Raw genomic sequence first — 110,328 nt, 5'->3', positions numbered from 1 at the left:
GAAGAGAGTCCTGTCTCAGTCAATTATAGATGATGTGAGAGGGCGGGTGTGTGTGTTTAGGGCACGGATGGCTTGGGGATAGAAGCTCCTCTTGAGTCTCTCTGTCCTTGCCCGGAAGATGCGGAACCTTCTACCAGATTGCAGAAGTTGGAACAGTTTGTTGCCAGGATGGGACGGGTCCTTCAGTATCTGCGCTGCTCTAGTCCGGCATCTCCTGGTGTAGGTGTCCTGAAGCGGGGGGAGAGCAATCCTGCAGCAGCATTCTGCTGTACGGATCACTCTCTGGAGAGCTTTTTGGTCCTTCACACAGCTGTTCCCGAACCACGATGTCATGTTCTGTGTGAGGATGCTCTCCACAGCGCCTGTATAGAAAATCCTGAGGATCTTTGGAGAGACCCTGAACTTCCTCAGTTGTCGTAGGTGATACCTACGCGCTGCCTAGCCTTTTTGGTCTGGACCTGAATGTGGGCAGCCCATGTCAGGTCTGAGGAGATGTGAACACCAAGATACTTGAAGGACTGCACCCTCTCCACTGGAGCTCCATTGATGATAATGGGCTTGTAGTCTCTGTGCTGACCCCTTCTGAAGTCCACCACCAGCTCCTTGGTCTTGCCGACGTTCAGCTGGAGGTGGTTGTCCTGGCACCATGATGCCAGATTCTTCACTTCATCCATGTAGGCCGCCTCATCGTTGTTGGAGATGGCACCCAACACCACTGTGTCGTCACCAAACTTCACAATGGTATTGGAGCCATGGGTGGCCACACAGTCTGAAGTGTAGAGGGAGTAGAGCAGTGGCGAGAGGACACATCCCTGAGGTGCTCCTGTGTTGATGGTGATGCTGTTGGAGAAGCACCTGCCCACCCTCACCACCTGAGTTCTGCCAGTGAGGAAGTCCAACACCCATGCACACAGACGGCTGTTAAGTCCCAGATCCCTGAGCTTTGTGAACAGTCTGCAGGGCACTATTGTGTTAAACGCTGAACTGTAATCAACAAACAGCATTTGCACATAGTTACCCTGTTTCTTGTCCACGTGGCTGAGAGTGGTGTGTAGGACGTGGGCGATGGCATCCTCTGTGGATCTGTTGGATCTGTAGGCGAACTGCAGCGGATCTGTAGTGTCTGGGATGGAGGAGGAGATGATGTTCTTCAGCAGCCTCTCAAACACCTTCATTACTACCGAGGTCAGTGCAACTGGCCGGTAATCGTTCAGGGATGAGGGTTTGCTGTTCTTGGGCACAGGGATGATGGTGGATCTTTTGAAGCATGTGGGGACCACAGACTTCACCAGGGACTCGTTGAAGATGTAAGTGAACACACCTGGTCAGCACAGCAGCGCAGCAGACGGCCGGTGACGCCGTCTGGCCCCGCCGCTTTCCTTGTGTTCACTCTCCTCAAAGCCGCTCGGACGTCATGCTCCGCGATGCTGGTCACCGGTCTCTCGCTGATGACGTCACTGTCCTCGGTAGTCAGGCGGTAGATAGCATTAGCCGCCTGGCTAACCTCGAAACGGGCGTAGAACTGATTAAGCTCATTGGTGAATACAAAGTCGGCGTTGATCTGCGCAGTGTCCCTGGCTTTGTAGTCTGTAATGGAGCGTAGTCCGTGCCACATACTCCGTGTGTCCCCCTGGTGGAAGCGGGACTCCACATGTTCCCGGTACCGGCGTTTGGCATCTCTCACCGCACGCCGCACGCCGTATGAGGCCGCTTTGTAGGCGCTCATATCGCCAGTGGCGAGACCCGCGTTGTAGGAGGCGGTCCTGGCGTTTACTGCAGTGCGGATCGATCTGTCCATCCACGGTTTCTGGTTTGGGAATGTGGTGACTCTCGCAGTGGGGATAATCTCCTCCGCTAGCATATTGACGAAGCATACTGCTACTTCCGTAAACTCGTTGATGTCGACTGCGCATGCTCTGAACATGTCCCAGTCGACGTCGTTGAGTGCGTCCTGTAGCGTAGCTTCTGATTGGGCAGTCCACCATTTTACCTCCCTCGTGGTCACATCTTCCCTCCGTATGCTTTGTTTATACTGGGGAATGAGGAAGATGGCGTTGTGGTCAGACGTCCCAAAAGCCGGGTGTGAGACAGCTTTGTAGCCCTGCTTGTATGGCGTGTAGCAGTAATCCAAAATTCGATCCCCTCTCGTTGGACACGAGACATGCTGGTAAAAGTTTGGCATGACTTGTCTGAGGTTCGCTTTGTTAAAGTCTCCTGCTACAATGAGGGCTGCGCCCGGGTCCTTGTTTTGAAGCGAGCTCAGCACATCATGTAATTCGGACAAAGCCATACCTGTGTCCGCTTGGGGTGGGATGTAGACCGCCGTGGCGATGACCGAGGTGAACTCACGGGGCAGATAGAAAGGGCGGCACTTAATGCTCAGGAACTCCAGATGTGGCGAGCAGCCGCTGGAGAGAGTAGAAATGCTCCTGGCATCACACCACTTTCTGTTTACCATGAAACACACTTCTCCACCTTTGGTTTTGTTCGACTCTGCCGTTCTGTCCGCGCGGAGCACAAAGAATGAATCCGACGGAGTTACGGCCTGATCCGGCACGGTGGGGGCCAGCCATGTCTCCGTGAAGCACAGAATGTTGCAGTCCCTCATGTCACGTTGGAAGGTGACCCTTGCTCTTAGGTCATTGAGCTTGTTCTCCATGGATTGTAAATTGGCCAGTAGGATACTGGGCAGTGGTGCGCGATGCACCTGCTGTCTCAATCTGTTCCTAATACCAGCGCGTTTCCCCTGGCGCTTCTTTGTTCTGCGCCTCGGATGAGCGGCCCGTCCTTTGTTGTTCTCCGCGCCGCGTAGAATCTCTGGCGGCCAGGAAGGGTCGGGTTTAAAAGTGTCCAAGATTAGATGTGCAACCTTGGCACCGATGTTTACAAGTGATCCGCTGTCGTAAACTATAAGACTAGAGGATTTTGGGATGTAAACCAGAGCAAAAAATAGGTAAAAAACAAGAAAAGTAGATAGTCAGAGCGGAGCGGTCAGGAAGGCGTTTGGACGTGGCCGCGCCATCAAATAATCAATCAAATAAATTAGCATGACTTCTTTTTTTAATGTCATCAGTTCAGATGTCAGTTTGATCACAGCATTGCTCTGTGGTGTCAAATTCATGTTCAAACATTATCACTTACAGAGTAAGTAAGTAATGTCTTGCATCAGGTAGATGCATCTACCTGACGTTTTCTTCCGCTTCTAATTGATCTTCCTCCAACATCTTCAAAGCAAAGATGGCAGCCAGGGAGGAAATCTATACTGGACAGCAGACAGAGAGAGAAAAAACTTCCTCTTAATATCATATAATCACACATATCATTTCATATATTGTTTGTTTTGTCAGACATGTAAGATTCATAGCAAAATTGTCTGATTGAATGTTCACTGATATCTGGCTGATTTCTTGTTACATTTTAAAACACCTTCTGCTGTTTTAGAGTTCTCCTGGATAAAAAAAAGAAATCTGGCACTTCTCACCTAGCCTCCAATCAAAAGAAAACTGTAATTTAAAAATAGCTGTACCCAGATTTTTTTTTGGTGGGGATTTAATTAACTCCCACAACAGGAAAATACACATGTGAGGTAACTCAGATTCATTGCTCTAACCGTAAGAAGATTATTATAGATTTTCATCATCCTTTTTCCTTCTGACTCTGCATGTGCACATGACTTTAACACAGAGTGTTAACACTTCATAGTTAGCTCATAATTTATATTTTACCGATGCAAAAACAGACTCAGTGCTAAAAGCAAAGAACCCCCCTCCCCCCCACTCCGAATAACTGAGACTGGTGCTGTTGTAGTGGATTCCAGTGATTCCAGATGTTCACAAAACATTAAAAAAACACACGTGACTGATGCAAAGTTTAAACTGTATTTACCTTATTTTCCCGAGGCAGTGTGCAAAGATGAAACAGGCCCTGAATAAGATCAACACAGATCAGCACAGATGTATAATATCATTAATAAATATATTATTCTGTATTATTCTTAGTCTGAAAGAAAGTGGTGACATTTATATGGTCTAGGGCTTATTTTCAGATCAAGATCAAGATCGTCCCTGATTAGTTAACTGTTTTTAATATTATTTAACAGGAGATATGTGTAGGGACCGAGAGGGGGATTCGATAAAAAGAAACCAAAAACTGGATCATGCATGAACTCAAGTTGAGGTAAATATGAGTTGGTGAATTAAAGACAAAATAAATAAATAATGCAGTGTCATGATCATAACTCCATCAAATTGGTCTTGAAAGATAAGAACATATCTCACAGTGTGATGAAACATTCAGAGGATGACGCTGCTGTTACAGATTTCTTATTGTTGCCCTTTAATGTGCTGATAAATCAGAAAGGAAAAAGGGCCAATTCAGAATTTTCTGGAGTATTTTGACCTTTTCTTAAGAATGGTAGAAGCTGCCTGTAAATGCATGGCTATGTTTGAAAAGGAACTGTTAACAGCTCAATCAGGATAATTTTATGGCCAACAAATTATCAACTGTCGCCCAAAATGGTGGCTCAAACTCTGAGATAACAATTCAACTTATGATACTCACTTTAATGTAATGGATGTGCTCAGATGTGGAGAACAGAAAAGGCAGAGTTAGCTTAACTTTACCGGCAGTTTCTACTGGAATCGGGGGGGGAAATTCCTTCACGTGTTCAGCCCTGGAGTAACAGCTAGCGGGACAGATAACTTTATCACCGCAACTGCCACACCAAAATAAACCACTCAGGGGCTTTTTAAACGTTTAACCTCTTAATATATGTTCACTGAAATGGTAACTTCATGAATGAAGTATATTTGACACAAAAGTGTACAGTACTTACCTCTTTAGAGAAGTGCTGCTGCCCAATCCACTGCTTAAGGAAAAAAGAAAAAAGAGAATAGCAGGCACGCAGGTGTACCCTCTCCGTAGGTGGACTGGATCCTGTCCAGATGCCAGAAAGTGGGGCGGATCTGCTGACCTGAGGGCAGATCCATCCCAGAATATGATGCTATCTGGGTTTATTTTCTTGCTTTATTCTTTTTCTTGTGCTTATGAGTTCTATCTTCTAGTGCTTTTTATAGACTCCTTATTGTTTTTTGTGTTTCATGCCCTCAGTTCTCAGTTACAGATAACCTTGGGTTCCTTTTGTCTTTGATGTTTGTTAAGTCCTACGTTTGTTAAGTTACTTCCTGTTTTATTTTGGTGGTTGTTTGTCGCTTCTGCTTTGATAGTTTTTGTTCATCTATCTTGTTTTCTTTGCTTCACTGCAGCTGTTTCTTCGCCCAATTTTTCCTAATGCCTCTAATCAATTTATTCTCTTTGATGTGACAGCTGTTATCCTTCCACTGAGTTCCTGTTATCATCTCCAGCTTGTCTTCCATTTATATTTATATACTTCACTTTATCCTGCCTTTCTGTGGACTTCTATTACACCTGAAAAAACCCTTTCAATAAGTACCGTGCCTCAGTGTCTGCACTTGGGTTTTCATTCCACAACACATGATATCTGTGCTGATATGCGTGTTTAATTTTGTCCTCATTTGGCAATCAGTCATCATTTGGCCAAATGTTTTTACTTTGGTCTCATCTGTCCAAGATAGATTTAGTGTTTTAGAAGTCTTGTGGTTTATTCAGGTGCAACTCCTGTGATGAATGTGATATTGTGTTAACACCAGACCAACAAAATCCCAAAACTTCAGCTTTTCATAGAGGGGCATAGAATCTGGCTGCTTCTAATGTTTTAATTCTGATGTAAGTAGCAAGTGTGTGTTTTATTTTCACATGATGGTATGTTAATGTGAAAGTACTGGACTAGTGTGATGCATCAAGAGAAGAAAGACATGATGACCTAACATGTAAACTCATGTTTTAGGTTCTTTCCCTTTACACACTAGTAAAACCTAGTGATTTTCTAGCCTAGTGCATCAAAAGAAGCAAGAAGTGCACAGACAGTAGTTCAGGGCAGAGGTTTCAAGGGTCAAGATAAGAGGAGACAGGACCTCCGCCACTTGTTTCTAGCAAATTAAGAGGGGCACCCTGCTGGGGACACAGGGCAAATTTGGAATACAAAGAATGTCAAATCACTAAAGCAAAAAGCTAGCACTTTTCTAAGTTAAATTCAAAAGAAAAGAAATAAGGGAACAAAGCAACAATTAAAAATAGATCTTGGCAAGTTGTGTATATTACAGCTGAAGTTACAGTTGTGATAATAATGTCAACGTAGCAAGAGAAAATAAAGACAACATTCATTATTATCATCATTATCAATTACTGAAAAATCTAAAAAAAAAAGAGTGTGACAGGGAGGAAGAAAAGATAAAACAGAAAACTCACTCATATTTCAGATGTTAGAACAACAACAGTAACAGTTGTGTTTTTGTTACGCTTTCTGCTGCCACGTAGGAATAGCTGACTCATATTGATTACTGTACTGGATATCAGTAGGTGCTTGAGGAAGTAGGAATTGGTAGTATGTATGTGTGTGTCTTATAATCATTAAAATATAATTCATGGAAATAATTACATTTCTCAGATGCTCATTCACACTTAGCTAACATCTTACCTGTTGGGAGCTTATGCTGATTATTTGTCAGCCATACAAACAATTTGGCAAAGTGGCAGTTGCAAAGCCAGGGGTTGCCCTCCAAACGCACCATGTTAAGGGAGGGCAAAAGTTCCAGGACCCTGACATCCAGCCCTGTGAGACCATTCCTCTCCAGCTCCAATTCCCTCAAAGACGTCAACCCTGTAAAAACATCTCTGCTTACCATAGTTAGATAGGGATTGTCCCCTAGTCGTAGTTTAATCAGACTCCTTGATTCCCCAAATGTTCCTGAGGGGATTTCAGTCAGGTTATTGTTTCCCAAGTCCAAGAAGACTAATCTTGAAGAAGTGCTCAAGGTCCCTGGCTCCAGCTGGGAAAGGGAGTTATTCCTTAGGTCCAAATACACCAGATCTGTGTAAAGGACCAGGAAGTCAGAAGGGATCCATGGAATCCAGTTGTTGGATAGTAGGAGACGGCGAACGTCCAGAGGAATGGAATCTGGTACTCCAGTTAGACCTTGGCCAGAGCAGTTCACAGTGTGGTGGTCTGGACACAAACAGCTGGTTGGACAATTCTGGCCTTGTTTAAGCAAGGTGGAAAACAACAAGGGAAGGAAAGGCTTCAACCAGTTAATACATAGTAACATTGTCAAGGGGGTCTCAGCATTAATCATGAAACAGAGGGGTCAAAGGGTAGGTTAAAATGCAGGTCAGACAGACAAATGGATAAACAGGTTACGAGCACAGAGGAGGAAGGGGAAGAAAAGGTTAAACACTGTTGGTTAAGCTAGCATCCGTTCGTGCTTTGCAGTGTGAATTGAGAAAAAAAAAGTCGAAAAGCCATGGAGTAGAAAAGGTATGCTGTATTCCAAGAGACCATGTAGTAAGCAGGCAGGATCAAGCAGGAGGCTGCTGGCTTTGAGGGAAGAGAGGGGAGGAGCAAAAGAGAGAGCATGCAAGAGAATCGGGAGGAGGGGGGATGTGAAAAGGGAACAGATTAACACAGTGGTAAATGGAAGCTAGCAAACCAGAAGCGATCAGGGTGGGGCTTGTAGGGGTGACATCTGACAGGGATCGTTCTGTGTGTATAAATCTGTGTATATTTAGACTACTGAGGACAGGCCTATATGCTTTCTCAATGCTTTTCAGGTAAAACAGCTGTCCGTGTCATCATTTGGGTCATTTGAAAAGAATACTAGTGTGAATTCCCACTGAAAACCAACAAAAATCCTTTTTTCCAGACTGGCAGGCTCCAAGTGAAGATGGCATCATGAGCTGTGACTCATGTCTGAGGCTTTAGCATATGTTCAGCCACCATCAACATCCCACATACTCATATGTACCGAAATCAGGACATTTCAGCATCCCCTCTTTGGGAATCACAGTCAAACCATCCCCCGTGTTCTTTTGCTTTATGTGTAAATACTCAGCATTATGGTAGGGATTTTTGATTTAAAAAGTAAAAGAAACCTGCCAGTGGGTGTTCCTTAACAGTTATTGCATCAGTTTTTTGCATCAGTTTCTATGTAATAAAATTAAGAAATAGACTAATACAAACACAAAATTACGTAACAAAATAAATATTTAATTATACATTATAATAAAAATAAATTATAATTATAAATTATAATTATTATGAAATACCATGCTTAACATAGAGGGACGGGAAATGCCATATTCTTCAATGACCACGTATTCTCAGTCCAACAGAGGGCTCTTTTCATTTACAGAAGGCAGAGAGGATGCCAATTCATTTGAACTAACATGCACTAAACAAGCTTATTCTGAAATGGCACTCCACCAGTTTCTAAGTGGTTTCAGTTTGCTGATGGTAACTCACAGAAGTAGTTAAAAAAAACATTATGTTAACCAGGGTTTCTCATTCAGTCATTTCTTACTGTGTTACCATGGTAAATGCTGGTTTCTGTGACCAGTGTTTTGTTATTCTTTCTGGTTCCCCAGTCAGTCATGTCTCCATGTTTTTCCTTTTTGTCTGTGTCAGGTTTGTATGGCACTATCCAAAAGCTCAATGAAATTATATGATCTATCTATCTACCTACCTATCTAGGTAGCTAGCTTTTCCAGTCCCGGGTTGCTGCTCGTGCGGTCGACCGGCCATTCAGCTGAGCAGTTTTGCGTTCTTTTTCTAACTTTAATGCTCTTTTCGTTGTTGTATTTCGCCGTCTATTCTGTATATTTGGATTCTCTTCCTTTTCCTCATTTTTGTGATTTCTTGGACTTGTTTTCGACACTCGACATGACCCCAAGGCTCACCTACACCAGGGACTCCCTCATCCAGCTGCGGCCGCAGCTGCAGCCTGGCCTCCGGCTTTTCCGCTCCGCTTCCACGGACTACTTTCCCAAAGAAATACTCCGTGGACACGGAAATCAAAAAACTCACAATAACAAGGTAACCGGGAGGGGATTAAAGAAGAGTGGGGTGAGAGCCAGACTAAAGATGGAGACACACAAACAACGAGTGCTTCCGTCCATTATCCTTGCTAATGTACGGTCTCTCCGCTCCAAGCTGGACGAGCTGCAAGCCTGCGTCAACCACCTGCATGAGTACAGAACTGCCTCCGTTCTGGCATTCACGGAATCGTGGTTAAACAACAGCGACGATGACAGCATGCTGCACATTGATGGCTTTTCACCACCTCTTCATATGGACAGAGACCGCAAATGCACTGGGAAGCAACATGGCGCCGGCGTGTATCTGTATGTAAACAACAGCTGGTGTTCTACAGTCACTGTGAGGGAGAAGCTGTGCACTACAAACATCGACCTTCTGGCTGTTTCCCTGCACCCCTACTATCTCCCCAGAGAATTCCCACAGCTTTTCATCATCTTGGTGTACAACCCACCCCAGAGCTGATGCAGCTAAGGCCACAGACTACTTCACCAACGCTCTGTACAAACTGGAACAATTATCACCGGACTCCCCCCAAGTTCATCTTGGGTGATTTCAACCACTGTTCCCCTGACAAGTCGCTTAAAGGATACCAACAGTATGTTACATGCAGCACACGTCAGTGGAAGACTCTGGATAAATGCTATGGCTCTGTACCAGATGCATTTAAAGCCCTACCCCTCCCCCCTCTCAGCTCAGCAGACCACCACACCATCCTGCCTGCCCCTGCTTACATCCCAGTCATCAAGAGGATTAAAAAGGTCACCAAAAACATCGAGCAGTGGACAGAGGAAAGTATCCTCACCCTACAAGGATGTTTCGAAGCCACTGACCGAGACAGCCTTCTTTCTCCGTCTGATGAGTACAAATACCTGGGAACCATCTTTGACAACCTCCTGAAACTCTCTGCCAACACAGAGGAGATTCTCAGGAGGTGCCACCAACAGCTATACCTCCTTAGGAAACTCAACTCCTTTGGAGTCAGCACACTCATCATGATGACTTTTTACTATGCCTTCCTGGAAAGCATCATGACCTTCTCCATCACCTGCTGGTTCCACTCACTCAGCCTTCAGAACAAGAACAGACTGCACACTGCATCAGTGTGCTCTAAAATCATTGGCCTGCCTGTCAGAACTCTGGCACAGGTTTTCAGCCAACAGGCCCTTAGACAGGCAGCCAAAATCATCAACGACCCCTCTCACATTCTTCACCCCGCATTTCAATCACTCCCCTCTGGGCGACGCCTCTGCTGCATTTCCTGTTTGACTGAGAGGAAGAGAGCCACCTTTGTCCCCAAAGCCACTCTGCTTTTTAACTCCAGGCGATAAGACCATTTCCCACACCAGAAACATAAACTACACTCTTCTTATACTACCGACACTTTATTCACTCTTAGTCACTTACAGTTATTTATTCACCTTTCAGTCACTTTAATTTTAAAACTGTATATACTGTATAATCTGTGTATTTATTATTTCCCTCTTATTGCCTGTTCTTATTGTCCTTATCTTCAACGTTATGCTGCTCTGTTGTTTGTTAATTGCCCCTATAGAGGACCTGTAGAGCGCCTTGAAGATGAGGAGCTCTACATGATCTTCTTTCCTTTCTTGATAACCCGCTAGCTGTTCCCCAGCAGACCCCAAGCAGCTGGGGAAAGAGGGCGGCTGGGTGACAGTGAGGAGCAAGCATAGTCCTAAACAGAAGCCCCAGGTACACCACCAACCCATTCATGTGTCTAACCGTTTTTCCCCACTCGGTGACACACCCGCTGGGGGTCAAACTCTGGTAATTGGTGATTCTGTTCTCAGACATGTGAAGCTAGAGACACCGGCAACCATAGTCAATTATCTTCCAGGGGCCAGAGCAGGCGACATTGAAGGAAATTTAAAACTGCTGGCTAAGGGTAAACGTAAATTCAGTAAGATCATAATTCACGTCGGCAGTAATGACACCCGGTTACGCCAATCGGAGGTCACTAAAATCAATATTGAATCGGTGTGCAACTTTGCCAAAACAATGTCGGATTCTGTAGTTTTCTCTGGTCCCCTCCCCAATCAGACCAGGAGTGACATGTTTAGCTGCATGTTCTCCTTAAATTGCTGGCTGTCTGAGTGGTGTCCCAGAAACGATGTGGGCTTCATAGATAATTGGCAAACCTTCTGGAGGAAACCTGGTCTTGTTAGGAGAGACGGCATCCATCCCACTTTGGATGGAGCAGCTCCCATTTCTAGAAATATGGACAAATTTATTAAACCCCCCAAAATATGACTATCCAGAGTTGGGACCAGGAAGCAGAGTTGCAGTCTTACACGCCTCTCTGCAGCTTCTCTCCTCCTGCTACCCCCCCAAAAACCCATCTCCATAGAGACTGTGTCAGCTTCCAAAAAGACAAAAAACAAACTAAAAACCAGCAACAAACAACTTAAACATAAACAATTACAAAGAAAGAACAATACAGTATCCACATCTGAACCAAAGAGTAAAACAGTGAAATGTGGATTATTAAATATTAGGTCTCTCTCCTCCAAGTCTCTGTTAGTACATGACTTAATAATTGATCAACAAATCGATTTACTCTGCCTTACAGAAACCTGGTTGCAGCAGGATGATTATGTTAGTTTAAATGAGTCAACACCCCCGAGTCATTCTAACTACCAGAAATAATTATTGTGGGTGATTTTAACATCCATGTAGATGCTAAAAATGACAGCCTCAACATGGCATTTAGTCTGTTATTAGACTCAATTGGTTTCTCTCAAAATGTAAAAGAACCCACCCACCACTTTTATCACACTCTAGATCTTGTTTTAACATATGGCATAGAAACTGAACATTTAACAGTGTTTCCTGAAAACCCTCTCCTGTCTGATCATTTCCTGATAACATTTACATTTACAATAATTGATTACACAGCGGTGGAGAGTAGACTTTATCAAAGTAGATGTCTTTCTGAAAGCGCTGTAACTAAGTTTAAGAATATAATCCACCCACTGTTATCATCTTCAATGCCCTGTACCAACACAGAGCAGAGCAGCTATCTGAACGCTACTCCAACAGAGGTCGATTATCTTGTTAATAATTTCACCTCCTCACTACGTACGATACTATACGATACTGTAGCTTCGGTGAAAAGTAGAACCTCATCAGAATTACTTGACTCCGTGGTATAATTCTCAAACATGTAGCCTAAAGCAGAGCTGGAGAGGAAATGGCGTGTCACAAATTTAGAAGATCATCATTTAGCCTGGAGAAATAGTTTTTTGCTTTATAAGAAAGCCCTCTATAAAGCTAGAACATCTTACTATTCATCACTGATTAAAGAAAATAAGAACAACCCTAGGTTTCTCTTCAGCATTGTAGCCAGGCTGACAAAAAGTCAGAGCTCTGTTGAGCCAACCATCCCTTTAACGTTAACTAGTAATGACTTCATGAACTTCTTCAAAAATAAAATTTTAATCATTAAAGAAAAAATTACCAATAATCATCCCACAGATGTCACATTATCTACAGCTACTTTCAGTACCATTGATATTCATTTAGAATCTTCCCCATTCCTACAAATCTGCTCAAAGTAGTTCTGCCATTAATTAATGCTTCAATCTTATATATGATCAACCTATCTCTAATAATCAGCTATGTACCACAGGCCTTCAAGCTGGCTGTAGTTAAACCTTTACCTAAAAAGCCATCTCTAGACCCAACTGTCTTGGCTAATTATAGGCCAATCTCCAACCTTCCTTTCATTTAAAAAAAAACCTTGAAAGAGTAGTTGTCAAGCAGCTAACAGATCATCTGCAGAGGAATGGCTTAATTGAAAGTTTCAGTCAGGTTTCAGAGCTCATCACAGCACAGAAACAGCTTTAGTGAAGGTTACAAATGATCTTCTTATGGCCTCTGACAGTGGACTCATCTCTGTGCTTGTCCTGCTAGACCTCAATTGCAGCGTTTAATACTGTCGACCATAATATCTTATTAGAGCGATTAGAGCACGCTGTAGGTATTACAGGTACTGTGCTGCAGTGGTTTGTATCATATCTATCTAACAGATAGATATGATACATGTAAATGGAGAGTCCTCTTCACACGCTGAGGTTAATTATGGAGTTCCACAGGGTTCAGTGCTAGGACCAATTCTGTTTACATTGTACTTTTTTTTCTGCTCTTGCTCTTGACGAAGGTGGTTGCACTTTTCTCCTCTCCTCCTCTCCCTTAGCTTCCCTGCTTAGCCTCTTATGTCCTTGTCTAGTCTCGTGTTTTTTATATTACTTTTCCCTGGAACACTCTCTCACAGTCTGTTCTCTAAAACCTAAAAGAGGAATTATGGATTTGATCAACTGGTGCCTAAATGCAATTTACACCCCTTTCTCAAAGAGGAGTTTGGGCTTGGGTGAGCCTGAGTGCTGAAGATATCTACCTATTCGGAACCATGGTAACAGGGTTCTTGCTGATTGGAGCTGGCTTGGCCCTGGCTTATCAAAGAATTAAGAAAGCGGAACCGGCTGTTCAAACCCCCACAAGGATGCCCGCTGGAATTGAAACGATGGGAAGAGGCGTGAGTTTCTCAAAATGGGGGGGGTCCTATTTCACTGCAGGGCAACCTGCACGTTACGAATAAAGCCTTGATTGATTGATTGATTGATTGATTGATTGATTGATTGATTGATTGACATGCTTCCCTTAGGCAGTATCATTAGAAGACATAGCATACATTTTCACTGCTATGCAGATGGCACCCAACTCCATCTGTCCATGAAGCCAGATAACACACACCAATTAGTTAAACTGCAGGAATGTCTTAAAGACATAAAGACCTGGATGGCCGCTAACTTTCTGCTTCTTAATTCAGATAAAACTGAGGTTATTGTACTCGGCCCTGAAAAGCCTAGAAATATGGTATCTAACCAGATTCTTACTCTGGATGGCATTACTTTGGCCTCCAGTAACACTGTGAGGAACCTTGGAGTCATTTTTGACCAAGACATGTCCTTCAATGCACATATTAAATAATTAGGACTACTACTAATATCCTGTCTCAGAGTGACGCTGAACAACTAGTTCATATATTTATTACTTCTAGGTTGGACGAGTATAATTCATTATTATCAGGATGTCCTGAAAACTCCCTGAAAAATTCTTATCCATTCCCATTCCTTGTTCACAGTACTCAAATGGACTCCACAGTCACCAGATCTCAATCCAGTAGAGCACCTTAGATGGGAAATGTGCATCATGGATATTCGCTGACAAATCTACTGCAACAGAGTAATGCTATCATGTCAAAGTCTAAGGAATCTTTCCATCATCTTGCTGAAAATTAAGGCAGTTCTGAAGGCACAAAGCCCGTAAATATGTGTACAAATGGTTGGTTTTTTGTACTGTTTTTATCAATAAATCGCAGCAACAAAGGACATACACCCATGTGTGTTGATTTCTCCCTAAGATGGCAAACTGAAACACTCCAAGTTGGTGACTTTTGGAGATTTATTTCCCTGGATGATTGAGAATGCATCAAGATGAAACACAAAAGGAAGTGCACAGCTTTTAGCAGCTCCCCCACGCCCTCAATCACACACCCCCACTCCCCTCCCTCCAGAATTCCCAGGTAACGACCTAATATACATATGAATGACTAGCCAATTTAGCTTCCACTTGGCTGAAGCTAAAGCTTAGCTAAAAGCCTACCAGCCATTTGGCAACTCTCCGGGTTTTATAGGTAGAAAAGCCAAATGGCTGGTCTCTGAAAAACTCTGAAAAACTCTGAAAAACTCTCAGAGAGTTTTTCCTTTCCACTGTCCCCATAGGTCTTGCTCATAGGGGGTCATATGACTGTTGGGTTTTTCTCTCTATATATTATTATTATTATTGTAGGGTCTACCTTACAATATAAAGCACCTTGAAGCGACTGTTGTAATTTAGTGCTGTATAAATAAAAATCAATTGAATTGAATTGAATTGAATATCCACTCGTGCCTGCTGCCTCTCACCAAGTGCAACTCTACATTGGAACAAAGTCCAGCTCCTCTTGAGGAGACTGATTCCAAAGCTCAAGCGCTGCATTGTGGTGAGCTCCATCATATCTATCCGGCATATCCCAAGCTCACGTATTACCTCAGGCACCTTCCACACCGATGAGGTGACGTTCCATGTCGCAATGACCAGCGCGGGATTGGCCAGGTATTTTTTTTTGGTTTGTTCATTCAGATGGTTGTTGCAGAACACTAGTTAATGTGTTTCTGTTTCTTTAATTATTCATTTGATTTTTTTTAACAAAACAAAACAAATCAATTACATTACAAATCATTAAAATTTATATATAATTCATATATAATTCACAGGTATACCATTAAATATGCATTTATACAACAAATATAACGTCCAAGTAAGATCACAGTGATAAAAAAGTTGACTGTCACAGTTGTAAATGTTTTCAGGGAACAGATACTTTATAAAGCTGAAATACTGGATTATATAATTAAATTTTGACATATCCCTTTTATTATATATGTATTCTGACAGTTTATTGCAGCCTTAAAAAATTCAGAGTACAGTAACTATACTGAACATAGGGTTCTAAAAGTCAGCAGTATAAATTCATTTGAGCTGTTTGACTTCATTTACTCAATATTCAATACTCCTTAAGGAAGTCATGATGCATGCTCAATCATCCAGCTAAGCAAATCCCAAAAGGTTGATTCTGTTCATCTGGACGTGTTTTCAGAGGGAGAAATGTTTTGTCACTTATCCAAGCGACTTCTTCAGTCTCCGCTGACTGCAGGTTTCCCGCTCAAACCAGCATTCCTTCCTGTCCAGAATGTGTACATCCTTATCATTGAAAGAGTGTCCACTGGCCTGTAATTGTGAATAGACTGCAGAGTCCTGGCCTGACGAGTTAGCTCTTCTGTGTTTTGCCATGCGCTTAGCCAAATAATTAATTGCCATAATTGCCATGATGTGTAAATCATAGCAATTATCCTGGCACTTAACAGTGTACACTATATTATTCTGTTTGTGCTGGGCAGAGCTAATTCTTGGGGTGGACCAATTTTTGGCGCAGCATGCTTTGGTGTTAGAAATTCACAGAGAAGCAGTGTTTAGAGAAAATGCTTCTCAGCTGTTCTGATACTCCTGGCACATAAGGGATTACTAAGGGTTTCCGCTTAGGCAACAGTTGTGCTTCTTCTCTCCCTGGTCACCTGGAGCTTTCTTTAGGTGCCTTCCCAACTTTGACAAATGTCCAGCTTGGATAACCACATTTACTCAGGGCCTTCTTGATATGATGTCCCTCTGCATCCCTGACCGCTGTATCTGTGGGGATGGTGTTCTCTTGGTGTTGTAGTGTCCTGATGACACCCAGTTCATGCTGTAGTGGATGATGAGAGTCGAACCTTAAATACTGATCCGTATGTGTTGGTTTATGGTACACATCAACTTTTAAATGTCCCCCATTGATGGAAATCTCAGAGTCTAAAGCTAACATATCATTTCATATCCTGCCTGGTGAATTTGATGTCTTTGTCCACCAAATTGATGTGATCAGTGAATTGTGGTACATCCTGAGATTTAATCCTCAACTCATTGTTAGGCAGCTCAAACTCAAACTAAGGACATCTCTTGGATAAGTGACAAAACATTTCTCTCACTGATAACTCTCTGTCCAGAAAAACAGAATCAACTTTTTCAGATTCATAAAGATGGCTGACTATTTGGATGGATACTTCTTTTTTAAAGCTTACCTTAAAAATGTACTGTAGAATTTAGTGAATTATTATTGTAGGTTCTTTACCTTATGATATACAGGGAGTGCAGAATTATTAGGCAAGTTGTATTTTTGAGGAATAATTTTATTATTGAACAACAACCATGTTCTCAATGAACCCAAAAAACTCATTAATATCAAAGCTGAATGTTTTTGGAAGTAGTTTTTAGTTTGTTTTTAGTTTTAGCTATTTTAGGGGGATATCTGTGTGTGCAGGTGACTATTACTGTGCATAATTATTAGGCAACTTAACAAAAAACAAATATATACCCATTTCAATTATTTAATTTTACCAGTGACACCAATATAACATCTCCACATTCACAAATATACATTTCTGAGATTCAAAAACAAAACAAAAACCAATCAGCGACCAATATAGCCACCTTTCTTTGCAAGGACACTCAAAAGCCTGCCATCCATGGATTCTGTCAGTGTTTTGATCTGTTCACCATCAACATTGCGTGCAGCAGCAACCACAGCCTCCCAGACACTGTTCAGAGAGGTGTACTGTTTTCCCTCCTTGTAAATCTCACATTTGATGATGGACCACAGGTTCTCAATGGGGTTCAGATCAGGTGAACAAGGTGGCCATGTCATTAGTTTTTCTTCTTTTATACCCTTTCTTGCCAGCCACGCTGTGGAGTACTTGGACGCGTGTGATGGAGCATTGTCCTGCATGAAAATCATGAAAATCAGTACTCCACCTCCACCTTGCTGGCGTCTGAGTCGGACTGGAGCTCTGTGCCCTTTACCAATCCAGCCACGGGCCCATCCATCTGGCCCATCAAGACTCACTCTCATTTCATCAGTCCATAAAACCTTAGAAAAACCAGTCTTGTGATATTTCTTGGCCCAGTCTTGACGTTTCAGCTTGTGTGTCCTGTTCAGTGGTGGTCGTCTTTCAGCCTTTCTTACCTTGGCCATGTCTCTGAGTATTGGACACCTTGTGCTTTTGGGCACTCCAGTGATGTTGCAGCTCTGAAATATGGCCAAACTGGTGGCAAGTGGCATCTTGGCAGCTGCACGCTTGACTTTTCTCAGTTCATGGGCAGTTATTTTGCGCCTTGGTTTTTCCACACGCTTCTTGCGACCCTGTTGACTATTTTGAATGAAACGCTTGATTGTTCGATGATCACGCTTCAGAAGCTTTGCAATTTTGAGACTGCTGCATCCCTCTGGAAGATATCTCACTATTTTTGACTTTTCTGAGCCTGTCAAGGCCTTCTCTTGACCCATTTTGCCAAAGGAAAGGAAGTTGCCTAATAATTATGCACACCTGATATAGGGTGTTGATGTCATTAGACCACACCCCTTCTCATTACAGAGATGCACATCGCCTAATATGCTTAATTGGTAGTAGGCTTTCGAGCCTATACAGCTTGGAGTAAGACAACATGCATGAAGAGGATGATGTGGACAAAATACTCATTTGCCTAATAATTCTGCACTCCCTGTAAAGCACCTTGAGGCTACTGTTGTTGTGATTTGGTGCTATATAAATAATAATAACAATGAAGAGGCCTGTATAACACACAGATTTTAGGCTGATAGCCATCTTCACATCTTACTTTCAGCAAGAAAGTAAGCATATTACTTTGGTTATTAACCACTAAGGTATTTTCTTTTTTTTAGCTGTAAACTAAAACAAAAACAAACAAAAAAAGAACACCTACAGGCAAAACTAGGCACAATTTAGCTCTATGACAGTACAGAGAAGCTGCCGTAGCGCAGTTAAAATAATGGCCAGCATATGGATTGACTACACACACACACACACACAGACAGGAATAATTTACCAAAAACATTACATTACAGAGAACTGAACTTTTCTACAAACAGAGAGATCATAATGGAACAGAAACATCATAAGCAAGGATGTTTCTGTTCTTTTTGTTTGTGAATGACCCCTCCAATAAAATGACTAGCTAGTGTTTACAGAAGTGAATATGCATATAACCTCACGTGGTTATTTAAGTTTTGTAATGAGTGCAAAAACAAAAACAACAGCAACAAAATCAACAACAACAATATTATTAATAATAATAATACCAGAAGAAAGGAATATAATAATGTAGAGCGAAAGATGGCTCCTCCTCCCTGAGCCTGGTTCTTCACGAGGGTTCTTCCTGATAAATTGAAGTTTTTCTTTCCCATTGTTGCCAAAGCACATTCTCATAGGGAGTCATATCATGTTGGGGTTTTCAGTGTTTTCTCTCTATTAATGTAGGGTCTTTACCTCACAAACAGCTTGTTCGCCTGGGCCATTCAGGCTGTTAACAAACCCTATCCTCTTACGCTCCACCCCTGCCCACTCACCTCACCAATCTGACCCATGGTCTCAGTAACTTTCATATATTTTGCTTGATTGTATATATTTCTCCTGTTTGTTATTTATTCCTGCTGTTTTACTATTTATATCTTATACCCCCACAGTTGCTATGGAGCACTCATAATTTCGTTGTACATGTAAAATGACAATAAAGGGCCAGAGCACCTCTGACACTTTCTGTGTAATAAGCAGGAATGTAATAACAAGGCAGTGATAACTGATTAAAATGCATCAGGAAGTCTGGAATGAACTGAAAACATGTATGCATACATAGTTGTGGGGAGTCCCCCTTACTGGGGCGGGGGGGGGTGGGGGGGGGGGGGCAGGATGACAGACCAGGGGGCTCCTCCAGACAGCATTTTCTATCTCCCAGCTGGAGTTTTTGTTTGTCTGTGACTGGAGAGTCAGATTTTTGTTGAGCTTCACACTTGCAGACCTAAGTCAGTTTGCAGAGATCCCTCCCACTCTGGCTTTTATGTCCTAGATTTCTTATCTGAAACAGTAATATTTCAGTGACTGCTGCTTGTACCACAGGTTAATACACGCTACTGATCCCTGATAGGAGAATCATCAATTTTGGCAACAAAGAAGCCTGGTGGATGTTTGTTTACAGTCTGATGATGGGACATCATGCTCTGCATCGTCAAAGTTTGCCTCCTCATTATTATTCATACCCAGTAATGTGAAGTATGCTCATATCTACTATAACTGAACCAACCTGGTGCTCTTCATTTATGGAGGCTGTTGAGTCTGAATGTTGGATGTTGTGTATCTCGTGTTCTCTGGGCTTTGTTGTCCTCAGTCTTTTCGCAGGATCAGAAAACAAAACCAGGAGGCGCGTAAATGTTTCTTCAAATGTTTCTTCTGGATGATGATAAGACTGTGACACGGGATGCCACCTTTGGTCTTGTGATGAAGCAAAGCTCAGGAAGAAGTGGGATTAAATGGTACCCACATGTGTGCTGCTGAGAAGGATGTACAGGGGCACCTGCAGCCAAATCCAAGCCTCAGGTTAGTTGTAGTTGCAGAACGCTATAGACTGAGACAGCTGAGGCATCAAATGTTTGATTAAACGGATGAAAAAGAGAAGTTTCTTCCCTATAATTATCACTTCTTAAAATCTGTAGCAACTTCAAGTCTTTCAGCATGCTGAGCATGCAAAGAATGTGACAATATATTTTTGTTCAATATTTAATTTCTTTTAGTTGCAATTGTTAAATGAAAAAATATATATATTCTTATAATTTAGCAAACTAATTTATCAAAAAAAATATACATATATCTGTATTAGTTTTAATAAATTAATTTGACACCTGTATTGAAAATACCATATTGTATTCATACAGAATCAGTTTGGTATCATTGTTTGTCTGCTCACTGCTTGTTGAAACTAAGAGCTACTTTGATCTGTTTAGATCTAAAGTATCCAAAGTTGAGCTCTGATGTTTCTTCACCCCTGTGTGTGTGATATGTGATTCCTACATGCTGGCAGAGCAGCAGTTTGTGCTCACAGATGGTGACGGTGTGGAGAGACGGTGGTGTTTCCTCAGAAGAACCAGCAGAGTCACTTGCTGACTGATGCTCATCTGCACTGCACAGAGGAAATCAACTGACCGAGGTTTGTCCAGTGACGTGTTATGAATGTATATTTGTTTTATGCTTACAGTTATGTTTTTCTTGACAGAGGCTCTGCAGAGGTTAGACAAAGCAGAGAAAACATGTGCTTTACATTTTACTGTGATTTATTGAGATATTTGTTGCCTGATGTTCAGCAGGAATGGAGAAATAGAATCAAAGGGAGATGTTTTTGATGTTTTTGTAATGATGTAAGTAAATCTTCAATATTATTTATTTGCTTGGTTATATTAGGAGTGTTTCTGAGTGAGGGGGAGAAGAGTCATCATCCAGGTAAAGTGACGTAGATCAGTGGATACACTTGTCTCCCCTTTAAAGGAGACAATCCAAGTCATCCTTAAATGTTAGTGCTTTCAAATACACAAACATTTTTAAAGGACAAAAATGAACATCCAACTTTGACTGTAACACAAAATAAATCTTTCCATGTGTGTTTTCAAACTCTCAGATGGGCAGCATATCAGTCTTGGACTGTCTAACCTGCCGGAGCAGCACTGAATGACCACCACACATGAGCATGTTCCTGCAACATTCAGCATCTGATCCTTCATCTGTGTGCTTCTGCTTTTGGTAAGTAGAGTTACCCAACTCCAGTAACTCTACACACATGCCATCCATTTCTGACGGCCTGGTTACTTCCTGTCAGTTACTTTAGAAACCATGTGGTCACCTGACCTAACACTATTCAAGTGTCACATGTCAAACAGCTGGAGAGGAAACTACACCAGTGTACTGGGATGTTTCACCAACACGTGCCAGATGCTGTTCCTTCATGGTGACATCACAGAGACAGCCCCACCCACCTCAGGACCTCGCCATTTATCATGATGATTATAATGATGACAGCGAGCGGAACTAAGACTGTAAAAATCCACGACCAGAATTTTTCTTTCTAATTATTAATGAATACTGAGAGCCTCTTTCTGTGTTTTGTATGTTTTGGGGTTGTTTTTTTTTACCTCATTTGTTACTAACAAAGTTCACCAAACTCACACAGTTTACATTCTGTATGTTTCCATCTTTACCAGCCACACTCTAACTGCATTTAAGAAAATAATCCTTAGAAATCGTCATTTTTCTCTTTTGTAATTGATGATAATTCAGTGAATATAAGATAAGATAAGATAACTCTTTATTGTCATTGCACAGTCATACATAGTACAGTAGTACAATGAAATTGGAAAAACTGTCCTACGTCGGCACTACATATAACACAACACGACACGATATGACACATCACAACGTAACAAACAACACAACACAGTAACACACTGCTTCCTTCTATTGCGTCACACATTGCTTTAAGTTTTTCAGTGTCCAGTTATTTTTTACTGCTGTTTAAATTCTCTGAATGTTTGACCCTGTAGACTGTTTGATGGACTGCTTGTCTTCCTGTTTGTAACCGCCGCCTGTTTTTTTTAATAAAGATTTGGATTTCTGACTTCAACACAGCCTCTGCGTGTCCTCCCTTTGAGTCCTCTTCCTCTGTGAACGTGTTGCATGTGTCACAGATTCATTTTATTAGCAGCTTTCCCACAGTGAGTTGCATCAGCATTCATTCACAGCACATTTCAGAAGGATTCAGATTAATACAGTGATCTTATAGTCAGAATGATCCTGACAGAGTGCCACTGTAAACTATCTTTCATCAGGTAAATTTCAAAGTTCAGTATTTCAAAGCAGGAGTTATGAAGACTCATACTGGCATTAGGACTAATAATATGTACTTACAAAGTCAAAGTTTTTTAATTATGCTAGAATATTGGAAGACAATCAACTTTTAGTGTTTTCCACATATTAATTATTCTGAAATAGAGACGTGACCCTAACTGTACAGAAGCAGTAAACAACTGACAATCTTAACAGACATCATTGGCCTGAGCCGTCATGCACAGTGAGTCTGATCCTTTGCTGTGAGAGTCTGACAAGCATGTTTCTGGTCAGTTTGGAAGAAATAATATCACAATGTTGATCTTTTTTTCAATATTCCTTCTCTTTTACAACACAAACTGTGATCAAAGGTACTTATGTTCACAGCATGTAACTATACTGACAGTCCAGGGCATTGTGGTCTGTTGAGCTAGGGTTAGCAATTCAGACATATGTAATCAATATTAAACGTCTCTGACGTGGGCCACTGTCCACAGTGTTGGGAAATCCATACCAGGCTGGAACGAGTCAAGGTAGGTGAGCATCCACGAGAAGACACAGCAGATGCATCCTACTAATACTGACAGGACCAGGAGACTCCAGAAACCGAGCATCTTCTCTTCAGTGCCATCCTCGCCTGTCACCCTCTCTGCCCGCAGCTGAGTATGGAGTAGATAAGGGCGCAGAGAAACCCTTATTACTAATTTGTATTATAATTCAATTTTCATGAAATATTCATATTCAGTATTGGTCCTTTTATATTAATAACCACGTATCCACCCAGGCTCATGGTGGGGCAGGGCTCTGTCCTGGGATACTTGAGTACAAGGTAATGTACACCCTGACCAGGTATCCAGTCTGTCAGAATTGTTTTCAATATTTGGTTCAAAAATATGAATGACAACAAAAATCCAACTAGGATTCTTGCATATGATGAATGAAGTCTGTCTTTGACTGAATTGTCCAGCTGATCCATCAAACCCCCAGCAGGTGAACCTTATTCATGACATAACACCGCAACAATGTAAAAAATGAAACAGCAACAGTCTAAATGTAAAGTGCATTCTAAAGTCCTCTTCAATAAATCATATGCAAAGAGTCATTCAGGACTGTAAAACGTGAACTACAGAACCCAGAGTCTTCATCATTAAATCTCTGGTTGCTTCGTTTTTCTATCCTATATCAGATACTTTAAGGTTAGGTTAGGTAAACTTGCATTCTCATGGTGAGGCAAAATGCTTTATGTGTGTGTGTGCGTGTCATGAACGGCTATAAAAGGCCTATAATTAAAGAACAAAGCGGGGTTTGAGTTCGAGTTGCGGCAGACTGTCACTACTTGTAAATGGAACGCAGCCTTCCTACGGCGGACAGCTAATAACAGGAATCGGACGCGGTCCACCCAAGTCCACAGCAACCACCATAGCAACCGCCTAGCATGACCTTAAAAACATATTCTGTCTTCATAACTATCAAAACCATGAAATGATTTGCAAAGTGTGAAAGTGTTACAGCTGCAGAGAGCTATGGCGGTATCTTTGGAAGCTGTTTACACAGCTAATAATATACGATGTAACCATGGAGACAGTCAGTCACGTGAGCTAGCGGTGCATGTTTACTACAGTGAATAAGGTGATTGTGTGCACAGCGTCCACACGCTGCAGAGGGTAAAGACATTACTTCAATATTGTTTTATATTGATATATATTTGCCTTCTGTTGACCATCACCTCAGGTTCACCATTACAGTTTCAGCATACAGATGCACACTGTCTAAATATCAACACATTCAAAAACTCATGTCTCAGAAATAAGCACAGCTGTTCATGTTTGTCATTAGAGTTTTATTTGTAAGAAAATTATGAACTTCATATTGTGTATCAAATAAAAGAACATTTCACAACTCTGAGTCAACAGAAACAGGAAACAGAAATGTCTCTGAAGGAAATTTCCGTCCCCGGTTTCCTCCAAGGCGTGAGCGATAAGCAGAGTTTTGTCCTTTCCTTATAAGATTCCTAATTATTCAAAGTAACACTCAGGTATGCCGCTCAGCTGGGTTAGTTACGACGTCGGGAGCAGCTTGGGAGAACAAGGAAACACAGACTGCTTCAGGTTGCCTTCCCAAATCGACTCAAAGGTTTATTTAGTACATAACAGCTTATATAGAGGAAAAAAAGGTTCGTGTGTCAGCAGGTTCCGGTACAGACCAAATAAGGAAACGTCTTCCTGCCTTCTGAGCAAAGAAGTATCCTTTGTGTAGTTTATCTCTTCAGTTACAATTTATGATCATCCCAGCAAAATACACTCCTAGACATAGAATACAGAGTTCTTTCATTAGTGAATTCTGAAACAAACCACCTGGCCTTTAACGAGCCTTTTTCTAAGAGATAAAGAAGGGAGGATGGGAGTAAGGAAGTGGTCTCGTCTCTGTGGTATTTTCGACCTTGGGGTACCAGCCTGTGATTCTTACACATCAATTCTTGGGTCAGAGAGAAAGAGAAAAACAACTAGTAAATGGGCCTTATTGAGTAACTCTTTTCTGTATAATATCACTACAAAACAATATCCTGTAAATGCTACAATGGTATCAAAATATCACAACAGTCTCTAATGTAGACATGTACAGTGTAGTGTAAGCATTAAAAGATCATAAAAGAAAACACTCATAAGACCCTTATGAAAAGGACACCGAGGGAACAGTTTACCCTGCCCGGGATAGGGTTACCGGGGCCCCGCCCTGGAGCCAGGCCCGGGGAGGGTGCCCGAGGGCGAGCGTCTGGTGGCCGGGCCTTAGTCCATGGGGCCTGGCCGGGCACAGCCCGAAGAGGAGACATGGGCCCATCCTCCCGCAGGCCCACCACCCGCAGGAGGCGCCATAGGGGTCGGGTGCATTGTGTGCCGGGTGGCGGCCAGGAGTGGAGGCCCTGGCGGACTGACCCCCGGCTGCCAAGACTGGCAATAGGGACATGGAATGTCACCTCTCTGGTGGGGAAGGAGCCTGAGTTAGTGCGTGAGGTTGAGAGGTACCGGCTAGATATAGTTGGGCTCACCTCTACGCATGGCTTGGGCTCTGGAACCAGTCTCCTGGAGAGGGGCTGGACTCTGTCTCAGTCTGGAGTTGCCCCTGGTGAGAGGCGGCGGGCTGGGGTGGGTATTCTAATATCCCCTCGGCTTGCTGCCGGTACGTTGGGGTTTTTCCCGGTGGACGAGAGGGTTTGTTCCCTGCGCCTTAGGGTCGGGGAACGGGTCCTGACTGTCATCTGCGCTTATGCGCCGAGTGGCAGTTCAGAGTACCCAGCCTTCTTAGAGTCCCTGGGGGGGGGGGGGGGGGGGGGGGGGGGTGCTGGAGGGTGCTCCACCTGGAGACTCTGTTGTCCTGCTGGGAGACTTCAATGCTCACGTGGGTAACGACAGCGAGACCTGGAGGGGCGTGATTGGGAGGAACGGCCTCCCTGATCTGAACCCGAGTGGTGCTTTGTTATTGGACTTCTGTGCTAATCACAGTTTGGCCATAACGAACACCCTGTTCGAACATAAGAGTGTCCATAAGTGCACGTGGCACCAGGACGCTCTAGGCCGTAGGTCGATGATCGATTTTGTAGTCGTATCAGCAGACCTGCGACCATATGTTCTGGACACTCGGGTAAAGAGAGGGGCTGAGCTGTCAACTGATCACCACCTGGTGGTGAGTTGGATCAGGTGGCGGGGGAGGACGCTGGACAGACCTGGTGCACCTAAACGCGTAGTGAGGGTGTGCTGGGAACGTCTAGCAGAGGCCCCAGTCCGCGAGATCTTCAACGCACACCTCCGGCAGAGCTTCAACAGCATTCCGAGGGAGACTGGGGACATTGAGTCCGAATGGACCATGTTCAGCGTCTCCATTGCCGAAGCTGCGGCATTGAGCTGCGGCCGCAAGGTGGTTGGTGCCTGCCGTGGTGGTAATCCCCGAACCAAATGGTGGACACCAGAGGTGAAGGGAGCCACCAGGCTGAAGAAGGAGTCCTATCGGGCTTGGTTAGCCTGTGGGACTCCGGAGGCAGCCGACAGGTATCGACAGGCCAAGCGGAATGCGGCTCGGGCAGTGGCTGAAGCAAAAACTCGGGTGTGGGAGGAGTTCGGAGAGGCCATGGAAAAAGACTTTCGGACTGCCTCGAAGAGATTCTGGCAAACCGTCAGACGTCTCAGGAGGGGAAAGCGGTGCTCTACCTGCACTGTGTATAGTGCTGGCGGAGCGCTGCTGACGTCGACTGAGAAAATTGTCAGGCGGTGGAAGGAATACTTCGAGGACCTCCTTAATCCCACTGACACGTCTTCCAAGGAGGAAGCAGAGTCTGGGGATGAGGGGAATGACCCGCCAATTTCCGGGGGCGAGGTCACTGAGGCAGTTAAACAACTCCTTGGTGGCAGAGCCCCCGGTGTTGATGAGGTCCGCCCCGAGTTCCCGAAGGCTCTGGACGTTGTAGGGCTGTCCTGGTTGACACGCCTCTGCAATGTAGCGTGGAGATCAGGGGCAGTACCTGTGGACTGGCAGACCGGGGTGGTGGTCCCCAACTTTAAGAAGGGGGACCGGAGGGTGTGTTCCAACTACAGGGGGATCACACTCCTCAGCCTCCCTGGGAAAGTCTATGCCAGGGTGCTGGAAAGGAGAGTTCGTCCGTTAGTCGAACCTCGGATACAGGAGGAACAATGCGGTTTTCGTCCTGGTCGCGGAACACTGGACCAGCTCTTTATCCTCTCCAGGATACTTGAGGGTGCATGGGAGTTTGCCCAACCAGTCTACATGTGTTTTGTGGACTTGGAGAAGGCATTCGACCGTGTCCCTCGGGGTGTCCTGTGGGAGGTGTTGCGGGAATATGGGGTGTCTGGCCCATTGCTACGGGCCATTCGATCCCTATACAACCGTTGCAAGAGCTTGGTTCGCATTGCCGGCAATAAGTCGGACTCGTTCCCGGTGGGTGATGGGCTCCGCCAGGGCTGCCCTTTGTCTCCGGTTCTGTTCATAATTTTTATGGACAGAATTTCTAGGCGCAGCCAAGTGGCGGAGGGCTTTCGCTTTGGTGGCCTCAGAATCTCATCTCTGATTTTTGCAGATGATGTGGTTCTGTTGGCTTCATCGGGTGAGGGCCTCCAGCTCGCACTGGAACGGTTCGCAGCCGAGTGTGAAGCAGCGGGAATGAGGATCAGCACCTCCAAATCTGAGGCCATGGTTCTCAGCCGGAAAAGGGTGGAGTGCCCACTCCGGGTCGGGGATGAGTTCCTGCCCCAAGTGGAGGAGTTCAAGTATCTCGGGGTCTTGTTCGCGAGTGATGGGAGAAGGGAGCCGGAGATTGACAGACGGATTGGGGCTGCAGCTGCAGTAATGCGGACGCTGCACCGGTCCGTCGTGGTGAAGAGGGAGCTGAGTGTAAAAGCGAAGCTCTCAATTTACCGGTCGATCTACGTCCCTACCCTCACCTATGGCCACGAGCTGTGGGTAGTGACCGAAAGAACGAGATCGCGGATACAAGCGGCGGAAATGAGCTTCCTCCGAAGGGTGGCTGGCCTCTCCCTTAGAGATAGGGTGAGAAGTTCGGCCATCCGGGAGGGGCTCAGAGTAGAGCAGCTGCTGCTCCACATCGAAAGGAGCCAGCTGAGGTGGTTCGGGCATCTGACAAGGATGCCCCCTGGGCGCCTCCTGGGTGAGGTGTTCCAGGCATGTCCCACCGGGAGGAGGCCCCGGGGCAGACCCAGGACACGCTGGAGAGATTATATCTCTCGGCTGGCCTGGGAACGCCTTGGTATTCCCCCGGATAAGCCGGAGGAGGTGGCTGGGGAGAGGGAGATCTGGGCCTCTTTGCTTAGGCTGCTGCCCCCGCGACCCGGCCCCGGATAAAGCGGATGAAGATGGATGGATGGATGGATGGATGGATGGATGGATGGATGGATGGAAAAGAAAACACTAACATTTATGTGAAACTAATTGTAATAAAAAAATGAACAGGTGGTTAATAGATGTAAAAGAAAGAATCTGAAAACAACACTTTTTTGGTCTAAGTGATCAAAGTAGAAAACAGAACTGATGTTCAAAAACAAACCGTAGCTGCACTAATATTACACATCTCCATTGTTGTGGTGAACAGACATGTTGCTTTTAAAACCACATGCAGTGTGTGACCATGACTGTTCACTGAGACCATGGCTGTGTCCCAATTAAGAGACTGCATGCTTGAAGTACGCATTTTAAGTGCGGTTACGTCACCGCCACGCGACGACGGCTGTCCCAATTCGAAGTGTACTTCAAATGCATACTCCAAATGCGCCGTCGATTTCCTTTTTTTTTTCTTTTTTTTTCAAAATATTAAACTTTATTAAGAAACAGTATACAGAACATGTATACAATCAGAACAAAATTAACATATGCCAGGGGATGTAATACAAAGAATTACATACATTCAAATAATTTGTAATTACTACAAATAGTAATAGTTTTCATAGCCTTTTTGTTAAGTGATCCACTAATCAATTTTATGTAACATAAAACATCATTATAGTAATGTTTAAAATTAGGTTTTCTGTTACTGTATTTGCATTTGTGAAAATAAAATTTAGCTAAGATAACTAATAAGTTTATTATAAAGTAAACATCTTTTTTTTGCCTTCGAAAGAAACAAAATACAACATTTTCCCATTTCACAGTAAAGTCATTATAGAGATGTCCAGCAATGAATCTACTGAAGTCTTTCCAAAATGTTCTAGCGTATGAACAGATCCAGAAGAGGTGTTGCACAGTCTCAGGATGGCTTCCACAAAATCCACAGTTCACATTTATGTCCCTTTTGAACTTCGTCATGTAATGATTAGCAGGATAAAATTTATGCAATATTTTAAATGAGACTTCCTTGACTTTATTCGTTACCAGATACTTGTTAGGAATTGTCCATACTCTTTTCCAGTTAATGTCACTGACAAAGGAATTCCAATAAGAGACCACATGTGGGATAGTTAGAGATTCTGTCTGGAACAAAGCACGAATATTCTTATTACTTTTACTGTGGTTTGTTAGACAGATTCTTCCTATGTGTGAATCTAAAGGGTTGGGGAGAGAAACAGATGATATGCAAGGTTGAATACCTTTAAAAAGCATTATAATACCCATAGGTATTGCATCAAATAATATGGCATATTCTTTGGGTGTGGCTGGAAATTTATAGGTGTTTAAAAATTCTGAATAGGACATGAGCTGCCCATTAGGATTAAACAGCTGATTCACTAAAACAATCCGTTTCTCAACCCACCTAGAAAAAAATAATGATTTATTTTTATACACTATGTTCCTATTATTCCAAATTGAATACGTATGGGGTGTAAAGTTATGTTTATATATAAGGGACCAAGCTAATAGAACTTGTTTGTGAAACATCGAGAGCTTTTCTGGAAGCTTATCTATATTATAATCACAACCTAAGATAAAACTTAGACCACCAAACTTAGAGAAAATGTAGTGAGGAATAAAATTCCAAATGGATACCGGATTTTTAAGAAAATGTTTAGCCCAATTAATCTTAAATGTATTGTTTAGAGTAGTAAAATCCAAAACATTGAGACCACCGTGTTCATAGTCATTCATCAATACACTTTTTCTGATGTAATGTGTCCGGTTTTTCCAAAGGAAGTTGAAGAGCATTCGGTCAATATCCTTACAAGTTTTGCCGTCCACATGCAGAGAAATTGCTGCATAAGTCAGTTGAGACAGACCTTCTGCTTTTGAGAGCAATACCCTTCCTCTTATACTTAAATCTCTCTGCAACCATTGATTTAATTTGGTTTGAGATTTTTTAATAATTGGGGGAAAAATTAGTAAAATTCTGTCTTTTGTATCTTTGCAGATATTCCCATCCATCCATTCGCTTCCGCTTATCCTTTTCAGGGTCGCGGGGGGCGCTGGAGCCTATCCCAGCTGTCATAGGGCGAGAGGCAGGGTACACCCTGGACAGGTCGCCAGTCTGTCGCAGGGCCAACACATAGGGACAGACAACCATTCGCACTCACATTCACTCGCACATTCACACCTAGTGGCAATTTGGATTATCCAATTAACCTATCCCCACAAGCTGCATGTCTTTGGACGGTGGGAGGAAGCCGGAGTACCCGGAGAGAACCCACGCAAACACGGGGAGAACATGCAAACTCCACACAGAAAGACCCCGGCCTGATGGTGGAATTGAACTCAGGACCTTCTTGCTGTGCGGCAACAGTGCTAACCACCGTGCCACCGTTCTCTTTGCAGATAATCAGACCTAAATATGTTGCTTCATTTTTAACTGTTATATTACAAATACTCTGAACATTACACTCTTTGACAGGTAATAACTGACATTTATTTAAGTTTAGGACCAATCCAGACCCTTTTGAGAAATCCTCTATTACACGTAAAGCAATTGGCACTTGGCTGGCATTTTTAAGAAAAATTGTGGTATCATCTGCCAATTGACTGATGACAATCTCTCTGTCTGCTATGTTTATACCCTTCACAGGGCTATTCGAAATATGAGAGGCAAGAATTTGGGTGCAAAGTAAAAAAAGATAAGGGCTAATCGGGCAACCTTGGCGTACACCTCGATTAAGACTAAAACGAGAAGTGGTGCCATTTTTCATTCTAATAGAACTATTAGCATTGGAATACAGAGTTTTGATAGCTCTGCAGAAGATATCACCAAAACCAAATTTCTGAAGTGTAAGAAATATAAATTCATGCTCAATTGAGTCAAAGGCTTTATAGAAGTCCAGGAGAAGGATAAATGAGTCATCAGATATTAATGCTGAGTAGTCCAGAATATCCAAGACGAGTCTAATATTATTGGAGATGTGTCTGTTTGTCATAAAACCAGACTGTGTCTCGTCTACAATATCGTCCAAAATATATTTAATTCTTCTAGCTAGCAATAGAGCTAATATTTTATAATCATTATTGAAAGAAAACTCCGTCTGTGAGGATCGGGATTCCTTCGAGACATGGGCAGCGATAAGCAGAGTTCATCCTTTAACATAAACAAAATTAAAATATTCTCATGCATGATCAATGGTTAATCACGGTACCAGCTGGAGTACCGGGAGCAGTTTGGAAAAACAAGAAGACGCGGAGACTGTTCTAGGTTGTCATTCCAAACTGACTCAAAGGTTTATTCATCTTACAACAGTTTATATAGAGGAAAAAGGTTCGTGTGTCAACAGATTCTCAGTTCAAACCGGTACAGACCAAATAAGGGAACGTCTTCCTGCCTTGTGAGCAAAGAAGTATCCTTTGTGTAGTTTATCAGTTCAGCTACAATTTATGATCATCCCAGCAAAATACACTCCTAGACATAGAATACAGAGTTCTTTCATTAGTGAATTCTGAAACGAACCACCTGGCCTTTAACAAGCTCCTTTCTAGGAGATAAAGAAGGGAGGATGGGAGTAAGGAAGTGGTCTCTGTGGTATTTTCGACCTTGAGGTACCAACCTGTGATTCTTACACATTAATTCTTAGGTTACAGAGAAAGAGAAAAACAACTAGTAAATGGGCCTTATTGAGTAACAGTTTTCCTGTATAATATCACTATAAAACAATATCCTGTAAATGCTACCATGGTATCAAAATATCACAACAATTATTTAGGAGGCTTATTGGTCTCCAGTTGTCTATAAAAAGTAGGTCCTTCTTAGGTTTGGGAATTAAAGTAATAAGTCCCTGAGTAAGGCTGGGAGGAAGAGTGCCCCTTTTAATACTTTCATTATAAACCTGCAACAAAAAGGGTGCAAGCTGACAAGAAAATGATTTATAGAATTCAGCCACCAGCCCATCTGTGCCCGGAGATTTGTTGTTTTTAAGAAATTCAATAGATGTCAATATCTCTTTTTCAGTAATTGGACTGTCACAAAAAAGCCTATCAGCACTTTTAATCATTTCAACATTGTTTACAGAGTCAATGAATTGGGTAGCGACCTTTGCGTTATAATTGGATTCATACAACTTTGAGTAGAAATTACAACAAAATTGAGAGATAATTTTTGCATCATCACTGACCGTACCATTTATATTCAATTTATGAATAGTATTGGTTTTAGATCTATGTTTTTCTAAGCGGAAAAAATAAGCAGAATTCTGCTCTCCCTCCTCTATCCACCTTTTTCTTGAACGAACAAAAGCTCCTTCAGCTTTCTGGCGGTAAATCTCATCCAGTTTAGATTGAAAGGACCTAAGATGTAATCTATCCTCCTCCGAGACCTCGTCTGGTGGGAGTTGATATATTGCGGAAATTTGAACAATTAGATTTTCTTCTTCTGCTGCCCTTGACTTAGCTATTTTTGCCCCATACTGTCTCAACATTTTACTTGTCTCAAATTTAAAAATTTCCCAGTTTGTGCTATAGGAATTCTCAATATTAGCCTTGTGTATAAAGTGTTTTAACAGTCGTGTAATTTCAGATTTTACAATTGTATGGCTCAGAAGCGAGCTATTTAATTTCCAATAGGAGGATCTATTAATTGCAATAGTAGGAAAGAGTTGCAGATTAATATATATTGCTCTATGATCCGTAAGTGGAGTTGTAAGGATATTGACCGTAACACTGTCCTTTGATAGACTACTTGATATTAACCAGAAATCAATACGTGATTTCCTTGAACCAGAACGGTTACTCCAGGTAAAAGATATATCATCAGGAAATTTGTCTCTCCAAATATCAATTACATTAAGTTTGATTTGTCACCTTCCTTACGTACTATTTTGGTACAGGAAGTGCTGAATGAAAACAGACCAACCATCAACTAGGGCTAGGGTTAGGGCACAATTCAGTGTTGCTTAAAGAAATATCTAAATAACTGATCACTAATCAGTGCCAGTGTATTTAGATTTAAGAAATATTTAGATTTAATATCAATTTTATATTAGTAAATATTTCAATTTAACATTCAGTCATAACACTTGAATTCAGATGTAAATGTTTGTAAAATTTCCTGTGGAAAAAGGGTGTGTTGAAAACATAATAATCAGAGCCCCATATCCTAAAGATTTTTTTAAACTGTAATTGCTAAAGTTAAGACATATATGGGATGGGTGGGGTTGAGTTGATAATAAATCAGTGCTATCCAGTGACCAATAATAAAAGTTGTCATGTTAAATATAACAAGAAACTAACATCTAACCAGATTATTATGTTTGCAAAGATGGGAATTTCTGCAGAGTAATATTTTATCAAAGGCTGTGTGAATGAGGAAATGAAACCAAGTCAGTCAGCTGGATCAGCTGTAGCAGGACAGGAGGAGTCAGAGAGAAACTCAGAGTTTGTTGAAGATAACTTGCCAGCATGCAGCTTCACTACTCAGGTGACTGTCTCAGAGATCTAGGTAACCCTCTTTGTCGAACAGAAAACCCAGTCGCCCCTATCTTTCACTAAGTCTCTTGTTTAAAAAAAATAATATTTTTATTAAATTGTTGGTAATCAGGTAACAAAGAAAATAATAAATTTAACAGTTACATATCAAAAACAATCACACTTTTAAAGAGTCGATTGTGCCGTTCGAAATATAGAATTAGGGTAGAGTTAGGGTTACAATTGTCACCTATGATGGCTCAAACCCCAAAAGTTAAAAAAAAAAAGTCTAAAATTAGATCACAGTAAAATTCATTAACAAATAAGGAAATTTACTTTTTCATTTATTTGTTGAGGAAAATTACCCACTAGTGAGTGACAAAGGTTTGTAAATCTCTCTCTATATATATTTTAAAAAGTTCTCGCCACTCGCCATGCAGGTGGTCTTTATCCTTTAAGCCTGGATCTTCTACCAAAGGCTTGGGAGCTTGAGGGTCCTGCACAGGATCTTTGCTGTTCCTAGGACTGCGCTCTTTGGGACAGAGATCTTGGACGTTGTTCCTGCGATCTTTTGGAGCAACTCGCCCAGCCATGGGTCACTGTCCCAAGTGCTCTGACTACCAGGGATCACTGTTGCCCCACTGTTGCCTTCACCCTCCACCACGTTGTTTCATCCTGGATAGTGGTTCTGACACTCACTAGTTCTCAGTCACCTTCCTTAGCATACAATCTCAGGGTACTGGATTTGGGGTAAAAACTTCCATGCACGGTAAAAAGCTTTCTTATTTTGATGATAGTGGCTTCTACCTCTTTCTTTGGTCATCTTATTATCTAAGCAGGGTATCTGATAACCGGCAGGACGTAGGTGTTAATTGTATTCTTTCCATTCAGCTGACTCCTCAGGACTTGCCGGACCCTCTGCAGGTATGTTGCAGCTTTCCTAGCAGCCTTTTCATGATTTGCCTTTGTGATTGGATTTGCCTTCCAATAGCACAATGCCCTTTGTTGTGACTACTTTCCCTCTCATTGATACCATACAATTACACTCCGATATCATTGCTATAAGTGCTCGTGGTTGTGTATCACTTGTTTGATATCACATTCACTCCTTAATGTCATGAGGTTAGCTTCTAGAATGAAAATTTTCATCAAACAAATTGAATGACAAATAATGATTAAAAAACAAAACAAAACTGCATGACATCTGAAGCAAATATCACAAATTTTAAAAAATGAAGCAAATATGTTTCTGGATCCAGGAGCTAAATGCATGCATATTATGAATTTAGTTCCTGACAGCCCTGTTTGGTTTTCTGTTTGTTTTTGGATGCCTCATTTCATGAGCTGTCTAAAAGAATAGTGTACTTTCTAAACATATGTTATCAGCCAATTTGTAAATAACAGATTAGATCGTGTTACAGTATTAGCTAAGGTGAGAGCACAGATTGAGCTCAGATAAAAGCACTATACAGGGAGTGCAGAATTATTAGGCAAGTTGTATTTTTGAGGAATAATTCTATTATTGAACAACAACCATGTTCTCAATGAACCCAAAAAACTCATTAATATCAAAGCTGAATGTTTTTGGAAGTAGTTTTTAGTTTGTTTTTAGTTTTAGCTATTTTAGGGGGATATCTGTGTCCGCAGGTGACTATTACTGTGCATAATTATTAGGCAACTTAACAAAAAACAAATATATACCCATTTCAATTATTTATTTTTAACAGTGAAACCAATATAACATCTCCACATTCACAAATATACATTTCTGACATTCAAAAACAAAACAAAAACAAATCAGCGACCAATATAGCCACCTTTCTTTGCAAGGACACTCAAAAGCCTGCCATCCATGGATCCTGTCAGTGTTTTGATCTGTTCACCATCAACATTGCGTGCAGCAGCAACCACAGCCTCCCAGACACTGTTCAGAGAGGTGTACTGTTTTCCCTCCTTGTAAATCTCACATTTGATGATGGACCACAGGTTCTCAATGGGGTTCAGATCAGGTGAACAAGGAGGCCATGTCATTAGTTTTTCTTCTTTTATACCCTTTCTTGCCAGCCACGCTGTGGAGTACTTGGACGCGTGTGATGGAGCATTGTCCTGCATGAAAATCACGTTTTTCTTGAAGGATGCAGACTTCTTCCTGTACCACTGCTTGAAGAAGGTGTCTTCCAGAAACTGGCAGTAGGACTGGGAGTTGAGCTTGACTCCATCCTCAACCCAAAAAGGCCCCACAAGCTCATCTTTGATGATACCAGCCCAAACCAGTACTCCACCTCCACCTTGCTGGCGTCTGAGTCGGACTGGAGCTCTCTGCCCTTTACCAATCCAGCCACGGGCCCATCCATCTGGCCCATCAAGACTCACTCTCATTTCATCAGTCCATAAAACCTTGGTAGTAGGCTTCCGAGCCTATACAGCTTGGAGTAAGACAACATGCATGAAGAGGATGATGTGGACAAAATACTCATTTGCCTAATAATTCTGCACTCCCTGTAAAGTTAGCCTTGCAGATCTTTATTTATTTTAGCACCACTGGCAAGAGTTTCTAAATTAATCTTACTGACACCAACCATTAGTATGACACTGCAGGCGTGTTTTTGATTTTGATATTCTGTAACAGAGGTGCACAAAGCACTTTGTGAATAGACAAACAGACTGGCCACACAGTAAACACCTGTCAGCCAGTTTGAGATACTGAACAAGGACCATGAGGCACTGTCTGCCTTAACAAGGACAATCAACATAGTTTTTTACACATTCAACAAATGTATCAACCTACATTCGTCTCAGCGAAACCAGACAGACAGGTGTGTGACTCACACAAAGCAATGAAGGAAGTTTATTTTCTCATGTGGTGCTGTAGTCTGTATGTGAAGGTGTGCTCTTGTATTGTTCCAGGGATTTCTTGATCCATGTTTGAGGTACTGAGTCATAGGTTTTCTTGTAGTGAATCCAGACTACAGTTTGTCAGTTTGATCTATCTACTAGTAGCAGGTGTTCTGCCCCTCTGATGTTTCTGTCAATTCCTTTCTGTGCCCGTTTCATGTATTGAGCCATGTGCCTGTTATTCATAGTCACTATGTTGCTTGACAAGGGCTTCCATACTAAGGCAGGTTATTGGCCAGTAGATGGCTGGTAGTTGGATGGGACCAATGCCTTCTGGCGATCCTTGGGGACCAGGACTGTCCGGCATTTGGTTAGCCACTCTGGATGTGTCTTCTCCCTTACCAGCAGGTTCATTTGTGCCACCAGACACTGGTGCCTCTTTAGCTTGTAAGTGCGAATCATGTCAGGGAATGGTTCTGTCCAACTCTTCATACAATATTGGCGACTCTGTCTTGGATGTCTGCCACTGCGATGGTTATTGGATACTATTCAGAGAGTTTGCTCTAGTCTGCTCTTAGATCTACTAGCCACTGAGCAGTGTCGCTATTAGTGGTGTGCGGATCGATGTTGAAATATCAATTCTTCCGATACCAGTAATTTATGTTCTAGAATCGATTCTCATATTAAAATATTGATATTTTAGTACTTTGGGAAAAATTTGTAGTTTTTTATTAACAGGAACACAGTGGAAAGAAACTGTATCATTCGGATCGTCTAAATTGGAAGGAACTACTTCCTGGCCAGGGGCCTTTCATAGTCATATGCAAAATATGGCTGTATAAATGTGTCGCAGCCCCTGGCCAGTGTTGCCAACTCCTCAGTAAGGAAAATCACTATTGGCCATCCTAAAAATCTCTAGAAGTCGCTATAGCATAATCGCCTAATTTGCATAATTGGTCATGCTAATGCAATTGTAACCCACGTTGTAGGAGAGAAAAAAAGAAGAGACATAAAGTGAGTAAAAAAACGTCCTAAATGCATTTAGAATTTATTTAGAACTACAAATTAAATTTCTTTTAGCGATTATTGTTTTTTTTAATGTCCCAATTCTAACCCTGCTCCTTTATCTGGGCTTGGACCGGCAAAAGTGACCCGAAATAGGCACTCTGGTGGAGTTACTTTGTGCGTGTGTGTGTGTGTGTGTGTGTGTATTAGAGATGGACCGATCCGATATTACGTATCGGTATCGGTCCGATACTGACCTAAATTACTGGATCGGATATCGGAGAAAAATAAAAAATGTAATCCGATCCATTAAATATCACGAAAGCACCTCACAAAACTTGCAACACACCATAACTCACCTCAGAACGTTAGCACGTCGGAGCAGTATGCATCACGTGATAGAGCGGCTGTGGCATGCGGGACCTGTCGGTGGTCTGGATAGCATTTGGAGCTTCGCTAGCAACCCGGCATTTCATCTCCGACAAAGTTATCCCGAGAGAGTGCGTGTGTGTGTTTAAGTAGTTTTAAACCTTGTGAGCCACAAAACAACATAACAGTAAAAGAAGAATTGATTGCGTTACAGTCATTGCGGGAGCAGAGGTTTCACTCATGCATGATCATTTGCAGTTTGGACGCATAGGTGGGAACATTTCCTGCCCTGATAGCAGCTGGGGGAGGACTATCCTCTGCCCGTGAGCGCTTTGGCACGGGCGAGGTGCCCACGGCAGCACCCGCTGCTTGTTGAGAAGAGCAATACATACTTTCACGTCAAAAGTTGTCATAAATAAGTCTCCAATAACACCAGAAAAAGTCACCAGATTTGATTTCATTTTGTAATTTTGCAAACAGGTTTTAATCAGGTTCGTACAGTTTTTGGGTTCGGGGACCTTAGTTTTACTGCAACTTAGTATAGTATGGTACTGTAACATGTAGCTGACTTCACTAATGAACTGAATGAAACAAAACATGTAATAATCACAACCTACAGTTTTGAGATTTTCTTTTTTTTATTATTTTTCTTGTAATATTACATTTTTGCTTCATTTCTATTTTTTCCTAAAAGTATTATAAATAACAGCACTAGTAATATACAACATGATTTAAAATAAATAGTTTAATATGTGATATCGCAAATGCAAACTCATGTGTTAATTATGTCTCAAAAGCCTTCAATTAAAGGTGTGATTATATAGTGTGAGTGTTGCTGGGCCCTGAGTTAATATGTTACCAAACAACAAAACACAAATATATTCTCCTTCCCCAGATCATCTGAGGTGTTCAACATGGGGCCTCACTCTTTTCCAGCAATAAGAAAACTAAAAAAACAAACCAATTAATGGCCATTTAATGATCTGAATAAAGTGAGATTATACCCACAGAGTCCAATTAACATGAAAAAAGGAAAACAGACAAGGGAATACATTCTGTGTATTTACAGGAACACATCAGAAGTTCACTTCATCCACTTTATGATGTTAGTTACACAGATATCTAAACAAATAACTATCAGATGAGTACCACAACTTTGGAACTTTTATAGCACTGGTAATATGTATAATAATACACAACACATAATAATTCACATAAACTTACCACAAAACATAAACCATGTTTGGCTCATTGTTTCTTTTCTGCAACAATGGTTCTTGGCAATAAATTTCATACAACTGGAAAGCCCATTTATTTGCTTTTTACCAATGAACAATAAAATATGAAATTTTTCATCAAACAAATTGAATGACAAATAATGATTAAAAAAAAACCTGCATGACATCCTAAGAAAATATCACAAACTAATAAAATAAAGCAGATATGTTTCTGGATCCAGGAGCTAAATTCATGCATATTATGAGAGAAATTTTCAGCTTTGGCACCCCTGTTTGGTTTTCTGTTTGTAAACACCAGTCAGCCAATTTGAGGTACTGAACGAAGACCATGAAGCACTGTCTGCCTCAACAAGGACAATCATCAACACATTGAAGTTTATCAAGTGTATGATCTACATTTCTCTCAAAGAAACCAGACAGACAGGTTCGTGACTCAGAAAAAGCAATCAAGGAAGTTGGTTTCTCATTTGATGCTGTAGTCTGTATGTGAAGGTGTGCTGCAAAATGATTATGCTCTCCTGACAAGTCTTTACAGACGGCAACAACGGCAAAAGGTAATCAACTTAATGTAGAATTTCCATTACTCAGTGTCTTTTATATTGTATTATTATTCCTCATATCTTCAGACCAATTTTAAAAAAGTATCCTAGAATGTTTACCGACATATCTAATATCTAGCTATTTTGCATTTACTGCTATTCAATAAGCAGTATTGAATAGCATACTGCTATTCAATACTGCTAAAAACAAACAAATAATTAACTTTGCAAGCAAACAGCAATAAATTAAATATTTTGAATGTTTGCTATCTGTTATCGTATGACAGCTGAGACAAGCTTACAACTCCTGCTACCCTGAATAGGGTATGTTGAGGAAGACGGATGGATTAATGGATGGATGACTGGAGATAATACACTTTTCAATTCAGGAACAAACATCAATAACATCAATAACAGATCTGAGACAGTCTCAGGGGTACACATGCGCATTAACTTATTAGTTTCCTTTTAAAATAAATTATAAGACAAAAATCTTATTAGTAAGGTTGAACTCTTGGGGTATAATGCTGCTAAGAACTGTGAAACATTTATCGGGTTCATGATCCAGAACAACTAATAAACATGGGCACATTTCAGCAAACCAAACGCCATCTTCACCTAAACTTAGACTAATCTCATTGTTACGTTTTTATGTCTGTGTCATTTCTCTAACTTAACGAAATTCTACTCACACTGTGCTGCTAAAGTCAAAAGTGAGTGTTTAAATTCTTTACCACTGCTGTACATATAAACTTTATTTTAATGCACTTAGTATGTATTGCACAACACAGTGTCTTTGTTTCAAAGTCTGACATAATTAGGGATGGGTATTGAAACCCGGTTCTTGTTGAGAACCGGTTCCCACTGTTTCAATTCCTTGAAATTGTTTGCCATTTTTGCAAATGATTCCCTTATCGATTCCAGTTACCACGAATGATGTCACCACGTTGCGGAGCGTCATTTACCTGTCAGGAAACACGGCGCCTAAGCAGCTCAAACGCTCAAATGTTTTGTTATACTTTATGAGAACAGGGCAACTTGCAATACTTGCAAAGTAGATATTTCATTTAAGGGAGGAAACACTATGAATATGCAAAAGCATTTGCTCGCGATGACCTTAAATGAATGTCATGTTTTTAACCCTTTCAGGCTCAAATTAAGTTTTTTGTTGCTAATGCACAACCAAGTCCTGCAGTGGTACTTCTGAGTAAAACAAACTCATAAAATATGTATGTGGGGTAATCAGATTGTTAGTTTTTAACTGTTGCAAATCGGCAACGCCTGCCTCGAGACGGTTAATTCCGCCCCGGACTCGTGAATCTCAACCCAGCAGCAGCGGTGACATTGCACGTCCTCTCCCGTTAATGCGGCAGGTAAATAATCAACTAACAGTGCATATTATGTTAGCGCGATCTGCCTTATTACAAAACCTGCCATTACTGTGTGTTGCATTTAGGTGACCATGATGAGAGAGAGCCTCTCTCATCATGGTCAGAGTCTGGCTGGCTCAGATGCTGGCAGTTCTCGCTGCAGTCTACAGGTAGTGTCTCCTTTCAGGCCAGGATAGACGAATGTCACCGAGCAGTGACTAAGTTTGAGGTAAAAGGCTTGCACTGTTAGGAGTTGGGTTCTGGTTATGTAGTGTTTTTGTCTGTATGTGTTTTTTGGTGCCTCCCTTTTTGTATAGGTAGGCGGGGCAGTGAGTCACTGAACCTGGCACACCTGTTAATCATCAGATGCAGTAGCGGTTTTTGATACGGGCAACACAGGCGGTTGCCTCCCAGGCAACACAGGCGGTTGCCTCCCAGTCAACACACATATGTGGGGCCCAAATAGGGAGCAGCAGGGCTAATATTTGGGGCCCACTTGGGAAACCCAACTAGGGTCCAGCTAATTTTGTCCTCAGTTTCCATGGTGGCCCCAAATGTGTTTTCGTAGATGGGTTTATGCTGGGTCCGAGATAAGCCCCAAATCAAGCCCAGCCAACAAATGAGTATGGGGCCCAGATGGGTAGAAGCGGGTCTGATGGTTGGGGCCCACTTGGGCTACCCACCTGGCACCCAGCTACTTTTGTCCTCAGTTTCCATGATGTCCCCAAATGTGTTTTCCCAGATGGGTTAATGATGGGTCCCAAATCAGCCCCAGACAACAAATGAGTATGGGGCCCAGATGGATAGAAGCAGGTCTGATACTTGGGGCCCACTTGGGTTACCAACCTGGGACACAGCTATTTTTGTCTTCAGTTTCCATGGTGGCCCCAAGTGTGTTTGTCCAGATGGATAATGAAAGTAAGCTATAATTTAAATCACCTGTACAACAAAGCCAGTTTATCTTTTTTCCCCCTACAGTTTATAGGAAAAACAAATGCAGCAAACCACAGCTTCTCACTCATTCACCAATCCATTGGTCCTGAAAGAAATAAAATAAAATAAAAAATTAGTGCATTTTTACAAACAAAATCAGATTTGCGATAGTAATGGAGTTGTTTTGGAGGTTGTGCTGTTCAAGTTGTTTGACCTCCTACATTGAACTCTTTGAAGACCATGAGTATTCACGGAAACAGAAAAGCTATTTACAAAAGGATTTACCAAGTAGGCACTCAAAAATACATACATGAGGTGATCAGGGGAAGTGGAGACACATGAGGACACAGCTGACTAGAATGAAACATAATGACATTAAAGGGGAGAGTAAGACTAAACACGTAGTACAAAGAAACACAAGACCTTTCAAAGTAAAATAGGAGCCATGGGGACACGAGCCAACAGGGAATACTTAACACAGGGATGACTACATAAATGGATCTACTAAAATGGCCTGTATTTATATAGCGCTTTACTAGTCCCTAAGGACCCCAAAGCGCTTTACATATCCAGTCATCCACCCATTCACACACACATTCACACACTGGTGATGGCAAGCTACATTGTAGCCACAGCCACCCTGGGGCGCACTGAAAGAGGCGAGGCTGCCGGACACTGGCGCCACCGGGCCCTCTGACCACCACCAGTATGCAACGGGTGAAGTGTCTTGCCCAAGGACACAACGACCGAGACTGTCCAAGCCGGGGCTGGAACCGGCAACCTTCCGATTACAAGGCGAACTCCCAACTCTTAAGCCACGATCGCCCGTACTAAACAAGGACTAAAGAAACCTAGAAGCTAATACCAAAGAAAGAAACAATGAATATCAAAATACAAGGAAAACTCAGAACGCTGGGTCACACGACCCAATACCGTGACACAACTGTGATAAGAAAATTAAAACATCAGTTACTATTTTCTTATCTAAGAACAGGAAAGATTATTGGCACTCGAAAATTCTCATACTGTATATAGACAATCAGTTTTTTGTTTTTTTGTTTTTTTGCTTAGTATTACAAGTTGTTGACTTTGACAATGTTTGAAGTTAAACATTTTTAAAACTCTGTTTGCATGCTAACAAATAAACATTGACAGGCTGGTATGATCCAAATACATTTAAACAAGTTGAGCAGCACATTATCTGGAAGGCAGAAAACCTTTTGCCTTCCTGTTGGCTCCCATTTACAGAAGGAATGCCAGCAGCATGACACCGTGAATAATGACTGATTTTATTAAAAGGACTTGTGTTCTTTTCTCTTTAGTTAGGATGACATTACGAAAGGTCTCGTTATGCATCGTTATTCTCCTAGTCATATGGAACTGTCTTAAGTATGAGAGACACAGAGAGTTTCTAAACGGCTTCTTTGAGGTAAGAATAAAAATGAATGAATGTATAATGATGAAAAAATACAGTGAAACAAATCATTTTCCTCCTGGATTTTCTTCCAGGAGTTAATGAGTGCAGAAGAATCCAGCATTCATCTAAGACAAAAAAGAGAAAGTGAGTAAAATATTAGCAGTGTTACTACAACGTAACACATGTTTGTTGACTAATAATATAATTATATAATAATTGTATTTATTAAAAAAAAAACATGCTTTGCAAAGTGCTTTGAAAAACTAGACGAGGGAGGATATTCAATGAACAAGCAGAACTGAATAGCAATAACAGTATCTGACCAAGTCCAGATTATCAGTGTTATCATTGCTTTATGGTTTGTTTGGGTTTTTCTTTTTTTTTCTTTTTTTTTTACCTTTAGCTTCATCAAATTCCACTGAGTATGAGTTCCAAGCTGTTATAAGCGTCTCAAATCTGGAACAATTCCAGTCGATACTGAACACTCTCAGTTTTCCTTTATTGATCAACGCCACTGGTGAGATTACAAGCATTAATACAACAACAGGTAAAACATCCATTTATGTTGCATCTCCATTGCTTGCCAATCTTATTCACTCAAAGTGTCACATTGAACCATTGTGTTGTGTTCTTCTCAGTGTGTTCACCAAACATAACTGCAAACATAACTGGATACCAGTGCACATGTGAGGAGAGCTTTGCTTGGTCATATAACAAATGCATTGACTATGAGGCCTGTGATGCCATCGTTGGTGATACGTGTGGATGCATTAATGGACTTCCAGCAGATGGGCAATATTGCCAGTTAAAAACCAGCAACCCAGGTAGGACTAGGCAAACATGTATCACATGTGATAGGTAAGTAAGTATGTAATGTAAATGTAAGTACATTTATCCAGCATATGTAGTTAGACTGAGGTTTCTACGTCTGTGTTCTGTGAAAGGATTTAATAATGTAATTTTTTTTAAAGTGTAAAGGATGTTGATTTGAATTCTATCCTAAAGCCATAACTTTGTATAAAAATGGTAAATGGCCTATATTTATATAGCGCTTTACTAGTCCCTAAGGACCCCAAAGCGCTTTACATATCCAGTCATCCACCCATTCACACACACACATTCACACACTGGTGATGGCAAGCTACATTGTAGCCACAGCCACCCTGGGGCGCACTGACAGAGGCGAGGCTGCCGGACACTGGCGCCACCATATGAAATTTGTTTCAAAGGTTCAGTTGCTGTAGTCGCAATTTTCTTGTTTACGAGAGATATTTAAAATTTATGAAATGTTTGAGAAATGTTTTCTCAGTGTCAACACTAGCTACACCAACAGCTATATCACTAAATGATATATCACATGTAATTTAATATACATGTGATATATGTATTTCACATGTATATAATATATAAAGTTGCAACAGAAGTAGAAACATCTTAAATAAATGGGGTGCTTGTTTTTTGTCTCCTCTACAGTGCCAGTGGAGTATGATATAGACTTTAACTTGCTCTTGCCAGTATCCAGCCTGCCCCCAAATTTCATTGATCTGTTCAGAAACTATGTGGGAAATTTGTCATTCCCCAAAACCATCACTCAGTCTTTAATAATAGAAGACTTGAACTTCACCACATGTAAGAATTTTGTACTCGGACAGATTTAAATGTGTTCATACTCTGGTGCATGATTTATGAGGTGTGTTTTGTCATTGTTTTGAATGACTTTAACAGGGTGCTATCCAAACTCCACCGGAGGAATGCAGTGTCAGTGTGAGGACCACTTTGGTTGGTCATGTGAAAAGTGTGGCCTATACGGTGCATGCAGTAATGTCACCTCACAAGCCTGTGGATGCATCAAAGGGCTTCCTCCTGATGGAGAGTTCTGTGAACCAAACGCAAGTAAGAAACTTGCAGCTGAAGAAATGGAAGCATTTTAGAAGCATATTAAAGAAACATTAACAGATCTAACATTGCGTTCAAAATCCTTACTGACATTGCTATGACATAACCAAAAGTTATGGACTTCCTCTGAGTGGGGAGTTCTGGCAACCAATCACAAGTAAGAACTGCAATTGTCTAGCTGTTGGATGAACAGACTACTTCCTTTATCAAATAGATGAATGAACTTTTCAACTGTCTGATTACCTAACATTGTGTTATGAGAGTGATTAGACATTAGATATGAATTGCTCTGTGGAAACACACTGCAATTAATTCTATACTCACTGTATTAAAGAAACATTAACACACCTAACACTGCATTCATTATCCTTGCTGACATTTCTATGACATAACCAAAGTCATGGCGTTTAGTTTCTGGCTTGAAATTTAAATAATTAAACATGTAATGTTTTTCCACAGGTGTCGCTCCTTGCCCAACACCACCTCCTGGTATGACAAACATCTTTGTTATTCATTTGTGGAAGCACAGTTCAATTCATTCTATACACACTGTATTAAATTATCTGATTGTTTGTGTTCAAAGACACAAATGATCTTGTTATGTTTCATTTGTATTTTGGGTGTGTTATCACATATCAATATGTAAGAAATTATTTTTACAATGGAAAGTGTATACAATATTTTATTTAGAGAGAAAAACATGGAGGCCATCAATTTGGCAACAAAGAAAACACTTTCAAAAGATATGGCTACTGTTGTGCTTTAGCTCAGCCGCTGCTAATTTTCTAAAACTTACCAAGTAGCTTTTTAGGCATTGACCTAAACCCATGTGTTGGTAATGGATAAACCTGGACAAGTAACATACTTTAATAAGTAATGCATTCTTAAATGATAAAGGTATTTGAAAATCTGTAACATGCATGAGTCGAACTTGGGTCAGTTTTACATTTTCACGTAAATATAGTTTCCCATCATTGCAACAGTTGTATGTGATGGATTTCCCCTTTTCTCCTTCACAGCACCAGTGGACTTTGATATAGACCTTGAACTGCACATCCCAGCATCTAGTGTGCCCCAGAATTTCAGTGTTGTGCTCAGAAATATTCTGAGAAATTTCTCCTTCCCCAAAATCATCACTGGGTCTTTAACACTGAAAGACTTGAACTTCACCACATGTAAGGACCTGATCTTATTTGACTTTTGCACTCCAACACATTTAATGCTGTTCATATGGTGCTGTATGACTTGTGAACTGTGTTTTGTTATTCTTTTAAATGTCTTGAAAAGGGTGCTATCCAAACTCCACTGGAGGACTCCAGTGTCAGTGTGAAGACCAGTTTGCTTGGTCATGTGGCAAGTGTGATGAGTACAGCACATGCAGTAATGTCACCTCACAAACCTGTAATTGCATAAAGGGATTTCCTCTGAGTGGGGAGTTCTGTCAACCAATCACAAGTAAGAACTGATATCATCTAGCTGTTGGATGAACAGACTACTGCCTTTATCAAATAAATGAATGAACTTTTCAACTGTCTAATTACCTAACATTGTGTTATGAGAGTGATTAGACATTAGATATGAATTGCTCTGTGGAAACACACTGCAATTAATTCTATACTCACTGTATTAAAGAAACATTAACACACCTAACACTGCATTCATTATCCTTGCTGACATTTCTATGACATAACCAAAGTCATGGTGTTTAGTTTCTGGCTTGAAATTGAAATAATTAAACATATAATGTTTTTCCACAGGCGTCGCTCCTTGCCCAACACCACCTCCTGGTATGACAAACATCTTTGTTATTCATTTGTGGAAGCACAGTTCAATTCATTCTATACACACTGTATTAAAGAAATATTGACAGATCTAACACTGCGTTCATTATTTGCAAATTCTTTAAATGTGACACACATTTATACATTCTTATTCTTTAAAAGAATACTGTACAGGATGTTCTAAATATCACCTCTATTGTTTCTTTGTATGCCTGAGATATAGTGTAAACTCTTAAAACATAAAAAATTGTATTTGAAGAAACACCAGACGAACTGAGCATCCCAGTCTCATGGCAGTTTGTGAAGTCATCACTACAGAATTATCTGATTGTTTCTGTTCAAAGACACAAATGATCTTGTTATGTTTCATTTGTATTTTGGGTGTGTTATTAATTATCAATATGTAAGAAATTATTTTTACAATGGAAAGTGTATACAATATTTTATTTAGAGAGAAAAACATGGAGGCCATCAATTTGGCAACAAAGAAAACACTTTCAAAAGATATGGCTACTGTTGTGCTTTAGCTCAGCCGCTGCTAATTTTCTAAAACTTACCAAGTAGCTTTTTAGGCATTGACCTAAACCCATGTGTTGGTAATGGATAAACCTGGACAAGTAACATACTTTAATAAGTAATGCATTCTTAAATGATAAAGGTATTTGAAAATCTGTAACATGCATGAGTCGAACTTGGGTCAGTTTTACATTTTCACGTAAATATAGTTTCCCACCATTGCAACAGTTGTATGTGATGGATTTCCCCTTTTCTCCTTCACAGCACCAGTGGACTTTGATATAGACCTTGAACTGCACATCCCAGCATCTAGTGTGCCCCAGAATTTCAGTGTTGTGCTCAGAAATATTCTGAGAAATTTCTCCTTCCCCAAAATCATCACTGGGTCTTTAACACTGAAAGACTTGAACTTCACCACATGTAAGGACCTGATCTTATTTGACTTCCAACACTCCAACACATTTAATGCTGTTCATATGGTGCTGTATGACTTGTGAACTGTGTTTTGTTATTCTTTTAAATGTCTTGAAAAGGGTGCTATCCAAACTCCACTGGAGGACTCCAGTGTCAGTGTGAAGACCAGTTTGCTTGGTCATGTGGCAAGTGTGATGAGTACAGCACATGCAGTAATGTCACCTCACAAACCTGTAATTGCATAAAGGGATTTCCTCTGAGTGGGGAGTTCTGTCAACCAATCACAAGTAAGAACTGATATCATCTAGCTGTTGGATGAACAGACTACTGCCTTTATCAAATAAATGAATGAACTTTTCAACTGTCTGATTACCTAACATTGTGTTATGAGAGTGATTAGACATTAGATATGAATTGCTCTGTGGAAACACACTGCAATTAATTCTATACTCACTGTATTAAAGAAACATTAACACATCTAACACTGCATTCATTATCCTTGCTGACATTTCTATGACATAACCAAAGTCATGGTGTTTAGTTTCTGGCTTGAAATTGAAATAATTAAACATATAATGTTTTTCCACAGGCGTCGCTCCTTGCCCAACACCACCTCCTGGTATGACAAACATCTTTGTTATTCATTTGTGGAAGCACAGTTCAATTCATTCTATACACACTGTATTAAAGAAACATTGACAGATCTAACACTGCGTTCATTATTTGCAAATTCTTTAAATGTGACACACATTTATACATTCTTATTCTTTAAAAGAATACTGTACAGGATGTTCTAAATATCACCTCTATTGTTTCTTTGTATGCCTGAGATATAGTGTAAACTCTTAAAACATAAAAAATTGTATTTGAAGAAACACCAGACGAACTGAGCATCCCAGTCTCATGGCAGTTTGTGAAGTCATCACTACAGAATTATCTGATTGTTTCTGTTCAAAGACACAAATGAACTTGTTATGTTTCATTTGTATTTTGGGTGTGTTATTAATTATCAATATGTAAGAAATTATTTTTACAATGGAAAGTGTATACAATATTTTATTTAGAGAGAAAAACATGGAGGCCATCAATTTGGCAACAAAGAAAACACTTTCAAAAGATATGGCTACTGTTGTGCTTTAGCTCAGCCGCTGCTAATTTTCTAAAACTTACCAAGTAGCTTTTTAGGCATTGACCTAAACCCATGTGTTGGTAATGGATAAACCTGGACAAGTAACATACTTTAATAAGTAATGCATTCTTAAATGATAAAGGTATTTGAAAATCTGTAACATGCATGAGTCGAACTTGGGTCAGTTTTACATTTTCACGTAAATATAGTTTCCCACCATTGCAACAGTTGTATGTGATGGATTTCCCCTTTTCTCCTTCACAGCACCAGTGGACTTTGATATAGACCTTGAACTGCACATCCCAGCATCTAGTGTGCCCCAGAATTTCAGTGTTGTGCTCAGAAATATTCTGAGAAATTTCTCCTTCCCCAAAATCATCACTGGGTCTTTAACACTGAAAGACTTGAACTTCACCACATGTAAGGACCTGATCTTATTTGACTTCCAACACTCCAACACATTTAATGCTGTTCATATGGTGCTGTATGACTTGTGAACTGTGTTTTGTTATTCTTTTAAATGTCTTGAAAAGGGTGCTATCCAAACTCCACTGGAGGACTCCAGTGTCAGTGTGAAGACCAGTTTGCTTGGTCATGTGGCAAGTGTGATGAGTACAGCACATGCAGTAATGTCACCTCACAAACCTGTAATTGCATAAAGGGATTTCCTCTGAGTGGGGAGTTCTGTCAACCAATCACAAGTAAGAACTGATATCATCTTGCTGTTGGATGAACAGACTAGTGCCTTTATCAAATAAATGAATGAACTTTTCAACTGTCTAATTACCTAACATTGTGTTATGAGAGTGATTAGACATTAGATATGAATTGCTCTGTGGAAACACACTGCAATTAATTCTATACTCACTGTATTAAAGAAACATTAACACACCTAACACTGCATTCATTATCCTTGCTGACATTTCTATGACATAACCAAAGTCATGGTGTTTAGTTTCTGGCTTGAAATTGAAATAATTAAACATATAATGTTTTTCCACAGGCGTCGCTCCTTGCCCAACACCACCTCCTGGTATGACAAACATCTTTGTTATTCATTTGTGGAAGCACAGTTCAATTCATTCTATACACACTGTATTAAATTATCTGATTGTTTGTGTTCAAAGACACAAATGATCTTGTTATGTTTAATTTGTATTTTGTGTTTGTTATCAAATATCAATATGTAAGAAATTATTTTTACAATGGAAAGTGTATACAATATGTTATTTAGAGAGAAAAACGTGGAGGCCATCAATTTGGCAACAAAGAAAACACTTTCAAAAGATATGGCTACTGTTGTGCTTTAGCTCAGCCGCTGCTAATTTTCTAAAACTTACCAAGTAGCTTTTTAGGCATTGACCTAAACCCATGTGTTGGTAATGGATAAACCTGGACAAGTAACATACTTTAATAAGTAATGCATTCTTAAATGATAAAGGTATTTGAAAATCTGTAACATGCATGAGTCGAACTTGGGTCAGTTTTACATTTTCACGTAAATATAGTTTCCCATCATTGCAACAGTTGTATGTGATGGATTTCCCCTTTTCTCCTTCACAGCACCAGTGGACTTTGATATAGACCTTGTACTGCACATCCCAGCATCTAGTGTGCCCCAGAATTTCAGTGTTGTGCTCAGAAATATTCTGAGAAATTTCTCCTTCCCCAAAATCATCACTGGGTCTTTAACACTGAAAGACTTGAACTTCACCACATGTAAGGACCTGATCTTATTTGACTTCCAACACTCCAACACATTTAATGCTGTTCATATGGTGCTGTATGACTTGTGAACTGTGTTTTGTTATTCTTTTAAATGTCTTGAAAAGGGTGCTATCCAAACTCCACTGGAGGACTCCAGTGTCAGTGTGAAGACCAGTTTGCTTGGTCATGTGGCAAGTGTGATGAGTACGGCGCATGCAGTAATGTTACCTCACAAACCTGTGATTGCATAAAGGGATTTCCTCCTGATGGAGAATTCTGTGAACCAGTCACAAGTAAGGACCTTGTCGTTTTTATAACAAGATGTATTTTTTTTATTCACTTTAAATTCATCAAGTTTGCGTCATGAGTGTTCTCCGTGTCACTAAAACAATATAAGGAATTCTTGAATGTTTCTCCACAGATATCATTCCCTGTCCACCAATGCCAAACACAACAACACCAGATCCTACAACTACAACACCAATGCTAAACACAACAACACCAGACCCTACTATAACAACACCAATGCTAAACACAACAACACCAGACCCTACTATAACAACACCAATGCTAAACACAACAACACTGATGCCAAACACAACAACACCAGATCCTACTACTACAACACCAATGCTAAACACAACAACACCAGACCCTACTATAACAACACCAATGCCAAACACAACAACACCAGATCCTACTACAACAACACCAATGCTAAACACAACAACACTGATGCCAAACACAACAACACCAGATCCTACTACTACAACACCAATGCTAAACACAACAACACCAGACCCTACTATAACAACACCAATGCCAAACACAACAACACCAGATCCTACTACTACAACACCAATGCTAAACACAACAACACCAGATCCTACTACAACAACACCAATGCTAAACACAACAACACTGATTCCAAACACAACTACACCAGATCCTACTACAACAAAACCATTACCAACAACTGCACCAACACCAATTCTAACCAATACAACAATTCTGATGCCAAATACAACCACACCAATGACAGACACAACAACAACACGGGTTTCGAGTACTACAAGAGTGCCAACTACTACAACCACAGCGATGTCAACTACAACAACAACAGCAAACACAACTACTACAATAACACCAACTACTGCTTCTGTTACAACAGATCAATTGACCATAAATGTGGAATTTAGTGACACATACAATAATCCAAACAGTGATTTTTTCAGAAATGTTAGCAATGCTGTAAGTCTCAATTAGCCCCATCTTTGTGTCATTCAATTTTCACATAATCTCAAACTACTCAATTCAGGTGGTTTAATTCATGTTTGGCAATGTCACTATCTCAAACAGATTCAAGCAGAAGCACAGAAGAACAATATCACAGCACAATTAATTAAATTCCGGTAAGTCACATTATCTTTTTTAATATACCAATCCTAACAATTGTTTCTTTGTTTAGGTTTTTTTGTTTGTTTGTTTTTTTACAGTTGTTACAGTCTTTGAAAAGTTTCTCCTCTGTGTCAACACTGCAAGTCAAAAGAAAATATCATTATGTGGCTACCTTGAAGCTTCTTAACATAAATGCCCTACAAAAAAGGGATAACTACAACCTAAAGTTCCACTACCCATGAATCACTTACACACACACCATACTGGCAAAAACATCTAGTATAACATCTGTATAATCATCACCTTATACAGAGGCAGACTGAGACTCTAATACAGGCCAAGAACTTGACTTACAGTTTTTTACAGCCGCTAGGACACATTTCTCAATACTTAGGTCACTTTTGCAAAACTCTTCACACAATTCTCCTAACTGACCTTCAGCTTGGCACAGCAGTTCATTTCACATTCAAAATGCACTACAACTACCAAAACACTTTATTCAGGTCTCAAATAAATTCATTCTTCCAGAACACTAGCAAAGGTTGACAGCCGACAAACACACTTTGTCACCCACAAAACAATGACCTAAAAAACACTAACAACATGTAGCATTACACAGTGTTTTCTTGTGTAAAACAAGGACACATCTCTGTTTATAATTTCAATATATGTTACTGGAATGAATTAGACATCATGCAGAATTCGTCAATATTTGTTTATGTATTTTTAGTTTTTTGCACTAAGTAATCCCAAAATACAAGAATTTGTATACACACCATCCACTGATACACATACAATAGTAATGCTAATCTACTCGGTCTTCTCCATTTGGCCACAGGTTCCCATCCACATCACATCTTATGTCATCTAGGGCAATACACCTAGGAAAGAATCTTCTGGCATGCCAGAATTGAAGGAGTTGAAAAATTGAAGGAGTAACACCTGTGTAGATGTTCATCTACAATGAGAATCAGCTGTGGCTGGTTAAACTGCATTTTTAGATTTACAGTTTTTTCTGATTGCTTAAGCACATTTTTTGTAACTATTGGCTAATTTTGCAAAACTCTTCACACAAATAAGAAAACCTGTCACCCAATAATCAAAACATTGTAGTTCTCTTGCAAAAGCAAACACAGCTAGATTAACTCTTCACACCTTCGTAAAAATGGTGTTTCCGTATCAAACAGTACACACAAGCCATCATCTACTAAGCACACAATGCGCCAACTGCACACTGATGGTATGAATACAAAACACATCTGGCTTTTGCTTTCTCTGTGCACAAGGTAGGCTATGTCAGTTTGAGCTCATACTTCTGTCATAGATCCATAAGCATGGAGGGATCCAAACTTCAAGTACTGGGCCCTGTGCTTCGTACGTCGCTTACTACATCCAAGATCAAATGAAACATCCAAGACCAAATCATCGCGCTAACTCTGAGCTCGCTATTCCGGTTCCCCGAACACACCTGTTGTTGACGATTAGTATAGCTGGATGAAGTAATGTGAGATCACTGGGTGGCCCAACAGGGGCTACGCATCGATAGTAGAAACATTGATCGGCAACCCTTTGATTGGTCGGCGAAAATGTCGAAGGAGCGCGCTCGGTATTTTTCGGCAGCAGAGCAAGAACTCTTGAGTGAGGGATTTCAGGAGTTTCAGAGTTTAATTAAAACGCAAGAGAACACTGCAAAGGCTGCAAAAGCAAGGAGAGAGGGCTGGCAGAAAGTTGCTGACAAATCAAACTCGTAAGTAATTCAATAATAACAATAATAATGGAGTGGATTTATATAGCGCTTTTCAAGGCACCCAAAGCGCTTTACAATGCCACTATTCATTCACTCTCACATTCACACACTGGTGGAGGCAAGCTACGGTTGTAGCCACAGCTGCCCTGGGGCAGACTGACAGAAGCCAGGCTGCCATATTGCGCCATCGGCCCCTCTGGCCAACACCAGTAGGCGGTAGGGTAGATTTATCATATCACACCATATTATCCAATATTATATTACATTATATTATATTATAATATGTTATATTATATCCCCTTTCACATGAGAGCCACAACAGGACCCACTAGAACATGGGAACAAGTAAAAGTGAAATATAAGAATATTCTACAGAATGGTAATATTTATCACTTATATTGCTTTTAGTCTCTTGGAAAGAGACCCTGGAATGATCTGTTTGTTTATAACAGCAACCAAGAAAAGGGCAGAGCAAAAAAAAAGACAGGTGGTGGTCCTGCACCCCCTCGTCAACAAGTTGGTTAAGTGAATAATACCCTCACGGGAAAATCGATATCTCTCTATGAGCACACTGTCGCGCTGAGCTAAAGGATCCTGTCTGTCCCGCAATATACGCTGAATTCTGAGGACTCTCCTTATCAATCTTGCACCTTCCGCAATGGGCTGCTCGCGTAAACGGACAGGATATAACTGCGACAGACTTCCCAAATCCACCTTCGCTTTTATAGCCGTGGTCTCTCATCTTGATTACACGAAGTAATTTACAATTACTACTCTGAAATATGAATTACATCTGTAATAATCACATACATGTAATAGAATGTTAATAGTACATTTCCCTTTTTTAGGGAATGACCTGTATGTATCTGTGTGAAATCAATAAAAGGATCAAGTGCTGCATTATCTTTAGTTACATTGATGTTATTTATTTATGGTGAAACAGTGGTGGAATATCGCTGTTGCTTTCGTATGAATGACGCGGACATACCTGCGTGGCCGCGATCTAATCCTGTTTACATAAAGTAAACCTGCTCCCCAGCAGGTTTACGCTTACGGCTCTGTTGCTATGACAGCAAGTCCCGGATGGGCTTCGGGGAACCGAACGATCCAGGATCACGCGAAATCGTCAACAATCTCATCCAGCTAACTCACTTAGCGCGGTACGAAGAACAGGCCCCTGGTGTTTATTCAAACACATCAAAACAAACACAAGTGTTTATTTCCAAGTATAGGATTATTTGCAATCGCCATAATGACTATATGGGTTACTTGGTCTGCAGTGAACATGCTTCCTCTGCCCCAGCATCTGGTCATCTAGCAATTCTGTAAAGTAACAATTTCAGTATTTTTACATCAATGGTATTGGTGTGTTTCTCATTGGCATATGGCAGTGCTACAAATCTTTGTGCGAAGTGACTGTACTAACCGATTCTCATTTCAAGATGTCCTTATGGTGCTTGCTACAGTGTAGCGGCTCGAGTTAGGCTGGACCCGTTGGCCAGCTACCCTCAGGGTCATTCCACGGTTGATTACATGGTCCACTATTGTAGCTCTGATGTCATCAGCAATTCTATTTCTTACTCTTCCTACCCTTCCTCTCCCCCCTCCTCATCTTCCTCTCCCCCCTCCTCATCTTCCTCTTGCTCCTCCTTGTCCTTGTCATCCTCTTCATCCTACTTCTTCACCTCCACGTCCTCTTCCTCGGCTTCCTCTACTTCTCACTCTTTCTGCTCCCTCCATTGTACTCCGCACACACAGCTTACCTGGATTATAGTGCTTAGGCTGATTGCAAAGTGAACTAATTATCTAAAAAAGTTTTCACATGTGAAAGTGTGCCAGACAGTTGGCAAATTAGTGTTAATGATAGCCATACATGTGTATACTTTTGCTAGGAGTGTGTTGGAAATTTGGTAATTGAGTGTTGTGCAGTGAATTGTGCCTACAGTTTTGCAAAGTGTGTGTTACAAAATTGCAAACTGAGTGCAAAGCAGTTTTTGTGCTTTTAGTTTTGCAAACTCAGTGAGTGGTTTTGCTATAAGTCTGAATAGTTTTAGAGATTGTGCTACAGGAATCACAGTTAGGGTTTAAGCATTCAGAAAAAACTGTAAAATATGTTTCAATAAAATATTGCTGTTGAATTTTGCTGTCTTATTCAGTTTTGCATTATGTTATTGTTTTGGCCATAAGTTTAACAGTTTTGAAAACAGTATGTAAGTACATGCAAAATGTCCTGTACGTACAAAGATTTTTGGCAGTTGTTGTGTCTGAGTGAGAAAATAATTCATGAAATTTGAGAGATGTAGTCATTGAATGCATTTTGTGCCAAAACAATGATAACTGATCCTCAGTTTAGCCCACATAGACTTCTGTTGTGCTCACTGTGTGAGGAGTTTTGCAAAAGTGACCTAAGTATTGAGAAATGTGTCCTAGTGTCTGTAAAAAACTGTAAACCCAGTCCACTTAGTCTGTCATTCTCTAGTCTATAAGAGCCTAGCATCAGAATGGGAAAGAAAAGTAATTTATGTAACTTTGAACGTGGCATGGTTATTGGGGCAAGACAGATTTGTCTAAGAATTAAGAAAATGCTGATCTACTCACATCTTCCTGCACAACTAGCTCCAGGGTTTACAGATAATGGTTTGAAAAAAAAATATATATATTCACTATATTGCCAAAAGTATTCTGCCTTCACACACATATGATCTTGAGTGATATTTCCCTCTTAATATAATATCGACCAACTCTTTACAGCTATAATAGCTTCAGATCTTCTGGGAATACTTTCCACAATGCTTAGGAGTTTGTTTATGGTCATTTGTGAAGATGTGAAGTTACCTATTGATACAAAGTATTTCCTGTTTTCTAAGTATGTTTTGAACCAGTTCAGTACAGTTCCTGAAAGACCTGCCCAGTTCTCCAGTCATTTGAGTAATATGTTGTGGTCATAATAATAATAATAATAATAATTAAAGCTGCAAGCAGCGTTATGAGGGCCCTCGCACCCCCGGCACGTCGAGCCACTGCCAACACCTCAAACCGGCACGTCCGATGTGATGTCACATTGATGGATTTCATGCTTTTAATCACCAGCTAACATTTCATCTTATTCAACCAGGATTATAGTCATGCCACTAGGTGGCGCTCTAACCATTATTGACAAATAGCATAACAAACATTTCCAAGCTCGAGTCTCATCACACCTGCGACCTTTGGGAGAGATTGGACATTGTGTTTTTTAGTGACAGCAGATTACTGCTTTTTGCGAGTGATTGAAACTCTACGTGCCGCCATGACCACCCCGTTTCCCTGAACGGAAAAAGCTTCGCAATTTAACATCACAAAGGTCTTTAGATTCTACACACTGAAGAATGCTTCAATATGATGAAATCCCTTGGAGGAGTTCGTCAAAATATGAGGCCTGAAAAGGGGGGGAAATGTCATCAAAATTACACATTAATTTTAAAATGGCTGACTTCCTGTTGGATTTGGGATATTGCTCCAAGAGACTTTTTTGTACATCTTGATATCTTACACAAGCTTACCAAGTGTCAGACTCATAGATTAAACACAGAGCAGGGGCTGATGTTTTGAAATATTGTAGGGGGTGCTGCAGAGCCATTTTGCGCTATTCAAGGAAAATGCTTACATAACAACAATGCCTTCATCCATTTGGAGGTGTGTGCCAAATTTCAAGCCTCTATAAACTTTCCAAGCCCCTCAAAAGCCACTTCATCTTTCATGATGAACCGCGTTGCCACCAGGGTGCGCCGTTCAGTTTAAAGTCACAATTTTTGCACTGAAGCATCACGAGGGACTGATGGTGATATTCACCGCTTTTGAGGTGGCCACGATCAACCTGTGAAAATCAGTACAACAAAGTTAAAGCCATGACATTTCCTTTTGCCACTAGGTGGCGCTGTCCGTATTCCCGACAATGGGCACATCAATCTGTTCAGGGCGGGTCTGACATCATGCCTGTAAAGTCTGGTACTGATCAGACTGGATTTCATTGAGTTATACTAATTTGTTTCTTCATGGCGTGACATCAAAGTTCGCCATGCTGCTGGGGTCACACCCTTTCGTGAAAAGTCACAGTTTTCACTGTAACCCAAGACCAACTCCTTAAGGCTTTCCTGGAGAAATTTGAGGCTGCAGATGTCACCCATCACAATACTGTACCCCAAAGTGTAAAACATGACATTTCCTGTTCCCACTAGGTGGCGCTGTCCCTGGTGTCAAATATGGCAGTTGAAATATGTTCAGGGGTGGAGCCTTATCATATGTGTTCACTTTGGTCAAGGTCAGAAAATGTATGACAAAATGAGAGGCAATAAGATTTTCATGGCGAGTCATCGAAATTCGCCATGGCGCCACGGCCTCACCGTATTGTGAAAACTCAAAAGCTCCGCAATTTAACATGGCACAAGGGTGTAGTTGACACTGACCAAATATGAAGGTTATGAAATCAAACCCCAAGGAGGAGTTCGCAAAAGTTCGAGGCATGGAAATGGCAAAATTAGAGCCAAAATGTCACCTTCTCTTCCAAATGGCGGACTTCCTGTTGGGTTTGCGTCAATGGGCCCACTGACTTTTTTGTTCGTCTTGGCATGATACACATGTGTGCCAAATTTCATACATGTAGCTCAAACGATGTGGTCGTAGGGCTGCATTTAACAAGGCATAGGTGGCGCTGTAGAGCCATTTCCCAGTGCTCATATGTAAAACCATTAAAATACAAAATTTTTCACCAGACCTGGCATGTGTGCAAAATTTCATGAGTTTTTGAGCATGTTTAGGACCTCAAAAAGGCCCTTGTTTCGCCTGAATAATAATAATAATAATAATAATAATAATTAAAGCTGCAAGCAGCGTTATGAGGGCCCTCGCACCCCCGGCGCGTCGAGCCACGCCCAACACCTAAAACCAGCACGTCCGATCTGATGTCACATTTATGGAATTCATGCATTTAACCACCAGCTAACATTTCAACTCATTCATTCATGATTAGCTAGTCGTTCCACTAGGTGGCGCTCTAACCATTATGTACAAATGGCATAACAAACACTTCCAAGCTCGAGTCTCATCACACCTGAGACGTTTGGGAGAGATTGGACATGGTGTTTTTGAGTGACAGCAGATTACTGCTTTTTGGCGAGTGATTGAAACTCTAAGTGCCGCCATAACCACCCCGTTTCCCTGGACGTAAAAAGCTTCGCAATTTAACATCACAAAGGTCTTTAGATTCCACAAACTGCAGATCGGTCCAATCTGATGAAATCCCTTGGAGGAGTTCGTCAAAGTATGAAGCCTGAAAAGAGGGGAAAATGCCGCCAAAATTACACATTAATTTTAAAATGGCTGACTTCCTGTTGGATTTGGGATATTGCTCCAAGAGACTTTTTTGTACATCCAGATATTTTCCATAAGCTTACCAGGTTTCAGACTCATAGATGAAACACAGAGCTGGGGCTGATGTTTTGAAATTTTGTAGGGGGCGCTGTGGAGCAATTTCGCGCTATTCAATGAAAATGATCACATGACAACAAAGCCTACATCCATTTGGAGGTGTGTGCCAAATTTCAAGCCTCTATAAACTTTCCAAGCCCCTCAAAAGCCACTTCATCTTTCATGGTGAACCGCGTTACCACCAGGGTGCGCCGTTCAGTTTAAAGTCACAATTTTTGCACTGAAGCATCACGAGGGACTGATGTTGATATTCATCGCTTTTGAGGTGGCCACGATGAACCTGTGAAAATCAGTACAACAAAATTAAAGCCATGACATTTCCTGTTGCCACTAGGTGGCGCTGTCCGTATTTCCGACAATGGGCACATCAATCTGTTCAGGGCGGGTCTGACATCATGCCTGTAAAGTCTGGTACTGATCAGACTGGATTTCATTGAGTTATACTAATTTGTTTCTTCATGGCGTGACATCAAAGTTCGCCATGCTGCTGGGGTCACACCCTTTTGCAAAAAGTCACAGTTTTCACTGTAACCCAAGACCAACTCCTTAAGGCTTTCCTGGAGAAATTTGAGGCTGCAGATGTCACCCATCACTATACTGTACCCCAAAGTGTAAAACATGACATTTCCTGTTCCCACTAGGTGGCGCTGTCCTTGATGTCAAATATGGCAGTTGAAATATGTTCAGGGGTGGAGCCTTATCATATGTGTTCACTTTGGTCAAGGTCAGAAAATGTATGACAAAATGAGAGGCAATAAGATTTTCATGGCGAGTCATCGAAATTCGCCATGGCGCCACGGCCTCATAGTATTGTGAAAACTCAAAAGCTCCGCAATTTAACATGGCACAAGGGTGTAGTTGACACTGACCAAATATGAAGGTTATGAAATCAAACCCCAAGGAGGAGTTCGCAAAAGTTCGAGGCATGGAAATGGCAAAATTAGAGCCAAAATGTCACCTTCTCTTCCAAATGGCGGACTTCCTGTTGGGTTTGCGTCAATGGGCCCACAGACTTTTTTGTTCGTCTTGGCATGATACATATGTGTGCCAAATTTCATACATGTAGCTCAAACGATGTGGTCGTAGGGCTGCATTTAACAAGGCATAGGTGGCGCTGTAGAGCCATTTCCCAGTGCTCATATGTAAAACCATTAAAATACAAAATTTTTCACCAGACCTGGCATGTGTGCAAAATTTCATGAGTTTTTGAGCATGTTTAGGCCCTCAAAAAGGCCCTTGTTTCGCCTGAATAATAATAATAATAATAATTAAAGCTGCAAGCAGCGTTATGAGGGCCCTCGCACCCTGGCGTGTCGAGCCACGCCCAACACCTAAAACCAGCACGTCCAATGTGATGTCACATTGATGGAATTCATGCATTTAACCACCAGCTAACATTTCATCTCATTGAACCATGATTATAGTCGTCCCACTAGGTGGCGCTCTAACTATTACTGACAAATGGCATAACAAACATTTCCGAGCTCGAGTCTCATCACACCTGCGACGTTTGGGAGAGATTGGATATTGTGTTTTTGAGTGACAGCAGATTACTGCTTTTTGGTGAGTGATTCAAACTCTAAGTGCCGCCATGACCACCCCGTTTCCCTGAACGTAAAAAGCTTCGCAATTTAACATCACAAAGGTCTTTAGATTCCACAAACTTCAGATCGGTCCAATCTGATGAAATCCCTTGGAGGAGTTCGTCAAAGTATGAAGCCTGAAAAGAGGGGAAAATGTCGCCAAAATTACACATGAATTTTAAAATGGCTGACTTCCTGTTGGATTTGGGATATTGCTCCAAGAGACTTTTTTGTACATCTTAATATCTTCCATGAGCTTACCAAGTGTCAGACTCATAGATAAAACACAGAGCAGGGGCTGATATTTTGAAACTTTGTAGGGGGCGCTGTGGAGCAATTTCGCGCTATTCAATGAAAATGATCATATGACAACAAAGCCTTCATCCATTTGGGGGTGTGTGCCAAATTTAAAGCCTCTATAAACTTTCCAAGCCCCTCAAAAGCCACTTCATCTTTCATGTTGAACCGCGTTGCCACCAGGGTGCGCCGTTCAGTGTAAAGTCACAATTTTTGCACTGAAGCATCACGAGGGACTGATGGTGATATTCACCGCTTTTGAGGTGGCCACGATGAACCTGTGAAAATCAGTACAACAAAATTAAAGCCATGACATTTCCTGTGGCCACTAGGTGGCGCTGTCCGTATTTCCGACAATGGGCACATCAATCTGTTCAGGGCGGGTCTGACATCATGCCTGTAAAGTCTGGTACTGATCAGACTGGATTTCATTGAGTTATACTAATTTGTTTCTTCATGGCGTGACATCAAAGTTCGCCATGCTGCTGGGGTCACACCCTTTTGCGAAAAGTCACAGTTTTCACTGTAACCCAAGACCAACTCCTTAAGGCTTTCCTGGAGAAATTTGAGGCTGCAGGTGTCACCCATCACTATACTGTACCCCAAAGTGTAAAACATGACATTTCCTGTTCCCACTAGGTGGCGCTGTCCCTGGTGTCAAATATGGCAGTTGAAATATGTTCAGGGGTGGAGCCTTATCATATGTGTTCACTTTGGTCAAGGTCAGAAAATGTATGACAAAATGAGAGGCAATAAGATTTTCATGGCGAGTCATCGAAATTTGCCATGGCGCCACGGCCTCATAGTATTGTGAAAACTCAAAAGCTCCGCAATTTAACATGGCACAAGGGTGTAGTTGACACTGTCCAAATTTGAAGGTTATGAAATGAAACCCCAAGGAGGAGTTCGCAAAAGTTCGAGGCATGGAAATGGCAAAATTAGAGCCAAAATGTCACCTTCTCTTCCAAATGGCGGACTTCCTGTTGGGTTTGCGTCAATGGGCCCCCAGACTTTTTTGTTCGTCTTGGCATGATACACATGTGTGCCAAATTTCATACATGTAGCTCAAACGATGTGGTCGTAGGGCTGCATTTAACAAGGCATAGGTGGCGCTCTAGAGCCATTTCCCAGTGCTCATATGTAAAACCATTAAAATACAAAATTTTTCAGCAGACCTGGCATGTGTGCAAAATTTCATGAGTTTTTGAGCATGTTTAGGCCCTCAAAAAGGCCCTTGTTTCGCCTGAATAATAATAATAATAATAATAATAATAAGAAACGGAGCAGATACAATAGGGCCTTCGCACTCTCGGTGCTCGGGCCCTAATAATAATAATAATAATAATAAGAAACGGAGCAGATACAATAGGGCCTTCGCACTCTCGGTGCTCGGGCCCTAATAATTAAAGCTGCAAGCAGCGTTATGAGGGCCCTCGCACCCTGGCGTGTCGAGCCACGCCCAACACCTAAAACCAGCACGTCCAATGTGATGTCACATTGATGGAATTCATGCATTTAACCACCAGCTAACATTTCATCTCATTGAACCATGATTATAGTCGTCCCACTAGGTGGCGCTCTAACTATTACTGACAAATGGCATAACAAACATTTCCGAGCTCGAGTCTCATCACACCTGCGACGTTTGGGAGAGATTGGATATTGTGTTTTTGAGTGACAGCAGATTACTGCTTTTTGGCGAGTGATTGAAACTCTAAGTGCCGCCATGACCACCCCGTTTCCCTGAACGTAAAAAGCTTCGCAATTTAACATCACAAAGGTCTTTAGATTCCACAAACTTCAGATCGGTCCAATCTGATGAAATCCCGTGGAGGAGTTCGTCAAAGTATGAAGCCTGAAAAGAGGGGAAAATGTCGCCAAAATTACACATGAATTTTAAAATGGCTGACTTCCTGTTGGATTTGGGATATTGCTCCAAGAGACTTTTTTGTACATCTTAATATCTTCCATGAGCTTACCAAGTTTCAGACTCATAGATAAAACACAGAGCTGGGGCTGATGTTTTGAAATATTGTAGGGGGCGCTGTGGAGCAATTTCGCGCTATTCAATGAAAATGATCACATGACAACAAAGCCTTCATCCATTTGGAGGTGTGGGCCAAATTTCAAGCCTCTATAAACTTTCCAAGCCCCTCAAAAGCCACTTCATCTTTCATGTTGAACAGCGTTGCCACCAGGGTGCGCCGTTCAGTTTAAAGTCACAATTTTTGCACTGAAGCATCACGAGGGACTGATGTTGATATTCACCGCTTTTGAGGTGGCCACGATGAACCTGTGAAAATCAGTACAACAAAATTAAAGCCATGACATTTCCTGTTGCCACTAGGTGGCGCTGTACGTATTCCTGACAATGGGCACATCAATCTGTTCAGGGCGGGTCTGACATCATGCCTGTAAAGTCTGGTACTGAACAGACTGGATTTCATTGAGTTATACTAATTTGTTTCTTCATGGCGTGACATCAAAGTTCGCCATGCTGCTGGGGTCACACCCTTTTGCGAAAAGTCACAGTTTTCACTGTAACCCAAGACCAACTCCTTAAGGCTTTTCTGGAGAAATTTGAGGCTGCAGATGTCACCCATCACTATACTGTACCCCAAAGTGTAAAACATGACATTTCCTGTTCCCACTAGGTGGCGCTGTCCTTGATGTCAAATATGGCAGTTGAAATATGTTCAGGGGTGGAGCCTTATCATATGTGTGCTCTTTGGTCCAGATCGGAACATGTATGACAGAATGAGAGGCAATAAGATTTTCATGGCGAGTCATCGAAATTCGCCATGGCGCCACGGCCTCATAGTATTGTGAAAACTCAAAAGCTCCGCAATTTAACATGGCACAAGGGTGTAGTTGACACTGTCCAAATTTGAAGGTTATGAAATGAAACCCCAAGGAGGAGTTCGCAAAAGTTCGAGGCATGGAAATGGCAAAATTAGAGCCAAAATGTCACCTTCTCTTCCAAATGGCGGACTTCCTGTTGGGTTTGCGTCAATGGGCCCACAGACTTTTTTGTTCGTCTTGGCATGATACACATGTGTGCCAAATTTCATACATGTAGCTCAAACCATGTGGTCGTAGGGCTGCATTTAACAAGGCATAGGTGGCGCTGTAGAGCCATTTCCCAGTGCTCATATGTAAAACCATTAAAATACAAAATTTTTCACCAGACCTGGCATGTGTGCAAAATTTCATGAGTTTTTGAGCATGTTTAGGCCCTCAAAAAGGCCCTTGTTTTGCCTGAATAATAATAATAATAATAATTAAAGCTGCAAGCAGCGTTATGAGGGCCCTCGCACCCCCGGCACGTCGAGCCACTGCCAACACCTAAAACCAGCACGTCCAATCTGATGTCACATTGATGGAATTCATGCATTTAACCACCAGCTAACATTTCAACTCATTCATTCATGATTAGCTAGTCGTTCCACTAGGTGGCACTCTAACCATTATGTACAAATGGCATAACAAACATTTCCGAACTCGAGTCTCATTATGCCTGCGACCTTTGGGTAAGATTGGACATTGTGTTTTTGAGTAACAGCAGATTAATGCGTTTTGGCGAGTGATTGAGAGTCTACGTGCCGCCATAACCACCCCGTTTCCCTGAAATTAAAAAGCTTCGCAATTTAACAACACAAAGGTCTTTGGATTCCACACACTGAAGAATAGTGCAATCTGATGAAATCCCTTGGAGGAGTTCGTCAAAGAACGATGCCTGAAAAGATGGGAAAATGTTGCCAAAATTGCACATTAATTTTAAAATGGCTGACTTCCTGTTGGATTTGGGATATTGCTCCAAGAGACTTTTTTGTACATCTTGATATCTCCTATAAGCTTACCAGGTTTCAGACTCATAGATGAAACACAGAGCTGGGGCTGTGGTTTTGAAATTTCGTAGGGGGCGCTGTGGAGCCATTTCGCGCTATTCAATGAAAATGATCACATGACAACAAAGCCTTCATCCATTTGGAGGTGTGTGCCAAATTTCAAGCCTCTATATACTTTCCAAGCCCCTCAAAAGCCACTTCATCTTTCATGATGAACCGCGTTGCCACCAGGGTGCGCCGTTCAGTTTAAAGTCACAATTTTTGCACTGAAGCATCACGAGGGACTGATGGTGATATTCACCGCTTTTGAGGTGGCCACGATCAACCTGTGAAAATCAGTACAACAAAATTAAAGCCATGACATTTCCTGTTGCCACTAGGTGGCGCTGTCCGTATTTCCGACAATGGGCACATCAATCTGTTCAAGGTGGGTCTGACATCATGCCTCTAAAGTCTGGTACTGATCAGACTGGATTTCATTGAGTTATACTAATTTGTTTCTTCATGGTGTGACATCAAAGTTCGCCATGCTGCTGGGGTCACACCCTTTTGCGAAAACTCACAGTTTTCACTGTAACCCAAGACCAACTCCTTAAGGCTTTCCTGGAGAAATTTGAGGCTGCAGATGTCACCCATCACTATACTGTACCCCAAAGTGTAAAACATGACATTTCCTGTTCCCACTAGGTGGCGCTGTCCTTGATGTCAAATATGGCAGTTGAAATATGTTCAGGGGTGGAGCCTTATCATATGTGTGCTCTTTGGTCCAGATCGGAACATGTATGACAGAATGAGAGGCAATAAGATTTTCATGGCGAGTCATCGAAATTCGCCATGGCGCCACGGCCTCATAGTATTGTGAAAACTCAAAAGCTCCGCAATTTAACATGGCACAAGGGTGTAGTTGACACTGTCCAAATTTGAAGCTTATGCGACCAAATCCCAAGGAGGAGTTCGTTAAAGTTCAAGGCATGGAAACGGTAAAATCAGAGCCAAAATGTCACCTTCAATCCAAAATGGCGGACTTCCTGTTAGGTTTGCGTCAATGGGCCCACAGACTTTTTTGTTCGTCTTGGCATGATACACATGTGTGCCAAATTTCATACATGTAGCTCAAACGATGTGGTCGTAGCGCTGCATTTAACAAGGCATAGGTGGCGCTCTAGAGCCATTTCCCAGTGCTCATATGTAAAACCATTAAAATACGTAAATTTTCACCAGACCTGACGCGTGCGCAAAATCGCGTCGAGCTACGCCCAACACCTACAACCAGCACCTCCGATCTGATGTCACATTGATGAAATTCATGCATTCAACCACCAGCTAACATTTCATCTCATTCAATCATGATTATAGTCGTCCCACTAGGTGGCGCTCTAACCATTATGTACAAATGGCATAACAAACATTTCCGAGCTCGAGTCTCATCACGCTTGCGACCTTTGGGACATATTGGACATTTTGATTTTGAGTGACAGCAGATTACTGCTTTTTGGCGAGTGACTGAAACTCCACATGCCGCCATGACCACCCCGTTTCCCTGAACGTAAAAACCTTCGCAATTTAACATCACAAAGGTCTTTAGATTCCACACACTGGAGATTGGTTCAATATGATGAAATCCCTTGGAGGAGTTCGTCAAAGAACGGTGCCTGGAAAGAGTGGAAAATATCACAAAAATTACACATTAATTTTAAAATGGCTGACTTCCTGTTAGATTTGGGATATTGCTCCAAGAGACTTTTTTGTACATCTTGATATCTCCTATAAGCTTACCAGGTTTCAGACTCATAGATAAAACACAGAGCTGGGGCTGATGTTTTGAAATATTGTAGGGGGCGCTGTGGAGCCATTTTGCGCTATTCAATGAAAATGATCACATAACAACAAAGCCTTAAGCACAATGGAGGTGTGCGCCAAATTTCAAGCCTCTATAAACTTTCCAAGCCCCTCAAAAGCCACTTCATTTTTCACCGTGAACAGCGTTGCCACCAGGGTGCGCCGTTCAGTTTAAAGTCACAATTTTTGCACTAAAGCATCACAAGGGACTGATGGTGATATTCACCGCTTTTGAGGTGGCCACGATGAACCTGTGAAAATCAGTACAACAAAATTAAAGCCATGACATTTCCTGTTCCCACTAGGTGGCGCTGTCCGTATTCCCGACAATGGGCACATCAATCTGTTCAGGGCGGGTCTGACTTCATGCCTGTAAAGTCTGGTACTGAACAGACTGGATTTCATTGAGTTATACTAATTTGTTTCTTCATGGCGTGACATCAAAGTTCGCCATGCTGCTGGGGTCACACCCTTTTGCGAAAAGTCACAGTTTTCACTGTAACCCAAGACCAACTCCTTAAGGGTTTTCTGGAGAAATTTGAGACTGCAGATGTCACCCATCACTATACTGTACCCCAAAGTGTAAAACATGACATTTCCTGTTCCCACTAGGTGGCGCTGTCCTTCATGTCAAATATGGCAGTTGAAATATGTTTAGGGGTGGAGCCTTATCATATGTGTTCACTTTGGTCAAGGTCAGAAAATGTATGACAAAATGAGAGGCAATAAGATTTTCATGGCGAGTCATCGAAATTCGCCATGGCGCCACGGCCTCATAGTATTGTGAAAACTCAAAAGCTCCGCAATTTAACATGGCACAAGGGTGTAGTTGACACTGTCCAAATTTGAAGGTTATGAAATGAAACCCCAAGGAGGAGTTCGCAAAAGTTCGAGGCATGGAAATGGCAAAATTAGAGCCAAAATGTCACCTTCTCTTCCAAATGGCGGACTTCCTGTTGGGTTTGCGTCAATGGGCCCACAGACTTTTTTGTTCGTCTTGGCATGATACACATGTGTGCCAAATTTCATACATGTAGCTCAAACCATGTGGTCGTAGGGCTGCATTTAACAAGGCATAGGTGGCGCTCTAGAGCCATTTCCCAGTGCTCATATGTAAAACCATTAAAATACAAAATTTTTCACCAGACCTGGCATGTGTGCAAAATTTCATGAGTTTTTGAGCATGTTTAGGCCCTCAAAAAGGCCCTTGTTTTGCCTGAATAATAATAATAATAATAATAATAATAATTAAAGCTGCAAGCAGCGTTATGAGGGCCCTCGCACCCCCGGCGCGTCGAGCCACGCCCAACACCTAAAACCAGCACCTCCGATCTGATGTCACATTGATGGAATTCATGCATTTAACCACCAGCTAACATTTCAACTCATTCATTCATGATTAGTTAGTCGTTCCACTAGGTGGCGCTCTAACCATTATGTACAAATGGCATAACAAACACTTCCAAGCTCGAGTCTCATCACACCTGAGACGTTTGGGAGAGATTGGACATTGTGTTTTTGAGTGACAGCAGATTACTGCTTTTTGGCGAGTGATTCAAACTCTAAGTGCCGCCATAACCACCCCGTTTCCCTGGACGTAAAAAGCTTCGCAATTTAACAACACAAAGGTCTTTGGATTCCACACACTGAAGAATGCTTCAATATGATGAAATCCCTTGGAGGAGTTCGTCAAAGTATGAGGCCTGAAAAGAGGGGAAAATGTCATCAAAATTGCACATTAATTTTAAAATGGCTGACTTCCTGTTGGATTTGGGATATTGCTCCAGGAGACTTTTTTGTACATCTTAATATCTTCCATAAGCTTACCAGGTTTCAGACTCATAGATAAAACACAGAGCAAGGGCTGATGTTTTGAAATATTGTAGGGGGCGCTGTGGAGCCATTTCGCGCTATTCAATGAAAATGATCACATGACAACAAAGCCTTCATCACATTGGAGGTGTGTGCCAAATTTCAAGCCTCTATAGACTTTCCAAGCCCCTCAAAAGCCACTTCATCTTTCATGGTGGACCGCGTTGCCACCAGGGTGCGCCGTTCAGTTTAAAGTCACAATTTTTGCACTGAAGCATCACGAGGGACTGATGGTGATATTCACCGCTTTTGAGGTGGCCACGATGAACCTGTGAAAATCAGTACAACAAAGTGTAAGACATGACATGTCCTGTTGCCACTAGGTGGCGCTGTCCGTATTCCCGACAATGGGCACATCAATCTGTTCAGGGCGGGTCTGACATCATGCCTGTCAAGTCTGGTACTGATCAGACTGGATTTCATTGAGTTATACTAATTTGTTTCTTCATGGCGAGACATCAAAGTTCGCCATGCTGCTGGGGTCACACCCTTTCGCGAAAACTCACAGTTTTCACTGTACCCCAAGACCAACTCCTTAAGGCTTTCCTGGAGAAATATGAGGCTGCAGATGTCACCCATCACAATACTGTACCCCAAAGTGTAAAACATGACATTTCCTGTTCCCACTAGGTGGCGCTGGCCCTTATGTCAAATATGGCAGTTGAAATATGTTCAGGGGTGGAGCCTTATCATATGTGTTCACTTTGGTCAAGGTCAGAAAATGTATGACAAAATGAGAGGCAATAAGATTTTCATGGCGAGTCATCGAAATTCGCCATGGCGCCACGGCCTCATAGTATTGTGAAAACTCAAAAGCTCCGCAATTTAACATGGCACAAGGGTGTAGTTGACACTGTCCAAATTTGAAGCTTATACGCCCAAATCCCAAGGAGGAGTTCGCAAAAGTTCGAGGCATGGAAATGGCAAAATTAGAGCCAAAATGTCACCTTCTCTTCCAAATGGCGGACTTCCTGTTGGGTTTGCATCAATGGGCCCACAGACTTTTTTGTTCGTCTTGGCATGATACACATGTGTGCCAAATTTCATACATGTAGCTCAAACGATGTGGTCGTAGGGCTGCATTTAACAAGGCATAGGTGGCGCTGTAGAGCCATTTCCCAGTGCTCATATGTAAAACCATTAAAATACAAAATTTTTCACCAGACCTGGCATGTGTGCAAAATTTCATGAGTTTTTGAGCATGTTTAGGCCCTCAAAAAGGCCCTTGTTTCGCCTGAATAATAATAATAATAATAATAATAATAATAATAATAATAAGAAACGGAGCAGATACAATAGGGCCTTCGCACTCTCGGTGCTCGGGCCCTAATTAAAGCTGCAAGCAGCGTTATGAGGGCCCTCGCACCCCCGGCACGTCGAGCCACTGCCAACACCTCAAACCGGCACCTCCGATGTGATGTCACATTGATGGATTTCATGCTTTTAATCACCAGCTAACATTTCATCTTATTCGACCAGGATTATAGTCATGCCACTAGGTGGCGCTCTAACCATTATTGACAAATAGCATAACAAACATTTCCAAGCTCGAGTCTCATCACACCTGCGACCTTTGGGAGAGATTGGACATTGTGTTTTTTAGTGACAGCAGATTACTGCTTTGTGCGAGTGATTGAAACTCTACGTGCCGCCATGACCACCCCGTTTCCCTGAACGGAAAAAGCTTCGCAATTTAACATCACAAAGGTCTTTAGATTCTACACACTGAAGAATGCTTCAATATGATGAAATCCCTTGGAGGAGTTCGTCAAAGTATGAGGCCTGAAAAGGGGGGAAAATGTCATCAAAATTACACATTAATTTTAAAATGGCTGACTTCCTGTTGGATTTGGGATATTTCTCCAAGAGACTTTTTTGTACATCTTGATATCTCCTATAAGCTTACCAGGTTTCAGAATCATACATAGAACACAGAGCAGGGGCTGTGGTTTTGAAATATTGTAGGGGGCGCTGTGGAGCAATTTCGCGCTATTCAATGAAAATGATCACATGACAACAAAGCCTTCATCCATTTGGAGGTGTGGGCCAAATTTCAAGCCTCTATAAACTTTCCAAGCCCCTCAAAAGCCACTTCATCTTTCATGTTGAACAGCGTTGCCACCAGGGTGCGCCGTTCAGTTTAAAGTCACAATTTTTGCACTGAAGCATCACAAGGGACTGATGTTGATATTCACCGCTTTTGAGGTGGCCACGATGAACCTGTGAAAATCAGTACAACAAAATTAAAGCCATGACATTTCCTGTTGCCACTAGGTGGCGCTGTACGTATTCCCGACAATGGGCACATCAATCTGTTCAGGGCGGGTCTGACATCATGCCTGTAAAGTCTGGTACTGAACAGACTGGATTTCATTGAGTTATACTAATTTGTTTCTTCATGGCGTGACATCAAAGTTCGCCATGCTGCTGGGGTCACACCCTTTTGCGAAAAGTCACAGTTTTCACTGTAACCCAAGACCAACTCCTTAAGGCTTTCCTGGAGAAATTTGAGGCTGCAGGTGTCACCCATCACTATACTGTACCCCAAAGTGTAAAACATGACATTTCCTGTTCCCACTAGGTGGCGCTGTCCCTGGTGTCAAATATGGCAGTTGAAATATGTTCAGGGGTGGAGCCTTATCATATGTGTTCACTTTGGTCAAGGTCAGAAAATGTATGACAAAATGAGAGGCAATAAGATTTTCATGGCGAGTCATCGAAATTCACCATGGCGCCACGGCCTCATAGTATTGTGAAAACTCAAAAGCTCCGCAATTTAACATGGCACAAGGGTGTAGTTGACACTGTCCAAATTTGAAGGTTATGAAATGAAACCCCAAGGAGGAGTTCGTTAAAGTTCGAGGCATGGAAATGGCAAAATTAGAGCCAAAATGTCACCTTCTCTTCCAAATGGCGGACTTCCTGTTGGGTTTGCGTCAATGGGCCCACAGACTTTTTTGTTCGGCTTGGCATGATACACATATGTGCCAAATTTCATACATGTAGCTCAAACGATGTGGTCGTAGGGCTGCATTTAACAAGGCATAGGTGGCGCTGTAGAGCCATTGCCCAGTGCTCATATGTAAAACCATTAAAATACAAAATTTTTCACCAGACCTGGCATGTGTGCAAAATTTCATGAGTTTTTGAGCATGTTTAGGCCCTCAAAAAGGCCCTTGTTTGGGGTGAATAATAATAATAATAATAATAATAATAATAATAATTAAAGCTGCAAGCAGCGTTATGAGGGCCCTCGCACCCCCGGCGCGTCGAGCCACGCCCAACACCTAAAACCAGCACGTCCGATCGATGTCACATTGATGGAATTCATGCATTTAACCACCAGCTAACATTTCAACTCATTCATTCATGATTAGCTAGTCGTTCCACTAGGTGGCACTCTAACCATTATGTACAAATGGCATAACAAACATTTCCGAACTCGAGTCTCATTATGCCTGCGACCTTTGGGTGAGATTGGACATTGTGTTTTTGAGTAACAGCAGATTACTGCGTTTTGGCGAGTGATTGAGAGTCTACGTGCCGCCATGACCACCCCGTTTCCCTGAACGTAAAAAGCTTCGCAATTTAACAACACAAAGGTCTTTGGATTCCACACACTGAAGAATAGTGCAATATGATGAAATCCCTTGGAGGAGTTCGTCAAAGAACGATGCCTGGAAAGAGGGGAAAATGTTGCCAAAATTGCACATTAATTTTAAAATGGCTGACTTCCTGTTGGATTTGGGATATTGCTCCAAGAGACTTTTTTGTACATCTTGATATCTCCTATAAGCTTACCAGGTTTCAGAATCATACATAAAACACAGAGCAGGGGCTGTGATTTTGAAATTTTGTAGGGGGCGCTGAGGAGCCATTTTGGGATATTCAATGAAAATGATCACATAACAACAAAGCCTTAACCACATTGGAGGTGTGCGCCAAATTTCAAGACTTTTTAAACTTTCCAAGCCCCTCAAAAGCCACTTCATCTTTCATGGTGAACTGCGTTGCCACCAGGGTGCGGCGTTCAGTTTAAAGTCACAATTTTTGCACTGAAGCATCACAAGGGACTGATGGTGATATTCACCGCTTTTGAGGTGGCCACGATGAACCTGTGAAAATCAGTACAACAAAATTAAAGCCATGACATTTCCTGTTCCCACTAGGTGGCGCTGTCCGTATTCCCGACAATGGGCACATCAATCTGTTCAGGGCGGGTCTGACTTCATGCCTGTAAAGTCTGGTACTGATCAGACTGGATTTCATGGAGTTATACTAATTTGTTTCTTCATGGCGTGACATCAAAGTTCGCCATGCTGCTGGGGTCACACCCTTTTGCGAAAAGTCACAGTTTTCACTGTAACCCAAGACCAACTCCTTAAGGGTTTTCTGGAGAAATTTGAGGCTGCAGATGTCACCCATCACTATACTGTACCCCAAAGTGTAAAACATGACATTTCCTGTTCCCACTAGGTGGCGCTGTCCTTCATGTCAAATATGGCAGTTGAAATATGTTTAGGGGTGGAGCCTTATCATATGTGTTCACTTTGGTCAAGGTCAGAAAATGTATGACAAAATGAGAGGCAATAAGATTTTCATGGCGAGTCATCGAAATTCGCCATGGCGCCACGGCCTCATAGTATTGTGAAAACTCAAAAGCTCCGCAATTTAACATGGCACAAGGGTGTAGTTGACACTGTCCAAATTTGAAGGTTATGAAATGAAACCCCAAGGAGGAGTTCGCAAAAGTTCGAGGCATGGAAATGGCAAAATTAGAGCCAAAATGTCACCTTCTCTTCCAAATGGCGGACTTCCTGTTGGGTTTGCGTCAATGGGCCCACAGACTTTTTTGTTCGTCTTGGCATGATACACATGTGTGCCAAATTTCATACATGTAGCTCAAACCATGTGGTCGTAGGGCTGCATTTAACAAGGCATAGGTGGCGCTGTAGAGCCATTTCCCAGTGCTCATATGTAAAACCATTAAAATACAAAATTTTTCACCAGACCTGGCATGTGTGCAAAATTTCATGAGTTTTTGAGCATGTTTAGGCCCTCAAAAAGGCCCTTGTTTGGGGTGAATAATAATAATAATAATAATAATAAGAAACGGAGCAGATACAATAGGGCCTTCGCACTCTCGGTGCTCGGGCCCTAATAATAATTAAAGCTGCAAGCAGCGTTATGAGGGCCCTCGCACCCCCGGCGCGTCGAGCCACGCCCAACACCTAAAACCAGCACCTCCGATCTGATGTCACATTGATGGAATTCATGCATTTAACCACCAGCTAACATTTCAACTCATTCATTCATGATTAGTTAGTCGTTCCACTAGGTGGCGCTCCAACCATTATGTACAAATGGCATAACAAACACTTCCAAGCTCGAGTCTCATCACACCTGAGACGTTTGGGAGAGATTGGACATTGTGTTTTTGAGTGACAGCAGATTACTGCTTTTTGGCGAGTGATTCAAACTCTAAGTGCCGCCATAACCACCCCGTTTCCCTGGACGTAAAAAGCTTCGCAATTTAACAACACAAAGGTCTTTGGATTCCACACACTGAAGAATGCTTCAATATGATGAAATCCCTTGGAGGAGTTCGTCAAAGTATGAGGCCTGAAAAGAGGGGAAAATGTTGCCAAAATTGCACATTAATTTTAAAATGGCTGACTTCCTGTTGGATTTGGGATATTGCTCCAAGAGACTTTTTTGTACATCTTGATATCTTACACAAGCTTACCAAGTGTCAGACTCATAGATGAAACACAGAGCAGGGGCTGATGTTTTGAAATATTGTAGGGGGCGCTGTGGAGCCATTTTGCGCTATTCAAGGAAAATGGTTACATAACAACAATGCCTTCATCCATTTGGAGGTGTGTGCCAAATTTCAAGCCTCTATAAACTTTCCAAGCCCCTCAAAAGCCACTTCATCTTTCATGATGAACCGCGTTGCCACCAGGGTGCGCCGTTCATTTTAAAGTCACAATTTTTGCACTGAAGCATCACGAGGGACTGATGGTGATATTCACCGCTTTTGAGGTGGCCACGATCAACCTGTGAAAATCAGTACAACAAAGTTAAAGCCATGACATTTCCTGTTGCCACTAGGTGGCGCTGTCCATATTTCCGACAATGGGCACATCAATCTGTTCAGGGCGGGTCTGACATCATGCCTGTAAAGTCTGGTACTGATCAGACTGGATTTCATTGAGTTATACTAATTTGTTTCTTCATGGCGTGACATCAAAGTTCGCCATGCTGCTGGGGTCACACCCTTTCGTGAAAAGTCACAGTCTTCACTGTAACCCAAGACCAACTCCTTAAGGCTTTCCTGGAGAAATTTGAGGCTGCAGATGTCACCCATCACAATACTGTACCCCAAAGTGTAAAACATGACATTTCCTGTTCCCACTAGGTGGCGCTGTACCTGGTGTCAAATATGGCAGTTGAAATATGTTCAGGGGTGGAGCCTTATCATATGTGTTCACTTTGGTCAAGGTCAGAAAATGTATGACAAAATGAGAGGCAATAAGATTTTCATGGCGAGTCATCGAAATTCGCCATGGCGCCACGGCGTCACCGTATTGTGAAAACTCAAAAGCTCCGCAATTTAACATGGCACAAGGGTGTAGTTGACACTGTCCAAATTTGAAGGTTATGAAATGAAACCCCAAGGAGGAGTTCGCAAAAGTTCGAGGCATGGAAATGGCAAAATTTGAGCCAAAATGTCACCTTCTCTTCCAAATGGCGGACTTCCTGTTGGGTTTGCGTCAATGGGCCCACAGACTTTTTTGTTCGTCTTGGCATGATACATATGTGTGCCAAATTTCATACATGTAGCTCAAACGATGTGGTCGTAGGGCTGCATTTAACAAGGCATAGGTGGCGCTCTAGAGCCATTTCCCAGTGCTCATATGTAAAACCATTAAAATACAAAATTTTTCACCAGACCTGGCATGTGTGCAAAATTTCATGAGTTTTTGAGCATGTTTAGGCCCTCAAAAAGGCCCTTGTTTCGCCTGAATAATAATAATAATAATAATTAAAGCTGCAAGCAGCGTTATGAGGGCCCTCGCACCCCATCGCGTCGAGCCACGCCCAACACCTACAACCAGCACCTCCGATCTGATGTCACATTGATGGAATTCATGCATTTAACCACCAGCTAACATTTCATCTCATTCAGTCATCATTATAGTCGTCCCACTAGGTGGCGCTCTAACCATTACTGACAAATGGCATAACAAACATTTCCAAGCTCGAGTCTCATCATGCCTGCGACCTTTGGGAGAATTTGGACATTTAGATTTTGAGTGACAGCAGATTACTGCTTTTTGGCGAGTGATTGAAACTCCACGTGCCACCATGACAACCCCGTTTCCCTGAACGTAAAAAGCTTCGCAATTTAACATCACAAAGGTCTTTAGATTCCACACACTGGAGATTGGTTCAATATGATGAAATCCCTTGGAGGAGTACGTCAAAGAACGGTGCCTGGAAAGAGGGGAAAATGTTGCCTAAATTACACATTAATTTTAAAATGGCTGACTTCCTGTTGGATTTGGGATATTGCTCCAAGAGACTTTTTTGTACATCTTGATATCTCCTATAAGCTTACCAGGTTTCAGACTCATACATAAAACACAGAGCTGGGGCTGATGTTTTGAAATTTCGTAGGGGGCGCTGTGGAGCCATTTTGCGCTATTCAATGAAAATGATCACATAACAACAAAGCCTTATGCACATTGGAGGTGTGCGCCAAATTTCAAGACTTTTTAAACTTTCCAAGCCCCTCAAAAGCCACTTCATTTTTCATGGTGAACAGCGTTTCCACCAGGGTGCGCCGTTCAGTATAAAGTCACAATATTCGCACTGCAGCATCATGAAGGACTGACGGTGATATTCACCGCTTTTGAGGTGTCCACAATGAACCTGTGAAAATCAGTACAACAAAGTGTAAGACATGACATTTCCTGTTCCCACTAGGTGGCGCTCTTCATATTCCTGACAATGGGCACATCAATCTGTTCAGGGCGGGTCTGACATCATGCCTGTAAAGTCTGGTACTGATCAGACTGGATTTCATTGAGTTATACTAATTTGTTTCTTCATGGCGAGATATCAAAGTTCGCCATGCTGCTGAGGTCACACCCTTTCGTGAAAAGTCACAGTTTTCACTGTACCCCAAGACCAACTCCTTACGCCTTTCCTGGAGAAATTTGAGGCTGCAGATGTCACCCATCACAATACTGTACCCCAAAGTGTAAAACATGACATTTCCTGTTCCCACTAGGTGGCGCTGTCCCTGGTGTCAAATATGGCAGTTGAAATATGTTCAGGGGTGGAGCCTTATCATATGTGTTCACTTTGGTCAAGGTCAGAAAATGTATGACAAAATGAGAGGCAATAAGATTTTCATGGCGAGTCATCGAAATTCGCCATGGCGCCACGGCCTCATAGTATTGTGAAAACTCAAAAGCTCCGCAATTTAACATGGCACAAGGGTGTAGTTGACACTGTCCAAATTTGAAGGTTATGAAATGAAACCCCAAGGAGGAGTTCGCAAAAGTTCGAGGCATGGAAATGGCAAAATTAGAGCCAAAATGTCACCTTCTCTTCCAAATGGCGGACTTCCTGTTGGGTTTGCGTCAATGGGCCCACAGACTTTTTTGTTCGTCTTGGCATGATACACATGTGTGCCAAATTTCATACATGTAGCTCAAACGATGTGGTCGTAGGGCTGCATTTAACAAGGCATAGGTGGCGCTCTAGAGCCATTTCCCAGTGCTCATATGTAAAACCATTAAAATACAAAATTTTTCACCAGACCTGGCATGTGTGCAAAATTTCATGAGTTTTTGAGCATGTTTAGGACCTCAAAAAGGCCCTTGTTTCGCCTGAATAATAATAATAATAATAATAATTAAAGCTGCAAGCAGCGTTATGAGGGCCCTCGCACCCCCGGCACGTCGAGCCACACCCAACACCTAAAACCAGCACGTCCGATGTGATGTCACATTGATGGAATTCATGCATTTAACCACCAGCTAACATTTCAACTCATTCATTCATGATTAGTTAGTCGTTCCACTAGGTGGCGCTCTAACCATTATGTACAAATGGCATAACAAACACTTCCAAGCTCGAGTCTCATCACACCTGAGACGTTTGGGAGAGATTGGACATTGTGTTTTTGAGTGACAGCAGATTACTGCTTTTTGGCGAGTGATTCAAACTCTAAGTGCCGCCATAACCACCCCGTTTCCCTGGACGTAAAAAGCTTCGCAATTTAACAACACAAAGGTCTTTGGATTCCACACACTGAAGAATGCTTCAATATGATGAAATCCCTTGGAGGAGTTCGTCAAAGTATGAGGCCTGAAAAGAGGGGAAAATGTCATCAAAATTGCACATTAATTTTAAAATGGCTGACTTCCTGTTGGATTTGGGATATTGCTCCAAGAGACTTTTTTGTACATCTTGATATCTTACACAAGCTTACCAAGTGTCAGACTCATAGATGAAACACAGAGCAGGGGCTGATGTTTTGAAATATTGTAGGGGGCGCTGTGGAGCCATTTTGCGCTATTCAAGGAAAATGGTTACATAACAACAATGCCTTCATCCATTTAGAGGTGTGGGCCAAATTTCAAGCCTCTATAAACTTTCCAAGCCCCTCAAAAGCCACTTCATCTTTCATGATGAACCGCGTTGCCACCAGGGTGCGCCGTTCAGTTTAAAGTCACAATTTTTGCACTGAAGCATCACGAGGGACTGATGGTGATATTCACCGCTTTTGAGGTGGCCACGATCAACCTGTGAAAATCAGTACAACAAAGTTAAAGCCATGACATTTCCTGTTGCCACTAGGTGGCGCTGTCCGTATTTCCGACAATGGGCACATCAATCTGTTCAGGGCGGGTGTGACATCATGCCTGTAAAGTCTGGTACTGATCAGACTGGATTTCATTGAGTTATACTAATTTGTTTCTTCATGGCGTGACATCAAAGTTCGCCATGCTGCTGGGGTCACACCCTTTTGCGAAAACTCACAGTTTTCACTGTAACCCAAGACCAACTCCTTAAGGCTTTCCTGGAGAAATTTGAGGCTGCAGATGTCACCCATCACTATACTGTACCCCAAAGTGTAAAACATGACATTTCCTGTTCCCACTAGGTGGCGCTGTCCCTGGTGTCAAATATGGCAGTTGAAATATGTTCAGGGGTGGAGCCTTATCATATGTGTTCACTTTGGTCAAGGTCAGAACTTCTATGACAAAATGAGAGGCAATAAGATTTTCATGGCGAGTCATCGAAATTCGCCATGGCGCCACGGCCTCATAGTATTGTGAAAACTCAAAAGCTCCGCAATTTAACATGGCACAAGGGTGTAGTTGACACTGACCAAATATGAAGGTTATGAAATCAAACCCCAAGGAGGAGTTCGCAAAAGTTCGAGGCATGGAAATGGCAAAATTAGAGCCAAAATGTCACCTTCTCTTCCAAATGGCGGACTTCCTGTTGGGTTTGCGTCAATGGGCCCACAGACTTTTTTGTTCGTCTTGGCATGATACACATGTGTGCCAAATTTCATACATGTAGCTCAAACGATGTGGTCGTAGGGCTGCATTTAACAAGGCATAGGTGGCGCTGTAGAGCCATTTCCCAGTGCTCATATGTAAAACCATTAAAATACAAAATTTTTCACCAGACCTGGCATGTGTGCAAAATTTCATGAGTTTTTGAGCATGTTTAGGCCCTCAAAAAGGCCCTTGTTTCGCCTGAATAATAATAATAATAATAATAATAATAATAATAATAATAAGAAACGGAGCAGATACAATAGGGCCTTCGCACTCTCGGTGCTCGGGCCCTAATAATAATAATTAAAGCTGCAAGCAGCGTTATGAGGGCCCTCGCACCCCCGGCGCGTCGAGCCACGCCCAACACCTAAAACCAGCACGTCCGATCGATGTCACATTGATGGAATTCATGCATTTAACCACCAGCTAACATTTCAACTCATTCATTCATGATTAGCTAGTCGTTCCACTAGGTGGCACTCTAACCATTATGTAGAAATGGCATAACAAACATTTCCGAACTCGAGTCTCATTATGCCTGCGACCTTTGGGTGAGATTGGACATTGTGTTTTTGAGTAACAGCAGATTACTGCGTTTTGGCGAGTGATTGAGAGTCTACGTGCCGCCATGACCACCCCGTTTCCCTGAACGTAAAAAGCTTCGCAATTTAACAACACAAAGGTCTTTGGATTCCACACACTGAAGAATAGTGCAATATGATGAAATCCCTTGGAGGAGTTCGTCAAAGAACGATGCCTGGAAAGAGGGGAAAATGTTGCCAAAATTGCACATTAATTTTAAAATGGCTGACTTCCTGTTGGATTTGGGATATTGCTCCAAGAGACTTTTTTGTACATCTTGATATCTCCTATAAGCTTACCAGGTTTCAGAATCATACATAAAACACAGAGCAGGGGCTGTGATTTTGAAATTTTGTAGGGGGCGCTGAGGAGCCATTTTGGGATATTCAATGAAAATGATCACATAACAACAAAGCCTTAACCACATTGGAGGTGTGCGCCAAATTTCAAGACTTTTTAAACTTTCCAAGCCCCTCAAAAGCCACTTCATCTTTCATGGTGAACTGCGTTGCCACCAGGGTGCGGCGTTCAGTTTAAAGTCACAATTTTTGCACTGAAGCATCACAAGGGACTGATGGTGATATTCACCGCTTTTGAGGTGGCCACGATGAACCTGTGAAAATCAGTACAACAAAATTAAAGCCATGACATTTCCTGTTCCCACTAGGTGGCGCTGTCCGTATTCCCGACAATGGGCACATCAATCTGTTCAGGGCGGGTCTGACTTCATGCCTGTAAAGTCTGGTACTGATCAGACTGGATTTCATTGAGTTATACTAATTTGTTTCTTCATGGCGTGACATCAAAGTTCGCCATGCTGCTGGGGTCACACCCTTTTGCGAAAAGTCACAGTTTTCACTGTAACCCAAGACCAACTCCTTAAGGCTTTCCTGGAGAAATTTGAGGCTGCAGGTGTCACCCATCACTATACTGTACCCCAAAGTGTAAAACATGACATTTCCTGTTCCCACTAGGTGGCGCTGTCACTGGTGTCAAATATGGCAGTTGAAATATGTTCAGGGGTGGAGCCTTATCATATGTGTTCACTTTGGTCAAGGTCAGAAAATGTATGACAAAATGAGAGGCAATAAGATTTTCATGGCGAGTCATCGAAATTCGCCATGGCGCCACGGCCTCATAGTATTGTGAAAACTCAAAAGCTCCGCAATTTAACATGGCACAAGGGTGTAGTTGACACTGACCAAAGATGAAGCTTATACAACCAAATCCCAAGGAGGAGTTCGCAAAAGTTCGAGGCATGGAAATGGCAAAATTAGAGCCAAAATGTCACCTTCTCTTCCAAATGGCGGACTTCCTGTTGGGTTTGCATCAATGGGCCCACAGACTTTTTTGTTCGACTCGGCATGATACACATGTGTGCCAAATTTCATACATGTAGCTCAAACGATGTGGTCGTAGGGCTGCATTTAACAAGGCATAGGTGGCGCTCTAGAGCCATTTCCCAGTGCTCATATGTAAAACCATTAAAATACAAAATTTTTCACCAGACCTGGCATGTGTGCAAAATTTCATGAGTTTTTGAGCATGTTTAGGCCCTCAAAAAGGCCCTTGTTTCGCCTGAATAATAATAATAATAATTAAAGCTGCAAGCAGCGTTATGAGGGCCCTCGCACCCCCGGCGCGTCGAGCCACGCCCAACACCTAAAACCAGCACGTCCGATCTGATGTCACATTGATGGAATTCATGCATTTAACCACCAGCTAACAATTCATCTCATTCAATCATGATTATAGTTGTCCCACTAGGTGGCACTCTAACCATTACTGACAAATGGCATAACAAACATTTCCTAGCTCGAGTCTCATCACGCCTGCGACCTTTGGGAGAGATTGAACATTTTGATTTTGAGTGACAGCAGATTACTGCTTTTTGGCGAGTGATTGAAACTCCACGTGCCGCCATGACCACCCTGTTTCCCTGAATGTAAAAAGCTTCGCAATTTAACATCACAAAGGTCTTTAGATTCCACACACAGGAGATTGCATCAATCTGATGAAATCCCTTGGAGGAGTACGTCAAAGAACGGTGCCTGAAAAGAGGGGAAAATGTTGCCAAAATTGCACATTAATTTTAAAATGGCTGACTTCCTGTTGGATTTGGGATATTGCTCCAAGAGACTTTTTTGTACATCTTGATATCTCCTATAAGCCTACCAGGTTTCAGATTCATACATAAAACACAGAGCTGGGGCTGTGGTTTTGAAATTTTGTAGGGGGCGCTGTGGAGCCATTTTGGGATATTCAATGAAAATGATCACATGACAACAAAGCCTTCGTCACATTGGAGGTGTGTGCCAAATTTCAAGCCTCTATAAACTTGCCAAGCCCCTCAAAAGCCACTTCATCTTTCATGGTGAACAGCGTTGCCACCAGGGTGCGCCGTTCAGTTTAAAGTCACAATTTTTGCACTGAAGCATCATGAGGGACTGATGGTGATATTCACCGCTTTTGAGGTGGCCACGATGAACCTGTGAAAATCAGTACAACAAAATTAAAGCCATGACATTTCCTGTTGCCACTAGGTGGCGCTGTCCGTATTTTCGACATTGGGCACATCAATCTGTTCAGGGCGGGTCTGACATCATGCCTGTAAAGTCTGGTACTGATCAGACTGGATTTCATTGAGTTATACTAATTTGTTTCTTCATGGCGTGACATCAAAGTTCGCCATGCTGCTGGGGTCACACCCGTTTGCGAAAAGTCACAGTTTTCACTGTAACCCAAGACCAACTCCTTAAGGCTTTCCTGGAGAAATTTGAGGCTGCAGATGTCACCCATCACTATACTGTACCCCAAAGTGTAAAACATGACATTTCCTGTTCCCACTAGGTGGCGCTGTCCTTGATGTCAAATATGGCAGTTGAAATATGTTCAGGGGCGGAGCCTTATCATATGTGTTCACTTTGGTCAAGGTCAGAAAATGTATGACAAAATGAGAGGCAATAAGATTTTCATGGCGAGTCATCGAAATTCGCCATGGCGCCACGGCCTCATAGTATTGTGAAAACTCAAAAGCTCCGCAATTTAACATGGCACAAGGGTGTAGTTGACACTGTCCAAATTTGAAGTTTATAGGACCAAATCCCAAGGAGGAGTTCGCAAAAGTTCGAGGCATGGAAATGGCAAAATTAGAGCCAAAATGTCACCTTCTCTTCCAAATGGCGGACTTCCTGTTGGGTTTGCGTCAATGGGCCCACAGACTTTTTTGTTCGTCTTGGCATGATACACATGTGTGCCAAATTTCATACATGTAGCTGAAACGATGTGGTCGTAGGGCTGCATTTAACAAGGCATAGGTGGCGCTCTAGAGCCATTTCCCAGTGCTCATATGTAAAACCATTAAAATACAAAATTTTTCACCAGACCTGGCATGTGTGCAAAATTTCATGAGTTTTTGAGCATGTTTAGGCCCTCAAAAAGGCCCTTGTTTGGGGTGAATAATAATAATAATAATTAAAGCTGCAAGCAGCGTTATGAGGGCCCTCGCACCCCCGGCACGTCGAGCCACTGCCAACACCTCAAACCGACACGTCCGATGTGATGTCACATTGATGGATTTCATGCTTTTAATCACCAGCTAACATTTCATCTTATTCAACCAGGATTATAGTCATGCCACTAGGTGGCGCTCTAACCATTATTGACAAATAGCATAACAAACATTTCCAAGCTCGAGTCTCATCACACCTGCGACCTTTGGGAGAGATTGGACATTGTGTTTTTTAGTGACAGCAGATTACTGCTTTTTGCGAGTGATTGAAACTCTACGTGCCGCCATGACCACCCCGTTTCCCTGAACGGAAAAAGCTTCGCAATTTAACATCACAAAGGTCTTTAGATTCTACACACTGAAGAATGCTTCAATATGATGAAATCCCTTGGAGGAGTTCGTCAAAGTATGAGGCCTGAAAAGGGGGGGAAATGTCATCAAAATTACACATTAATTTTAAAATGGCTGACTTCCTGTTGGATTTGGGATATTGCTCCAAGAGACTTTTTTGTACATCTTGATATCTTACACAAGCTTACCAAGTGTCAGACTCATAGATGAAACACAGAGCAGGGGCTGATGTTTTGAAATATTGTAGGGGGCGCTGTGGAGCCATTTTGCGCTATTCAAGGAAAATGGTTACATAACAACAATGCCTTCATCCATTTGGAGGTGTGTGCCAAATTTCAAGCCTCTATAAACTTTCCAAGCCCCTCAAAAGCCACTTCATCTTTCATGATGAACCGCGTTGCCACCAGGGTGCGCCGTTCAGTTTAAAGTCACAATTTTTGCACTGAAGCATCACGAGGGACTGATGGTGATATTCACCGCTTTTGAGGTGGCCACGATCAACCTGTGAAAATCAGTACAACAAAGTTAAAGCCATGACATTTCCTGTTGCCACTAGGTGGCGCTGTCCGTATTTCCGACAATGGGCATATCAATCTGTTCAGGGCGGGTCTGACATCATGCCTGTAAAGTCTGGTACTGATCAGACTGGATTTCATTGAGTTATACTAATTTGTTTCTTCATGGCGTGACATCAAAGTTCGCCATGCTGCTGGGGTCACACCCTTTCGTGAAAAGTCACAGTTTTCACTGTAACCCAAGACCAACTCCTTAAGGCTTTCCTGGAGAAATTTGAGGCTGCAGATGTCACCCATCACAATACTGTACCCCAAAGTGTAAAACATGACATTTCCTGTTCCCACTAGGTGGCGCTGTCCCTGGTGTCAAATATGGCAGTTGAAATATGTTCAGGGGTGGAGCCTTATCATATGTGTTCACTTTGGTCAAGGTCAGAAAATGTATGACAAAATGAGAGGCAATAAGATTTTCATGGCGAGTCATCGAAATTCGCCATGGCGCCACGGCCTCATAGTATTGTGAAAACTCAAAAGCTCCGCAATTTAACATGGCACAAGGGTGTAGTTGACACTGTCCAAATTTGAAGGTTATGAAATGAAACCCCAAGGAGGAGTTCGCAAAAGTTCGAGGCATGGAAATGGCAAAATTAGAGCCAAAATGTCACCTTCTCTTCCAAATGGCGGACTTCCTGTTGGGTTTGCGTCAATGGGCCCACAGACTTTTTTGTTCGTCTTGGCATGATACACATGTGTGCCAAATTTCATACATGTAGCTCAAACGATGTGGTCGTAGGGCTGCATTTAACAAGGCATAGGTGGCGCTGTAGAGCCATTTCCCAGTGCTCATATGTAAAACCATTAAAATACAAAATTTTTCACCAGACCTGGCATGTGTGCAAAATTTCATGAGTTTTTGAGCATGTTTAGGCCCTCAAAAAGGCCCTTGTTTGGGGTGAATAATAATAATAATAATAATAATAATAATAATAATAATAATAATAATAAGAAACGGAGCAGATACAATAGGGCCTTCGCACTCTCAGTGCTCGGGCCCTAATAATAATTAAAGCTGCAAGCAGCGTTATGAGGGCCCTCGCACCCCCGGCGCGTCGAGCCACGCCCAACACCTAAAACCAGCACCTCCGATCTGATGTCACATTGATGGAATTCATGCATTTAACCACCAGCTAACAATTCATCTCATTCAATCATGATTATAGTTGTCCCACTAGGTGGAGCTCTAACCATTACTGACAAATGGCATAACAAACATTTCCGAGCTCGAGTCTCATCACACCTGAGATGTTTGGGAGAGATTGGACATTGTGTTTTTGAGTGACAGCAGATTACTGCTTTGTGCGAGTGATTCAAACTCTAAGTGCCACCATAACCACCCCGTTTCACTGAACGTAAAAAGCTTCGCAATTTAACATCACAAAGGTCTTTAGATTCCACACACTGGAGATTGGTTCAATATGATGAAATCCCTTGGAGGAGTTCGTCAAAGAACGGTGCCTGGAAAGAGGGGAAAATGTTGCCAAAATTACACATTAATATTAAAATGGCTGACTTCCTGTTGGATTTGGGATATTGCACCAAGAGACTTTTTTGTACATCTTGATATCTCCTATAAGCTTACCAGGTTTCAGAATCATACATAGAACACAGAGCAGGGGCTGTGGTTTTGAAATTTTTTAGGGGGCGCTGTGGAGCAATTTCGCGCTATTCAATGAAAATGATCACATGCCCACAAAGCCTTCATCCATTTGGAGGTGTGTGCCAAATTTCAAGCCTCTATAAACTTGCCAAGACCCTCAAAAGCCACTTCATCTTTCATGTTGAACCGCATTGCCACCAGGGTGCGCCGTTCAGTTTAAAGTCACAATTTTTGCACTGAAGCATCACGAGGGACTGATGGTGATATTCACCGCTTTTGAGGTGGCCAAGATGAACCTGTGAAAATCAGTACAACAAAATTAAAGCCATGACATTTCCTGTTGCCACTAGGTGGCGCTGTCCGTATTTCCGACAATGGGCACATCAATCTGTTCAGGGCGGGTCTGACATCATGCCTGTAAAGTCTGGTACTGATCAGACTGGATTTCATTGAGTTATACTAATTTGTTTCTTCATGGCGTGACATCAAAGTTCGCCATGCTGCTGGGGTCACACCCTTTGGCGAAAACTCACAGTTTTCACTGTAACCCAAGACCAACTCCTTAAGGCTTTCCTGGAGAAATTTGAGGCTGCAGATGTCACCCTTCACTATACTGTACCCCAAAGTGTAAAACATGACATTTCCTGTTCCCACTAGGTGGCGCTGTCCTTGATGTCAAATATGGCAGTTGAAATATGTTCAGGGGTGGAGCCTTATCATATGTGTGCTCTTTGGTCCAGATCGGAACATGTATGACAGAATGAGAGGCAATAAGATTTTCATGGCGAGTCATCGAAATTCGCCATGGCGCCACGGCCTCATAGTATTGTGAAAACTCAAAAGCTCCGCAATTTAACATGGCACAAGGGTGTAGTTGACACTGTCCAAATTTGAAGCTTATACGACCAAATCCCAAGGAGGAGTTCGAAAAAGTTCGAGGCATGGAAATGGCAAAATTAGAGCCAAAATGTCACCTTCTCTTCCAAATGGCGGACTTCCTGTTGGGTTTGCGTCAATGGGCCCACTGACTTTTTTGTTCGTCTTGGCATGATACACATGTGTGCCAAATTTCATACATGTAGCTCAAACGATGTGGTCGTAGGGCTGCATTTAACAAGGCATAGGTGGCGCTCTAGAGCCATTTCCCAGTGCTCATATGTAAAACCATTAAAATACAAAATTTTTCACCAGACCTGGCATGTGTGCAAAATTTCATGAGTTTTTGAGCATGTTTAGGCCCTCAAAAAGGCCCTTGTTTGGGGTGAATAATAATAATAATAATAATAATAAGAAACGGAGCAGATACAATAGGGCCTTCGCACTCTCGGTGCTCGGGCCCTAATAATAATAATAATAAGAAACGGAGCAGATACAATAGGGCCTTCGCACTCTCGGTGCTCGGGCCCTAATAATAAGAAACGGAGCAGATACAATAGGGCCTTCGCACTCTCAGTGCTCGGGCCCTAATTAAAGCTGCAAGCAGCGTTATGAGGGCCCTCGCACCCCCGGCACGTCGAGCCACTGCCAACACCTCAAACCAGCACGTCCGATGTGATGTCACATTGATGGATTTCATGCTTTTAATCACCAGCTAACATTTCATCTTATTCAACCAGGATTATAGTCATGCCACTAGGTGGCGCTCTAACCATTATTGACAAATAGCATAACAAACATTTCCAAGCTCGAGTCTCATCACACCTGCGACCTTTGGGAGAGATTGGACATTGTGTTTTTTAGTGACAGCAGATTACTGCTTTTTGCGAGTGATTGAAACTCTACGTGCCGCCATGACCACCCCGTTTCCCTGAACGGAAAAAGCTTCGCAATTTAACATCACAAAGGTCTTTAGATTCTACACACTGAAGAATGCTTCAATATGATGAAATCCCTTGGAGGAGTTCGTCAAAGTATGAGGCCTGAAAAGGGGGGAAAATGTCATCAAAATTACACATTAATTTTAAAATGGCTGACTTCCTGTTGGATTTGGGATATTGCTCCAAGAGACTTTTTTGTACATCTTGATATCTTACACAAGCTTACCAAGTGTCAGACTCATAGATGAAACACAGAGCAGGGGCTGATGTTTTGAAATATTGTAGGGGGCGCTGTGGAGCCATTTTGCGCTATTCAAGGAAAATGGTTACATAACAACAATGCCTTCATCCATTTGGAGGTGTGTGCCAAATTTCAAGCCTCTATAAACTTTCCAAGCCCCTCAAAAGCCACTTCATCTTTCATGATGAACCGCGTTGCCACCAGGGTGCGCCGTTCAGTTTAAAGTCACAATTTTTGCACTGAAGCATCACGAGGGACTGATGGTGATATTCACCGCTTTTGAGGTGGCCACGATCAACCTGTGAAAATCAGTACAACAAAGTTAAAGCCATGACATTTCCTGTTGCCACTAGGTGGCGCTGTCCGTATTTCCGACAATGGGCATATCAATCTGTTCAGGGCGGGTCTGACATCATGCCTGTAAAGTCTGGTACTGATCAGACTGGATTTCATTGAGTTATACTAATTTGTTTCTTCATGGCGTGACATCAAAGTTCGCCATGCTGCTGGGGTCACACCCTTTCGTGAAAAGTCACAGTTTTCACTGTAACCCAAGACCAACTCCTTAAGGCTTTCCTGGAGAAATTTGAGGCTGCAGATGTCACCCATCACAATACTGTACCCCAAAGTGTAAAACATGACATTTCCTGTTCCCACTAGGTGGCGCTGTCCCTTACGTCAAATATGGCACTTGAAATATGTTCAGGGGTGGAGCCTTATCATATGTGTTCACTTTGGTCAAGGTCAGAAAATGTATGACAAAATGAGAGGCAATAAGATTTTCATGGCGAGTCATCGAAATTCGCCATGGCGCCACGGCCTCATAGTATTGTGAAAACTCAAAAGCTCCGCAATTTAACATGGCACAAGGGTGTAGTTGACACTGACCAAATATGAAGGTTATGAAATCAAACCCCAAGGAGGAGTTCGCAAAAGTTCGAGGCATGGAAATGGCAAAATTAGAGCCAAAATGTCACCTTCTCTTCCAAATGGCGGACTTCCTGTTGGGTTTGCGTCAATGGGCCCACTGACTTTTTTGTTCGTCTTGGCATGATACACATGTGTGCCAAATTTCATACATGTAGCTCAAACGATGTGGTCGTAGGGCTGCATTTAACAAGGCATAGGTGGCGCTCTAGAGCCATTTCCCAGTGCTCATATGTAAAACCATTAAAATACAAAATTTTTCACCAGACCTGGCATGTGTGCAAAATTTCATGAGTTTTTGAGCATGTTTAGGCCCTCAAAAAGGCCCTTGTTTCGCCTGAATAATAATAATAATAATAATAATTAAAGCTGCAAGCAGCGTTATGAGGGCCCTCGCACCCTGGCGTGTCGAGCCACGCCCAACACCTAAAACCAGCACGTCCGATGTGATGTCACATTGATGGAATTAATGCATTTAACCACCAGCTAACATTTCATTTGGTTCAACCATGAGTATAGTCGTCCCACTAGGTGGCGCTCTAACCATTATAGACAAAGGGCATAACAAACATTTCCGAGCTCGAGTCTCATCACGCCTGCGACCTTTGGGAGAGATTGGACTTTGTGTCTTTGAGTGACAGCAGATTACTGCTTTTTGGCCAGTGATTGAAACTCCACGTGCCGCCATGACCACCCCGTTTCCTTGAACGTAAAAAGCTTCGCAATTTAACATCACAAAGGTCTTTAGATTCCACACACTGGAGAATGGTTCAATATGATGAAATCCCTTGGAGGAGTTCGTCAAAGTATGAAGCCTGAAAAGAGGGGAAAATGTCGCCAAAATTGCACATTAATTTTAAAATGGCTGACTTCCTGTTGGATTTGGGATATTGCACCAAGAGACTTTTTTGTACATCTTGATATTTTCCATAAGCTTACCAGGTTTCAGACTCATAGATGAAACACAGAGCAGGGGCTGTTGTTTTGAAATTTTGTAGGGGGCGCTGTGGAGCAATTTCACGCTATTCAATGAAAATGATCACATGACAACAAAGCCTTCATCCATTTGGAGGTGTGTGCCAAATTTCAAGCCTCTATAAACTTGCAAGCCCCTCAAAAGCCACTTCATCTTTCATGTTGAACAGCGTTGCCACCAGGGTGCACCGTTCAGTTTAAAGTCACAATTTTTGCACTGAAGCATCACGAGGGACTGATGTTGATATTCACCGCTTTTGAGGTGGCCACGATGAACCTGTGAAAATCAGTACAACAAAATTAAAGCCATGACATTTCCTGTTGCCACTAGGTGGCGCTGTACGTATTCCCGACAATGGGCACATCAATCTGTTCAGGGCGGGTCTGACATCATGCCTGTAAAGTCTGGTACTGAACAGACTGGATTTCATTGAGTTATACTAATTTGTTTCTTCATGGCGTGACATCAAAGTTCGCCATGCTGCTGGGGTCACACCCTTTTTCGAAAAGTCACAGTTTTCACTGTAACCCAAGACCAACTCCTTAAGGCTTTCCTGGAGAAATTTGAGGCTGCAGGTGTCACCCATCACTATACTGTACCCCAAAGTGTAAAACATGACATTTCCTGTTCCCACTAGGTGGCGCTGTCCCTGGTGTCAAATATGGCAGTTGAAATATGTTCAGGGGTGGAGCCTTATCATATGTGTTCACTTTGGTCAAGGTCAGAAAGTGTATGACAAAATGAGAGGCAATAAGATTTTCATGGCGAGTCATCGAAATTCGCCATGGCGCCACGGCCTCATAGTATTGTGAAAACTCAAAAGCTCCGCAATTTAACATGGCCCAGGTGTGTAGATGACACTGACCAAAGATGAAGCTTATACAACCAAATCCCAAGGAGGAGTTCGCAAAAGTTCGAGGCATGGAAATGGCAAAATTAGAGCCAAAATGTCACCTTCTCTTCCAAATGGCGGACTTCCTGTTGGGTTTGCGTCAATGGGCCCCCAGACTTTTTTGTTCGTCTTGGCATGATACACATGTGTGCCAAATTTCATACATGTAGCTCAAACGATGTGGTCGTAGGGCTGCATTTAACAAGGCATAGGTGGCGCTGTAGAGCCATTTCCCAGTGCTCATATGTAAAACCATTAAAATACAAAATTTTTTACCAAACCTGGCATGTGTGCAAAATTTCATGAGTTTTTGAGCATGTCTAGGCCCTCAAAAAGGCCCTTGTTTGGGGTGAATAATAATAATAATAATAAGAAACGGAGCAGATACAATAGGGCCTTCGCACTCTCAGTGCTCGGGCCCTAATTAAAGCTGCAAGCAGCGTTACGAGGGCCCTCGCACCCCCGGCGCGTCGAGCCAAGCCCAACACCTAAAACCAGCACCTCCGATCTGATGTCACATTGATGGAATTCATGCATTTAACCACCAGCTAACATTTCAAGTCATTCATTCATGATTAGTTAGTCGTTCCACTAGGTGGCGCTCTAACCATTATGTACAAATGGCATAACAATCACTTCCGAGCTCGAGTCTCATCACACCTGAGACGTTTGGGAGAGATTGGACATTGTGTTTTTGAGTGACAGCAGATTACTGCTTTTTGGCGAGTGATTCAAACTCTAAGTGCCACCATAACCACCCCGTTTCACTGAACGTAAAAACCTTCGCAATTTAACATCACAAAGGTCTTTAGATTCCACACACTGGAGATTGGTTCAATATGATGAAATCCCTTGGAGGAGTTCGTCAAAGAACGGTGCCTGGAAAGAGGGGAAAATGTTGCCAAAATTACACATTAATTTTAAAATGGCTGACTTCCTGTTGGATTTGGGATATTGCACCAAGAGACTTTTTTGTACATCTTGATATCTCCTATAAGCTTACCAGGTTTCAGAATCATACATAGAACACAGAGCAGGGGCTGTGGTTTTGAAATTTTGTAGGGGGCACTGTGGAGCCACTTCGCGCTATTCAATGAAAATGATCACATGCCAACAAAGCGTTCATCCATTTGGAGGTGTGTGCCAAATTTCAAGCCTCTATAAACTTGCCAAGACCCTCAAAAGCCACTTCATCTTTCATGTTGAACAGCGTTGCCACCAGGGTGCGCCGTTCAGTTTAAACTCACAATTTTTGCACTGAAGCATCACGAGGGACTGATGGTGATATTCACCGCTTTTGAGGTGGCCAAGATGAACCTGTGAAAATCAGTACAACAAAATTAAAGCCATGACATTTCCTGTTCCCACTAGGTGGCGCTGTCCGTATTCCCGACAATGGGCACGTCAATCTGTTCAGGGCGGGTCTGACATCATGCCTGTAAAGTCTGGTACTGATCAGACTGGATTTCATTGAGTTATACTAATTTGTTTCTTCATGGCGTGACATCAAAGTTCGCCATGCTGCTGGGGTCACACCCTTTTGCAAAAAGTCACAGTTTTCACTGTAACCCAAGACCAACTCCTTAAGGCTTTCCTGGAGAAATTTGAGGCTGCAGATGTCACCCATCACTATACTGTACCCCAAAGTGTAAAACATGACATTTCCTGTTCCCACTAGGTGGCGCTGTCCTTGATGTCAAATATGGCAGTTGAAATATGTTCAGGGGTGGAGCCTTATCATATGTGTGCTCTTTGGTCCAGATCGGAACATGTATGACAGAATGAGAGGCAATAAGATTTTCATGGCGAGTCATCGAAATTCGCCATGGCGCCACGGCCTCATAGTATTGTGAAAACTCAAAAGCTCCGCAATTTAACATGGCACAAGGGTGTAGTTGACACTGTCCAAATTTGAAGTTTATAGGACCAAATCCCAAGGAGGAGTTCGTTAAAATACAAGGCATGGAAACGGTAAAATCAGACCCAAAATGTCACCTTCAATCCAAAATGGCGGACTTCCTGTTGGGTTTAGGACATTGCCATAATAGACTTTTTTGTTCGACTCTGAACGTTATATAGGTGTACCGACTTTCAAATGTGTAGGTCATACCCATACCGGGGGCTCGCGTTTTTCATTTTTCTAGGTGGCGCTACTGAGCTAATTTTCCCTGGCCATGTCTGAGAACATTAAAATACGTAAATTTTCACCAGACCTGACGCGTGTGCAAAATTTCATGAGTTTTCGAGCATGTTTAGGCCCTCAAACGGCCAATTCATTTGCCGAAATAATAATAATAATAATAATAATAATAATAATAAACAGAGCAATTACAATAGGGCCTTCGCACTGTCAGTGCTCGGGCCCTAATAAGAAACGGAGCAGATACAATAGGGCCTTCGCACAGTCAGTGCTCGGGCCCTAATAAGAAACGGAGCAGATACAATAGGGCCTTCGCACTCTCAGTGCTCGGGCCCTAATAATAATTATGAGGGCCCTCGCACCCCGGTGTGTCGAGCCACGCCCAACACCTAAAACCAGCATCTCCGATCTGATGTCACATTGATGGAATTCATGCATTTAACCATCAGCTAACATTTAAACTCATTCATTCATGATTAGTTAGTCGTTGCACTAGGTGGCGCTCTAACCATTACTGACAAATGGCATAACAAACATTTCCGAGCTCGAGTCTCATCACGCCTGCGACCTTTGGGACATATTGGACATTTTGATTTTGAGTGACAGCAGATTACTGCTTTTTGGCGAGTGACTGAAACTCCACGTGCCGCCATGACCACCCCGTTTCCCTGAACGTAAAAAGCTTCGCAATTTAACATCACAAAGGTCTTTAGATTCCACACACTGGAGATTGGTTCAATATGATGAAATCCCTTGGAGGAGTACGTCAAAGAACGGTGCCTGAAAAGAGGGGAAAATGTCGCCAAAATTACACATTAATTTTAAAATGGCTGACTTCCTGTTGGATTTGGGATATTGCTCCAAGAGACTTTTTTGTACATCTTAATATCTTCCATAAGCTTACCAGGTTTCAGACTCATAGATAAAACACAGAGCAAGGGCTGATGTTTTGAAATATTGTAGGGGGCGCTGTGGAGCCATTTCGCGCTATTCAATGAAAATGATCACATGACAACAAAGCCTTCATCACATTGGAGGTGTGTGCCAAATTTCAAGCCTCTATAGACTTTCCAAGCCCCTCAAAAGCCACTTCATCTTTCATGGTGGACCGCGTTGCCACCAGGGTGCGCCGTTCAGTTTAAAGTCACAATTTTTGCACTGAAGCATCACGAGGGACTGATGGTGATATTCACCGCTTTTGAGGTGGCCAAGATGAACCTGTGAAAATCAGTACAACAAAATTAAAGCCATGACATTTCCTGTTGCCACTAGGTGGCGCTGTCCGTATTTCCGACAATGGGCACATCAATCTGTTCGGGGCGGGTCTGACATCATGCCTGTAAAGTCTGGTACTGATCAGACTGGATTTCATTGAGTTATACTAATTTGTTTCTTCATGGCGTGACATCAAAGTTCGCCATGCTGCTGGGGTCACACCCTTTTGCGAAAACTCACAGTTTTCACTGTAACCCAAGACCAACTCCTTAAGGCTTTCCTGGAGAAATTTGAGGCTGCAGATGTCACCCATCACTATACTGTACCCCAAAGTGTAAAACATGACATTTCCTGTTCCCACTAGGTGGCGCTGTCCTTGATGTCAAATATGGCAGTTGAAATATGTTCAGGGGTGGAGCCTTATCATATGTGTGCTCTTTGGTCCAGATCGGAACATGTATGACAGAATGAGAGGCAATAAGATTTTCATGGCGAGTCATCGAAATTCGCCATGGCGCCACGGCCTCATAGTATTGTGAAAACTCAAAAGCTCCGCAATTTAACATGGCACAAGGGTGTAGTTGACACTGTCCAAATTTGAAGTTTATAGGACCAAATCCCAAGGAGGAGTTCGTTAAAGTACAAGGCATGGAAACGGTAAAATCAGACCCAAAATGTCACCTTCAATCCAAAATGGCGGACTTCCTGTTGGGTTTAGGACATTGCCATAATAGACTTTTTTGTTCGACTCTGAACGTTATATAGGTGTACCGACTTTCAAACGTGTAGGTCATACCCATACCGGGGGCTCGCGTTTTTCATTTTTCTAGGTGGCGCTACTGAGCTAATTTTCCCTGGCCATGTCTGGGAACATTAAAATACGTAAATTTTCACCAGACCTGACGCGTGTGCAAAATTTCATGAGTTTTCGAGCATGTTTAGGCCCTCAAACGGCCAATTCATTTGCCGGAATAATAATAATAATAATAATTAAAGCTGCAAGCAGCGTTATGAGGGCCCTCGCACCCCCGGCACGTCGAGCCACTGCCAACACCTCAAACCGGCACGTCCGATGTGATGTCACATTGATGGATTTCATGCTTTTAATCACCAGCTAACATTTCATCTTATTCAACCAGGATTATAGTCATGCCACTAGGTGGCGCTCTAACCATTATTGACAAATAGCATAACAAACATTTCCAAGCTCGAGTCTCATCACACCTGCGACCTTTGGGAGAGATTGGACATTGTGTTTTTTAGTGACAGCAGATTACTGCTTTTTGCGAGTGATTGAAACTCTACGTGCCGCCATGACCACCCCGTTTCCCTGAACGGAAAAAGCTTCGCAATTTAACATCACAAAGGTCTTTAGATTCTACACACTGAAGAATGCTTCAATATGATGAAATCCCTTGGAGGAGTTCGTCAAAGTATGAGGCCTGAAAAGGGGGGAAAATGTCATCAAAATTACACATTAATTTTAAAATGGCTGACTTCCTGTTGGATTTGGGATATTGCTCCAAGAGACTTTTTTGTACATCTTGATATCTTACACAAGCTTACCAAGTGTCAGACTCATAGATGAAACACAGAGCAGGGGCTGATGTTTTGAAATATTGTAGGGGGCGCTGTGGAGCCATTTTGCGCTATTCAAGGAAAATGGTTACATAACAACAATGCCTTCATCCATTTGGAGGTGTGTGCCAAATTTCAAGCCTCTATAAACTTTCCAAGCCCCTCAAAAGCCACTTCATCTTTCATGGTGAACCGCGTTACCACCAGGGTGCGCCGTTCAGTTTAAAGTCACAATTTTTGCACTGAAGCATCACGAGGGACTGATGTTGATATTCACCGCTTTTGAGGTGGCCACGATGAACCTGTGAAAATCAGTACAACAAAATTAAAGCCATGACATTTCCTGTTGCCACTAGGTGGCGCTGTCCGTATTTCCGACAATGGGCACATCAATCTGTTCAGGGCGGGTCTGACATCATGCCTGTAAAGTCTGGTACTGATCAGACTGGATTTCATTGAGTTATACTAATTTGTTTCTTCATGGCGTGACATCAAAGTTCGCCATGCTGCTGGGGTCACACCCTTTCGTGAAACGTCACAGTTTTCACTGTAACCCAAGACCAACTCCTTAAGGCTTTCCTGGAGAAATTTGAGGCTGCAGATGTCACCCATCACAATACTGTACCCCAAAGTGTAAAACATGACATTTCCTGTTCCCACTAGGTGGCGCTGTACCTGGTGTCAAATATGGCAGTTGAAATATGTTCAGGGGTGGAGCCTTATCATATGTGTTCACTTTGGTCAAGGTCAGAAAATGTATGACAAAATGAGAGGCAATAAGATTTTCATGGCGAGTCATCGAAATTCGCCATGGCGCCACGGCCTCATAGTATTGTGAAAACTCAAAAGCTCCGCAATTTAACATGGCACAAGGGTGTAGTTGACACTGACCAAATATGAAGGTTATGAAATCAAACCCCAAGGAGGAGTTCGCAAAAGTTCGAGGCATGGAAATGGCAAAATTAGAGCCAAAATGTCACCTTCTCTTCCAAATGGCGGACTTCCTGTTGGGTTTGCGTCAATGGGCCCACAGACTTTTTTGTTCGTCTTGGAATGATACATATGTGTGCCAAATTTCATACATGTAGCTCAAACGATGTGGTCGTAGGGCTGCATTTAACAAGGCATAGGTGGCGCTCTAGAGCCATTTCCCAGTGCTCATATGTAAAACCATTAAAATACAAAATTTTTCACCAGACCTGGCATGTGTGCAAAATTTCATGAGTTTTTGAGCATGTTTAGGCCCTCAAAAAGGCCCTTGTTTCGCCTGAATAATAATAATAATAATAATAATAATAATAATTAAAGCTGCAAGCAGCGTTATGAGGGCCCTCGCACCCCCGGCGCGTCGAGCCACGCCCAACACCTAAAACCAGCACGTCCGATCTGATGTCACATTGATGGAATTCATGCATTTAACCACCAGCTAACATTTCAAGTCATTCATTCATGATTAGTTAGTCGTTCCACTAGGTGGCGTTCTAACCATTATGTACAAATGGCATAACAAACACTTCCAAGCTCGAGTCTCATCACACCTGAGACGTTTGGGAGAGATTGGACATTGTGTTTTTGAGTGACAGCAGATTACTGCTTTTTGGCGAGTGATTGAAACTCCACGTGCCGCCATAACCACCCCGTTTCCCTGGACGTAAAAAGCTTCGCAATTTAACATCACAAAGGTCTTTAGATTCCACAAACTGCAGATCGGTCCAATCTGATGAAATCCCTTGGAGGAGTTCGTCAAAGAACGATGCCTGAAAAGAGGGGAAAATGTTGCCAAAATTGCACATTAATTTTAAAATGGCTGACTTCCTGTTGGATTTGGGATATTGCTCCAAGAGACTTTTTTGTACATCTTGATATCTTACACAAGCTTACCAAGTGTCAGACTCATAGATGAAACACAGAGCAGGGGCTGATGTTTTGAAATATTGTAGGGGGCGCTGTGGAGCCATTTTGCGCTATTCAAGGAAAATGGTTACATAACAACAATGCCTTCATCCATTTGGAGGTGTGTGCCAAATTTCAAGCCTCTATAAACTTTCCAAGCCCCTCAAAAGCCACTTCATCTTTCATGATGAACCGCGTTGCCACCAGGGTGCGCCGTTCAGTTTAAAGTCACAATTTTTGCACTGAAGCATCACGAGGGACTGATGGTGATATTCACCGCTTTTGAGGTGGCCACGATCAACCTGTGAAAATCAGTACAACAAAGTTAAAGCCATGACATTTCCTGTTGCCACTAGGTGGCGCTGTCCGTATTTCCGACAATGGGCATATCAATCTGTTCAGGGCGGGTCTGACATCATGCCTGTAAAGTCTGGTACTGATCAGACTGGATTTCATTGAGTTATACTAATTTGTTTCTTCATGGCGTGACATCAAAGTTCGCCATGCTGCTGGGGTCACACCCTTTCGTGAAAAGTCACAATTTTCACTGTAACCCAAGACCAACTCCTTAAGGCTTTCCTGGAGAAATATGAGGCTGCAGATGTCACCCATCACAATACTGTACCCCAAAGTGTAAAACATGACATTTCCTGTTCCCACTAGGTGGCGCTGGCCCTTATGTCAAATATGGCAGTTGAAATATGTTCAGGGGTGGAGCCTTATCATATGTGTTCACTTTGGTCAAGGTCAGAAAATGTATGACAAAATGAGAGGCAATAAGATTTTCATGGCGAGTCATCGAAATTCGCCATGGCGCCACGGCCTCATAGTATTGTGAAAACTCAAAAGCTCCGCAATTTAACATGGCACAAGGGTGTAGTTGACACTGTCCAAATTTGAAGCTTATACGCCCAAATCCCAAGGAGGAGTTCGCAAAAGTTCGAGGCATGGAAATGGCAAAATTAGAGCCAAAATGTCACCTTCTCTTCCAAATGGCGGACTTCCTGTTGGGTTTGCGTCAATGGGCCCACAGACTTTTTTGTTCGTCTTGGCATGATACATATGTGTGCCAAATTTCATACATGTAGCTCAAACGATGTGGTCGTAGGGCTGCATTTAACAAGGCATAGGTGGCGCTCTAGAGCCATTTCCCAGTGCTCATATGTAAAACCATTAAAATACAAAATTTTTCACCAGACCTGGCATGTGTGCAAAATTTCATGAGTTTTTGAGCATGTTTAGGCCCTCAAAAAGGCCCTTGTTTTGCCTGAATAATAATAATAATAATAATAATAATAATAATAATAAGAAACGGAGCAGATACAATAGGGCCTTCGCACTCTCAGTGCTCGGGCCCTAATAATAATAATAATAATAATAATAATAAACAGAGCAATTACAATAGGGCCTTCGCACTGTCAGTGCTCGGGCCCTAATAATAATTAAAGCTGCAAGCAGCGTTATGAGGGCCCTCGCACCCCCGGCACGTCGAGCCACTGCCAACACCTCAAACCGGCACGTCCGATGTGATGTCACATTGATGGATTTCATGCTTTTAATCACCAGCTAACATTTCATCTTATTCAACCAGGATTATAGTCATGCCACTAGGTGGCGCTCTAACCATTATTGACAAATAGCATAACAAACATTTCCAAGCTCGAGTCTCATCACACCTGCGACCTTTGGGAGAGATTGGACATTGTGTTTTTTAGTGACAGCAGATTACTGCTTTTTGCGAGTGATTGAAACTCTACGTGCCGCCATGACCACCCCGTTTCCCTGAACGGAAAAAGCTTCGCAATTTAACATCACAAAGGTCTTTAGATTCTACACACTGAAGAATGCTTCAATATGATGAAATCCCTTGGAGGAGTTCGTCAAAGTATGAAGCCTGAAAAGAGGGGAAAATGTCGCCAAAATTACACATTAATTTTAAAATGGCTGACTTCCTGTTGGATTTGGGATATTGCTCCAAGAGACTTTTTTGTACATCTTGATATCTTACACAAGCTTACCAAGTGTCAGACTCATAGATGAAACACAGAGCAGGGGCTGATGTTTTGAAATATTGTAGGGGGCGCTGTGGAGCCATTTTGCGCTATTCAAGGAAAATGGTTACATAACAACAATGCCTTCATCCATTTGGAGGTGTGTGCCAAATTTCAAGCCTCTATAAACTTTCCAAGCCCCTCAAAAGCCACTTCATCTTTCATGATGAACCGCGTTGCCACCAGGGTGCGCCGTTCAGTTTAAAGTCACAATTTTTGCACTGAAGCATCACGAGGGACTGATGGTGATATTCACCGCTTTTGAGGTGGCCACGATCAACCTGTGAAAATCAGTACAACAAAGTTAAAGCCATGACATTTCCTGTTGCCACTAGGTGGCGCTGTCCGTATTTCCGACAATGGGCATATCAATCTGTTCAGGGCGGGTCTGACATCATGCCTGTAAAGTCTGGTACTGATCAGACTGGATTTCATTGAGTTATACTAATTTGTTTCTTCATGGCGTGACATCAAAGTTCGCCATGCTGCTGGGGTCACACCCTTCCGTGAAAAGTCACAGTTTTCACTGTAACCCAAGACCAACTCCTTAAGGCTTTCCTGGAGAAATTTGAGGCTGCAGATGTCACCCATCACAATACTGTACCCCAAAGTGTAAAACATGACATTTCCTGTTCCCACTAGGTGGCGCTGTCCTTGATGTCAAATATGGCAGTTGAAATATGTTCAGGGGTGGAGCCTTATCATATGTGTGCTCTTTGGTCCAGATCGGAACATGTATGACAGAATGAGAGGCAATAAGATTTTCATGGCGAGTCATCAAAATTCGCCATGGCGCCACGGCCTCATACTATTGTGAAAACTCAAAAGCTCCGCAATTTAACATGGCACAAGGGTGTAGTTGACACTGTCCAAATTTGAAGCTTATAGGACCAAATCCCAAGGAGGAGTTCGTTAAAGTTCGAGGCATGGAAATGGCAAAATTAGAGCCAAAATGTCACCTTCTCTTCCAAATGGCGGACTTCCTGTTGGGTTTGCGTCAATGGGCCCACAGACTTTTTTGTTCGTCTTGGCATGATACACATGTGTGCCAAATTTCATACATGTAGCTCAAACGATGTGGTCGTAGGGCTGCATTTAACAAGGCATAGGTGGCGCTGTAGAGCCATTTCCCAGTGCTCATATGTAAAACCATTAAAATACAAAATTTTTCACCAAACCTGGCATGTGTGCAAAATTTCATGAGTTTTTGAGCATGTTTAGGCCCTCAAAAAGGCCCTTGTTTGGGGTGAATAATAATAATAATAATAATAATAAGAAACGGAGCAGATACAATAGGGCCTTCGCACTCTCAGTGCTCGGGCCCTAATAATAAGAAACGGAGCAGATACAATAGGGCCTTCGCACTCTCGGTGCTCGGGCCCTAATAATAAGAAACGGAGCAGATACAATAGGGCCTTCGCACTCTCGGTGCTCGGGCCCTAATAATAAGAAACGGAGCAGATACAATAGGGCCTTCGCACTCTCGGTGCTCGGGCCCTAATAATAATAATAATAATAATAATAATAATAATAATAATAATAACTTGATTTTACCAAATGGTAAACTACTAACTCGTAAATTGAAGAAAAATGTGAGGTTTTTGGAGAATTCTTTTTAAGTTAAGTATAGTGCAAAGCTATTTAGGGGATTGGATTCCAAGTGCTAGTAGACTGAAAATATAAAACTATGACTCAACTATCATTGACTTATCTGTAGGTGTGAGAGTGAAAATGTACATTACATGCCAGAAATGTTAGCGTTTCCAATCCTTTTCCATATTATAGGAGTGGAAGCACCATCGCTGAATATAATGTCACTGCTGCTACTACAGTCATCCAAACACTAAACAATGGAATTTTTGACCAGCTAGCAAAAATCTACTCTATGATATCAGATGGTAAGCACTTGTCTACATTTGTGATTTTATTCAATTTTACATATATGTTTAAGGTCATATCAAAAAACACATGAGATCAGATGATTGTTTAATCATTTTTTTATATTTATGTTCATTTTTATAGAGCCACGTTTTCTGGATTTTAAATTTGAAGGTAGTGGATTTTGGGAGGATAAAGTCAATGTAACATGTGGCCATCCACCATTGGATCTCTTTCGTACTGACTGGAGAGCAGAGTGGAGACGTGATGGCAATGTCATAGTTGCAGATGGAGTACATCATACCATTTCAAAAAACAACAGTCACTCAGTCTTATCTGTGTCACAGTTCATTCGTGCTGACAGTGGTAAGAAGCAAACAACTGCATTCCATGGGGAAATTCACAAATCATATACATTTAAAATGCGAGTGCAGTCTCAGCATTTTTTAGTGATTCAGCAAGTGCAATTACAACATTCTGATTGGCTTAAGGGTAAAACTTGTTTGGTTCAGAAAAAAACATCACATGTATCTTTTATCATAACTCTTTTACGTGGCCTATCGACACAATTTAAAATCTGGTATATAGTTTGAAGTCCGCACTTCTGACCCAAGTTGAAATGGAGTCGCTGGGTCGCTGCAACCCCAGAGGGTTAAGGAAAACGTTGTTACTGCAATGGAGCAATCAATATTAGTGCAGAAGGACTGAAATCATTTGATTTAAATAGTTAAACCATTGCTGTTGCACAAGCCTTTCTCAAGAGAAAGAAATACCAAATTACAAGTGCCAGTGTAAATGTGTACTTGTGTGAACACAGATGTCAACTAATTCATATTAGAAATCCTATTTAAATTTGGAAATAAATGGTTGCTGAGCTCTTAATAATATAACAGTAAAATAAAATGTTGCTAGACAGAGAATGGTATTCTTGAAACAAAATGGAGCAAAAACTCGTTATCAGCTACATTATTGCTTTTTTGTAGGAAACACTGAATCTGCATAGGAGAACCAGCCATATTACAACTGTATAATACAGAAATAAGTGACACTGTCAACCCATATATTATTATTTTTGTTTGGCAACACTATTTTATTTATGTATATAATAATTTACTTTCATTCCAGGAAATTATGAATGCAGGCTCATACGGAAAAAGGATGAATCATTTTATCGACAACGATCCAATGGAGCCTTCACACTCAAAGAGAAACCCTTGATCAGAGTGGACCCAATTCAAAAATTTTTGAATTGTAGTGGTCAAAATGTGCCACTAAGCTGCACTGTCAACAATGACTACAATATTAATTTCACAAACGTGAATATTAGCGGTAAATCTGAAACAAAGAATCAACAAAATGCAAATCAGCTATTGGGAAATAATTTCTCTGCTCATCTTGCAATACTTACGTTATTTACTAATATGAGACAAAACTTTTTAAAAACTAGTCTGATTAATATTACATCAGCTCTGAATGTTTAGCTTGTATTGCTATTCATATTGACTTTGTTGTTTCTGCGATTTATCCAAAGGTAAAAAAAGCATTTCCTATCAATATAAAACTGATAGCTGTACAGACAAAGAGCAGGATACAATTACCTGTCAATCAACTACCTATCCTGAATTCAAAGAAACAATAACACTCAGATTTTACAAAGGAAGTGAGTATTAACACATTATAAAGCAATTTATTAAATTCAGGTTAAAAATTATCTACATTTAATAAGGTCTTTTTTTTGTTTTTGTTTTATTAGATCCTCAAATGTGTGATGATAAAGAATTTGGAAAGGCAGTTAGTGGTTCCAGAGCCAGAATACCCTGTGCAAACAATGAGGAAGGAGAAAAGAGTGCATTGTGCAACATCACAACATATACTGAAATACGAGACACCTGCATACTGCAACCCATTAAGGAGCTGCTTGACCAATCTGAGGTGACTTATATAAACTGCCATGTTCTTTTTAGTTCTTTGTATTGTGGAAAATGTACCTTAGAGATAAATCACAATATTACATATTTTAAAGAGTTTAGAAAGTTCACCTAAGTGAAGCCACAAAAATATTACACAAACCTCTCTTTAAGTTACTCTTTTAATTAAAGTTAATTTGCTATGTGTTTTACTTGACAACTGTGACTATAAATTTCAAAACTAGATTATATCAAATGGTAAGATAGGCTCTTAAATGACTAATTTTTTCTACTCTACATTTCAATTTTGCTGATGATGGAAATGACCATGTAATGTAATGTAAAATATAAATGGTTCTCAACACAATCCTGTTGATTCTATTCTGGGCTATAATGGAAGATGAATCCACCTCTCAAATTATTACAGCTCCTTCAACCAGTTTCCAAATGGATGGTATCCTGTTAGACAGCAAAACGATCATGGTCTTAGGATTAAGTGGTGTTTTTATTTCTTGGTGAACATACTTGAGTTTTAGTTGACTTTAGTTTTCTAGTGTTAGTTTCAAGTTCCAGGGCTCTATGTACTACAAAGTAAGTTAAATATATACAGGGATTCTTTCCATTATTTGGATTCAATTGCCCTAACGTCAAACATCACAACTACTAAGTTAACTAAGTTTCAGCTATAAAATTAGAGATATAATTCTCCTCTTTCAAGGAACATTTGAATTCTCTCTCTAGCCCAAAATGGTTAAAGCATTACAGTGATGTGAACTGCACATGTTAACTAGTATCTAGTAGAAGCTGATTTTTCTGTCTGTGTTCAGACAACAGTACCTTCTGAATGCGTTGTGCTAACATGATACTTAAAATATCACCATAAAGCTTGTCTTCTCTTCCTTCCGAAAGCATCAGAGCTGGGGCAGGTGCTGTGCCAATGGTGAAAAAAAAGAGTTAAATAAATGTTTAAATTTGCATAACGCAGTTTTAGTTATTATTCTTTCAGCTGGAACCTTGATGTTGTTTAATAGTCTGAGAATAAGTAAAATACAAAATGTAGGAAATGTAATATTCCCTAATTTAAAGTAACCAATTTATATTGTCCACAAGTACAAATAGATGCCCCTAAATTGTACGTGCTTTGGAGTTTGTATGTGCTTTTCGAGTTTTGGGAGCTGAAAGAGCCGGTTCTCTAAAAGGAGCCGGAAATCCCATCACTACAGAAAACCCTGGTTCACCCCAAAGTTACCCGGATAAGACAAAGTTCTGCTTCATAGTACAAACCTCAGAAAGTTAAAAAGAAAAAAAAAGATAAAAAAGGATAACCACTGCACCAAAAAACCCCGCACAACAGAAATTAAAGTAAGCTGCAATGAGTCAATGCTTATCAAGCCCTTTAACTTTGTGCAATACATGTTTTACAGTTTTATACCATTTGTGATGACAGACAAACTGTTAATACAATTTGTGATGACAGACAAACTGTTAATACAAAATAAACTTGTCACCCATTTAATAAAAATAAAACTTGTCAAATAAATAACCACAAAGTAAGCAGGTAGTTTAAGTTTATAAAGTATGCACAAAAAAACACTTTTTCAATAAATAACCACAAAGTAAGTAAGTAGTGTTTCTTTGTTTTGCCACTACAGCACTATTTACAATTTGTGATCAGAAGACATGGAAAGCACAAATGAAACACGGTATTAGCGATGGTAAATTCGATTCTTTTTACTGAATCGAGTTTTAATGAGTCACTTACCAAAGTGAATCGGTTTTTTAGTCATTTGATTCACTGTGTCAGTTGACCAGAGAGTGCAAAAAATGTACATTTTCAATCAAACTTAATTTGTTTCCCTTTTCATGTAAATCCTACTGCTAAGATGAATGATTCTAAAAGAAAACAACAATTTTATAGAGCAAAAAAGAGCAAAAACATTTCTAAAATTAAGCAATTTCCTATCAAAGTTGCTTAATAAACATTTATTTTATTTTATTTTATTAGTATTTTCCTTAAATGTGTTAAATATATATTTTCTCATCTAAATGTCCACTGAGCTGTGAGCCAGGGGGCGGTAATGCGCCTTAACATTGGTTGCCAACCAAGAAGAAGAAGAAGCTGTGAGCCAGGAGGGAGGGGGTGAGCGAGTCCTAAGTGATTCGCTTAGGCAGAGCGATGCTACTGTGAACCGAGGAGCTATTTTCTTGATGTGAGCTTCTACTCAGGGTTTTTTCTTCCAGTTCAGAGCAGAAGTTTTTTTGTTACGATACTGGATGTTGTGTTTTTCTCCACAATTTTAATTATAAGCTAGATACATTGCTGCTAACAGCAACAGGGATGAGTCAGTGAGTCAGTTGGACTTGTGAATCATGATTCATGAGTCAGTAAAGTGATTCTCGAGTATTGAACGATTCGTTCATGATTCGCGCATCACTACACGGTATTCACTGTTCGGTTTATAACTGCAGGCAGATTAAGGTTAAAAGACTGTAGTAAACGTAAGCCAGATTCTGTGAGGATTTCTACAAACAAAAACCTTTGAGATAGGAATTAGTAAATAGGAAGCCCAAATTTGTCATTCTAACTTAAACATTGAGTTAAATTGTGAAACTAAATACTTTTTCTCTTCAACTCTTGCAGGTCTTGACTGCCACTACACTGCCAGCATTTTTGCAACAGCTCAGCAATGTTACTAATGGGAATTCTGAGCAAGTGGTTAACTCACCTAAAAATATTGATGCTGTTGTTCAAATCCTCAGAAATGTAGCCAACAGAACAGAATTATTCAATATCGCAATCAATGAAAACTCAATGAAGGTACATGCTAGTTTACTGAAGTTTGAGTATTCTAAATAATACATGCTTTTTTTTAATTTTGTATTTGTTTATTCAATCTAATACTTTTTTTTTTACTGTAGGATATCCTGATAACTGCAGGTGTTCTCACCACAGATCAGGCAAGGGACTCATGGAACTTTCTGAACAAAAACAATGAAAGTATCTCGTATAACATCTCTAACCCTGACGGTGTTAGTTCATCATTATTGCAGTCTCTTGAAATAATAACAAAACACCTTGCCAGTTTCAATAATTCTGGTATTGACACGCCTTTTATCATCTTGAACAGAACTATATACACAAACCCTATCATTGGTGATTTTAATTCTTCAGTGGTGATAGAAATACCACAGAATGAGGGTAAAAATAAGTCAATCACAGTGATAACATTTGCCTCGCTCAATAATGTACTCCCTGCAAGAGAAATAGACAATTCATCGATTAAGGTCATCGGTGGCAGGGTTGTACTTGTTCAGTCCAGTGGCCAAATCAATAATATCTCTTTGACATTTGATATTTTAAATGATACACTGAGAGATCCAAAATGTGTCTTCTGGAACTTCAGTCTCCTTAATGGTCTCGGAGGATGGGACGATGAGGGCTGTGAAGTGGTAAATACAAATGAAACTGGAACTGTCACCTGCAACTGCAACCACCTGACCTCATTCTCTATCCTGATGTCACCAAACAGTCCAATTAGCCCAATTTTGGACTATATAACCTACATCGGAGTTGGCATTTCCATGGGTTCCTTGGTCATATGTCTCATCATTGAAGGCCTCATATGGAGAAAAATAAGAACGAATGAAACCTCTTACCTGCGTCATGTTTCCATAGTTAACATTGCTGTGTCCCTCCTGATTGCAGATATTTGGTTTATAATTGGAGCAGCCATTTCAGATGCAAATCATAAAAACCACTCAGCATGCACTGCAACTACCTTTTTTATCCATTTGTTCTACCTAGCTCTGTTCTTCTGGATGTTTGCCTCAGCTTTGTTGCTGCTCTACCGTACAACTAATGTCTTTGGTGGGGGTTTGTCTAAAGCATCTATGCTGGCCATTGGATTTTCTCTAGGCTACGGAGCTCCTCTAATCATAGCAACAGTAACTATAGCTGCAACTGCACCAGACAACAAATATATCAGAGAAAATGTAATCTGCTGGCTCAACTGGGATGAGTCCAAAGCTCTACTGGCGTTTGTGATTCCTGCACTTTCAATAGTGCTGATAAATCTCATTATCCTGGTTGTGGTTTTGTACAAAATTATAAGGAGAAGGGTTGGAACAACTGCTGCACAAGCAGGTGAAAAGAGCGTTTTACTGGTTATTGTCAAGAGCTTGGCTGTGCTTACACCATTTTTTGGAATAACTTGGGGTTTGGGAGCTGGACTTCTGGTGCATCCAAGAGACATAGGAATCAATATTGCATTCGCACTCTTCAATTCGCTACAGGTACAAATAAACTTTTTACCTTTTTATACCATAATAGCAGAATCTTTAATCACTGAATCCTTGATAACGGACATTACTCTGTCTTTTAAAAAAGGGCTTCTTTATTTTGGTGTTTGGAACACTGCTGGATGGTAAGGTATGTACAGCTCAATTTTAAGTCAAGTTAATGAATAAGTGCTTATTGTTGAATTACTTTAAATTAATGTTAAATGATATAATTTGGTTTAACCAACAAAGTGCTTAATGTCTACAAACCTTTACTGACAAAGGAATATGAATTGTAATAATACTACACTAAAATCCTCTTGTCAAGTCAAACTTCTGCCTTTTAGTGCCATTTCATGGTTTCTCTGTAAATCCATATAAATGACTAATTCAGACTTGATGGTGAAAGTAGCAAACAGCAGGTGGGCCCACACTTCAATAAATAACAGTTATATGTATGTGTTCGTATCCCACACAAGCACACAAAAAAGCAAGATAAACATCACCATAGACTTACAAAAAGATTCCTTTTAGTGTTTGGCTGGGCATCATGAATTAATTTACTTTTACAGCTAACTTGTGCAACTTCCATTGTAGTGTAACATTTGAGATTTCACTTACCAGGTGCGGTCAGCAATATCATCATATGCACGACCGTCCAGAAGTGGGACAGGGGTAAGAACAGTTTTCGTGTTCCTTTTTTCTTTCCTTATTTTTGGATCTCAGCCAACTTGTTTTTTGTTTTGTTTTGTTTTTTCAAATATTGCATGATTTGTTTTTTGTATTGTATTTTAGAGCACAAGTGCTGGAAACTCATCGTCAAGTGGACTTCGATTTTTAAGGAACTGGAGACGTGGAAGAGGTAAATAACAATTAAAAAATTAACATAAAGATGCAGGAAAAGCTGTGTGTTGTTAGGTGTGCTTGTACCTTAATCAGGCAGTCCAACACAGAAAACAATTGGATGGGTTGCACATTAACACAAATTAATTTTTTTAATTTTATTTATTCATACAATTATTTTACTTCTTACTTCAGTGTCTACTGTGTATTATTTTTTGCCACAGATTAACTATACTGCTCTGTTTTTTTTAGATGGCTACAACATGACATCCAGTGCATCCAGTGATTTACATTCAGCTAGCAACACATAATGAATGCAGAAATCTGTGGTTATTCAGATAACCAACAAGAAGTCAGGCTTTTCTTTGTTCCTTTTTTCCATAGTATCAGTGAGTTAATCTGTTGTGTTTTTATTAATAGCTTATATAATATTTAATCCCAGAAGAATTTGGCTTGGTTTTTAAGGAAAACAAATAAAGAAAAATATGTGTGATCACCAAAATATTTTTGAATGGCATAATAAATTTTGGAATTGTAATCAAACTTTAAAAAAAATTATGTCATCGTTTTCATCTTTGATTTTGATTTGCATGCATGATTATCAACACAGCACAGAGCATAGATTTGTAGTTATACTAATAGATTTTTATCAATCTATAGATGTTTTTAAAGAAAAGAGTTGAGTGTTCTTATATTCTAAAGAGTGAGTAGATTTGATGTCTGATGTAAACATAAGTAAAACATTGTACTCGCAATATACACAGAAATACAAACTACCTTTGTTTAAAAAAACGTTTTTGTGTTGGGGACATCTACTCAAAATCTTGCCGTTTCATTCTGTGTCAGTATGTATCATGGCACACAGTCCCACAAAGATCCACATGAAAACTGTTAATTGAGCTGTAACAATTTCATTCATTTGTAATTCAATAATTTCTGGTAATCTTTTATTTTGTGCATTTTGTGAAGTAGCCATGTGTTGTAAAGATGAAACAGATGTCAGGGAACTGTTGCACATTAGGTAGATCTTAATGCTGAAATTTCTCATACTCATGTTAATTTTACCCATATTTATTTTTTTCTTTGCAGAACAGATAACTGTTATTCTAATTAGCACCTTCATAATCTTTACTGGCTACTCAAAGATTAACTAAGTATGCTTTCTGTGCGCCTTTTGTGCATTTAATGTGGTATGTTTTTGGATAGCTTTGACATGCCTTAATTTTGATCCTGATTAATAATGTATACAACTAGCTTTCTATTACTTTCTATTACTAATTATGTCCTGAATTTGTTAAACTTTTATTCAGAATTTGGTGATTTAAATCTTTTAAAAATACCAATCTTGTGTCAAACTCCAGCTTCACACACCCTGTTAATCTGGCAGATTTGTTTGAAGTATCCTAAAATCCAAATTCCTAAAACAAACAAATAAATAAATAAATAAATAAATAAATAAATAAAATAAAATAATAAAAACCTGAATTGGAATGACACACAGACGAAGTTCCTAATAGTGGTGTGCGGATCGATATTGAAATATCGATTCTTCCGATACCAGTAATTTATGTTCTAGAATCGATTCTCATATTAAAATATCGATATTTTAGTACTTTGGGGTAAATTTGTAGTGTTTC

At 41.5% G+C, this 110,328-nt stretch overlaps 2 protein-coding genes and 1 long non-coding RNA gene across 9 annotated transcripts; 2 read left to right on the top strand and 1 right to left on the bottom strand.

Annotated features, from left to right (window-relative positions):
- Positions 1-3,885: 3,885 nt before the first annotated feature.
- Positions 3,886-7,389, bottom strand: LOC147305804 (leucine-rich repeat-containing protein 38-like). Of its 2 annotated transcripts, XM_086276512.1 has the most exons (3): positions 6,557-7,389; positions 4,835-4,972; positions 3,886-3,924 (listed from the first exon to the last, which is right to left on the bottom strand). In XM_086276512.1, exons 1-2 carry the CDS (start codon positions 7,209-7,211, stop codon positions 4,869-4,871), a joined length of 759 nt encoding a protein of 252 aa, XP_086132638.1. In that variant the 5' UTR covers positions 7,212-7,389; the 3' UTR covers positions 3,886-3,924; positions 4,835-4,868. The 2 variants fall into 2 exon arrangements, with proteins under 2 accessions (XP_086132638.1, XP_086132637.1); XM_086276511.1 differs by lacking the exon at positions 3,886-3,924 and having other exon boundaries at positions 4,730-4,972.
- Positions 7,390-19,393: 12,004 nt separating this feature from the next.
- On the top strand, positions 19,394-22,120 carry LOC147305803 (uncharacterized). Of its 5 annotated transcripts, none has more exons than XR_015126697.1 (6): positions 19,394-19,715; positions 19,841-20,049; positions 20,531-20,656; positions 20,908-20,946; positions 21,122-21,243; positions 21,320-22,120. It is a non-coding gene; the product is annotated as an uncharacterized LOC147305803 (long non-coding RNA). The 5 variants fall into 5 exon arrangements; XR_015126695.1 differs by having other exon boundaries at positions 19,394-19,725; XR_015126694.1 differs by having other exon boundaries at positions 19,394-20,049; positions 20,536-20,656.
- Positions 22,121-39,580: 17,460 nt separating this feature from the next.
- LOC147305802 (uncharacterized) lies at positions 39,581-109,794 on the top strand. Of its 2 annotated transcripts, XM_086277394.1 has the most exons (32): positions 39,581-39,652; positions 43,263-43,369; positions 43,450-43,501; positions 43,761-43,904; positions 43,996-44,181; positions 44,831-44,986; positions 45,083-45,250; positions 45,713-45,742; positions 46,273-46,428; positions 46,541-46,708; positions 47,011-47,040; positions 47,815-47,970; positions 48,084-48,251; positions 48,554-48,583; positions 49,358-49,513; positions 49,627-49,794; positions 50,097-50,126; positions 50,657-50,812; positions 50,926-51,093; positions 51,222-52,051; positions 52,160-52,212; positions 101,571-101,683; positions 101,808-102,029; positions 102,789-102,992; positions 103,195-103,323; positions 103,417-103,595; positions 106,212-106,388; positions 106,490-107,863; positions 107,958-107,999; positions 108,473-108,523; positions 108,644-108,710; positions 108,944-109,794. In XM_086277394.1, the coding sequence occupies exons 2-32, from the start codon at positions 43,268-43,270 to the stop codon at positions 109,000-109,002; spliced, it is 5,724 nt and encodes a 1,907-aa protein (XP_086133520.1). In that variant the 5' UTR covers positions 39,581-39,652; positions 43,263-43,267; the 3' UTR covers positions 109,003-109,794. The 2 variants fall into 2 exon arrangements, with proteins under 2 accessions (XP_086133520.1, XP_086133519.1); XM_086277393.1 differs by lacking the exon at positions 39,581-39,652 and having other exon boundaries at positions 43,083-43,369.
- Positions 109,795-110,328: the final 534 nt, after the last annotated feature.

This window comes from Aulonocara sp. 'chitande type north' Nkhata Bay, linkage group LG20 (genome assembly GCF_057382095.1).
Source record: "Aulonocara sp. 'chitande type north' Nkhata Bay isolate Kocher_YH1m ecotype deep benthic linkage group LG20, A_spYH_male_GT1.1, whole genome shotgun sequence".
Taxonomy (NCBI): Eukaryota; Metazoa; Chordata; class Actinopteri; order Cichliformes; family Cichlidae; genus Aulonocara; species Aulonocara sp. 'chitande type north' Nkhata Bay.
The sequence above is the reverse complement of the archived record's forward strand: the minus strand, read 5'-3'. Positions and strand labels throughout refer to the sequence as shown.

Bases quoted from the DNA above. Each gene is read 5' to 3' on its own strand.
- LOC147305804 (XM_086276512.1), bottom strand. From the start codon at position 7,211: ATGATTAATGCTGAGACCCCCTTGACAATGTTACTATGTATTAACTGG. The intron at 4,973-6,556 runs GTAAGATGTTAG...ATCTGCCCTCAG, and splicing joins TCAGCATAAGCTCCCAACAG to GTCAGCAGATCCGCCCCACT.
- LOC147305802 (XM_086277393.1), top strand. From the start codon at position 43,220: ATGACTGATTTTATTAAAAGGACTTGTGTTCTTTTCTCTTTAGTTAGG. The intron at 50,127-50,656 runs GTATGACAAACA...TCTCCTTCACAG, and splicing joins TTGCCCAACACCACCTCCTG to CACCAGTGGACTTTGATATA. The intron at 108,711-108,943 runs GTAAATAACAAT...TGTTTTTTTTAG, and splicing joins GAACTGGAGACGTGGAAGAG to ATGGCTACAACATGACATCC.